This window comes from Calypte anna, chromosome 5A (assembly GCF_003957555.1).
Source record: "Calypte anna isolate BGI_N300 chromosome 5A, bCalAnn1_v1.p, whole genome shotgun sequence".
NCBI classification, from domain to species: domain Eukaryota; kingdom Metazoa; phylum Chordata; class Aves; order Apodiformes; family Trochilidae; genus Calypte; species Calypte anna.
This window is the reverse complement of record NC_044251.1, coordinates 32,644,551-32,788,729: the sequence shown is the minus strand read 5'-3', so window position 1 is coordinate 32,788,729 and position 144,179 is coordinate 32,644,551. Positions and strand designations below refer to the sequence as shown.

The following is a 144,179-nucleotide window of genomic DNA, read 5'->3' as shown; positions in this document are numbered from 1 at the left end:
GAGGAGGAAAGCCAGCCAGCTAAAGGCAGTGAAGTGGCCAAGAGGAGGCAGAGAGGCTGAAGAATGTGGAAGTTTCAGAGCACGATATCATTTATGCTTTATGCAGAGATAACAGATCTGAGTATAATTAACTTAGAAGTCAATACTGCCCTTTATGTGATAGGAACAGAGATCTGCAGGGAAACAGGCTTCATTATTTTTCCTGCTTACAGGATGACCTGCTATCAGGGAAAGACACTCTTTGGCTGGCTCTTGTAAGGTACTGGAGGTGACAACAACTGCCCAGTTTTTGCAAAAAGGGAAAAGGTTATTTTAAATGGGCTGGAGCAGATGTTATTTTCTTTTGTTCCTCCAGAGGAAAAAAAAAGACAAGAGCACACAAATGGAGAGTGAGAGGAAAGAGCCACAGAGACAGAAAACACAGCGGCTGTTGTGGTGCTGACTCTTCCTCTCCATCTCATTGTGAAAGAAAGGGCACAACACATGCTCCTATAATTTCCTCTGAGATGATTTGTACCAGCACTCAGCTATTCAGGGCACTGCTCAGCCTTTCTTTGCACCCTCACAGCACTCTAACAAATATGCAATCTTGGCTGCCTAATCCAGGCTTTGAAATCGGGGCACAGGCAGATAGAGAAGAAGAAACAGAAAGAAGAAAGAAAATAACTAGAAGCCCAGCCAAATAAAAATGAAGATTTCAGCCTGATCCTTTCCTTCAATTTTTCCTAGATCAAGTAGAAGACACACATCTTGGTAACTTGGTGATTTCTGGGATTTGAGAAGAGCCTGGGCAGGACAGCACAGATGGTAGCAGTTTCCCCAGGGACTGTTTTCCTCATGTGGTGCCTACTGCAGACCTCAGATGGCCAGAAACCATACTCACCCATATTTTATCCTTTATTAATGACCCCTAGTTTGCCACAAGAATTCAAGAGAAACCTGAGCCTGTGACAGTAATTCTTTCGCTCCGATCAATTCCATGTATTTTTAATACTTTCATTACTTTTATTTAAAAAAAAACCCCTCTCATGCTAGTGATTTGAGTTCCACCTTTTGAAACCACAAATACCTTAAAGGTGTTGATTTCCACAATTTCACCCTGCTTTATTAAACTAAAATCAGACCTGCTTAATTTTGTGCAATGGATTGTCACAACTTCTGCAGTTCAAGAGCTCCTGCACATCCTCAGCTCCTCTCCCCGCTGCAGGGATGCCAAGGAGGGTGGGCACAGCACTGCTGGGAAGCTGATTCAGCCATCACACTCTAATCCACTGCAGCATGCAAGCTCCCAGAGAGTGGTCACCTTTGTAGGACAAGCTCTCCTTGTGCTGGGCTGGGCTGCAGCACAGCATCCATGGCCAGTGCTGGGAGACGAGCAAACATCACACGTATCCTGCTTCCATGATTTGGCAGGGGCTTGGGCAGGGAGCCTGGGGAGTTATTGACCTGGCTGGCACCGTGGCCATCCCTAGCCCCTGTTCTCCCCCACGAGCAGTGGGATGAGCACTGAGTCCAGTGCATGGGCAAAGGTCCACTCTAGAAATGCCAGGGAAGGATCTGAAGGACAAAAACTGGGGCTGGTCTCTCCCAGCCCATGGAGAGGGTCTGAGCCACAGGGCTGCTCACAAGGCTGTTATGGCTGTGCCAGAGCAGAAGCTTGGCCCAGCACATAAGGAGACAGGAGAGACACTGCAGAGTGAGGGGGTCCCCTCACCTTGATTTCCAGTTGCTCACAGCTGCCAAGGCATTGGAGATGGGTTGGCCCCTGTCATCTGCCATCCCTGTGGAGAGATGCATGAGCACAGACATCATGCTTTTGGATTTAGGGATGAAGTGCCTACACACACACTTCATGTATCCACTGAATTTTCAATTCAAAAGCCAAACTGCTTCTTTGGGGTAGGTTTCATCTACAGAAGGATTTTCAAGATCATGGGTTTCCACTTACTCATGTACAGATCTGCCCCTTGCTGGCCATGTGCTGTCCCTGTGCAATGGGGGTAGCAGCATCCAAGAAAGCTCCCACCACCCGTGCCTCGTGTGTATGTTTGTGGCATTTTGTTCATTCTGCCATGGTGTGACAAGCTGAGGGTCCCAGCTGCTAAGCTTTCTCTCCCTGCACTTAAATGGGAAGAGTTCCCCTCAGCCATGGCAGCAGAATTTTACTGTGAAAGTAAAATTATGAGGAAAAATAAGTTGTTAAAATATTGACCTTGAAGTAGAGAGTGAAGTAAAGCAAGTCTCGTGAGAAAGCCTCCTCTCCTGCATTTTATTAAACAAAAGTAATCTGGAGACGCTGGAGAGCCAACTATTTGCCCAGGCCCCAGTGAAGAGATTTGATTTTTATTGTTCTCTTGTTGCTGCTCCCTTTAATGAAGAAAGAAGGATAAAAACACCTCACAGGTTGCCAGGAGGGTCCTGTTCAGACCTGGGCCCAGGGTGAAGGCAAAGGAGCTGCCAACTGAGGGTGCTGCTAGGTCTGGTGGGGGAGAAGGAGCAGGAGCAAAGAAAGCTGGACAAGTTTTCTGCATCATCCAGGGACCCACCTACACCAAGTCACCTGCAGAACTGACATCTTAGACTCAAGGACAGCTTATACATCCCAACTTCATGCCAACAAAACTGAAACAGAGCTAATCAGATATTTGCCCCCCCCTCTCTTTAAACTGTGAGAAGCTGAATTGGTTTGGCCTTTGCTTTTCCTTTGGGACCATCACTTTTTCTGAATAACACAGGAGAAACTTCAGGACATGAAGGACTGTCAAAGCTGAAGAACACAGGTAGCCAAAAAGCACACTGGCCCAAGAATGAAACCAGTAGTCCTTGACAAAACCAAATCATTACTGAAACAGAACCTAATCTTAATAGCTTTTCTTAAACACATTTTTTAAAAAGTATAGAGCCCAAGAATTAAATGTTACCTGGAGGCTGAAGTGTACTGGTCTCTCTAGATTTTTCCCCAAGCCCACAGAGATGAATGACATGTGTGATACTGGGAGTTTAACTACAGTCACAGGAGGACAACAGTCTATTTTAGTCCTCAGGGTCATTTCTTGTCCTTCTGTGGAAATACCCATTTTACATCTCTTTGCTTCTGACCCTTCAGGCAGCCCTTAGTCCCATACCCAGCACTTGCAGGATCTCTTTGAGGAGTGTGATGACAGAAGAAAAGGATTGAAAAGAAGAAAAGGTCCCTTAAGGGGTCGTCTAATCCATCTGGTTATCTAGTCCATCCAGGAGGATCAGTTCTACCTTACAGACGCGAAAACCTCAGGACCCTTCCAGACTGCAAGACATGTAGTTGCTAAGCCAGGGTGAGAGGATCATAAAGCTTTCTTGAAGGATGAATCCAGAGAAAATCTGTACCTCAAAGAAAGCTGCTAGAGCCAAATGTAGAAATAAAAAGGAGCAAAAAGCCACAGAGAGGCATCCTGAAATTTCTCTGTTGTTGCAACCCTCACTGGAGATGCAGCACCCATGCAAATTAAGGCAGCTTTCTAGAGCTGCTGCATCCATGCTGCCTGCAGAATGAACCCTCAGGATCTCAGCTGTAAGCTTCTCACCTTGCACCAGTGTTCCTACCAGCACACCAACAAATGGGGACAGACAGCCCCTTAGTGGCTCCTCAAGATCCAATAGATGAGCACAAAAAGTGGGCAACTTGTGTGACAGCCTGCAAGCCTGCTCAGGAGTGCATGCCAGCCCAAAGAGTCTAAAAATCAGGTAAGTCTTTGAGAACTTCAGGTATATTAGGACACTGACATAAAAGAGGACTCATCTGCATCTTAACTTTGGAAGGTTACTTTGGAGAAATGTGCTTTTGGAGAAATACTGTGCTGTATTCGGGGCATTTGGGAAGCTGAAGTGAGGTTTGATCCAATGCTTTGTTAAATAAGGGGCCATGAGCATGTTTTCAGACTACTCAAGCATCAACACTACCTGAGACCTGAAGTGGGAGGTTGGTCTTTCTTTCTCAAACATCACCCAGCACTCCCAGCCCTTAACTGTGGTTGTCTGGGTGGAGAGCATGGCAGCTACGTACTTTATCAGCTTAAAATAACAGATTTCTAGACAAAGCCCAGGCATGACTTTTGCCACTGCTTTTCAAAACCAACAGCTGCTTCTAGGTCAGTAAACCTTTTCTCTACCTAAATTACTTATTCCTTATGTCCTAACCAAATCTTTTAGCCCGCATATGCAAGATTTGCAAGAATGCTTTTTAATTTAGGTGACAAAACAAACATCCCTGGGAGAGCTGAGGAGCCTGTGCTCCTACAAACATTGGCACATGGGTTTCCTTGGACCTTGGCTGCCTGAGACTTTGCAAACAATGTCTGGAGAAACTGAGACACATGCTGCAAAGGAGCAGCTTTCCTCCTGGACGTGGAGCATTTCCAAGAAAAGGACATTCTGTTCTCTGCCACCTCTAAAAAAAAATCTGATTCTGTCATCTCCATGTTTGTTTTGCTACATCTGATATTTTTAAATTGTTTATCAACTACAGTGGCGATTTAATTGAGTGTTTGCAATAACACAAGATCTGTGCCATTGGCTGGAGCAAGGAGCCAGAAGGCACTCAGGAAAACTTCCCCCGTCGTGCTGCTGCTGCCAGGCCTCCATGCTTTGCAGAAAATCCCTTGCCAATCATCCACTATTAAACCTGCTTCATGTCATTCCCCCCATCACCAACAACTGAGGTAAAATTTCTGTGAGAAGTTGTCTCAGAGTCTGAACTCATGCACGAAGGATCCCCCCTTTAATTTTACCACAGCTGCCAAAAATTGCTTCTCAAATTCAGTAGGAACCACAATATAGAAGAGTTTTTGTGAAAATCTCCTCTCCTTGCTGTATTTAGCAAAATCACAGGACTTGGGCTGCAGTACTATGGCACTGGAAAGTATTATAAGGAAAGCTCATTAAATTTCATTGCAGAAGTGACTCAACATGAAATGTATACAGTAAAACAACTTCGAAGAAAAATCTTAATATAGCCCATTTCAAGAAAATGAAAACACAGGGATTTCCATCTGGAAACTAAAGAGAAGACTGCTTATGTAGTTACAAGGTTAAAAACAAATACCAAAAAATACAGAAAGCAGCTTTATAATGCTAAAATAAAGCAATTGTAAACTAAGTGCCTGCTTACACAAAATACAGTAAACCAAAACAATGTTAAAATTACTATATTAATATATAAATCTACAAAAGGGAAACTATAAATTAAGTCAACCCTTTGCTTAATACAATTCTTATAAAAATTTCACTTCTCCAGAAGGATTCATTATTCTCAGCATATTTTTTCCTGTGTACCAGGCCACAGAGTAAGAATGAATAAATTATTATTTACAGAGTTTAAGTAATGCTCTGTATCTCACATTCACAGATAATCGTGTGGGGCTCAAGGCATCCAGAAACACAAACAAGTTACCAGGACTGCATTTCACTCTCGCTGTCTCTCTTCCCTTCACCATCCATGGCCCAAAGTCACTTCTGAAAGGGAAACGATGACCTTTACGCATCCCTACCCCATCCTTTCCCCAACACCAAAAGCAATGAAAACTGTGTTACCTTCCTCTCCCCTGCTGTCCTTACACAGGGAGAAAACAGGGGCTGTCATACCCCAGGGGGGGAATGGGGTTTTTTCTCTCAGCCCCCCTCCCAAGTTGTCCTCAGTGCTCACCCAGAGCAAAGGTTCAGAGCTGAGCTGGAGAGCCAGATGTGGGCGGGTCCCTCTGAGAGGTTTGAGGCCACCTATGAGAGCACCAGGGGAGACCCTGAAGAGAGAAACAAGGACTGCAAGCACCATGCTTTTATTCAAATGGAGAAGAGCCATGGTGGGCAACATCTTGCCCCTGCTGAAGGCTGGGCACTGGTCTGAGCTGCCAGCATGAGAAGTCCTCAGCCACCACTGCAAAGTTGTGCCTGGCCAGGAGGAGGGGGAGCCCAACCTGAGCCCAAAGATGAATCCAAACCACACAGGAGAAGAATCCAGTCTCAAGGAGGTTTGAATCTCAAACAGAGGTGGAGAGGAAAGGAAACAAAATGGGGACAGATGCGACAGGGAATGCATGTGCTGGGAGCCAAAGGAAGTAAAACAGGAGATCAGCAAGAGAAACATTTGAAAGGGGAGAGGATGGAGGAGGCAAAAATTGAGGAAAGGATGAAATGAAAGTAAGCACTTACTGCATTGGAGGAGGAGGCACTGGCCCATGTAAAACTCCATTAGACAAAGCCCTCCTTTTGAATCCAAATTTCCCATACAGAAATGTGGACAAGAAAAATTTTCCTCCTGGTCTGGATGAAATTAATTGGGACATGCCCTGTTACAACAGTTAATGAAGCAAAGTAAGCACTAGCACAAAAACAAATGGGCCTGTGCTGGCCATGAATGTGTTTAAGGTGGCAGTGAGAAGCATGGCTCTGGGGTGGCAAAGGGCAGGAACTTAATTCAGGATGAAATGGAGCATGATGCATTCATTAGAGGGATTGGAAAGTGTGATCACCTGTGAAGACAGGAAACTTGTTTCAGCAGTCCCAGAAACCCCTATTTCTATTCCCAAAGCCCACTGCACTTTCTGAGCCTTGACTTGCCAAACTCTCAGGCCTTCATGGACCCAGCAGCACCATGCTTCAAGAGTAATGGGCAAAGGCACAAAACCGATTTAGAAGTTACAAATCTAGCACCATACTTGTTTATACTCTTACACAAATAAAACCAACTTAGGAATAGAGCGCCAACCAAGGGCTCCAAGAGCACATACAGATCCATCCCAAAATAATGCTTTCTATATATTTCAGGAATGCGCCTTAACTATACTTAGGATAAGGAATTTGTCTTCATGTGATGAGTCTGACCTCATCATCTACAAAGGGAGAGGTTATGAGCAAGCAGACACTTTTCTCATCTGCAAGGTCCAAATCACCAGTATATTTCATATATTTAAACTACTGATCTGGAACCCATCACTGTAGTGTCTGGATGCCTCGTAGACTGCCTAAAAATAAACAAATATCAGTTACCCAAGTGAGTGACTCATGATCAGACATGAGCCCCTTCCAGTGTGAGCGAGTTGGCTGGTTAATTAACTCAAAGTCAACCCTCAAACTACCATCAAACTGCTTTAATTCCTATGTGTAAAAGGGCTAAAGTGCACAAAGCTAATAATCTCCCCTCCTACATCATATGCTAGAAAAAATTCCCTCTTCTCGGGCCCGAATTCATCCCTATTCACAAGAAACACTCAGAGAGCTCTTGCAGGTGCACATTCGGAATATGGGTTGTGGGGCAACTTTTCATCATAGCACCAGTGAAAACCCTTCACCAAACCTTGAACTCAGCACAACATTCAATTCACTGTTCAGATGCTTGCCAAAATGCCCTCTGTTGATTATTTCTGATAACTTAATCTCACCCTCCATCCCATCCCTCCTCCTAATAAATACACAGGCTATTGGGACGTGACTTCTGAATCTTCAGACCTCACACAAAATACCTTTTAAAATAACATAGATATTTTTAAATTAAAATATTTTTAAATGAGTGGAGCCCTTTGGCATCTGATAGGTGGTTTGTTTCTTTGACTTCAGTTTTAAATTTGTAACAACTTCTGGCTAAATTTAAGTATTTTGCACACACATTAAAATATATACAAACATACACATACAGATATGGGACCACATGGAACTGTTCTTGCCAAGCCAGACTCAGCCCAGGGGAGCTTTGCTGGCAAGTACCGAAACCTTTGCCATCCTTGCCTTGGTAGCAGCCCTCTCAATGCCAGCAACACTAGTTTAGCTATCCTTCAAAAATGCAGGAAAAAAAAAAGTGCTTAATTTCCTTAAAAAGCCACCACCCTAAATCGTTCCAAGAAAAATAAGGTTCACCTTTTTTTAAAAATCAAAAAGAACAGATCTTGTGGCACCTCTTTGTGGAGTGTTACAGCTGGCCACCTTAAAAGGACACTGGAAGTTGAAGCCTATGCCACACTCCACATGCTGGTTCCATTCCATTCCCAGCAGCTCCTCTGAGCTGGGGAGGAAAGGCAGGGGGATCCCAACAGAACCCAACTCCTCATCTATAATCAGCAGCTATAACTGCACTTTCCTTCAGCTGGCTCTAGCATTTGCCAGATTGAACCACCCCGTTCTCATGCAGGGAAATCTATTCAGAACTAGATACAGAACTGCTGCTCCAAAGTCAATGAGAATTGACTTTTTCAGCCTGTCTGCAGGTGCCAGCCATGGTCACTTTTTGACATCTCTACATTGCACTGGCTTTGTGTCTACAATGACTGAAGTTACTCCCCAGTGACTGACTTGAAGAGACTTATTACTACTGACAGCTGCAGGAACTCTCTTTTTGCTCAGGAGATAAAAATGTGTGGTTTGGAGTCAGAGAACCACACAGTCAGTGAGAAACACATTGAAGTTGATGAGAAAACTCCTCTCAGCTTCAGTGGGACCAGGAATTCACCCTTCTCCTGGTGGTGTTGTCCCCGTTGGCTTTAAGACTTCTTCACAGCTCATTCCCTGAGGGTCTGCTTCACAGCCTGCAGAACACACACAGCAACATCAGGTGTAAAGTTAGAGCTCAGACCACAAAGTGGTTTCATATATGCATCAATCCCAACATTTTTCCACACAGAAAGTTATGTTGGACCATGCCATCTAAGGAATGAGAAAAACATCTTGTCTCATCAACACTTCTGTCTGCTCCCTGGAGCTGGACAGAGATGACTTTTTAGGGCAAAATGCACATGTACAATACTTCTCTTGGCATTGCTACTTGAGTTTTCTAATGACATCCCAAAATGTGTGAAAACAAAGATAATTCAGGTTTTCACCTTATTTTATTGACTGTTTCAAAGCGATGTTCACCAGTGCCTACATAATTATCTGAGTGAGATAATACAACAAACACCTTTCAAGCCACAGCACTGCAGCAGAGGATGAGCTGTGCATATTACTTGGAACGTGAAAAATACTGTTAAATTAAGTAGGGCTTTCTTCTCTGTTTCCTTCAAAAGTTTTTATTTTGTAGGAGTTATGAAACTACATAAAAACAAATGGAAAAATGTGCTGTAGAGGCAAACACAATGCTCACTACAAAAGCCTAAAGAAAAAAAATTGCCAGCATTGTTTTGTGTGGGATTTGTTTCAGGGAAAATAATCAGCATGAATAGTTCAAATAGGCAGTTCTGTGACAAAAGTCTGAACAAAGACAAAAAATCTTCAAGTTGTGGGGTTTTTTCCCCTTTCTTTTAAGATGCTAGTGAATTTCATGGGACATTTTTAGCTTGATGTTGGGTAGGCATTAGAAACACAGACAATTTCATGTGCTACAACTCACTTTCCATCCCTTGTCTCTCTTCTGAATGTTTTTCTGGATAAATAATGGCAGTTTCCTTTTGAACTCCTTTCTTACTCTACAAAAGAGCCAGCAAGAACTAAAAAAGGGAAAACAAAACAGCTGATTTTACATGAAGGTAGCAGCAAAACTGATTACACAAAGCATATCCTCAAATTTACCTGGGGAGAACACTAGAAAAATAGAGACATTTTAATTATTTGAGGCAAAGATGGTGTGCTGCTGAAGTTGTTAACATCCTTGCAGCATTAGTGAAGGCTGACGGTTTTTTCTGGGAGTCAGAGTGTTCTGTATCTCTCTATTATGGGGTTTTCTTATTTAATGAAGATACATACACCTCCCTCTGCCATCGAGCTGGGGTTTTTTCAACTTCTCTTAAGGAAAGCAGGCGATGACAAAAAATATTAGAAAACCTCTGTCATGAACACAAAGGATGACTTTAAAAGGTATTCAAACTACAAGTAATACATCATCCGTGCCAATGTACCGTGTGCTGTGACATTAAACTGCAACAAAGTGAACTCTGCCATGAATGTTGCTACAGAAAAATAGTTCCTATTGTAACTCCCACCTTGAGACTTGCATCTGGGTTTATTTCTTGAACAGAATTTTTTTCCTTGTTTTAAAGTTCCTGTACAAAAAACCACCTTTAGTTTCTGGGTCTTTTCATTCTGGATTTCAGCATCTAAAAAGGAATTCATCCCTTTTGCCTGGATTAGGCCCTGTGGCAAAGTAAGAGCCCAGGCCCAGGGGACTGCCCATACCAGCATCCTTGGGGTGAGCCCTTGCCTTTGGTTCCCTAAGACCAGGGGGGAAGAGCTCCCCACTTCTCTCTCCCCTTCTCTCCACTGCCAGGAGCTCAGAGGTGCTGCTCCCACATGAGTACCTCCCCCATCCTTGTCTGCCAAACAACTCCTCCAGGATTCCAAGGATGTTGACTTGGCTCCTCTCTTCTTTGTCTGTATCTTGTGGTAGGGAGAGAAATGAGCTATCTTCAGCCCACAGAGGCTACCCTCCACCCACATAGCACACACATGTTCTGAACCATTCTAGGTCATGGTTATCAGGCTTTGCTCCAAGCAGAAGCACTTCCCAGGTGCTACACATTGAGGGCTGAACCAGGTCAGAATCAGTATCTGAAGTGCATAGAGATCTCAGAGTTCAGAGTTTGGCACAGATTTTTTTTTTCATATTACCAGTAACAGGTGGGTTTGGAACATCCTGTGATCATCTGGTCATGAAGAAGAGATTATCCTATGCTACTGCTGATAGCACTGTTGGAATCATTGATGGCAGGCAGATGAATTTCAAAAATCCCTTCCTATCCCCTGTCTCTGTGATTCAGTAACCAGATGATCCTGCAGCTCTAATGCCAACCTGGTGAGCTTCAGAGCAATGTCCTCATGGTGCCAGAAGTACACATACATTGCTCTGCCTCAGTCTTGTGTCACAGCCCTGAAATACCTGCTGAGCACCACCAGCACCAGTGAAACTGTCAGAGAGGATGCTGATTTGCAGCATCTAAGCTCAGGCTTTGAGCACAATCCTGAGGTATCAGCACCTTGCCATCAACCATGTCTCAAGTTCCATGTGCACTCCCCTTCCGAAATGCAAGAGGGAAATCACAGTTTGTCATCACCTCTATCTCTGACAGACTCTCATCATCCAAACTGGACTTTGTTAGGGTCCTTCCCCAGGTCTATCCACATATATCCACATATACATATATATACACCACAAATATCCACCACAAATATCCACATATATCCACCAACTTTCTGCTCAACAGTTGCCCACCAAGCACACTGGCAGGGAAGATCCTGATGCAGGCACAATTCTCTCTAAAACTTGCTGCACTGGGTTTTGGAACAGGCATCCAAGCAGACCCTGATGAATGTCAGGGATGATCTGATCTGTAACTCTTGACTGTTTGTGTTGCAGGCCATCAGTGCTGGTCAGAACTTTCAGGGTACACAGGAGCTATCTTGAAAGATTTATCATAGAATCATAGAAATTATTCTTGTAAAAGAAACGCATATAAATTTGCAAGTAGTGGATTAATGTTTTTTAAAATAATCTATTTTTCCTTCCCATCTTCCCCAGCTACAGGTCCCTTCTCCCAGCAAACACCCTTACAGAAATGCAGCTTTGTGCAATGCCCTGTGGCTGGTATATCTCAGACTGGCTCTTGAGAAAGAGCAAATAGTGCCAGCAAAGTCCTTTTCAAGTGATCCGACTGCCTCAGCACTGGGAGATTTGCCAGCACAGCTGATTTTTGGCAAGAGAAAGGGTAAAAAGCCCCTGCTCCAACCAGCACAATGAAGCTGGCAAAACAGAAGCACGGGCTGTTGCATCTCTAATAGCATCTGCCTCCTTTATCCCCCTTCTTCAGCCCCACTTTCTCCCCCCACCACTTACACACACAGTTTCAGGTCTTCCCAGGAAGGGAAAGGTTGTACTGATATCTCCTTGTGTGGATAAAGCCAAAATGTCTCATGCAAACAAGTCCAAAGGACCTGTGGGAGATGCAGACCGTATGCATCCACTCAGTCACTCAGCACCTCATTGAGCCTGTAACCTCACAGCAGCTCCATAGATCTCCTTGCTAACTACAAAGCTTCTGTTTCAAAGGCAAACGATTTGAACCATCCCTGTGCAAAAGAGACCCAGGGTGCTGGGTATGAGAGCTGTGGTGCTGCTGCTGGGTTTGTGGGGCACCGCTGGAGGAAGCCACCAGCCAGAAGTGTGGCTGCAGCCCCTTCGCTTCAAGGAGCAGTGAATGTCATGGCTGAGCAGGGACCACCTCATCAATAGTGCTATTAAGCAAAGCTCATTTGCCCTCCCACCTTCCGAGGATGAAAAAGGCAGCTCAGTACCCAACCCTGCTCTAACACAACTGCATTGCCACAATTTAACAGGAGATCCGAAAGGAGAAGCTGGGGGGAAGGAAGGGGCTCTCTTAGCAGCAGCTGTAGCCCAGCCGTGCAGCAGAGGCCCGGGTGGGCTTCCCTTCATTGCAGCCTTGATCGTGATGCTTTAGCACAGCAGAGCACAGGGAGACTTGGCACAGCCCCAACACAGCTTGTGCCTCTGCAGGCTGGCACCTTGGCTTTCATCTCAGCAAACTGTGTGGTGCAGCCTGACAGTGCTGGGAGGAGGCTGTGCCATCGCTGCACATGCATGCCAGCTAACTGAGCAACAGATAGGAAGCACAAACTATATGCAGCAGCAACTCTGCTGATAGGCAGGTAAATCCTGATGACAGACTCTAATCCTTCTTGTTAACGTACCTTAATTTCTTCCTATGGATTAGCAAGTTGATGCTATTTGGGCAGAATACCACAATCAACATATGAGTTGGCAGGCACAGGAAATTGAAAAGGCTTTGAATAATGTTGATACAATTTCTAGCTTGAAAACTTATAGCTTACGACCAACATAACACGTAACAACACTGTGTATTGATTTCATTAAATAATAGCATTGGGTGGGGGGGCAATTGCTCTGAATATCAGCTTTTAGGAAAATCACTTTCTAGTCCACAGTATCGGATAAAACCACAGTGCTGGCAACCGAGACCAAGGGGAGAAAGAGCTGAATCAGAGGCCCCCGGGATGCAGTGCCAGTCTCTGCTGCAAGGGTGTGGGAATCCTGCAGCACATTTTACTAATTCTCCTCCATCCCTGCAGAAGCAGCATGTGACTGCAATCCCCCGGCCCCGGGCTGCAGCCACAGCCCCGCTCTGTCCTGCGTCCCCGGGAACCGCCGCTAAAATCCTGCGCTGTAAGCACCGCCTCGGTGCCCCCAAGCAGGACCTGTGCTCCCCCCCATCACTGTCCCGCAGAATAAAACGCTGCTGGGGTATGCGGGGATACGGGGACGTATCCAAGGGGGTTCTCTCAAGCACCTCCTGCATCTCACCGAACCTCCAGCTGATGCATCTCCGCAGGGTGAGACCAGAGCCCAGCAAGATGCAAGGGAAAAAACTCGTATTTGTCAAACCAGCTCCCGCCCAAAGCGGCGTAGACGCCACTAGGATGCAGGGAGGCAGCCATTTAACCTCGCCATTAAGTTCCCATCAGGGTATGGCCCTGCCCCTGCCAGGGTGGAGCCCGGGTAATTGGGCTGGTGACCTCCACGGTCCTGGCTCTCCTCATTGTAAAAGCGCAGACACTGGCAGCCAGAGGAGGACTATTAGTAGTTATAGTAGTGGCACTGTTATTATTAGCCAGTCTTTTATTTATTTTTTTAGGAAGTTCTACTGCTGGACTGCAGACCTGCCTGAAATGCTTTTTTAAGGGGGGGGGGGGGGGGGGAGCTGGGGAGTGCAGACTCCCCGGCACCAAACTCATCATTAATCTATTTTGAAAACAAGATCGTGTTTTCTAAATACCACTGCATGACTCTCTGCTATTCTGCCAACACATTTTTATGGTGGTTTGGGATTTTTAGGGGGTTTCTTGGTGGTGGGGGAGGAGCTTAACGACTGATACGCATACCAGGCTGCTTCACAGGGAGCCAGAAGAGTCTGTGCCCTTACCCCGAGGTACACTGCATAATCAAGCCCTTCTGCACCGGGTGGGGATCAGGTCCTTGGGAAGCCCCCTCAGTGGGTGCTGGCTATAATCCATTCTAGCTGAAGGACTACCCCATTTCAATACACAGCGATACCTAGAGGACACAGCATCACTAACCTCCAGATCCTGCAGGAGAATGGTCAGCCCCTTCCTTCTATCCCCCCTCCCTCAGAGGGGGTAGTGTGACTGTAGCCTAGCGAAAGGCCAGGTCAGATTCTCTGCTGATGCTCTGCAAAGCTGAGCTCCAGTTGCCCTCTCCCTGCTGGCACAGCTGCCTCCTGGGCAGCCCAGTGCCCCTGACCGCCTTGAAAGGCAGAGCCAGGGGTAGGTTCCTGCAGGCCCCAGGCGTGCTTAACCTGTGCAAAGGTCCCCTCTCTGCTACTTCTCTGATAAAAGATGAGGCTCAGCTACAGCCTCCAAATCAGAGCTGGGCTGAGTTGTTTACATTGCTCAGGAGCAGACTGATGCTCCAAATCCAAAGGGATTTGCCCTGCGCCATAGTAAAGCCCAGCTCAGGCTGGAAAGCTGGTTCAGTGTCTAACTGCTGTTGTTGGAGATGAGCACTGTCTCCATAGGAAGAGATGACCTGGCTGCTGGCAGCTTTTGTAGGCAGGAGCAGCAGGGACAGGCAAGGACCAGAAGCCTTGCTGTGAAGACAGTGAGGAAAGCAAAACACAGACATTTTAGCTCACAGCTTTGGCCCCTATTTGGGGAATTCCCAGCATGCAAGATGCTGTTTGCTTTTCCATGTGGTCCCTCAGGAGCTTTTGGGCAATTACAAATGTGTGTGGTAGAGCACAAAACATGGCTTCTCCCTGGGATAAGGATGCAGCCTGGTCCTGCACCAAGAGGAGCTTCTGCACCTCCCCTACCTCCAGCCAGCACCAACGGGGGTAAAAGGTGCCCAAGTGAGAGTTGGCTATGGTGAGAGCACAGACCTACACCTCAGGAAGCACAGTCTCTATTTCCAGCATCACCTTTTCCTCCAGATGATCTTGATTCTTGGTTCCATGACTCTGTTGCCCACTCTATAAAATGGGGTAGCAGCCACCCTTCCGGAAAGTTCCATGACAGGGGCAGGGGGGGAAGCATCAGGAGTGCTGTCACTAGGCACTGCCCTGGGGAGAGGGAAGGGGGCAGGTAGATGTGCAACTGTGTAGCAGGGATCTTAGCACCTGTTTTTATCTCAGTTCAAAAAAACAGGAACCCTGGGCAAAGTCTCACAGCTGGGGAAACTTAGGCAGGGACAAGCTTCAGTAGGGAATCAATTAACTGATACTGAAAAGCCTTTTCAGCAGGGGGTCTTTCTGCTCCTGAGACCAAGACAATCCTGGCAGTGAGAGGTGCGACTTCTAAATATTGCAGAAAGTCCCAACTGCTGTAGGGAAAGGAATCTTCCCCCTAGGACAGGGCCAGGCCAGCTCAGGAGAATGTGACTGTGATGCAAAATAAATCTCATGGACAGGTTACTGGGTGCTTTGCTCATTTAAAACACTGTTGTGCTTATTCATCTTTGTGCAATGTCCCCTATGATTGCACACGGCTGCATACAATACTGGGGAAGTTAGGAGAAATTCAATTATATTGATTTACAGGAGAAAGAGACAATAACAAATGTAATGGGTAGTTGCTATTCCATATTTTATCGTGACCCATTAAGACTTCGGTTTCTAATATCCTCTACCTTCAGCATGAGAATGAAATTAAAACAATAATTTTCAGCATGAAGTGCTTCTCCAAAAAAAGCCTGGAGCTGCCAGCTAAGTGTCGACACACATAAATCAAGACCTCCTCAAATATGGGGGCATTCAGATACTTGTTGGAAATCAACTGAAGAAGGTTCCTCTCAGAAAAGGTGCTTCTTGATATAAAATATCCCAAACAGGCACCCACTCATTGTGCAAATCTAGGCTGTGCAAATTGTAGGCTACATAAACACACATTAAGAAATGGAATCTGAGGAGTCTTCTGCTTAATGTCTGTGCTTTGAAGATCCACCCTCTATTTACTAGGTAGGTGACCACAGTCTGCAGCATGGAAATAGAAAACTCAACATATTAAGCAGAGAATCCTACTGCTCTGTAGCATGTTCCGATGAACAAGCCTGACTGATTTTTAGGGGACACTTGAAAAAAGATATTTTTAGAGGGGTAACAAAATTAATCATCCAGACGAGTTTACTAGCGAAGAAATCCTGGCATCTCACACTGCTGGATGTCACTAGAGACAGCTTGACGTGCTGCTTCCCTGTCACAGTGTGTACAACTCCACCTGAACAAGGAATAAAGCCCTGAGCCTCCCCAAACCTGGCTTTCCTCCTCTGGCTCACCTTTCATTAGGGGTCAGGTACCATGATAGCCCTGATGGGAAACAAAGTGCAACCAGTTGTTCAGATCTTTCCCTTTGAGCAAGCAAGATCTGAAACCACTTCCTTTATAGGTATGCTCCTAGCAGAGGCACTTCCCTCCCCAGTACCAAGCATCTGCTGGGGGCAGCCCAACCAGGCAGCTGCTCTTTCTAACACAGCCTGAGACCGCCTGCTCTTTGTTATGGGCAATGGTAAAAAGCTGCTGAGGCACATTCCAGCCTTCTAATATTGCTCTGAATAGAAAAACAGTAGGCTGCAACTCTGGCTTCTTGGGGTTGAGCATTTTTATGTTAATTGTAGTTCAGTAGTTGATCGAATGACCATTTGTTTGCAGTGTCTTAAGTTATGACTGCGTGCGGTTTATAGCAGTTTAACAGAGTATTTATAGCCAAGGTTAATAATTCCCCTGCAGTTTTTCTTAGCTCCTTGCTATCATTTGACACCTTGAATGGCTTCTCCCCACTCACTGCCTGGACTGAGCAGCAATGTCCTGACAAAACAGCCACAGTGCCTCCTTCCGTGTGTTCCTGCCTCACCTGAGTGATGGGAGGAACTTGTACCTAGTTAAAGCATGGCTCCCCCTTCCCAGAAATCTGTTGTACATCTGATTCCCAACCCTATCAGTGCTGGAGGTTTGCCAAAAGCCCCCCTTCAGAGGGGGACTTCAGAGCAGCCTGTGTCTCCTCTGCACAGAGGGTGGTGGGTCCTGGCATGGCTCCACAGGGGGGTGAGGAAGGCTGCCAACCTGCCCAGGCTTCCTCTGGTGGGCAGACCAGGGAGCTGCTTCAGCTTGCAGCTCTCTGGCCCTTCTCCAGGCTATGCTTTCTTGCTTTTTAAAAGCAAGCCACCCACAGCCCTCTCCCTGGCGAGGTGTGATGTGCAGCAGCATCTGCTAAGCCCTTGCTGAATGTGGTCTCCCAGCCCTTGCTTGCTGCACAAAGCCTGGAGGCACATCATGATCCAAAGCACCTGTGGTTAGAAAGCAGCTTCTTGAGCCCAGGACATGGACTTTGCCCCTGTGGGATGCCTCCAAAGGGCTTTCAGTTTCTCCCAGCAAAATCCTTTCCCTGGGGTGGGAAGGGTCCAGAGGGCAGCTCCCTTTATCAGGCACTTCCCTCTGCCCCAAAGTAAGGGTTTTGCACCCATTTGGGTGGGTGGACAGATGGATGGATGGATGGATGGATGGATGGATGGATGGATGGATGGATGCAGTGACTCCACCTCCTCAAGGATTCAGCCTGAGCCTGGACCTCATCCCATGGGTCCCTCTAACATTTTCAGACCATCTTTAGAGAAACAGAGCCTGAGGTTTGGGTGGAGGCTGGGCAGGTGGAAGGGGATTGTGGGGCATCCCCAGGGCGCAGGGCCAGAGGAGAAGTGGCAGCTGCACGCCTTTCCTGGGGAGCAAAGAGTGCCAGAGACAAGTTTCAGTGCCAGTTTCAAAGGCACATGCTTCTCACAATTAACTCTCTGACCTCCCAGCACACCCTGGGCCAGCCTGTTGCCACTCTCCTTGGTGTTTCAGGGCCTCAGGACATCCCCCTCAAGCTCTAAAGCAGGGCTACAATGCACTGGTTGTGTCTCCAAGCAGAAGGAGGGAGCAAGGAGACCAATGGGACAGGGCAATTTGTGGGATTTAGGGTGGCTGAGGCTGGTAGCAACCTCTGGAGACCATCTGTCCACCCCTTGCCCAATGCAGGGTCAGCCAGAGCACATTGCTTGGTCAGGCTTTCCATATCTTCATGGGTGGAAATGCTGTATCCTCCCTGGTCATCTGTTCCCATGTATGACTACTGGTAACAACCAGGCACACATTTAATCTCAGTCCATATCTGAAAATACCATCAAAGCTTGGGAAAAGCTGATAACTTTCATCCTTACTCAAGGTCTTCTTTTCTATGGAAAACTGGTATCATTTGCCCCCTGTCCAGCTCTGTCCTTGATGCCCATGAGAGTCTTCACCAGCCCAGATGTTTGATCACATCAGCACAGGAGAGTCAGGCTCCCAGCCAGACCTTCTCTTCCCCTCTCTGGGTTCACTGTCCATGGGTTTCATAATTCACAGATTCAAATATTCTACCTTTTGCCATTTAACCTTTGTCAGCAAAGTTAATTTGCAGAGGCAGATTGTGGGCTCTGTGGGACAGAAACCACATTTTTCTAGTGTGTTGTACATAGTAACAGTTTCTATGTAATAGTCCATAGAAAAAGGAGTCTTTACAGGAAAGGCTAAATATAACAGCTCTAATGAAGTTACTTCTGGTCCTAAACATAACACATCACCTTCCGAGGCTGCACACGCTTTGTTTCCCTTCATCAAAAATAGGGGAGTAGGGTGGCTGTTTCTCTGTCCTCAGGAAGATCTACCTGCCTCTTCTTTGGCCTGGAAGCCACTTCAGTGCATCCTTCACTTTCTAAATATTACACAGTGACCCATAGGGAATGTCACAGCCCTCATTTGTTACCTCCTCCCACCCAGGCCGCTCTGGCCTCCTTGACCTGCCATTACAAGAGTCCTCTACCCTTGCCTTTCTTGGCATCTCTGTCCCTCACCAATTTCCAGCACTACCCAGATCTCAGAAGAAAAACGGTCTGCTGCCTTTTGCTACGCTCATTTTTTTTCATTTCCAGTTACTATCTCTAAAAATGAGGAGATAAAGCTTGTATGAAAGAAAACAAGATTGTCCTCCAGCCTCAGGCTGAACAAATCTGAGCAGTGCCTGGTTAGGTGGGGCAGAACTGAAACTTCCCTCTAAAAGCTCGCAGCACAGAGGCTTCAAAAGCCAGGAAACTTCAACAGCCTCAGCTAATCATGCCTAAGAATTAGGCTGCTCAGGTTGACTCCTCCATGTGAGTAACACAGCTGCTGGCACAGAGCACAGCAACACAGCCATCCCAGTTAAAATCCCACATAATCACTTCCAGGGTTGCAGGTAGTCATGGCAGATAAAGGGTTCCTACCCAGCCTGAAGAGCAAAGCTCCTTGGATCATTGCACCCTAATGAGTGAAGTTACTAAATTCATTTATTGGGACCATCTGCTCTGAGAGCTGCAGTGGGAGGGCAGGGAAGCTGCCTGCTATAGCACCTTGTCTCTTGCTGCTTATCTGGAAGCTTGGTCACAGTTGTCTGGTGGTCCAGATCTAAGAAGTGAGAAAACACCCAAATGAACCATAGTCACTGCTTTAGTATTTCCCTAATGGGCTGCCTCACTTAAAATCACAACTTCTGGTACACATGCAATGAAAAAGAGCACTGCAGAGTCTACAGATACCCTACAGATGCACATAAATGAATAGTGGCTTCTCTAAAACTGTGTATGGATATGAGGGAGGGACAAATGCATTTCAGGCTCACAGATAATAAGAATCTGATTTTCCTTTCCTACCTACTATCTGCATTCTCTCCCACTGCAGGCAATATCTGGAGAACCCAAATAAGCAAAGAGCAGCTGATGTGTCACTGCAGGTGCACTTGCTATTTGCACAGAATTGTGTCTACTGAGTAAAACTGACACTGTGTTCCTATAAAACCAATCGGACACCCATCCCACACTCCTTCACTGGAGTGAGTCCTCCTGCTATAGATGTGCCTATAGAACTCTGCCTACTCTATAGGTAGAATAGGTCCACTCATTTTCTATACCCAAAGGCTGTGCTGCATGAATCAGCAGAGTAGTTCTTTTTAAATACCTATTTGCATTCCCTGTGAAGCCCAGATCCAGCCAATAGCATTCCATGCTGCATGCATTGCAAAGGGCTGCAGAGATCATAGTTTGGCAGGAGCCTTACCTGCAGACTGCCAAGCTGTCCAGGAGGTAGTGAGAAGAGACCTTGCTGCCTCTGGCTCCCCGTTGGCATCCTTGGACCTTGAGGACCACTGTGCACCCCTCTCTTCTGGTGAAGTTCAATCCAGGTCATGAAGTCACTCTCCTTGCAACAGTGGTCGATGCACCTGTCTGCATCTCAAGTCACAGATGAAAGTCTCCTGACTGAGGTTGTTTTGTAGAGGTCCCCTGGGGTTTCCTTTGCAAGGGAGGAGCCTGATGCCACCAGCCATCTGGCTCCTGCTTGCCCCTGCCAGTTTCCCTGCTACTAGCAGTGTAGGGTCATCTGCCCCAGGGGACTGCAACTTGGGGTGTTTAATATTCCAAGCAATGTGTCAGTTTCCTGAGCTAGACCTGGAGCTCTGCACTTGCTCAGTATCTGAGATATTCTTTTGTACACCACACTGTTACCAGGAGCCAGCCACCTGCCTGCCCTGAGGTCTCCAGGTTGGGGCTGCAGTTTGACCCTGAAAAAAAGCCTAAAATCCATTTGGGGTTCTCTTTTTCTGTTGTGCTTCTCTGAAATGCTGCATTTGCTCAAGCAGCTGAGTCACTGCCAAGGGAAGGCAGCTGAGCAGCCCTGTCCACCCTGGCATCTGTGGTGGATGGAGAGCTCAGCTAGAGAACATGGCCATGCATCCAGGGGAAGAGCTGCACCAGAGGGACTGCAAGAGAGAGGATCTTCCTCCTGCTTTGCTCTCAGTTCTGTCTTTTCTCCTTTTATCACTTTCACTCCTGCTTTACCTCTGCTCCCCTTGGTCACAGACCCTCCCTTGGTTCCCACCAAAGCCAGGGGAGTCCAGACTCTGACTTTTGCAGCCCTCAGCACTGAACTCAGCAGTGTTTTTCCTCATGGAAAGAACATCAGCTTCCTCGCTAAGATTGGTCCCTAATCTCTGCACCTCTGTTTCCCTCCACAGCTTCTTCCCCACCATTGCAAATAGGCATGAGGTTAAGCTTGGAAACTTCAAACAGATGCCCAGGGTGGCAGAGCACAGCCTTCTGTCAAGTTGCTGGAGCAGAGCATGGTGGGTGCCTGAGTTTTGATGCTAAATCTATCCAAGAGTCCCTTGTGGGTGCAGATGGGCATGGTGTGTCCCTCTGCCCAGCTGTGCCTGAGCCCACAGCTCCCAAACTGTGGATGTCTCACAATCGGGCATCTCCACTCACATAGTCACCACGTGCTCTGCCTCCAACACTTGCTTGAAATCCCAGTGACTCAGTCAGATGTCCCTATAGCCTTCCTTCCCAGTGTTTTACCATGCAAAAGTGAACAGATACTCTTCAGATTCAGTGTAACACAAGAATTACATTCAATAAACCCTTGCCAGGAGCCTCTCACATTATCCACGCTGCTAACACAGCACAAGACTCATCATTAATCCAACACACAGCCACCAACAAATTCAGATTCATTGCTAACAAATGTGAGGCCACTGATGCATCTGTGACCTTGTCTCTGTCACAAGGAATTACTGTTTTCCCCTTACCTGCCACCTTCTCTTCTATTTCCCAGGATGTGAAAAAATCAATCATGGAAGGGAGGGGGGGGGGGGGGAAGTGCTCCTCCATGCTCCCAGAGAGAGGACAAGAGGAGCTGCAGGACATTTCTAGCCCAAGTAAAAAGCATTGGAACAACAGTCTGGCACCAAGTCATCCTACAGAAAAATTAGCAATGTTCTCCACTGCAACACAAACCGGAGCTGGCTGGATATTTGTCAGGGTTTTGGCATGCGTGGGTTGAGGTTGGTTGGGTTTTTTTGCTTTTATATAAATTAATTTACAAATGGAATGCAGAGGTGCCTCTTTTACAGTGGCTCAGCTTAGGAAATGTTGATGTGCAGCTTTTGTGTGAGTTTAGGTGATAATGCTCCTTTCTTTTACTATAGCAGCCTATTTCTAGACCATGGACACATCAATTTGCTTTCTCTTTGCTAGTTTGAGGAATATATATCACATATACATATATATGTATACATGTGAATATATATCACATATATATATGCACGTGTGTGTGTGTTTGGTTTCCACGTCCTCCTGTTTTTTCCTTTCCAGCCACCCTTATTTACAGACTAAAAAATATTACAGCATTTCTTTCCCATGGATTAGGCAGGCTGCAACTATCTGTTCAAATGCCCAGAATAATCAATTTTTTCACTGTACATACTGGGGGAGGGGAAAAAAAAGCATCATAACCCATGACGGGCGATCAGGCAGGGGAAGAGCACGTACACCACATGCAGCAGCTCTGGAATTGCACTCTGCCTGTTTCTGAAAGCTCAGTGTCTCATTTTGGGATTTTGTACACCAGAGGATCCAGTTGAAGGCTTGAATCATTGTAGTCCCATCAGAGAAGCTCACTGAAATTTCCTGGTACCTGGTAAAATCATGCACCAGCGTTGCCAGGTGTGTTGTTTTCAGTGAGCCAGGTAAGAAGGGGGTTGCTGAAAAGGGGGAATTTCAAAGCAAGAGTGTGTCCATAGTTCTGGTAGTACAGAATCAGATCTGAGGTTCTTGAGTCAAGACCAGTCTTCTGAAGCACTTCAACATCTCAGGTTGCCACAGGCTCATTGCCTTTTCCAGTGTTGCCTCAGTTATCCATGTACTGTGGCTTTGGATTAGGCAGAGGAAAGCCATGCTAGAGCCACAAGAAGGATTTGCATCACTGAAGTATTAGGGCTACAAAGCTCGACACTCTAGGCAAGATCAAGGCAGTGGGACCTACTTAAATCACTGCTTTTCCTCAAGAAAAAAAGTCCTATCTTGCCTTTATCATAGGGACATTACCCACTGACAACATGGAGCTTTGAGAGCACAGGGCATAAAGTGAGCAAAACTGACAAAGGTATTAAAGGAGAAACGAGGTATGAAATTGAATAATGGATTATAACACTTGTCTCTTGCCTGCAAGAATCTGGAAAATAAGAGACAGAGAGGTGCCTAGCACCAGAAATACCATCAAAAAAGGCTCATGCAAGATTTTCTTTTTATGAAGACATGCTCAAAAGGAGGACAAGCAAAGCATGTCTCTAAAACAAATATAATTTTTCACAGTCAAAAAGATTAGTCTTGCTCAATAGTCTATAGCTAAGTGGGAAGAGATGGTTATTAGGCAACACTAGAAAATAAATGGAACAACACTGCAGTCTTACCAAAGAAAAATTGGAGGCATATCACTTTCATCTAAAGACAGAAGCTTCTGAGGTCTGAGATGGGAGGCTTACATCAAACCCACAGCCTAGTGAAATTCCTAGTTTCAGGATAGATTGTTAGTGCTGTCAGATACACAAAGCTGGAAAAGTGCCTGTAAAAGAGACTGCTAAAGACCCCAGTAAGGATTCACCATTGCTGCAAATCACAACTGCAAATCCTGGCCATAAAACCATGGTGGACCAAGCTAGCAAATCCCAGCCCCAGGGATGGAAAGCCAGAACTGCAAGAATTGAGAAAAGATTTGCAAAGCCTGGTGTATTTGTAAAAAGGGGATTCCTTCCAGTATGGAAGTACCTGTGGACTTCTGCAAGCCTGCTGCTTTAACAAGAGAACGTGGTGAGGACCCACAGAAACACAGCTTGGAAGAAACCCTGAAGGTCCCTCCCTGCAGGGAGCAGGTGGGCTCAGTACAAAGATGAGGAAGGAACTGCTCACAAGGATTTTTCAAGGAGCCAAAAGTACCCAGCAAGTGAAACATCAGCATGAACATGAAGGTCTCTTATAAATGGAACACTTCTCTGAGCAGGTAGATAGAGTTTCAGTAAAAGGCTTGGAAAACAAATGTAATCATGCTCATTGCTGAACTTGGCTATCATAATAGGAAGATAATTTCTGTCATAGATAGAAGCAGGTTAGATCAGAGGAAAATGAAATATTGAAGAGTTTTCTTTCAAGTACCAAGTTCCTATTCCAGGGCTGAAAACATCTAAAACTTCAGCATTTGGGTTCATCTCCCCCACGTTTCAGGATGTCTCATATGGAAAACTGCACTTCCTGTCCAGGGTCCCTGGTGGGTTAAAGAAAGAGAATGGGCATCTCTGGGATGCTGTTCATCTCATCTAGTTCAGAAGGAGATGAGTCATATCCTAGAAGTGGGTATTTTCTCCATCAGATAAAAAGGGAAGCTTTACAATACAGGTTATCCACACATGAGCTGGTTGGTCACCATCATCTGAATCCCTGGTGGGATCATCTTACCTTACTGAATGAAAATTGGTATCATAGGACAGAAGATTGCAAAGCAAAATAAAGACAAGCAGAACTGAAGAAGGAAAAAAAATCCCAAATGAAAGCCAAGTTCCCAGTAGCAGGTGAAAGCAATGAAGGAAAAGATACCTCTAAAGTAAAATGAAAATGAGACAGAATAAAAAAAACAAAATCCGAAGCTAATGTTTCTGAACACACTGAAGAAAGCCAGATTCATAGGCCAAGGCTGGCACAAGCCTGCTTATGCTGGGAAAATATATATTGATTTTGGATCATTGTTCTTAGCATCCAAAAATAGCATTATTAAAGATTACAAACCAGCAACCATGTGGTCTCCGTGTTTAAAAGTCTATCTGCCAGTCAGAGCATAACAACTATGGAAACAGCAGATAAACCACAGCTTGAATGTTTCAGGGGGAAATATTATTGGGAAGCAACTCCTCTGAGCTCAAAGCAATTGGGCTCAGTCTGGGATCTCCAGCTTATCTCCCTCATGGGAAGCGATGCCTACAGTCCCAGCCCAGCATACAAATGTCTAAGGAGTTGTTATTCTGGGAGCTGAGGGGCAATTCCATCCTCCTCATGCTTCTGAAGGGATCAATAGAGGGGGCCAGACCTATAAGAGAAACAGGAAACCCTTCACCACGTTCATCCAGAAAAAGAGGAGATGGTAGCTCTGGATCTCCAAGCTGCAGAGCAGTTTGGGGAACAGGAAGAGTTTGCAGACAGAAACAAGCAGATGATGCCTTTTTTCATCTGGCAGGAATATATATATATTTTAAAAATTTATAGAATCATAGAGTCACAGAATTATATAATGGGTTGGGTTGGAAGGGGCCTTTAAAGGTCACCTACTCTAAGCCCCCTGCAGTGAGCTGGCACATCTTCAACAAGATCAGGTTGCTCAGAGCCCCATCCAACCCAAACCCTGATGTTTCCAGGGATGGGGCATCTACCACCTCTCCGGGCAACCTGTGCTAGGGTTTCACCACTGCAACCTTTGGAGTTTGCTGCAAGCTTGACATTCAAGTTCAGGAACTGGGAATTTTTAGCCCCTGGCATAGGGATGAGAGAGGATGGAGGAGGGAGAGGGGGATGGCGAAGCATTTGATGCTGTTCTGAGCTCAGTAAAAACTAGAGAAAGAAAAAATAATCCTGCCAAGGTAGAAAAGCTGATTTACAGCTGAGCTCATTTTTAGAGTGGCAGCCACCAACATCTGCTAATGGCAGTAAAAGTCCTCCCACTTTGGCTACATATCAGCTCCTCTATAAACTCATCTGAAGGCTGACAGGCATCCTGACTTGCCTGTTTCAGTAGCTTTTACTGCTTCAGCACTTGCAAAAGGAACAAATTTGTGGCTAAGAGCCACACATCCCCTGCAGCCTCACCTCTTACTGGTGTTTAGGCCTCCATGCATCCCCAATGGACCCACTGGTGCTGCCCCAGGCCCCCAGCCCAGCTCCACCTTCACAGCAGGTCCACCAAGCCCCCAGCTTCCCCACCGCATCAACACAGGTTAGAGACAGGTTGGCTGCCATAGGGTCAGGAGGAAGGCTCCAGGTAACCAAGCTCAGGGCAGGCATCACCCAGAGCTCACAGTGTGGGGTGAGCACTTCAGCAGGGCAGGGAAATAGCTACAACTTCTGCTAAAACTCCCCTGCAAAGCACTTAAGATGCTAACAAGTTTCAATTTTCCATGAATTTGCAAAAGCAGTATCCTGCTTTTGCAGGCCACTATTGCTGCAGATGATTGCTCATGCTTCCTTGTAGTCTAACTTTTATTATATTTTCCAAACAGACATTAGTATTAATTTAGTTTTTTTTTTTCCCCCGAAACAGGCTATAATTAAATGTCCTTTTCTCGTGACATTTGCTGGGATATAGTGAGGCCAGGGCATTTTTAAAGGCTCATTCAATATAACTAACATTTCAATTAGTGTAAGAGCACAAAGTAAACATTAAAAAATAGCTCAGCCAATTCATATACATGGGACAGTCTGATTTTTAATTGACTGCAGTTTCTTTTTTCTTAAAGGAGAGGAAGTCTGAGTGGGTGGTGGAAGTCCTAGCAAAGTATGCATCTTAAGTCATGCTGAATTTCTTTTCATTTTCTCCTCAGAGCTGCAATGCGTTTTCCTTTCCACAGCTCAAGCTTCATGTTGACACTTCATCTCTGTGCTGCTGCCCTTACTGAGGAGATCTTTGTATAGGAAATTTCCTACAGACTAACACTGTTTCACTGAACAAAACTTCTTCTCTTTTGGCCCACCACATCAACACACCCAAACACAGCCTGGCAGAGACATCTGTGAAAATTCCAGCAGCTTACCCTGATTCTTTAAAAGCAATCACAGAGAAATAGAGTATTCTTCTCATCCCTGTTTTACAGGAACAACTCTGAAGAAAAAGAGCCTCCTTTGGGGCTTCCTAGATCCCAGCTATCTACTGAGAATGGGGTCGAGAAAGCACAAGTCCCATCTTTCTGTATGTTACTGCAAATTCTCACACAGCAGATCCCTGACCTTGCCCAGGGTGCTGGGTGCAGGGAGGCAGCACTATGCCACAACAGCAGTCATTGAGCTTTTAATAAGCTGTCTCAAATTACCATAGGGGACATTAACGAAAGAGACATTTAATTACAGTTCTCTGTTAGAGGAGGGAAAAAAATCCCGCAACAATTATTTTAATATATAATCTGCTACAAACATAGAAAAGAAAGAGCATCTTCCCCCTGCTGTTAAATTCTCCTCTCTCTTGCTGGCAACTGAAGCTGAGGGGCAGTGGGAGAGGGACATCAGCCCGTGGGCTGACAGTAGCACTGGGAGAAGCAAAACAAAAGGGTCAGCTTTTCAATCTAAAAGCATTTTCAATACAGCACTGGGTGAGGTGGTCATGCTTTGGGAAGCCCCCTGTATCCCTGCAAGCACCTGCTGGATGCACAACCCTTGGGGCAGTGTGTCTGTAAAGAGGGCTTCTGCATTTCTGGGCTTGTTTCATATGCCACAAAGAGAAACAACATGATGAAGGTGAAGAGACAGGCCTGGGGGGGGAAAAAAAAAAAAAGGTAACTCAAGGACTGGGGCTCACATGGTAAGAGGGGCACATCCCCAAGGGGACGGCTCAGACCTCTGCACAGGAGGCTCCTGACAGGGCTGCTGCAGCAGTGGCAAGGGAGGCTGCATGCTGAGACCTTGCCAGGGAGGGACCCAGCCAGGCTGCAGTACCTCAGGCAGGACTTGGGGCCCTAACTACAAGCAAGACCTGGGGAGACAGGAGGATGATGCTCAAGAAGAAATCTGGCATCTCTACTGCTGTTTCTCTTCCCAGTATTACTGTTGCAACACCAAAATGAAGCATGATTACAAAAACCAAGAGTATTTCTAAAAATAAATGAAATACCAGTAAATGCCTAGATATGAAATGCAGCATTTTATCTAATGCTACCAACTGAACCAAACACTGCGCTGCTTGCTCTGCTGTCCCTGGAATAAGCACGATGCATCTCCAATTGATTTACCCTTATTACTCATTTTGTACCAGGGTTTGCAAATTCCTCTCTCTGCTCAGAACATAATTTTTCTCCAATGCTGATGGATGGCAGCAGGCTGACCCTGATAAATCCCACTTGGTCAGAATCGAGTATCTACATAATCATTCCTCCTAACCGACTGGCTGAAACACTGCTGGCACTGCATTAGCAGGAAGCAGGATCAGGAGTTGCATTTATCCTTCCTTTAGTCTCTTCTATAGATCCCAGAGCTTTCCCATTATTTAGGAAGCTGGAGGTGCTTTCCTCAGCTTAGGTGCAAAGCAATCCCTCCAGGAGGAGATGAGATTTAAATGCCATCACTGCTGGGTAGAAAGTTACCTTTAGGAAGGCTCAACCCAGAGCCACTGGCTGTTCCCATTGGGAACTGAGCATCCCACTGCCCTTTTCCCACTTCAGCCCATGGCATGTGGCTTGAGGTAGAATCCAACAGGCACCATTGTCAGGATAAGATTGATGAGCAATTTAGCCACCTGTTTATTTATGTGCAGTCATTTACTGCGGTCACCACACACCAACAAGCATCCCTGACATGACACTGGGCTGCCTTGGCCTGGCATTTCCTGCCCAACAAGTATACCAGGGGCTCTGTTTAATTAACCTTGGCCAAACACACCACTCACTAACAGGACCACTGGCCAGGGGTCCATGCTCCCTTTTCCTGGGCATGGAGAACCTTGCCTCCCCACATATTTTTTTTATTGACCTAGCAACAGCTTTGTCTCAAGATCTCGGTGCCCTACAGACCTCCTTAGGAAACCATTTCTCTTTTTCCTCAGACACTTCTTTGAACACCTGGGGCCTCTTGCCTGGACTTTGCCAATTAGAGCTGCAGAGGCTGCAGAATTGCTTTCTTTCTGTATTTCATCTTTTCAGTTAGATTAGTTCAGGGACCAGAAAATGAATGAGCTTAGTTCAAGCCCCACAAGCCTGCTTTTCCTCAGGCAGCCAACACACTGCACTGCTTGCTAGACAAACATTAAATCACTTTCTACACTCAGCATCTTCTGCCACGGATGCTCTGGTTCTTCTGGAACCTTGCCACGTTCCTCCAGCAGGTAAAACCACCCCACACATACATAGATTCACAGAATCACAGGATCCTAGGGGTTGGAAGGGACCTCAAAAGATCATCTAGTCCAACCCCCCCTGCCAGAGCAGGGCCACCTAGAGTACATCACATAGGAACGTGTCCAGACGGGTTTTGAATGTCTCCAGTGAAGGAGACTCCACAACCTCCCTGTGCAGCCTGTTCCAGGGCTCTGTCACCCTTACAGTAAAAAAATTTTTTCGAATATTCAACTTGAACCTCCTGTGCTCCAATTTACACCCATTACCCCTTGTCCTATCACTGGTCACTACTGAGAAGAGCCTAACTCCATCTCCCTGACACTCACCCCTTACATATTTGAAAACATTGATGAGGTCACCCCTCAGTCTCCTTTTCTCCAGACTAAAGAGACCCAGCTCCCTCAGCCTTTCCTCATAAGGGAGATGTTCCACTCCCTTAATCATCTTAGTAGCTCTGCGCTGGACTCTTTCAAGCACTTCCCTGTCCTTCTTGAACTGAGGGGCCCAGAACTGGACACAATACTCCAGGTGCAGCCTCACCAATGCAGAATAGAGGGGGAGGAGAACATTTATTCCCCATGCAAGTTGTGGCTGATACACAAGGACAGGCATGAAGAGAGGAAATGCCTTTTGTAAATGAGAATCTTTGTGAATAGGATCAGATTAAACAGGCTCCCTAACTTCTATGCAACTGTAAAACAGGAACTGATCTGATAAAGTGCCTATCAGACAAGTAAAGCCAGGAAAAGCAGGACAAGGGAGATTCACTTCCACGTGCTACCAGTGCCAAACACGAGAGTTTTGAGAGGAGGGGGACAGGAATGATTTCAGTTCTGTAAAGTTTGTTTCTTCATGAGGACAATATAAAACTCACACTACTCAGCTCATCCAAAATAGGACTACAAGGTAGGTGACTCTCATCTGCAAGTACCAGGTAGATAAGAAGTGTCTGATAACCATCTTTAACCTAGCAGAAGGAGACACAATGAGTTACACCAAACTGGGAGGCAGGGGGGGAAAATGCTGAGCAAATTAAGCCTGCAAAGGTAACTTACTATTGAGGCAACTTGCTTAGGGACCTTGTGAATTCATTGTTGCTTGAAGTCAAACCTGGGCATCTCTCCAAGAGCTATGTTACAGCTCAAGAATAAATTACAGGTGTGACAGAGCTGATGTTCTGGAAGCACAGAGATATGATAAAGGCCACGGAAACAGCCACATCAAGCAGAAGTCATTATGAATAAATTGGTATTCCTTACCTGATGGGAACTACTGAAGTGTGTGGGAGAGGAAAGGGGAGAAATGGATAATTAGGGCAAGCTCCTGCAATTGCCTCCATAGATTGCTTGTCCTCTTGGGGCATCACCATCCAAAGAAAACAGCACCACTTGGTTCAGGAGGCTGGATGAGGCCCTTGAGCTAAATAACTGCACTGCTGGACTCAGAGGAATGGTCTCACTCCAGTACAAAATACTGAGCACATGCTTCACATGCCATCTGCTCCCACCACTGTTCTGCTATCTTGGATGAACGTGGAGTAGCTTTGTGGAGCCTCTGCAATGCTCCCGCCTCCAGCAGAGCTGGTGGGGTGGGGGGTTGAGCTGACACCCAATGCATGGAAAAAGCCATGGTAAATCAGAAAGCAGCTGCAGGTTTAAAACACATCCTTGGATACATATGAGTGTGGAACAGAGACACCAGAAGACCTAAAGAAGTCCCTTAGAAGCTACAGAGGTATTGTATGGCCAGCCTGAGAGTCTGTACAGGGTCTTGGTGCAGAAATCATCAGGCAGGTTCTGAGATGTTTTAGGGCTATTAAAGACTGAGTGGTGGGATAAGCTACATAAAACATAGCTGTGGTCCTTTCTGGGCTTCATAACCAACACAAATCATCCCACAAATTCATCCCACTTGATCATTTATCACTAGACACGTGGGTCCTTCATTCCTTCCAGCACAGCTTTTGCCTCCCCCTCAAATTATATTCATCCAGACTTCTCTTCAGAGAAAACCCCCAAATAAATAATTTGTGATTCATAATTTATTCAAGCAATTCCCAACCTTTTGGACTAGGTATTGCTTGGGGTGTCATCCGACAAGATTAATCACTTTGCAGAGCCACTGGGAACACCTTCCCCTCCCTCTCCTCCTCAGACCTTTACCAGGTCTGGCAAAGTCCAGGGTGGAGGCACTCCTCTGTTGAGAAAGACTTTGTGGAGAAAGACAACCAAGCTCAAAGTTTCACAGCAACAAAGAACACAGCATACCTGTCACTCAGCTCTGCTAATGTTTAATTCCCTTTGCTGTCTTGTTTCCAGAGCTTTGTCAAGATGCAATTTCTAGCCCCATCACACAACTTGGGCTGAAGCATTCACCTGTCCACCCTCTCCTGAAGAAACAAATCCTGTTTGCTCAGGGCTTCAAGCTGCTCCCTTGCCCATGATGTAGCCTCCACCCAGTGCCTCCTTTCCATCCACTGAGACCTTGTACCACTTCCCTCCTGCCCTACACCATTCCTGCCATTGCTTTCCTGCAGCCTCAGCTTCACCATGGGACAAGGGGGGGATTTTTTAGCAGTAGATATTTCAGTATCTTGGGATGGCTGGGGTTTTTTCCTTACAAAACAGGTAGGAGAGAGCCAAGGAGAAATGCAAGGACACATCCATGCCCCTTCCTCCTGTAGGGTCTGTGGTTCCTTCCCAAGCTTCTGCTGTAGGCAACATTTAGGACAGCAGCAGGCATGCACTGCCCAGTTTCCAGTCACACACACACATGGCTTCCAAGGGCTTCTGCAAGTGTTAAACATTTCTGGACATGCAGTTTTCACATCCTAATTTACTCAAATGACACGTTACTGTGTCTTCACAGCTGAGACAGACAGCTGAACAGAAATCACAAACTGAATCTCATAGGAATAATTAGTATATGAAAAATAAGCCAAGCTGAGCGAGAGCCACCAAGGGAAGTGGCCCTTGGGGTGTACCTACAAAACAACTCATTTACCATCAAAATAGTCACATGCGGAATAAATTGGACAGTGTTGTCTGATGCTCCAGCTGTTCTAGGAAGAGAAATGGCTATAAATCCATTATGAAAAATGAATTTTGTGATGCCCTGTCAGATCCAGCATGGAAAGCACATTAAACTGCTCACTCATTGCTCAGGAATGGTCTTGGAGATGGGACCATGGCAGAGGTCCCAAGCCCCATCTCCCCAACAGACTGTGGTGGTGATTCCACTACTCCCAGTTATATTCAAGGTGCCATTTGTTGATTTCTAGATGCCCACACCAGTCTGTAGCTGGAACAGTGTTTAATATCAGGACATAACTCTTGTGCTTTCTATCTTTTCTCTGTGTTTTGATTATCCTTGGTTAAGAGTTTCCAGGAAAAACTACTATAAATACCATTATTGCCAAGAAGTAAGCCAATATCAAGGGCAAAACCCTTCTCTGGCCTTTCAGGAAGCAAACCCAGTCTGACACAGCTCTCAGCTTCTTGCTGAAGCTTCTTGCAATGATGTGAGGCCCCATCCCACCAGTCTGCTTCTCAAACACACAATCTCTGCCTCTCCAGTGTTCCTCCAACAGGGCCACGCTCACAGCCACACACAGCTCAAGTCAGTCCCTTCCCACCAGCATCAACTTTTCATAGGGTTTGTTTTATACAAGTCAAACATAACCCTTTGCTGCTACACAACATCTACCACAAATCTCTTGTATAACTCCTTATTTGAGTGCACTGCTTAAAATTAGAACTGCAGGGGCCTTTGGTAGCCATGTATCACTAGGATTAAGGATTGACTTCTTTCTCAGGAACATAATTACTCCTCTCCACCTGTGCAACATTAACCAAGGGTTTTACCTCCCAAACACCCACAGTGTGGCAACCCAAGCCCTAACTAGGCATTATTCTAGGACTTACTTCATAGCAAGGACACATCCTAACATTTCCCATCTGCAGATATCATCACTTTCACACTGACATTACTCCTCTCTACCTTGACCACACAGGCAACCTGAGCATTGACTTAATTTCAGCAGAAATTAGCAGAAATTATAGTTTGCTTCTCCTCCATGAGCACTTCAATGACTTTCAGCAGTGCTATGAGACACCCCCCCTACAAATGACCATCAGTTGTGTGAAGCCTTTAGTAGGTTCTGAAATTTTAAACAAAGATGCATTCTCCTGAGCATTTACAGGGTATTAAATAAACATTAGACTTTTTAGTAGAATGTAAAAACATTGAAAACCATCTCAATTACTCAGCTATCTTTTATAATGCACTGTGACCTCTCCATCCCAGCAGACTGTAGAAACAAGACTGAGCTACTAAACAAAAAAAATGCACCTTTGCAAGAAAAACAGAGATGGTTCCACCACCTCTTGGCAACCTTCAAATGCAAGAACAGCAACAAAAATTGTATAAGCCCTCTTAGCATCATTTTACAGATTAATTTTTCTTTTCACAGCAGAACAAGCACAATATATTGCAGGACAGAAAACTGGACAGACAGCATCTAGGTTTGAATGCACTGCCCTCTTGCTAACACATACAATTAGTGAAATCCATGAGATAAACCAGTTTGGTCAAGGAAATGACCATCTCCAGTGGGAAAAGTAAAAAGCAGTTTCCAGAATGTAATAATATCACAGAAGAGTTGTGGTTGGAAAGGACCTCCTGAGATCACTGAGTCCCACCGCCCACTCAAAAAACCTACCAAAAAACCAACTCTGAATAAACACAAACATCACACACTGTCCACCAAATAACACCCACAAAAGAAAAAAAAACCAACAACAACAAAAAAACAAACAAACAAACAAAAAAACCAGCAGCCTACAATCTCAGCCACTAGGGCATGCCCTGAAGTGCCACATCTACACATTTCTGAAATACCTCCAGGGATGGTGACTCAACCACTTCCCTGGGCAGCCTGTTCCAGTGCTTGACTATTCTCTTGATAAAGAAATTCTTCCTAATATCTAATCTAAACTTCCCCTGCTGCAACTTCACACCATTTCCTCTGGTCCTGTCATTATTCCTTCGGAGAAAAGGCCAACACCCACCTGCCTACAACCTCCTCTAGGTAGCTGTCAGAGAGTGCAGTGATTTCTCCCCTCAGCCTCCTTTTCTCCATACTAAACATGCCCAGTTCCCTCAGCCACTCCTCAATAACTTGTTCTCTAGGCTCTCCACCAGCTTGGTAGCTCTCCTCTGGACCTGCTCCAGCACCTCCATGTCCTTCTTGTAGTGGTGGGCCCAGAACTAAACACAGTATTCAAGGTGCAGCCTCACCAGTGCAGAGCACAGAGCACAATCACTTCCCTAAATATATACAATTTCCTCTTCCAAGACCTCAAAACAGGTTCACCAACCAACAAGGAAGAAATTTGGAGGTGCTAGGTGCTCTCTCAAGTCATTGCTGAAACCTTGGTGCTTCTCATGGTGTGCTGACACTTCGTTTGCAAGGCACATCTTTCCTTCTCAGCCTTCTGCTTAGCCCCAGACACTAATGAGAAGCTGACAGGTAATCATTTAAAACTGCATTTGTTCTAATGCTGTAAAGTTATTTACTCTCCACCTGGTCCAACTCTTAATGCACACTATGGAAAAGCACCTGACAAGGCTTGGATGAGGCTCCCTGCTATTTATTTAATCCCTATAGCAGGGGCATGCTCTTGCTGAGGAAATGCAGTTTAAAGCATTAATATAAAAATATCTTGGGAAATCCAGTAGAGGTTAGGGAGCCATGAGTGATTTTGATATATACATGTGTGTGTGTGTATATTTATGAGAATTAAGTTTTCTCCTCTTATTGTAAGGTATTTTCACTGCACCTTGAGAAACAAACTGGTAGAATAAGACCGAGCATTTTTCACATTAGGGAGGCCCTATTCAGGGTAGATTTGAGGGCAGTGAAGATGCAAGTCAGTTCGTAATTATGCATTGTGGATCTTTTTTCTTGACACTGGATTCTGAACTGCAAGTCTGGAGACGCCAGTACCCACTGCTAACAATGCACAAAACTAAGGCCAGGAGAAAGAGGAGTTATCCATCCATGCCTAGAGCTAAAGGCATTGTTCCTAACAAATTGCTTGACTAGTTTATCTTCCTTGTGTGCACAGCACAATTCTCCTAAATTATTTTTCTGCTGCTAAATCCCACTGTGGTTCTGGGCCACTCATTGAAAGTCAAAGCAAGAGGCTGCTTGTGATGGAGCACAGACATGGGCTATTGTTTGCTTCTCAAGTACAGCGTGGTGCTGAACCCATGGCCTCCCATGATTAATTGCACAGACTGGAATCTTTATACAAATACTTTTTTTAAGGGAGAATTTGATGAAGCTTTAAAGTTATCTTCTCAGAATATTTGTACCAGTGAGACTTGATTGTTCAAGGAAAAGAGAAACAGGCATGAGGGAAAAGGGAATTAGCTTAAATAGAACATCCAATTAACTGGTTTGGGTTTGTTTTTTAATAGTTGTTTTGAATTATTTTTTTTAAGGGAGAACATTAACAGCAGAAAATACTGACCAGAGGTGCAAAGCTACTTTTGGCATCAATAAAAATGTCCCTAAAGCTGCATTGGGAAGGCCAGTAATGATGGGAAATACATAAGAATAAGATTTTTTGCTTTAGTGACTGATGAGTCTCTTTAAGAGAGCAGTCTCTTCCAGAGTGCTGGGACATGGGGCCTAAAAGAATGGAAATTGGGTCCAGTGAGGTTCCCCCCCCCAAAAAAAAGTACTTTTTTCCCCGAGTACTGAAAAGGTACCAAGCTACAGAGGAGCTAGTTCTGTTATCAGAATCTTATATATCAACAAGCAGCTAAATCTAGGGCCTTCAGGAGGACATAATTGTTTAGAAATTCCTGAAGATTCCAAGTTCATTCCAGATTTTCAACAGTATCTAATGACAGGAAGCATATTTAATCCTTCCTCATGCAGAAAGAGCACAAGGCACTCTTCCTTCAGGAAAGCAGGACAAGCAATTCAGTTGTTGATGATGGAGATGGACAAGGCTACAGGAGATACCAACACTGCAATCTAGGAAAACTCAATATCCCATAGCTACTGAGAGGAAAAGAAACAGAACCCTCCAAGCCAGTCTTTCTTATAAGGTATCCACTTCATCTTACATAAGGAAATTAAAAAAACACAGGAGCCAACAGAAAATCCCCAAGCCAGCCCAGCAGGAATATCTGGAAACACCAATTTGGAGCATGGTGGTGCTCCCATGAATGTCCTTTCCAAGCCTCCCTGTGCCAGCGGAGAGGTCCTGGGTCTGGCACTGGGAGCAGCAGCAGTCACTGCATCCCAGTGGCAAGAGGCCCGGGTGCTGCAGGATGCAGTCCAAGGCAGGCAAGGTGACTGCAGGGAGCCAAGGATTCTTCAAATCAGATTCAATACCCAGAACACCACAAACACAATCCAGATCAGAGTGCTACAACACAACTTGCAATTAGCTAGGGACATCTCTCTGAAGTTTTCATCTATACCAAAGGCATTTACCCCACCCCACAAGCAGCATGCAGAGCCCAGCTATGGATCTGACAGCTCCTAGGAGCCCTCCCATCCCCAGCTGTCTGTCGGGAGCTTCATCCTGCTGCAAGCCTGGACTTGAAATCCACAGCCAGCACACTCTTACTCACTCACAGCATCTCTCCTTATCTTTCATACTGGAGAGCTGCTTGGCCACCTCTGAAATGCACCAGCCAGCTGCCTGGAACAGGGGAAAGCTCCAGATACAATCCAAGGTAGGAATGCAGAATGCTTCCACCAGAAGTCATGGCCCTGCCAACAGTACAAATCCCTGTGACTCAACAGCACTGCTCTCCTGGAGACCCAGCTGGCAGAAAGGCTGCACTCAAGTGGCAGAGCTTGCCCAGCACCCTTCTGTACTGAGAAACACAGAACAGGAACATATCTTCTGTTGCTCAGAGTCCAGCTCAGTAACTATGGCACCTCCTTCACATCCTTGCAGAGCCTGGCATTAATGGAGAGATTTGCCCCTAAACCTGGAAGAATCACCTCTCTGAAGTTATAGACTAAAATCCAGCCTTGTTTCTCTCCCATCAATACTGCCTGCAGCCAGTGACCCCCAGAGTGCCTTCCACAGAGAACATGCACAGCCCCCAGATCTGCCTTACACCCACCCAAGCAACCCCAGCTGAGTGCTCGAGCTGACCTGGCTTCTAGAGGATGAGCCAAGATTGCACACAATACCCCAGAGGACCTGTGTAAGGAATTTTATGATGATTGGTATGTGTCCTCATCCAGCTGGAAGCACAATACCCAGTGCTGCACTGAGGATTCCGTGTCCTTGCCCACTCCTGGAGATAAACCCGGGCAGCCACAGCACCCGTGTGGTTATTGCACAGCTTCCACATCTGAGGCAGAGCCTTCAGCGTTATTATCTACAGTGAGAGAAATAAGCACTTTCAGGATGTGATACATTAGATCCGTTTTCAACATCTAATTTAGGATTAAATTAATTACAACAGAGCGTATTTCTCTCTAAGGGATTCTGGACAGCAAGCTCAGGCAGCGATAACTGCATCCACTGATGAATCCTGCTCCCTGTGACTGCATAGGCAGGCACAAGTCTTTCTCTGGCAAACCCTTTAGGCCCATTCTTCTGTTTTATTAATTCACTTAATTCTCCTTTCCATCAGGACTTACTCTAAACCTTGAACACACAAGGCAGTATCAAGAAATCTGCAGCTGTCTAGACCTCCTAGTCACCTTTTCCTTTTTGAAATCAGTTCAGTTTTGTCAGTGACATATATAGGATCATCTTCCATTTTAAAAGCTTATTCAGATCTTGCTAAGCCATACAGTTTCATGTGTCAGACAAATTATATCTGCTCCTTCAAAGCAGGCAGATAGGGGAAAGTTCCTCCCAGTTCACAAACACTTCGTATTTCCATCATCCCACATACCACCTCCTGGTTCCAAACTACCTTCATGAAAACTAAGTGTCCATCCAGAATGAGAACAAATATCTCCACCTCTCCTTTCACCACCATCCAACTGGAGACAAACTGAAGTCATGTCAGTTCTCCTCTCACTCCCATTTCCTGGTCTCCCCAGTGTAAATTCCTTGCTTGATCAAGGTGTTTTCCCCCCCTCTTAGAAGTCCTTGGCCTTTGGGGGCTAGGCCTGCAGCCTTCTTCCATGCAAAATTTGCCTCTTTCATCAGGAGAAACTCTCATCTGATTTCTCCACTTTTAATAAAATCCTGTGTGCTGCTCAGGATTTCCCTTCTTGATGACTTCACAAACTAGTTCCTTCAGTATTTTACAGCAATTCTCCCCCCTAGCCCTTTCTGCAGCAAAAGCAGTCAGCAGGCCCTCTTGCTAAGTTTTAAGGTGTTTCTTTTGATGCTAGGGTGTGTTTTTGTTTATTTTTACATACACCCATGCTCATGTTGTATATCATTTACTATATGCAGGACCATAATGAGAACATTTGTTGTCATTAGTTCAAAGACAATTTGGGTGGAATAAACCAGAGGGGAATGAGATCATAAGTTTGATACCCAGTTCTCCCAAACATCAGGCTGTATCTTTCAGACTGAAGTTGGTTTATGAAATAAAATTCACACTTACAGGGTTTTATTTCATAAAGCTAATACTTGGGGATTAGATTAAGATCTCAGCACACAAACTGCACCACCATGGAACTCCTTCCCTATCAGACTGAACTCCAGCTCATATTGCATCCTGCAAGACAGCTCCTGTCCTAAGGGAGAAAGTCCTCAGTGCTGCCGTGTTTTTATTCCACAGCTTGTAGAGATGGGAAAAACCTGGAGAACACCTGCATGTACTTCGGAAGCTAAGGTTTCCCCATATACCCATATTCCCCTCCTTACTTAAGGTCCAAAGCTAATTAAGGTCAGACCTTAGAGTCTAAAGCTCAGTAGTTGCCAGAATGCTGATAACCTTAAGACTTCAGTGCTTGAAGTTATCAGATACCAGTTTGTTCACGTAGCAAACAGGCTATCAGGAATACTAAATACAGCATTGTAATTACTTTTAGATTCAACTCAATACTGTATTCCCATTTACAAATACATAAAATTACAAAAAAGAAATGTAGCACCCATGTTTTTAAAATTAGTAGCATTACCTTTGCTTCCCGGACTCCTCAGGAGATTCTTCAGGTATATTTTTGGGCAGAAGTTCCCATTTCCTTACCTGCTTAGGCTCCCAGTTGAAAGGAGAGGAAGAATCTTTATTTGTTTGTCTTTATTTTGGTTTGGGCTTCTGGGGGTCACACAGGCAGGAAGGGCTGCTTTGCATTGGAAGTTTATAGCAAAAAATCTTTGAGTTAAACAACTCTGATAAAGTGGATCAGTACCTTACAGTGCTGGTACTGTATTCACCACCACCAGGAAAATTACAGAAACACTTTCCAGCAAGGAAATGAAGCCCTCAACTCTTAAAAAACGATGTCTGTGCTTCCAAAGCCCCAAGTTCATCTCCCTTCCCATCGCCCTTGTTTTACAATGCAGAAAGGCACAACTAATTCCACACACTACAGCGTTGGAAACCACCACAGGATCTTGCTGTATTAGTTCTGCTGCATTTAACACGTGAGCAGAGCAGGAAACGGCTTGTCATTTGTCCTGTGAGAACACCCAGATCCACAATGTGCTGCTGCTACCCTATCTGTAGAATGCAACACCACAACTCAAAGCAGTTTCCCACTAAATGCCCTGTAGTATCTTGTCTATGCTTCTGCATTTACTGCTAAGTTGCACCCAGCACACGAAGACAGAAAATTATTTTCCTGAAAATCCTAAGATTCAACCCCAGTGCAAAATTTCTTGCTGTTTCAAGCATATGTGATTGCAATAGCTACACATTTCTAGGCTTGAAGAGAAGATGATTTGTTTTTTCCCATGTATTTTTAAGCCTTTTTTTCACTAAAGGACAACGATGATGAACTTGTTAAGTTGTAGAGCCAAGTGCTAGTCCATTGCAGGCAGCAGTTTATTCTCCAGGTCCTCATTACAATAGTGAGGACACTGTCAGGTATTCTCCAGGCATATCCCACAATCCAGACTCCAGCTCGACCCCTCAGGACCATCCACCAGCCCAGTCCTGTGGAGCACGGGGCTGCAGGGCCAGGCACACACCACACCATCAGTGAAAGGAGCATCAGTCTCTGCAGAGCTTCTGGCTTGAACAGCACCAGGCAGCTCCAGCTGGTAGCACCACACTGAAGGCTGCTCCAGCCTCCCAAAACTGGGACAGTGTCCACTGACTCCATCAGGAGTTAACTTTGCACCAGGGACACCTACGCACAGGTGATACGATACAAGAAGCCACGAGCGCCCCAGTTGGTTCTCCTGACCCAAATCTGAAAGGTAGGGGATTGATTACATATCAGAAGCACATGCTACATCAATAACATTTTACTACATAGTTTATTACATCAATGGCTTGAAAAAATTTTATTTGATGTCAGCAAACATTGGAAATCATAGAAAAACGAATTATGTAGAATTTCACAAAGGAATTTACCCCACTATAATTCCTCATACAGTAAAATAATTCAAAACCAAATGTTACTTTTCAGTGGCTAAGCAATTTTGTAATGCTATGAACATTCATCACAGTAAGTGTGCTGAATAATAGAAAACAGGCAAAAAAGACATTTAAAATATTACTTACAACAGCATTATTACAACATACTTTCTTTAAAATCCCAACAAGTATTTTATCACTTCAAAAGCTATACAGCATTTCCATTATATTTGCAAACTTAACCTTATACATCTTTTAAAATCTTGAAAAAACTTCTTTTAAGCAATCTATAAGCAGTTAACAAAATTGATAAAATCTACATAATGGAATACTATACACTCCAGTATAAATTTTATTTTAGGAGAATATGAATGTAAACACTCATTATTATACAACATGCATAGACTATACTGACCTTCCATCTTCTGAACTGTAACTTTCACTGCAATTGTGCTTTACTATCAACAGGAAAAGCTGCATTAATCCAGGGAGTGACAGAGAAGTATTTGCTTTAGGGGCATTGCACAAGATCACTAGATTTTGCCTTGCTGAAGACAAGCTGGAGCTAATTTTTTTTTCTTTTTTTTTTTTTTAAAGAATAAGTATCAGGCCACTCATTGCTGAATGGGTTATGCATAATTTAATAGAGATTTGAAAAAGACGCATTATCAGAAAAATCTCCTACGATATTTTTGCGCTTCATTGACTTGGAGATTTATGTTCACAAGTCCAGTGATCGAGTTAGTGTAATGCACTGTTTGGCTCATATTTGGTGTGCAAGAATACCAACAGCATATTAGCGATTTAGAGAATAAAAACTGAAATTTAAAGTGACAATGAGCATATTTTAATACATAATGTTTCAGATGTATTTGTACAGGAAAGAAAAATGTTCGTCAGGACATTGCTTTAAGAGCAAGAGTTGCACTCTTACATTAACTTTTAAAAAAGTGTTCTAGTGGATATTTATGGGGTCTTCCTGGTTGCAAACTTGTAAAAATAGATTAAGAATTCATTATCCCCATTGGTATTAAATATATCAAGACACAACCATTGTGGTTGTACTACCAGTTATGGCTACTATGGTCTTAAGCATCTGATTGTACGTTGTTGCGATATTGTTAAGCACAACTGAGGCATGTATTTTTTTCCCTTGGTTATAAGATTATGTTACAAAAATTGATCACTGTTTCAAACCAGTTAAACACGAATATTCAAGTAACAAGGTTGTTTTAATGGATAAGTGAAAAAGAAGTTACCTAGCACTTTACACAACTACATAAAATTAAATAGAACAAATGAAATTGTTTATGCGTATGCAATACACTTTTATATCTTTAAGATTTCTAAAACTAAAACTTAAACTATCATTTTCTTTAACGATACCATATTTCGCACAATAACTTATACTTAGGAGAAATATTTTTCCCGTTTTCCACAAAATATATATAATTATGACATTCACATTGATAGTTTAAGAAACAAAATTTAAGTGAATATTCTATCCAATGCAGTTATCTTTGTGGACCCTTCTAATCAGAATGCAACCAGTTGATGTATCTAATGCTTGACCCATTTAATAAAGAAAGAGGGTCTTCACCTGGACAAGACCAAACCATTCAAACTTTCAAAAGCTAAAATGATGTTATCACCTTTTAAAAGATTGTTAAAGAGAACGTAAAAAACTAAACGTTGAAAATACAGTGCTATTATATTGTATGTATCAACTACAATAAGATAGCAGTCAACTGAAAAATAATTAAACAACTTTTTTCTTCCTAGTATCATGACTTATACATGTTTCCCCCTATCCCTTGGGGATGAAGCCAAAACACAACTTTTCTGATCATAAGATGGACAGAGTTGAGGGCAAAAAACAATGAAAAGTCTTCACAGGTAACTCACCAGCAGAAGCCTCTCCTGGTGAGTTTTACCAGCTGGGATGCAAGCTCACACAACCCTCTCATGCTGGCAAGGTCCATGCATTGGTACCAGCAGGAAGTGTAATACTAGAGTATTTCTACTGAGCAGCATTGCTTTACACCAGAACTGTCAGCTGAATTCACAGTGCTATTTGCCCATCTTTAATCCCAATTCACACTGGCTAACAACTAGTGTCCTCCACCACAAGAGACTCCCAACAGGACTGAAGGGCCACCATCAGAGCTGCCAGTCCACATCAACAGCAGAGATGCTGCCAGAAGCTTTGGATTACAGGTTTCCGAGAGAGAGGAGAGGGAATAGCTTCCTGCCATTCTCCCATCACCTCAAAGGATCTCTCTAGAGCTGCCAGAATGGAACTGCTCAGAAACAGCTACAAAGTGGCTGAACCAGGCCCCTTTTTGTTCTCGACACTCCAGCTTGCCCTAAGAAATGGCTATCTGTTCCTTTGTCTGTGGGCTGTTGCTCAGTTTCTGATGTTGCATTACTTTCCTTACACAACGCCCAAGGAGGAGACCACCTCAGTGGTACATGAGGCTGCCTTTCCTTGGGTTGTGTCCATGCTGAAGGAGATGCTGGCTCTGTTGCCCTGCTGCAGTTAGGTACAGAGAATAGAGCTATCACAGCACACAACACAGCACAGCCTAACAGCTCAAACATCAGCACCAAGTTCAGGGTCAGACTCTGAGCTGCAGCACTTCAGCTGCAGGCCAGAACATGGACTAGCTCATTCTAGGTTCTGTTAAGAGAAGCTGGTGCTGTGCATTGCTGTGTGCTGTCTTGGCCTGAATGTTCTGTAAAGAAAAAGAGGCAAAGAAGGTTCTTTCTTCCACCTGCAAAGACACCTGGTGGTTTGTTTCAACATCATTAAATTAACCATTTTTAAATGCTTTGTGACTAGTGTTACTTTGCAGCTTTCCACTGGACAAGAATACTGCTGCTTCCAGCTTCTCTAACACTGCCTGCTTGGCAGTCAGCAACTCCCCTGCCCTGTACAAGGTGCAAAGTCCTCATACAGAACTTTCAAGAACAGCTTCAGTTCAAACCAGCTAGACAGGCCACTGCACAGGCCACTAGAGCAGAGGACTGGGGATTTGAAAGCTGCATGCACCAAGTATCTGGAAAAGCACCTCTTAGATTTTAAATTGCATATTTTGGTTCAGAACATGGAAGCGATGTGTGCTTCAGAAGGGTTAAAATGGCCAATGAGATTAACCCGACACTTCTCCATTAAACTTCCAAGAGACCAAAAACTATTTAAAGGTTGAATTTTGTGCTCCAACCCTCATCCAGACTTTCAGTGGGAGAAGTAGTTTGATGTCTTTGGCAAACAGCGCTCCGAAGAGGAATGAGACACAGGGACAGAAAGTGACCTATGGTAGCCAAATGTAAAAAGGCACATATTCCAAAAGGAGAGGCACCAGAGAAAGTTGTTTTGACTTAATCCCACAGAGGATCAGGAAAAAGAAAGTTGTGTAGCGCTCATTTAACAAGTTACAATGCAAATGTTGAATGCCAGGGGTTAAATAGCATATCAAACAGTTTCAGGTTACTTATTCCCTTTTGCACTAAATAAAAGCCATTAAAATATACACGAATAAAATGCTCAATTAGGGAGCTTTCTATGAAGCAAGAACACACAAATACAGTGGAAAGAATTGCACAAACCAGAAGTGTAATGAGTTATGTTTACAACCTTGAACCGACCAAACCTTAGAAATAACATTACCTATCACTTTGCACTATTCAAGATTGCTTGTTAACATGCCCTGTCATTTCAGAACAAACCTGACACCACTGGCATGTGCACAGGCCTCTCCTTTATAGAAAGCTCACTAATAATAGTGTCATCGTAGGAATACACAGGAAGCAGAGACCACAAGGCCATGCAGCAATACATACTTATACCCTATGGACCAAGTATTTTAAGAACTCCTAATGTGTAGAGTTACTGTGGGGCTGCTAAGGAGCTCCTTGTTTTGCAGGCTGGTCAAAATTTACAGACGGGTGTTACTGGTTCTAGAAATCCTGTGCTTAAGCAGGACGTTGATGAAATGGAGAGCTGAGCTACCTGGATGCTTTTGAGAGAAAGTGGAGGCAGTATGGAGGAATGAGGGGAGATTAAGGCAGATGTAGTAGCACAGGACTGGAAGCGTTTGCCTTTTTTTGGTAATAGCTGCTTGTCCACAGATATGATGCAGATGGCTGTCTGAGGTTTGCTAATACCTGATATCCTGGATAACACAGTAGTCAACACAAATTGTTCTAGGCTACAGCACCTTCTCACGAAGCAGATGCATATCTGACATCAAGAACAGAAGTAGCCTGGAGGGAAAGAGGAGATGAGAGAAAAAGGAGAAAACTGTTTAGTTTAAAAATGAATACACATAGGCTTTCTTACATCTCCAAATTTCAACCCAGATCCATAGTACTGAAAGCAACAAGATGGATAACTCTGGCACATGGAAGCAGCTTCACCTACTCTGAGCCACACCAGGATTTGTTGAGATGTAAACATACAAGAATTAAGACCAGAGCTGAGGCTGCTTTATAACCAGCAGCATCATCTCCCCTCAACCAAAAAAAAATACACCACAAAACAGAGGAACTGTGGCCACTTGCTATGAAAACACACTGAAGGGGAAATCCCAGAGGACTCAGAGAGCTGACACAGCTTTTGAAAGGCTGGCAGCCAGGCAGACAAGGCAGGTCAATAGAGAAACCAACTGAAGGACTTCAGTGTCAGGCAAGCAAAGTCTTCTTCTGGCTACTGCTAAGTCCACCTGACTTGACCACTTACCTGTGCAAGTGCTCAGCAGACACCAGCTGCACAGTACTGCACAGCTCAAGAGGAACAAGTAGCTCACTTCCAAGCCCATATAGATCACTTATGTGATAAGTCCAATGATATTTGACTTTGCCCCAGAACTGCCATGACAGACATCCAGAGAGCACCGTGCTTATCTTACCTCTGAAACCAGAAGAACCACATTTATAGCCAGCCTGAGAGGCAATGTCTGATGTGCTCAGAGAGCATGATGGCCATTAGATATCCAACATCCTTGTGTCTCTTCCTTGTGCATTTTTATAAAAAGCTCCAAGTTTGGTAGTTAAAACCCCCCCATGCTGCCAGCACCTTCCACCTCCCAGCCCTGACACATCAGATCCTTCTGTCCAGAATGGGTTTCACCAAGCACCACAAGTCCCTAGCTACCAGAGCATAAGGCATACAAGCTCACTGCCACCCTACCTGGCTCCTGCCTGTGTCAGCCTGGTGCAGGAAGGATCTGTCCTCGTCCCTTACTGTACTGCAGGGCACAGTCAACCATCTGACTCCTTCAATAGCTGCCTGTTCTCCAGGCTTTGCAACTGTTCCTAACAGCCTACTGTTTTGGTCCCCTTTCCACCACTATGAGGATGTGTGAAGCAATGCAGTTCTGCTCTTGCCTGTCAGTATGGTAATGTACAAGTGAGCCAGTTGTAATCACGGCAACAAAAATATACATACACTGAGAACTCCTTAGTCCATGAGAGACCAAATTTACCTTATGTTGTTTACTGTGCTTGCACTTAGAAGATATGGCTTTTGTGCCAAGTTGTCTTATAAAATTAGGCCAAAGGGAGCTCTAGATCAGACATTTTTACCATGCAAACCTCTAGTGGGGCTTTCTTTTGCAAGACTTTGTTAATACTGCATTTTTGTAAATAACTTTCATATTTAAACACTATACAGTCTCTTAGTTAACTTTAAAACACACACTGTCTGCAGAGAAGCATTCATTCCATGAAGCTCCAACAAGGACAACATGTTCCTAGAATTTCTTTCTTCACAGAAACTGCTGTAAACTTTGCCTCTAGGTAAATCCAGAGCAGTTTCACACAGTTGCCTTAATAGCTTTCTTCCCTTCCCCCAAGTGAAACCACACCATGGTCAAAAATGAAAGAGCCATCTTTGCCTCAGAAGACTGCAGAGTCACACAAAGCCAAACCTACAACAGCCTGGAGACCTGAGGGCAGGGAAAATGTCCAAGTGACATAAAGATGTATGGGGTCTTGGCAGCAGAAGGCATTAAAATGTCCATGTGCTGATGAGATATAGATGCTGTCAGAGGACTGCAAATTAACTGTTCTTTCCAGTTTCATGTATATCTGGAATTCCCAATTCCCAGAATCAGTACTGGAATCTCTATATCCAAAGGAAGTGAAATATGCTTAGACTGAAGATTGTCAAAAATAGCTTTTGCTCAGTGTGTGTGTGTATACACACACACACACGCATCTATCTGAACTGAGCTCAGAAAGGGAATTTTATGTAAGTTTTAAACTGGATTTACCTCATCTTCCTCTTCAGACATTTTAGTGGAATTATCAGGGGATTTTACAGGCTTCTGGCTATTGGTTCCATTTGTCTCCTCTTTGCCATGCTCTGCCTCCCACTCCTGTAGAACTTCATCTATGTTGAAACGACGTCGATAATTTACAAAAAAGTTTTTCACTTGCACCACGGATTTGTTTCCAATCACATCAGAGATTGCCTGAAAGTCTCGGCCATATTTCCTGATCGCTAAAAGCAACAAGAAATAAAACAAAAGCAATGTGTTATTTCCACAGACCACAAATCAGGCTCTAGTCACGGCACAAGGATACAAAGCTGAACTTCTGTGAAGATTTCAAGACTCAGATTAATCCAGGGTAAAAAAAAGACATTTAAGTCTAGCCCTGAAGAAAAGTAAGTGGATGTGTAGTAAAGATGGGCACAGCCAAATCTAGAGGACCCATGTAAATCTGCCTGTACTACTTCAGAAGTTTCACAGGCAAAGAGCATAGCAGTGACTCCATGACTCCAGTAGACTTTCACTTTTCTCCAAGGCTTGGACAAGCAAAGATTACTTGCAAATATTCATCAGGCAAAGTTTATACTGCACAAGGAGGGGAAGGGAGAATATAATTTATTTGTTCAGTTCTATTCTTTGGGCATCAGTACACAGCAATGTCAAGTCCTTCATTAGCCACTGAAGGGAAACAGCTCTGAAATGCAGCAGAGTTTTGACTATCACTACCTGAAGTACAAGCAGGCTTGGAGTGCCATACCTTGCACAGCAAGAAGCTGCTCATCTGTGGTCCAACGTGCATTAAATTTCTGAACAACCTGGATGTAAAAAAAAAAAAAAAAAGAAAAAGTTAACTTCACTTATATAAGCAACAACTTTCACTTGTATCTGAGCTCAGAGAAAACCAATAAGGAATTAACTTCTAGTCAAACTGTATCATTCCTTTTACTACCATGAAGGACTGACTGGCATCCATTCAGCTAACTGTGACATACACCGTGTCTTTAAGTCAGGGTAATACAAAAAGATATGGAATGGTCTGAGCAGATAACCAAGAGCCACACTATTCCAAAGCACCTACTTGTTTTTATCACAGACACCCTCTGTAACCTTGGTCAAATAATTTCCAGCATAAGTGCCAGAGTTGGAAGGAAAACAGCAAATGCACCAAACGTCAAGAGAAAGATGTGCCATTAACATCCTCTCCTACATGTATCAGTATTTAGAGCAAAGTAACTACCTCTCTCACAAAGGCACACAGATAAAACACTGACAAAATATGGTATGCCTGGGACCTGTACTTCTGTTAGAAACAGCTTTCACATGCTAAACATTGCTTTTACTTCTCATCACCCATTTCCATCACACAACAACAGCAAATATGGTAAAAGTCTTGATTCACACTGAAAACTAATAGGATATTGCTCCAAGTTTACTAGCAATACAAATAGCCCTGGCATGTAAACACAGATTAGCATTTACCTCTGCAATAAACAAGGGTCAGAAAATTATCCTACCTCTGGAAGTCTGTATGGTTCTATACCACCTTCAAGTTTTTCTTTGAGCGCACTGTTTGTCTGTTTGATATTCTGAATCTGAAAAGAAAATTTCACCTCTGTAAGGATTTTAAAAAAAAAAAGTAACCTTTGGACAAGCCTTCCAGCAGCCCCAGATACTCCACAAGCTCAGCATTCCAGTTTTTCCTCACAGCTTCGCTTTTCTAAACAGTAAGTTCGTTATATTGGAATAAAGGAATGCACAAGCAGCTGGCACACCAGGAGATCTCATTTAATTTCTTCTATCCTCTCTGCCAGTTATTTGGAGCAAGCACTGCCCCAACTTCCAGGTCTGTATAAAGCCCAGTACAAGAAGAAAGGCCCTGATCACAGCAAGCAATGCATCAAAGACTGCTGGAGAGCTCCACTTCTCCTAGAGTGCCAAGAAAAAGGCTTCAGGCCATAATACCAATTCTAGTAAGTTTAATAAAGAGCCAGATCTCTGCTTTAAAAACAGTAAAAATGTTCAGATCTAGGAAACAGTCATGTAGTAAACCTGTCCTTACTAACAGATACTCTAAAAACATTTGTTTACAAGGCAGGTCCATAAGGGAAGCAAATGGTACATAGAGAAAGTTTGTATGATGCGTGTCTAAGAAAGAATAAAACAAACATAATCTGCCTGTTCCAAGAGTACTGTAGGAAAAGCCAAAGGAAATTGACTGCTGCAGATGGAAATCAGATATTTTGAAACCAATACCTTCTGATGGAAGTTTGTAGTTAAAACATAAGGAACTCTCAACTGCAAGAAACTAAGCACTAAGAAATGTGCCCTCAAGTCAGTGCTATGGACATTTCCTTGCACCATGTTACCTATAAAGTAGACTTGACCAAAATGAAACACAGAAACATGAAACACAGAACTGCAGTAATTCATAGCCCAAGCCTAACAGATTGTCAATTAAGCCACATAACAATGTGCATCATCACTGTCACACTACATATTCCTGTGAACTCTGCAGGCTGTGACAAGCACTACCACCAAAATAACAGTTGAACTATCCCACACATACCTGTCTTTTGATTGAGACTAATTCCATGTCCAGTTGTCTGAGTACAGTGGTAGCAGCTGTCGCGTTGGCAGAAACAGCTTCCACATCTTCTTGGGAAAGGAACATTCCTTTGGGAGGTTTCCTCTTGGCTCTGTTCTTGGCCTGCATACTGTGCTTCTCCTTCTTCACCTGAGGAACAGCTTCAGCAGGTGGCACCTGGCAAACAGCAGTTTTACAAAACTAAATGATCTTTACAAGGTCCCTTCCAACTCAAACCATTCTGTGATTCTGTGACTTAGAGCTACCATCAAAGGTTGGAGCATTAAAAAGGTAGAGCAAAAGATGTCTTCCTCTTTGCAAGCTGAGTGGCATGTCATAGAAACACTGTTCCCAGAGATACTGGTTGTCTACTCTGCCCATTCTCATTCTGGGAGACAGATACCAGTTAAATATTCTAGTTCTTTACAAGCACTCTGAAACCTCTCATCCTGCTTTCATCACCAGGTCTGAACACACCAATTTAACTGAATGGCAGAGAAGAAAAAGTGGAGTTTGTAGTCAGGGGGAGAGCACAACTAGAAGAGTTTACAGAGGCTTGGTTACACACAAATAAATTAGCAAGGCAACTACAAAGTAATTCTTAGACCATAGAAGTTTCTTAGAAGCCAAGTTTTCTTGCATAGCACTGATATATCAGCTGTTCCATTAACCTGCAGTGTTAGCCACAAATAAAATGTAAGCCTCGTTTTGAAAAGGGAGTATTTCACATACCACTCATTATTTTCATGCCTTCTGTCTAAATCAAGGAATTAGATGAAAACCTGTAACAGGTAGATTAGCTATGACACTATACTACATATTCTTCACAAGCACATCTGATTCTCTAATACCAAAGCCATTTTTTCCAGAGTAATTCTCAACAAGCAACTCATAGGAGTTATTACCTAGTGGCTGGAGCCTGATCAAGAATACAAAAGGGTGGTGAGAAGAGAAAAAGCGGAGAGGAGAAGCTGCACATCTACTTGATCACTGACAGCTTTAAACACATTGGCTTTGCTTAGCACTATGGTTCCCTCCTAATTTATAGCTACACGTAGTTTCTACACAGTTTGTGGCATTTGCTCATTAGTGAGAGCATTGAAACACTCACATTCAAACCCTACATGAAGAGGAACAAAAAAACCCCACATTAAGCATAAGGCTCTGCTCACCAGAGACTGAAGGACCCCAGCACAGCTGCCAGCAAATAAAACCTTTTGCCCTCTTCATGGGCTCAATGGCCAGAGCCACATAGAGGCAGTAATGTGGACAACTGCCTGTTCTCAACCTCTCTCTTCCCTTCTTTAGTGCAAAGGACTCCATGAGAGATGATGCCTAATGCAAGCCCAGGAGCAAGAAATAACTACTGCTGTGGAAGGATAGATATCTCACTTCTTTTTGCAAGAGTGGTGACCAGGAAAAACAAGACTGGCTTAGCTATGAGCAAGTGAGGTAAAGTTTACACTCTGCTTCAGATGTGACCACTTTGATAGCTGAATTGCTTTGTTTTTGTTGTTTTGGTGTTTGGCTTTTTTATCATTCGAGATGGACATTCATTTCAGATTTGTTCATATTTCATCTACATCCAGAATTTCATGCATTACATGCAGCAATGCCTCACAACAGATTCAGGCTGCAGGTTGACCAACACACAGCACCTGCAGTGCATATATTCCAGAAGACTCAACTTTAAGGAAAAATTAAAGCAGTTTCAAAATATTTTTTTACACAGTTCAAAGAATGTGAAGTTCTTTTGCACTGTGGTCAAGAAGAGCTCCAGCAGAATGGTTTTTGACAGCTTCAAATGTCTCCAGGTCCTGTTGATATTGTGCAGGCTCTGAATATTTGAATGTCTACCCTATCTTGAAAACTCTTGCATTCCTGGACACACACATCTCTCTGTAGAATTAAATCTAATTCATGAAAACCAGGGACTTAGCAGTGCTTCTCTGTTATTAAGATATTGGCACTGCTATGCAGTGCACTTCAGTCTTGAAAACCCCTTAAGACAAGCAAGATTCCCTTGCTCAGACTTCACTTTCACCTTTGAAAAAAAAATAAGACCAAGCTATTTGCAGCCATGTAAAAGCAGGGGATGAAATGAGAGACATTTCCAGGAAGAGGGTAGACTGAGAAAGCAGCTCTAGTTCATGACCTCAGTATTGCAGAGTCACTTTTCTGAGGAAACCTCAACACAGCTGCACTAACATTGAAAGTACTAAAAAAAAAAAAAAAAAAAAAAAAAAAAAAAAGGGGGGGGGGGGGTGGGGGAGGTTCCCCCTCCAATGATTCCCAAAAGAAGAATCAGATGAGAGATTTCAGATATTCTGAAAAATCCCACTATTACTTGGCACATCATACAGTAACTCACATTTCTCAGATCCGGAAAAAACCACCTCTGTGGTGCTGGGACGGGGAGGTTCTTTACTCTATGGCAAGAGTCCTAGGCCACTGGTACATCACCAGCCCTGCATGTCTGACCACATCATTAAAAGAAATTTAGCAATCAAGAAAGAACTTATCACCCTCCTGGACACCTGATCTCTTCTCAAGGCATTTTCAATTAGCCCCAGGCTCAGGTACTGCAAAATCAAACCAAAAACTCTAAAGAGGCTATGTAGGTTGTCAGCTTCTAATCTCTTCCAGATTGGTTAGTGTGCTGTGGTCTGTATTAGTGTGTCAGGGAGGACAGGCAGATTCTTCCATACAAGACTTCCTACAAAAACGTCTTGATGGTAGCTATCCATCTGCTCTTGTTTGGTCTTACAAGAGAGGCAGCCAAGCTGGCAAAGAACTAACTTTCCCTCTTCTGCTGCAAGTTCAGAGCATGCCAGCATTGGTAGGGAAGAAAGCAATAACTGCAGGAACTGAAGAGAGCTGTCTTACAGGTGCAAGCTTTTAAAAAACTTATGCAGAAATCTCAACTTGAAGATTTATTAAAATAATAGGAAATGAGATGATAGTATTAATTATTTACAAGATGCACTGGAGAGCTGCCTTACACAGCTGCAACTTAGCCAAGTGAGAATCCTTCCACTTTGGGGGTTGCTTTTGAGAGCTCAGCTTTCTGTAAGGGTGAACATGAGTGGCTTCATATCCAGTCTGTTCCTAGGAAGTCAGTTCCTTAGATGGAAGCAACAGCTAGACTTTTCTGGAAAGCCCAGAGAACACTCTGGAGTGGGTGAAGAACGGACTAGAATACTGTGATTTTTCAGTTATTTCCATTAAATTTAATTTATTAGAGGAATTAACCTCACTGTCAGTAACTGACAAAACAGCTGCTTTAAAATTTTGGTTTTGCCTGTGTGCAATCATATTTTTAAATATTTCTAGTGGTTTTTTCCTACATACACCCTTTTAAAAGATATTTATTTAAATGAAAGAGAATGACTGTGGGAGGGAAATCAGGCTACGAGAAATAAGGAAAGGGAGCTACAGCAAGAAGAGAATACCTTAGGGTAAACATCTTCCTGTAGCACTCACTCACTCATACAACCCATGCTGCTGCTGAACAGCAAAGCTTTTTTACTTAGTAACAGATAATCAGCAGGTTATACACAGGAAAATAAAGTTTACACTCTGCTGTTAGTGTAGGAAACCTAGTCTGCAGTGCCTACCTGTTGCATTTGTGTGGCTGTTTACATTCAGAACTCTATGCCCACTTAAAATTAAGTATTTGAAGTGAAGTGCAAGTTGTATGTTTTAAGTAGACAAAATATTCTGCACATACCAGGCTGAGGGCCCTCTGTCAGACAAAATGAATGTGCCACAAAAAAGCTTTATCCATTACTGTTCACCACTCTAGCTGGAATCCTGGTGCCACCAAAACCCTCAGAACTATTGCTGAAGATTTCAGTACATCAGGAAATTTACCTTAGAGTTTAGGGTGAAGATAAACACTCTCTTGCTAGTCTGCCTAGAACAGATTAAAGGACTTATTTTGCCTCCAACAAGCCATCTTGGTGGGGATGAAGGTGCTTCTACTCCACCTCCATGCAGTTAAGATTGTTTTAAACCATCACTGAAGATGGTTCAAGCCAACAGCCAAAGAGAGAATCAAAGAGACTAGAAACATAATGCATTATCATAGGGTAAAGTCCTAAATTTTCCTCACTTTACCTGTAACAACTTATTTGTCTATACTTGTCTTGATTTAAGAATACTTTTGAAGACAATTCTGGTTTTGTATGATGATTATACAATGAACAAATAAAGAAAATTAGGTATTGACAGCTTCTACATGAAGAAACGAGTAAATGAACACTTTCATTTGTACAGAAGAAAAGAATTATACCTCCTTTTTGCTCTCCTTATTTTGTTCAACTTCAATATCAATAGGGTTATTTCCATTTGCTTCCTCCATTTCATCCTCACTGGAAGACAAAAGCAAACAGTACAGTATTAGTTAGTGAGGTTCTCTTTTTCTATAAGTAGAATTTCTACAAGAAAGGCATGGATGCAATAGCAAACCCAATAGCTTCCCTTAGTTGTATTCTCAAGGTATTTTTTAGGGAGCCTGGGGAGTGGGATTTTTTTTTTGCTTTGGATTTTGATTTTATTGAAGTTTGAGGGTTTTTTTGGGGAGGAGGTGGTGGTACATGGTGTTCTAAGTCAATAAGTTGTTAATTTTAAGGATACTAGGACCATGCCTTGTAAGGGAGGATTTCTCAGTAGTGTAATTATTTTGCTTTAGTCTGCAAGGTACATGATATTGATTATCTTTTAAAGAGCATGGGACACTGAGCATTTTAACTTTAGGCAAACCAAAACAAAGACTTGGAATTACAGCAAGTAGCTAGAACACAGATTTCATACAACTCCTTAGCATTTAGCAAAGAGACATGCACAAGATGAACTTCCTCAAGAATAAGCATAAAAAGTGTTTGGGCTTTTTTTTTTTTTTAATGACAGCCATACATTTCAATCTCTCCTGGAAAAAAAAAAAAGAGGTTATCATTTACAGAATAATAATAGGCATGAAATTGGGGTCATACTGGAAGTGACCTTGGCACACCTGGTCAGTTTGGCTCCATTGGAATTCTAATCAAACATTAAATCAAATACATTTTTGCCACTTAGAATTTTTTTACTGTACACAACTAAAGTTAATTGCACCATTTGGGATGATGCCCAGAAATGGAAGAAATAAGCTGACCTATTCAAAGCTTTTTCTTTTTTTCTAACATAAAAAACCCCCACCACAACAAACCAAACCTATTTGGTCATATCAAACTCTATAGCCTGGGATGAGGAACTTTGACTGGTGCAGCCATGGCACAGCACCAGTGCAGAGAAATCCCAGCAGAAGCTGTGCTAGGCTGCTGGGGGGCAGGAACCAGCCTGGGGGTGTTCAGAGGAGCAGGGGAAAGCAGGCATGGTGGTGCTGGTGAGCATGGCTGTGGTACCAGCACTTGCCCATGGCTGTCTGATTGATGCAGCCATGTCATGTGCAGACAGACTAAGGAGGAACATACTGCTGGGTGACCTGAGTTTGCATCCATCTTCACAACAGCAATCACTTGTACAAGCTGCTCCTGCTATCCCAAGCTGCCTGGCTCACCAGCTGATTCACAAGATATTTAGTTTGTGTAATCAGGATTTCAGGGAATAAATTCACTAGTAGACCAGAGATATACACACAAAGAGCCCAGCGTGCAGCTGAGAACAGCAAGCGAAAAACTAGTGCCAAAAGCACTGGGAACTATTTTAGTAACAATCTGAGGGGTTGGGGAATTTCCCTACCTAGCCACAGAAGAGATACAGCAGCATGCAAGTGAGATACCTCAGCCTGCTTCTTCTCTTAACCCTATCTCCAGAAAAGCTTCCTTGTTTTCTCACCTAGGTTCAGATTTCAGACTTACTTCAAAGGCCAAAACTTTGCTGTGCTCATACTTTGCTCTCCTATTCCAGCAAGTCCCCCAGATGTGAGCTAGATCAAATGTCACCCACTCATTTCTGCAGTTTTAGACACTGATCACTATTAACTGAAGACCATTTCTGAAGTTTTGCCAACACCCAATGGCACAGTACAACCTCAAGATCTGGACACCCCAAACTCAGCCAGCTTTGCTTCCGTGCCTTGCATGGCTGCACTGACAAATCATTTGGGGCTGTAGGGGTTTGACTGTTTTACATAATGGAGGGGAAGAAAGGAAATCAAACATCAAGCTGATGGTCTGGTACTTAGCTTGCTACAGAAATAAACCAAATTACACATTTCCAATCCAGCTGCTTTTCTCAAAGGTTACAAAATTACAGCACATGGCAGCCTGTACAGCTCTTTCCCATTCACCAGATGGTCTGAGGTACTGCTTTTCCCAGCAAAAAGATATAGGTATCAGAGAGGTGTATTTGCAGTAATTTAATTTACGAGCACAGAACAAAAATAGAGGTAGCATTAGAAGATCCTAAACTACATAGAAGACAAAAACAATCCATCTAAGATTTTTTTTTACCACTTCCTAAATAAGTAGGAAAATTTAAAAAAAAAAAAAAAAGCGCAGGGTGGGGAGAAGAAAAATCAAGACAGCCTTTGCAGAAAAGGGAAAAGAATGGAATGGGGAAAAAAGACAGGTCAGAAAAAGCCAACCAAATAATGGACAAGTTGGCTAGTAGTATTCTCCCTGGCCCTGCCTGTTAAGCAAGTACTATTGACCTAATGGAGAGATGGGAGAGGTTGAGTGAGTCATTCATGTAGTAGAGCTCAACCTTGGAAACACATTTCTTCCTCTTTCCCAAATAGGGCTCAGTCACACACACTGGAGCCAGCATACAGCTCCCTGGGAAGTGCTAGAGCAGCAAGTCTTTGAGGGAAAAACTTTTGCAGAATTTTTCTCCATTACACTAGGAGTCTTACAAAGCCAGGTACACCTCAACTTTGGTCAGCAAAGACTTGAACTGTGATTTAGAGCAGGGTGAGAAGGCAACCTGTGTCAAGCAGATGGAGGTACTGCTATTCAGAGGGGTTTTTCCCCCACTCACTTCTGAGGCCACTACATTTCCAAGGCTCTGTCAGCTCCAGAACTAGGCAGTTGCAGCTCAGATACTTCTTGTACTACACACAAGGCCACCAGCTGACCAACCTTCAAGGGCTTGCACAGAGATTGAGGAGGGTGAACTTCCAGACAAAGCCACAACAAGAAAGGAGTCAAGCTCATCTGCTGAAGCTCAGTGGCTAGTGGCCTCTCCAACACCACCACCCTCAACCCAACCCTAATGCACTGAGCACTCCTTGGGACACCCCTGACAGAGAACTCACCCTAAGTTCCCTTGTGCTAGCCAGTCACTTAAAAACACAGCCTTAACTTCATCTTTCTCAGGGAACAGGGCTTGTTCTTACAGCCTTATACTAGTTAAGTTTTCTAAGTAAAAACAGGGCAAAGGTCTGCACCTGCAAATGCACAGGCTGTGGGGTGCTGCACTGGAGCCTGCTCCCCCATCAGCTGCACAACCTCACTGACACGGAGGAAATAAAGGCAGATTTCTAGCTGTTTCACTACTTCCTTTTACTGTCCTGCTTATCAGCTTTTCTGGCTCTGCTGACAACTGCACCCATCAGCTTGTAAACAGTTTTAATTTCATTTTCTCCACCCTCAAGCAGTACCTGAGAAAAAGCTTCTGGACTGATGGGATGGTGACCACAGCACTAGAGGGCAATCAGGAATTGCACAGGTTGAAAAAGGGAGTGCAACTAATTGTCAACAGATTCCTTTTGGTTTTAAGCAAAGCAAAGCATGCACAGTAGGGAAGGGGGTGGGGAAAGAAGGTGTGATACCAAGAAACATATTGGAGAAAATCCTGCATCTAGTTTCTTACAATCTAGCAGGAACCTCTGCGATAGTCTAAAGAAATCAGTGTGCATCAATACACAGCCTTTCTGCTTGTAAACCTACCTTTCCTCACGTTCCCTTTTTTGTTTACGAGCATGACGGTCCATCACGCTAGTTTTAGTCCTTGTCTTCTTCCAGGAGTAGTAAAATTTCACCAGGCTGGCTATTGATTTGTCAGGAAGCTGTAAATTAAACATGTATCCTTTTATATGTTTATACATAAAGTACTCCAGGAGTTCACATACAATTAGTCTGGTTTTGTCCAGGACCATCTGATGTCTCTACAACAGATTCTCTCAAAGGCTGGCAGTTCTGCAGCCTTTCCAAAAATTACCTATGGGGGAGTGTCTCAGGTTAGTGCTTGCTGTATTTAGGAAAACAAAATCTCTAACACACATGCCAACAAGCCTCCACTACTGAACCACATAGCTGGTTCCTTTCAGAATAAAGGAATATAGCAAAAGCAAAACCAAAATGGGGCCTTGAAAACAAGATAATAGTTTTAAAAGCCAGCACAGGTGTGTGTAAGCAGCCACAGGAACTGCTGAATTTCAGGCTACATCCCAAACATATCTTAGATGTTTGGTTAAAAAGGCTTATTCACACCATTCACATGATGAAGTCTATTGAAAGGTCTCAACAGAAGATGTTTTCAAACAGTGAAATGTTACTGTATGGTGAACTGATAATGTAGGAAAATATGAGTCTCAGAATTATTGGGTTTTGTTCTCTTATCCTAATGTCATTGCCCTATAGCTATGAATGCAATGTCTGTGTCCAAAAAGCATAAAACTATATGAAGACTAATTGTCTACTACTGCGTTACTCTGCATGGATGTTCTTACATGACTTCTACAATGTAGAAGTTCAGCATTTCTTGCTGAATAAAATACAGCTGATTCAGCTTGGAGGGCAAGACAGGTAGGGAGGAAAACAAAACCGTGAGCAAGAGCCAGATCTCTCTTATTCAGATACCACAACTTAAGTCTTCCACTGTGATAAGCCCGGTTCTCAGACTGCAGGCTGACTTTAGGTCCTGATAATGGATTGTACCAAAACTATCACCCTGGCCTGCAGCTGCACACAGGTTTAACTCCTCTGTGCTGGCAAAGCACGGGTGCTACAGCCACAGAGCAGGCTGGCATGTTGGAATGAAGAGTCCCATAGAACAAACTCAGGGACAATGCTGTTTGTGACAAACATCCACTACAATTTGGCTACAAATCACATCCTAAAGTGCCAGAATATCAGAACCAGCTCTGGTAAATAATGTAACTCACTTCTCATCCTCTGATTTGATGGTTTTTACCTTAAGTTTCAAACTGCAGTGGTGTTAATGGGGCAGCATATATAAAGTAATAACTAGCGTGCTCTGGAGCCACTGATTCCTGTCCCCTGCTAAACACAAAACTTCATGCCATTTGATTTTGTTAATGCAGGATGGCCTTTCTGGGAGCAACACTAAAAAAATATCATTACCTAGGGAACAGTGCATGAGCTTGGCATCCCTGTACTGGAATGCACTTCACTCAGGGACAAAGTCATGCTTCTGCACATAAAATGAATGAAGAGTTTCATACTTTGGCATTTAATCAAGCAGCAGGACAGGCTTTATACTCTCTATTTTCCCCCAGGACATTCCCCTCTCCCCATGTGTGAGAACAGGAGGATAATGAAGAAAACAGCTTCACCCTTCAGGAGTCCACAACTCTCCTGACTGTCTACGTCAGCTGTCCATAGCATGTGCAAGACCCATCATCTGACCCAAGGGAGTGGAAGACCCTAGGACTCCACATGAGGAAACAAATGTCATTAAAGGAACATTCAAGTACAACATGAGGAGAATGAGCGTCTTCCTGCCACCCTTGTGAAAAGGACCTGGCAGTTTTTCTTCATACTTGGAAGGCAAGTCACCTTTCACTTTTCAGCAGGATCAGCAACACAGACACGTGTTGCTTTAAGGAGGCTAAACAGACTGCAATAGCCTAGGCTCACTATCAACAAAACTGGGTCCTGCTGGAACACTTGAGAGGTACTTTACTAAAGGAGAGCGAAGAACAAAGTCTGGTTCCCACCCAGATGATGAGCCACTTGAAGAAACTCTCAAGATACAATTAGTTAAAAAATTTACATCCCATCCTCTCCCTCTTTTGAAAGAATATTGTACACTCCCCAGTAGTTCCCTTTCAAGTAGACACTTACCCTTGAAGTTTTCAATCACAGTTTAAAAAAATATCACTATCAGCTGAAAGCAAAGGACTTAGTGCTTGCAGTGATGTACAAACCTCCACCACAGCACTCACTGACAGTCCCAAATCACATTAAGCACAGACTTCACAGTCAAATAAAATTAATTCCTAAAAAGCAGGCTGTAAGAAAGGAAATCAACTTTGAACAGAGATGATAGTTATTCTGTGGGCGGGTAAGCATGTGTGTACAGACCAGGCCTGAACTCCAGCTGAGACATAAATACTACCACAGCACGCAAGGTATGAAAAACTAATTTTCAACAACAAATAAAAAAAAAATGCATAAAGCTTATCCTGAACCAGTAAAGCACTTCAGGGAAACACTTCTACAGAGGCTCTGGAAACAATGCTGGTTTTGTCTGTTCATGGTAATATTTTTCCTCTAACATTATCTGTGGCCTGTTCTCTCTCTCCCAAGAGCATTAGACAGGAGTCCAGCACAATCAGCACTAAGGATGACAGTCCAGCCGCCTGTTCTGTTTTTCCATTCCTGTGACACCACTTACCATCTGCTGGATTCTGTGAAAGGTTTTCCCATGGAAACTGAAGGCCTGTTCAAACAAGACCTTGTCTTCAACTGTCCACTCATCTGGGAATGGAGTAAAGTTTGGCAGGTCTGCCAAAGACTTCTCAATGTTGTGCTTGTGCCAAAACAGCATCCCAAGGGCCTAGAAATAACAAGGACACCAAAGGGACAATTGTAATCACAATAAACATTATTATATGCATGCAAAGGGAGAGATACAGCATTTTTCCTCAGCCAACACATTAGACAATTTCAATTCCCAGCTACACTATATACTTGTGTATGTGTGCAAGAAACCTGGAACCTGATCCCCATCCTGCTAGGCTGTGAATACAAATCACAAAGCAAGTAATGCAACAGGAGTGTAGAAGGGGGAGAAGAAAACTGAAGAAATTACTCCAATGTTACTGATCATGGTAAAAAGGAAAGCTACGTAAAGATCTGGGAAGACTAAAGACCTAAAAACCAAGCTGGATTAAAGGAAGCTTCTTGCAAGTGCTAAACTCTGTTCCTTTCCTGTGCTATGACTGAGGTTTTTAATGGTTGTTTCAGGGGATTTTTCAAGGGGGACAGGCTAAAAGGGGAGAGGATGAGGGAAGAACTGGAAGAATGAAAGATAGACAGCATGCAAAACCTTGAATTGCTGCTAAGGTACCCCTGGCCTGAAGGAGGAACGAGTCTCACTCATTTCAGGGGCTGCTCATTTTTTCCCTTGAGATGCCTCATTTCACTGTTGCAGTCTCTGTTTCTCAGCTCCAAAACTAAAGTGTATGTGCTGTGCTTCAACACCTTCACCACCATCCTCCCAGCATCTCCCAGACACTTGCTCACAGCCACCCTTCTCCCAAGGGCACACAGCCCCTGTGTGTTATGACACAGCTACATCTGGCACACCAGTCACCACTGCAAGTCATCTGGGGAAGGCCTGACCTGCAACCCAGCCTTCAACAACGTCTGTAAAGTGAAAACAATCCCTGACATGCTGAGTAAAACTTCGAGTAACCTGCTCATCATATGCAAACTCAGCTCAGGTTTCACAGCCACATTTGCCTTCATCTAGCAGCTACATCCTAACCATTCAGATCTACAAAATCCCTTCAAATTTGGCGTTTCCCACATACACTTTGCTATGGGATCTTTATGGGTTCCTTTATGGGATCTTGCTCCCCTAAGATTCTGCAGAGAGCATACATATAAGTATCAGTGTTATCCATGTTCTTGTCCTGATGCTTCTAGTTTCTCAGTGCTGCCCAGGCACCCTCTCCTCCCTTTTGCCACCATGCAGAACAAGATGTGGCAGCACAGTCACTCAAGATTTCACAGAAGCCACGCAGCCCCTTTTCTCCACCCACTCTGGCATGCATGGGGCCTAAGGAACTATCCTGCACTCACAATGTACTGAGTTTTCTCTCCCTTGCCATCCCGTTCTGCTTCAATTACAAGTTCTATAAAATGTATCTGAGAAAGCAAGGGAAAGCCAAGGAGGGAGACAGTTTGGGAGGGCAGGGTAAGGTTAAATAGCATTAAGGTGCTATCAAGGGCTGAGGAGACAACCACTTATACCAAGCAAATGGTAAAAAGACTTTCCTTATAGGGTTATTTAACAGAACAGTATTCCTCCTCCATCCCATGCTGCCCTAGGAGAGCTCTGCATTCATACACAGGTGAGTGCACAACTTTTACAGCCTCCTTTGTCTCAGAGCATCTGACATGGGCTGGCAGGAGGACACAGCTCATGGCCAGATGTGCTGTAGTGCTCCCAAAAGCCTGCAACTGCTACAGCTCAGCACAACCAGATACCAGTTTGCCAACACCAGATGAAATGGGCTTGCCCTGCCAGAGCTCACTTGCCTGCTGGTGCCTGCTCTTTGCCTGCCCTGGAGCTGGCAGGGCTGCAGGGACTCCCACCAGCACAGCCCTGATCCTTCAACCATCATCTGACAGCAACAGAGCCAACAATGGGGCACTCGGCCACAGGCAAGGGGAGAAGAAGGGCAGAGATCTGGGAGCTGGATGGGAAAGCTGATGGGCAGAGGAGTGCCAGTGCTCACCCCAGCTGCCCTGCCAGCTCACCACAGGCATGTCTTAGTCTGAAAAGGTGGGTCTTGGGCAGAGGGCATAGAGAGAAGAATGGGAATCTGTTCAACAACTATCAGCCAAGCCACTTGAACAGAGGTCCAAAGAGACAGTCTGTCCGCGGGATGCACTCCTGGGAAAGGGCTGTCTTGGCCAGCAAAGCCCAAAGTCAGTGTCCAAATGGTAAAGCAAGCTCCTCTGACTGGCTTCCAAGGAGTCTACATCAGCTTGTCCACAGTTACCCAGCCAATAGCAACTCAGATGATACCTGCTGAAGAGTGTCCCTTGGTGACAAAACAAATCTGGATTTGAAAGCCTTGACACTTGTCCCTATAATACAAAATGACTATGTGCCTTCCAGAGCAATACAAGATAGATCCTCTCCAGTTATTTTCTGCAAGTGCCTAGCACAGCTGTCTAGAAATCCCAAAGAACCTGGGAAACATATTTAACACCAGAGCATTTTGTGAGAGCACTAGGGAAGGAATAACAATTTTTTGAAAGGGACATTTTTACAAACTGCTCAGCCATGTTACATTGTAGTGTGGCAAGTCCCATAACTTCTGTACACAGATGAGGGGAAAAAAATGTCCGGAAAGATTTCAAGAAGTAAGTGGGAGGTCTGTATTTCCAGTGTTAAGATAAATGCATAAATCTGTTAGTGAAATTTCAGTTTTTCAAAACACAAGACTCAGTGTTTTAATTTGAAATTGCAAGCTTCATTTTGATTGGTCTTCTGATCAGTCTATACTCTCCAAACAACACTTCTCCACTAAAAAAATGAAACCCATTTTTATTACCCCAAGACCATCTCTTTCAGCAAATACTACCAACAATATCCAACACTACGACATACCCATCTCAACTAAAGTAAGCTACTATCCTCACTTTCATTGAGGATCAGAGACTTTTGGTGCCTTCACACTCCTTTTATTGCTGTTTCTGCTCTTAGAAACTATAATTATCAAGTCTAATCATAGGTGATTTTGCTGGAAATTCTGCTGGCTATCTCAACTTCAATATTCTTGTTCCACAAGAAGTCACTTTGAGCATGACTATAAACCATTGAAAGTCTGACTCAAAGGTGACAGCAGAGTCATTTAAATTGAAACCCCCTCCATCCAAATCATTGGTTTCTATGCTGATGGCTTTTGCCTGAACAATTTCATAAACTATCAAGTTCATAGAATCTCTTTGTAGAGAGAGTATGTTATTTGCCAAGGCAATAAGTCATGAGATTCCCCACCTTCTCTTTCCGGGCAAGTATGAGTGTATAAGGAAACTCAACAGAATTCAGAGAAGCTTCCAAGGCACCAGTCTACTCATCTCCCCAGATGAGTGCTCAAATAGATGTTAGTTAAGGCTAGGAAGATTACTACACGAACTAAAACTACGTGGATCTGCTTCTTAGACCAAGGTTTTCCACCCTAGCCTACACACACTGGCTAAACAACTTGGGGACAGACAGTGAAGTCATCCACTAGTACTGCACAGACATCTGAGGTGCTCACCTACAAAATGCAAAATTATTTGCAGCAGTTTTAAGATAAATAACCATGGATATGCCCCAGAAAAGCATATGATGGTTCAATAGCTCATTAATAACTGCCTGGACATCCATGAAGTAGAGAGCCAGCAGTCAACTGGAACCTGCTATGCAATCAGGCAGCTGTCCAAAAACCAGCCAATCTTTTAAATGTTGTTAAGGTATTCTATAAATGTTCAAGAGGTAGTAAGCACAGAAAGCATAATACTCATGGCCAAACTCCATCAGAAATCACAATGCTTGTGTTTAACCTCTTCCGACTCTTGATATAGAACTAGAGGTGAACTCCATAACCCCAGAACACAAGTTACTGTCAGGAACAGTCAGTTTTGGGAGAAGTTTTTGGGGAGAAGAGAAAACAGAGTACAGAAGGGAATAAGCAGTTCTAGACAGTCACTTTAAAGCATGTTTCACTACCTGCTGAAAAGATTTTAAAACAAAAGTAAGCATTCAGAGGGTGGTTACCTGCTCCATATTGTATCCATGCTTCTCTTTAGCAATGGCAATATATTCGTCCACTGAAAAACAAAGAGAATATTTAAGAACATTTCATATAATGATCAACTCCCCTTTCCAGCTTAAAACCCAGTCCTTCAGCTCAGACTTCAGTCTTGGTCACTGCATTCTCCACAGAGAACTCTCTTGGATAGATGTTATTTCCAATGATTTGGGAAGGGAAGAAAACAAAAGGAAAACAACAGTCAGCAAAATGCTAAATATTTTCCTTAGTAAGCCAAAACCATGCATGATATCCAATCCAGTTCTAGTGCTTTTGAAACATGGTAGATAATATTTCAGAATTTGTTCATCAAAAGTTGATATGACTGTCTCAGCTGTTAGTTGTTTTGGTTTATAAAACCCCCAAAGCAGTTGTGTTCTCTTAAGACTAAAACTACCCAGACACAACCCGTAAGTTCCAATACTGTCAGACTCCTAATACTGCACAACCACTGTAAATAGCTTAGCAAATTTTTCAGCCATTATGCCCCAGCAATTTTCATCTTGGACCAATCCCCACCTCTGGGTACTCTTAGGAACCCACAGGCATTTAACCTTTACAATATGAAGATGCCCTGAGGAGTAATATTTTGTATAGATGGGACTAAAAACCAAATTTCTCTTGCAGTATGAGTAACTGTGCTTACATTATATCAAACAGCACCCATTTGAGAGGACTGGATCAAAGTCATTACCAAGAGTAATGTTCTGAAATCTGTACCCCTGTGCTTGGTCATTTTGAAGTCCACTGTTATGATCAACAAATTACATCCCAAGTTACTTAGCAACAAACTAAAAAATCACTCCCCCTTCCTTCTCTACAGATACTCAGGGAGGGGATGCAAGGAAAAACCTGTGCAGAGCACCCAACTGCTTCGTGGAGAGCAAGTGCAGCAGCTCTGGAAGGAAATGGTTCTGTAGGCACTGCAGCTGCAGAAGCCACATTTCCCATAGTTTGGGCCTCGTGATTAACTTCAGCTTTCAAATGTACTTCTCCCATGGTTTCTGCCTTTATGGACTCTTGTGTGAAGTCTCTGGTGTCCAATAGCACAGCATTTCCTAAAGTCTTTCCTTTGAGCTGGGACACTCCTCAACTCTTCCCTTCAACTGAACCAACTAAGCAATGAATTCAAAAAGTATAGGGAGAACAGAAAGGACAGATAAGAAAATGCACAGCAGAAGAGACTCCTGTGTTCAGCTTTTCATCAATATAAAGAAATTAAATCTAGGTAGTTAAAGTACAGATCCCATCTCACTAGAAATTATGGCATGGTTATCAGTGCCAGCTCTTCATTTGAAATGGTGATCACTAGCTGATTTTCACTAAAAGGTGTTACATAAAGGACTTTAAGTGCCATGAAACGTCCATGAGAATATTAATGAAGCCACATGCTGTGGCAGAAGAGCATGCAGTAAACACAAGGACAGCTCCATGTTACAAAGGACACTCCATGACATTATTGCTCTTCCAAGCTCCCACCTTCAGAACACAACAGGGACTCCCCAAAGGGCTGATGAACCTGTTTGTTGGACCATGTTCTGTATACATTCAAAAGTTTTATCAGCCTATCGAAGAAAGGTGTAGACAATGTGATTCATTTGCATACCTATAAAGTCATCTATGTCTCCAAGTCAAAAATTTTTTTCTCGGGACCATGCTAAACTGGGACAAACCAATCTCTCATTGAAAACAATCTTTTCTTGCACAAGGCAAACATAATAAAATACTTGGACAGTGGAGGTGAAGGGGACAGTGACAGAGACTTCACAGGTTGAAATCACTGCACTGCCTAATAGAACATCCTGAGGGTTACCAGAGGTAGGAACCTTGGATATCAGCTTTGCCATAGAGAAAAAACCAAAACAAAACAGCTTGCAAAATGACATCCCAAGGGCAGAACATGATCCAGGAGGACCACACAGATAAAATGGGGACAGGGAAGGGAACTGGCTCCTCTCTCCACACCATCCCTTCCTTCCACACACCAAACAGAGCAGAGAACAGCAGTAGGATGTGGACAGAAGAACAACTTCGGATGCTTCCAGACTTTATACCACCACTAAAAGCAAAGGCTGCCAGGAAACACTAAGTGCAGCATTTCCCTGCACTACACCTAAATGCTCTCAGTGTCCTTAGGACAAGTACTGCATGTGCAGCGTTATATATTTTGTCTAAGGGGGAGGCGAAAGAAGTAGAAGGAGTTGAATTCCCAAAGTCCAAGGCTGAGTTAAGGTCTTGAATGCTAAGTACTGCTGCATTAACCAGCTCACTTTCACTGTGGAAAGATCTTCAGTTCCTGATTTGGCTTCAGCATCTTGTCCTTTAATATATACAAAGAAGAGATGAGATTGTTCTCCTGTTTAGCATATTACCTTATGCCAGATGAAAATGAAAAGATGAAATGAAAGAATACTTCCTTCCCCTTTTTCCCCAACCTCCTAAAAAAATCATCACAGCATCGTCTCTCCTAAGCAAGAACATTATGAAGGTTCCCCCCCCATATCAATAGGATTTCTCTTTAATCAAGTCAATACACCAGAACCAAAGAGTAAATTATGAGTGATTGGACACCATGAGAGAAGGCAGAATGTATTTCTTGTCATGGCTGGGTTCTTAGTCCTACACTTCAGTGTTACAGAGGAGGAAGAGAAAAGATAAATAAGGAGGAGGCAATAAGGCACTAAATCAACCATGAGCACACAGCAGTGCTCCTTATATACAATAAAAGACTGGATTAAGTAAGGACAAGGGAGTACACCATAGTATGCTACTCTTGGCTTGTTCCCTTCCTGCTTACTGACAGTCCAGCCCATTCTGCTTGTCATTCTTGGCTAACTGTGGGCTCACTTGCTCTGATGCTTGCACCATCTGAGAGGTATGAAAGTCCCTTGAGCAATCCTTCCGATTGCTCTTTCTTTACCATTCCCTGTCACACAAAGTGAGAAAAAGCATGGCACCAGCTGAGTCACAGGATCCCTTTAAGTCTCCCATACCAGTAGAGCCTGGAATTGCCACAAACTTAATGCTTCACATGCCACACGAGATAAATAAGTGCCCTCTTCCATCTCTGCTGTCCCCATGCACCTCTAGAAAGCCCAGGGCAGCGGACACGTGAAATTCTGCTCCACTGCATTTCAGTGGCATTCAGCCCTGCTCAGTGTGTAACCCAGCAATATGTTTAGACATCAGAGTTCAGAGCCAGAGAAGCCTGGGGCAGAACTCTGCTTACACCAGAAGAGACAGTTTGCCAGCACAGCTCTTAGCTGCCTTCCAGAAGAGAATAAGCAAGAGCAGCAAAACAATCCCATGCAATTTCTTCCACCATAAACTACAACCCTACACACTCTTTCTGCCAGCATAACTTTTCCCTCAACAGGGCAGACAAGAGCCCTTCCCTCCCATTCAAGTCATTTCTCTATGCCAGCAGGATATTTCAGTACAGATCAGGCAAAAAGACAACAATACTTGAATAGAGACAGTAGTGTGACACAGGAGATGCATTGCTCCTGTGAAGGCTCTCGTTGCTACTAGAAACCAGATGGGGGGAGGGATGGAGAAAAGAATAATAAACTGGTATTTCTTTACCTATTTGGCTACAATTCTCTTGTATGTATTTTAACTGTGGGGGGGTAATAAGGGGACTCTCCTGTCTGCCTCACACCCAAAACAGAGTGAGCACTGGCCACAGAGCCTCTTTCCACAGCCAGAGTAGCACAAAAGGTGGGGATGTAAAGAGAACAGTTCCATACAGTATCATCACCAAAAAGAAGCACAGGGTGCTCCAATGCTAGAAAACACCCCTCATGGAGATCTACAATGAGATGATGAAAGGACCCTGGGTGTAGCACTAACACTGCCAAAGAGACAATGGAAAAGGAAGGGAGTGTAAAAGGAAGCTAAGAAAGAGGTTTCCCCCTCCCGCCCCCACTATCTAGAGAGTTTCTGACAAAAACGGTGCCATTAACCCCCTGAATTTTGTGGTCTTGTTTCCAGCTGTCTTTCTCTTACACCCTTTTCTTCTGATAACCATCTTCCTGCAAGAATTCTTCACTAGAGGCAAAAGAAAGGAGACCCTCTTGGCTGACAGACGCAGGGAGAGACAAGAGCAAACAACTGCATTGCTGATTTCAGTCCCGCATACTAGAACAGTGCATTGAGAGACAATAAAACAGAAGCATTCATTTCAGGGGGATGGGAGAACTCTGAAAAAGGAAATGACTGAAAGCAATGACTCCCCTCATCGCCATTTGATCAACAATAGGCTCCCTCCAAGTAGGTCTTTCAAGATCATTCCTCCCCCCCCCCACCTAAACTGCCTCTTAATGACCCCACAAGCACTGCATCATGTTTAGTGGACTCAGTGACCCCTAGGAGGGTTTGCAGCAGAAACGAGTGTGCTAAAGCCTAGAGAAAGCAACAAGAATGCAGAGGTAGAGCTCTTGCTGCAACCTCAGTTCACCCCTATTACTGGGGTACTGCAGGAGCTCTGAACACTTTGCATATTACGTGATGCAATACCCTGACAGAACAGGGTGAAATGAGGACAAAACCAGCAGCCTTCACAGCCTCACTTATGTGCTTCACAGAGCTTGATCAATGCTAGAAACCTGTGAGGAATTCTGGATGTGGCTGTACATCTTCCCCTCACTTCCATCTCCCTTGAGAACAGGGGACAAAAAAAAAACCAAAACAAAACAAAAGAGTAGTCAAGACCCAGAACAAATCACTGCTACATAAGGAAAATAAGGACCATGGATTAGGCACACACATGTGAAATTCCTCCGAGTTTCAAAACACAGTTATGATGGTACAAACAACTAAGCACAGTTTTTGCCTTGGCTGTAAAAATGAGCAACTGCATTGCCGTCCCGCCGCCCTGGCAGCATCGGTGGAACCATTCTGCCACCTCGTGGTCCCAACACGGGACGGGAAGCTGCAAAAAGCACAAGAGTTTGGACAAGTGCCTCACTAAAGCCAGCTGCAACGGGAGGCGGTGGGGAGCAGGCAGAGATCAAAGCGAGGTAGCTTGGCCACATTTTCTGGGCAATATCACTTAAAAGAACCCTCGCCTATTTAAAAGGTTCTTCTGCCTTGGAAAAGCTGTTTTCTTCACTTGTCAAGATGTGACGTGTCACAGACAGGAGAGGAGTGGAAAGCCAGAGCACAGCCTCTTTTAACAGTTACTAAGAGCACATAGTACTAATTACACAGGCACAAGGTTACTTAAAAACCACTTCATGCAACTGGAGGGCAAGAAGAGTTAGGGCTCAACCCCACTGCATCTCCATCAGTCTGGATGCAAACTGCGAGGCAGAAAAAAACCAACTTTACCTGGAGCTGCCTTGAACCGGAGCAAGAAAAAATACTCTGCAGCAGGGAAGGGTACCTTGAATTGCAGGACACAGGACACCACAGTCTCATCCTCCCACCCTCCCTGTAGTTCGGATTTTACTTGTTTAGCATCTCTGGTCCACGTACCAAGGACTGTAGGGTACCATTGCATTAGAAGTCCTCTTTGGCAGCAGGGCCAGATTAAGCACCCCTGGCCTCCAGCCACCTCTTCCCACCTGGGAGCACACACATTTGCCTGGAATGCAGGGGAAGCAGACTGGGAAACTTCCATCTGAAAAACAACCAAGCCTCTGCTGCTGCATTAGCTGCCTCACCCAAGCAGCAGCAAAGCCATACAAGTGCTGAGAGGTGGTGGCTGAAAGTATGGAGATGTGCTCTCACCTCCCAGGCTTCTACCACCAGCCCTCCTGATGCAGGCTGCCTCTTGGCATTACCTCTGGAGGTGCTCAAGGTGCTGAACAGCTGACAGCTACCAAAGCAGCAGGATATTCATAAAACAATTTCACACTTTTGATATGGTTTTGTGCCACATAGAAAGCATTTTGCTGGGAGGTTACACAAGCTTGAGAAGGAGCAAGGTCTCCTATTTCCATTAAAGGATGAGACTGGCTCAGCCAAAAGCACAACTCATTCCTTGCCCCAGCACAGTTCAGAGGCAGGAACAGGCATAGCTATGTGAACTAGCACTAGTGAGAAAAGAGTTGCTCCTGGAACGTGGAAACTGCAGCCTCAGAGAGCAGACAACTAGGAATAAAATGGAGTGCCCAACTGCTGGGAGATTTATCCCTTTTAAAAGCCCTGATACTTACAAAAGTAAGTCCTTCCCCACAGAAAGGCAACCAGCCCCAGCCAAGCACTGCATTTTAACATGCTAGGAAAGTGTAGTCCTATTTTCCCCCATTATTATTAATAATAAAAATAATAATACTGGCCTTTGCATGTTCTGTATCTAAGGGCAAGTCCAAAGCTGAAACTCCAATGATGGTCAAAGACCTGCCTTTATACTTCTCTGTAACAGCAGACACAGATGTACTGACAAATCTAGCATAGGTTTTTTTTAGCTTGCCAAAGCTATTTTTAACTCTTTACCAGGAAAGGCCTTTTGCATGTATACATGCTTCACTTTTAAAGCTTTTACCAACATTCATCAAGTTGCACCCTCAGCTGACACTACCACAGCCAGAAAAGGCTCAAGGCAGTGAATAAGGGGGGGACGTGGGGATGTGTATTAATGAGGATTACCCTAAGAAAAGCCAGCCAGTTCATGCTGGCTTGCCTCTCATGTTCTCTTCTGCTCCTTCCTGCCCACTGAAGGACATCCATAGAGGACTCTCTGGGAAGAATGACTTTCACATACGTCCACCACACTTCATCTTCAGCCAGAAATGTGCTCCACTATAGCAATGAACGCCACTTTACATGAGAAGTGGCACAGCTTTCAGTATCTGGAGAGCCCTGGGTACCATGAGCTCAAGCATTTCCATATGTACCATAAAAGAGAAGGGTATGGGAAGATTTGACAGGTCAGTAGCAAAGAGGGAACACTACCGCTGGAATCTAGCACAGAATAGGCAGGGCCACATCAGATCACCTGGAGACCTAATCTGTGACCACACAGGATCTGAACATGGCCAGATCACTCAGCAGCTGAAACCTGATCTTAAGTCAGACACATGCACTGGACTGTATTACATGTAATTAGGCAGAGCACTTGATATTGACTTTGAAGCCAATGTACAAACATAAAACCAGCACAAAGTAGCTTCTGACAGTGAGGGAATACTCATTCCCACACATGACCTTTCAAGACACAGACAGGAAGCTACAGACAGGATAAATGCACAGAGCACGCGCCCAAACAACAAAGTGAGTTTATAGCAGAACAACTCTTTGTATTATTCAGTACAAAGCTCTCAATTCAGTCTGAGGAGTCCTAAAGCCAGATTTATTCTGCTGTCAAGCCATGGCTTGAGTTAACTCTACTGACAGGTTATAGCCTCAGATTATACACTTCAACTACAGGCAGCAATATGCCCAAGAAATGCAAGTAGCAACATTATCAATACAGTTGTGGCAAGGGCATTATTGAAAAAAATTACTTGATCAGATGCTTCACTGCAGGAGATGGTAATTTGGTTTAGAAAAAACTGTCCTCATATAGATTTTCTTATGGAATTTTTGGCTTTTTGCACTCTGAGAACACGTGATCCAGTGCACCCTTTCCAAAAGCCAGATTCACTATTTCAAAAAAATGCAGTTTGAGACACACTGATGACAGAGTCAGTATGACAGACCACAGATCCAGACTACTAGCACTCCAATACAAGGCTTTGGTACTCTACCTAGGAGCATTATCAGCTTTTCATCCACATCATGCTATATATGCCGAAATCCTTGGCATTGACACAAGTCAGTGCAGACCACCATACAGCTTGGTCAAGCAACCTGCTGCCAACCAGCTTCAGAGGCTATCAAGGAATATCCAGACTCAAAGCACTCTAAAGAGGGTTAAACCCTCCACAAGGTTCTTTTTTCAACCTCCACAAGATTTTTGAAAGCTCCTGTCTAAAACCAGAACTGTTATATTCCCTGTTGTAGTAGGAACACAAACTAATAGAAGCTCTGTATCAGACATAGGCTTCCTGAGCAGCATGGGTAACACCAGTACTTCATGACACAGGGTTTTTGTGCAGCACCAGGGCACACACACAGGAGGGGTGTAGGAGCAGAATAGCCATCAGGTTAAATTACAGCACATTATTATATTTATCAATAACAAAGCCTGTGGCAAAAGAGTAGAAGCCATGCTGGCCCCTTTTATAATGGATACAAAAGCAAAAAAAAGTGATCAATTTTTACCCTAGCTACCTCCTGGAAGGATGTCACTTGGATGGAAAGGAAGTATTGGGCAAGCCAGCAGGCAGCAAAAAGAAGGAGACAAGTTGGAGTCACACAGAGGAGCTGCCCTCAACCCATGTGCCAAGAGCTAAGAGCTGTTCACAGAGAAGACTGAGGCTCCAGCTCTAATCTCCCACATTCAGCTCCTCAGCAGTTGCAACAGAACCCCATGATCCTGAATGCTGAGTGTTCGGGTCAAAAAAGCACCACCTACTATTTCAGGTTTTTGCAGCTAACCCCCTCACTTCCAAGCCCAGTCACACAGGCAGCCTCTGCACTCATGGACAAGCTGCATGAAACTTGCTTACAGCAAGATTAGATGAAGAATGATAGGGATTAAGTGAAGTCAGCATGATGTTGTTGGAGAGGAACTAATTCTTCAGTTCTGTTGTCTGAAGTATTACTGAGATGCTTTTGTTCCTTCTACATCTACAGCTAAAAACTATTTTCAGATATTTGGGGAAGGTCCCTCCTGAGAAGGCTTTCCCCCAACTTCACTCATTGTACTACTGGACCTGGGTGCTAAGAATGAGAAAAATAAGGTGTCAAACTTGCTTTGAAAAACTGTTTTCCTCACTTTCATCAGCTGGATATGATCAAGGTAGAAGGAAGAAGAACAGAGACAAAACAAGCACTTCCATTGCACAGAGTGCTGCATAACCTAAAGGAAACAGCTTATCTGGAAAGCAGTCATGGTTCTGCCCACCAGCTGCCTGCTCCATCCCTTTCCTACAAGTTCCTATTCCTGCTTCCTGCAAGAACAGTTTGGATGCTTCATTAAGCAGCTGCTTAATCACTTAAGGAAGGCCAGGAACAACTAAGGTAACAAAAACAAGTACCTAATGCAGCTTAAGGCACAGAGGTTCATAAAATTCCTGATACTTTACCCCACATAACACAGGAACTTGGAAAATAAGCAGAGGTTTAGGTAAGATCCTTTTCTCCACTAGAGATCAAGAAGCTGCCTGTGAACAAACTCATACAGATTGCCCTGCTGCAGGCAGGACAGACTTTAGGAGACACTAACTCAATACATCCACTCCTGCACTTATTTCCTACAGGTCTCAAATCAAAGAGACACAAAGAAAAGTTTTTGACCCCTCAAAGAAGTCCATGCAGAAAGACAGCAAGCTTACACAGCCAGATTTTGGACAACATAATCTTTATAGTAGCCACTAAATCAAAGTATTAGTTTTATGTTGACAGATATTAAAAGTATTCAAAAATACATAAAATTAAGTCAATTTAGAAAAAGTCATGTTGCAGATCCACACAGCCGAAGCTGAAACATGGATTACATACAGGCCCCTCAGCCTGATCCTAAGAGAATGAGTGAAAAAGCCTACAGCAAACCAAGGTCACTAACTAGATCCTGGAGTACCAGTGGTAGGTAGTCAAAGGTTTCAGACAGGATTTAGGAGGCCAGTCCTTACTGGAACTTGTAATTATGAATTACAACTTATGCTTCCAGTGCTAGAAAATTCACTACTACCGTGTTATAATACAAATCTGCATGAGAAGCACATGATCAGGAAAGTAATTTAATATGGAGTGCAAAAATAAGAGTACAGGGAAAATAACTAATGGGAGTGGTTCCTAATTAGAACAAATAATACCACAGCAAACAGAATGTGGTGAGAGAAGCTCTGGCACATGTCCTTGAGAAAGCCCAGCTGCTCTGTCTCCTGGACTAGCACCTCTGTAAAGGTCACACTCAGCAGCATATGAACTCATCACAGTAAGCTGTTACCACTATGACCTCTTCAAGCATTCCTCTGTAAAGGACAAGATCTCCTCCCAGCCTCCCCATCACATCTCTATAAACATGCAGATGTTGGTTTGTCTGCTGACTAACCTTATTCTAAGAAAAAAAAAAATCCTCCAGTTCCCTAACCTTTCTTATTTCTCACCCACAGCTACAGTATCACAGGAAAAAAGTCCTAGTCCTCTGAAATGTTCCAAGTCTGCTGTTCCCACTAAGACCAGCAAGACTGAAGCCTATCCCAGGGTTGGGTCCAAGCAGCTCAGGGTAGCTGCAGCCTGCTAGTTCTCGTCATACTGGTCCTACAACTCACACAGCCCCTATCAGGCTGGCTAAGACTGCTCCCAAACACATTTCAGACCAAGGCTCACTGCCAGGATAACTCTTAACATGGCTGTCACCACTCCATTATATCCACATCACCTTGCCTCTAAACTTCTCTTAGGAACAAAGCTTCTTCCCAGAGCCAGCTCTACTTCAGTCCCCACAGCACCAACAGTAGTGGCAGTCTGGCATTTTCAAACTGGGTCATCTCCACACATTCAGAGAGCGACAGTTTCACACTGCAGTAAAAAGGAGAAACAAACAGGTGGCAGGAGAGAACAAGGAACATGAAGAAACTGGTGACTGTGTCCTCATCACCGCCTCCCCCCCACCCTTCCTCCCAGCACAGCAGCAAAAATTCCTCCAGGATAACACAGCTACCTCAGATAAGACATCCCTCTCCTGGGTACTCTCCAACACATTCTCTCCCTAAGGTTTTGTTTGTCATGTTTGGTTGGGGTTTTTTTTTGTTGTTGTTGTTGTTTGTTTTTTGGTTGTTTTTTTAGTTTGGTTTGGGTTTGTGAGTTTTGTTGGGTTTTTTTGTTTTGGGGTGGTTTTTTTTCTTACACGCTGTACCCTGGGTGAAATCCATACTCTTGTCCTTTCACAATAAATTGCTTTCATGACTCCAACACAAACCACTGCTATGAAAGGGTTAAAAACCTCATCTTAATTTAAGTACTCATTCAGGATCCAGAAATATCAACCAGCAGTAGTAATGATGAAAGAGCTGCTCTGAGATTTCCACATAGCATTGCAACACCAACTAGCAAAGCAGATGACAAAGGGGAAATGGCAGCTAAATCTGAGGTAACTCAGACTTTCTGGGATACACCCATAGCCTTTGAAGCCTAGTATCTTCTTTTTGCTGTTCACAATATTGCTAATACGAGCATCAAAACTTGCCTTAGCTAAAATGAAAAACTGCATCCCTTCACTGTCATCTTTTGAGCATTTTCTGAAGTGCAGCAACTGCAGCTGCTGGGAGAATTGGCCATGACTGTATTATTGCTACAGCTAAACTCAAGCAGAATCTTAAATTAAACACCAGTCCTCTCATTCTGAATTAATGGAATCATATCTTTCAGCTACTATATTTGCATCCAAGCTTCACAGCTGTCAGGTTCACTGCATAATATGAAATTTGGATTAGGGATAAACATAAACCCAATTTTGCTTTTCCATTAATCCTTTTTGCTGTCACTGGGACAGCCAACAAGCTGATATTTCTAGGGAAAAAAGCACATACAATCAGCAAGCTCATGAGTTTGAGTTTTTTGTTATCTAGTGACAAAAGGCAAGCACACAGCTTGTGGTGAGAATTATAACTCCTGAAGTCTGCCCTCTAGAGATGTGGAAGTCTTGACTCTACCTGGCAGCTGTTCTTTAAGGCTAACATTTTTCCTACTACCAAAAAAAAAGTACCTCAATAAAAAAACTTCAGGCAAAAACAAACAGAACAGCCCACCACCACCCCAACAAGAAAAGCACAATACATACACCTCTTCTTTAAAAAACATCCCACAATAATTAACCAGTCACACACACACAAAAGTATAAGCTCAGCTAAGAGTTCAAACAGTATTTTCCACTCCATTGGCAAAGCCCAGGCAGCTCTCACTCTCCCATTCCTGACCAGTGTGGCTGCACTCTCACAGTCTGGGCAGCACAGCCTCTTCTGGGGTTGTGTTATAAACAAGGTCAGAAATGACAAAAAAAAATCCAGCTGTTTCAAGGATCCTGTTTACAGCATGATGGAGAGGAGGGACTTGAAAATCAGCTTTACTGATGCTGAATACACACCAGACTACATCCTCTCCCTCACTGCCTCTGACCTGGGCAGGAATGCCTGGCCACCAGGGTGGGGTGGCTCTTGGGTACCTCTGAAGCATTAATCCCTTCCACTCTAAATGCATCCTGTGAAATGGGGATTTCATCTTCTAAAAGGGAGATCTTAAGATCAGCACTTTTCCCAATTTACTCTCTCCCACTTGTGGTTTTCCACTCACATTTATGTGAGTGTTGCTAGGGCATGCACCATGCACCCCAAGGAAAGTAAGAACTGATGACAGTTGATGGAATCATATGTCCACAGAATTCACAAGCCAAAATAACTGAGCTGAAGGGGAAGGATATGTCCAACCAGAAGTCCTTTTCAAAACTGCTGTGGCTCAGCTACACACTGAAAATGGAGACTTGCCACACAAAAGCATGATCAGACACACTCAGCAACCTGTGAAGACAAACATTTCCCTGTCATCTACTCTGGCAGTCATTTAAATTCAGACAAAGGTGATCTCCAAGCTTGCTTAACATCCCCTTTTAAAAGAGAAACTAAAGAATACTCAATAGTCTAATCTATGCAAAGATTACCCCTTGGAACTACAACTGGAGACATGCTCTGGCCGCTTAAACCTGCTATCTGCCCTCAGAAATTTTGACATTCATCTCACCTTCACAACAGAGGGCAGCTACCAAAACACACTCCCACTCCAAGCAGGCTATTGACACACTAATGACCAGGACACACTTGCAGACTTGGTTGGGACATAGGTTTTTGAGATCCTGAATGCCAACTCATAGCTTCTTAGGGTGGAGCACCACTGCTCCAGGTTCTCAAACTGTTACCAAGACAGTGTCACAGTTCACTAAATCTTGCCCATCCAGATACCACAAGGTTAATATCCTTAGTAACCATAGCAACCAGCACAGTCTTCCTCCATTAGAGCCTCCTCAGCTGGCACACTGCTGCCTCCCCAGCATCAGGTTTTGCAGTACATTTAGGGTCCTTTCCCCCCACCAGCCACAGGGTTTGGTTAAGCACATCAAGAGGATGTTGGAGGACTTGCTGCTTCACCTAATTCTGGCATTCCTCTGCTCCCATGTGCCCTGGGAACTTCTGCCTCTGTTTCACAGGGGGAAGGACGTTGTCTAAATTCATTCCAAATGCACCAAGACAGGAATAATGCAAAGCAGGGAGCAGCTGCAGCCTCGAAGAGATGCCATGGGGTAAGGGAGGGAGGGACTGGTGAGCATCCAAAGCTGGCACACCAATCCAACCATCAGATCAAACAGAAGCAGCACTGCAAGATCAGGGGACTCAGCTGCTGCCTGTGACCTACTGTCCCATGGGTATTAGGGAAGCATCTGCCTATTCAGAGACACCCCATAAATCCACTGGAAGCACCACCAAGACATCAGCAAGAAACCAAAACTTCCATCTCGCAGCACACGCATTCTGTCAGGAAGAGAGCAGAAAAACTACTTTCAAAACAGAGCTTATCACTAGCAAAACAATACATCTTCCTCCTCTGGTAGTTCACCTCTGAACTGCAGATGCATAAAAGCAATCATCACATCCTACCCTCCCCGCTTGGTTTTCATCCCTTGCTCCTGGGCAGCTGCAGCATGCCAGCACTTGCTCATTTCTAAACCAACCCAATGTCACTTTTATGGTTCCACCCATTGGCGTACTTGGCACAAAGAGAGTCACTGCTGTTTTATTAATAGCTTCATGCTGGCCCAGCTCTAGCCTATGCAGGCTTTCCACAGCATCATTATCATGCATTTTTCACTATTTCCCCCCTTCTTCCCCACACGCCACTCAAGAAGAGCAGATGCTTGTCTTCCATATAGCTGTCCCTATTCCTCAATGTCACCTTGCTCAAGGCCTTGCTCCTCCTCTTCTCTCCCCATCTCCTTCCCCACCTTCCATAACAGCATCCCAGAGCAGCCAGAACAGCTGCCCTCTGGGGCACCAAGCCCTCAAAGACTCTCTGGAGTCTCATTTTGAGAGCAAGCTCTTTGTCAGAGGTCTGACACCAGACACAGCATATGGGGTATTTGAAGCAGAGCTGGACAGGGAGCACAGTTATTTTAAGTTCAAAAGTTCAGTTACTACACAATGACAATTCTTTCTTTTTCAGAAAAGACAGGACAGACTTCTAGGTTTGGCCTAGCTTTGTAAAGTGCTCACTAATGGTGGCAATTGCTACTCAAGTGACCTCTCAAAGGCAAAGTCTGGAAGTAGATATGGAACATTCTGGCAGCATTCCAATTTGGTATTAATATGGGCAAGGCACTGAGTGGTTTGTACCCAGGATTAATGGTTAACAAGGCACAGGATAAAAAAAGTGATCAGTGTGCCAACACATACCTTTTTTTGTTTTTTCTGCTCTACCATACCCATCATTTCATGTCAGCCAGGCAAAAGGTTCCTCCAATGTGATTAAATGATTGCTTCAGCATATGAGGTGCATGGGGCCCAAACAAGCTTTAACTACTAGTATGAGCCTGAAGCATCAGGTATGCAGATACCCACCAGGTCTTGGCTGACACACTGGTCTTTCCAGGATTCATTTCAGCAGCTTACAGAGGACATTCCCACCACTTCTGCTGGTTTGGCCAGCCCTCTGCCAAACCCATCAGCATGCTTTGCCCTGAGCGTTGTCACAGATCTGCTCACAGTGTTTTGTGGCACAGATTCACCTTTAACAGAGGTGGCTTTCATGAGGTTCACTGATTGAACAGAACCATCCTGTTCCTGAGACCTACAGCTCACTCCGAGTGGAAAGCTAACATGCTGCACTAACTTCCTGAGCCACAGGAAGAGGAAGAATCTTTGACTCTGAAGAGTTCACCACAGGAACAGGCACAGGATGGATTAAAGGCTTTGGAGCACAAATAAAAGTAACCAGACACAAGTACCAACATGTTACCAATTGGATTTGTTCACCCACACTTCAACCTAAACAGCAATACTGAGAATGGATGTGCTAGCTAGGATTCATAGTACTTACAGTCCAAGAGGCTACACCAGCCTCATGGAGACAACAGCTTCTTCCACTTGCCATTTCACACTGCCACTGATTCCCTCATCCTCCCCAGGGATAACACACACACACATATCAAAAAAATCCACAGTTTAAAAAGTCAACAAGAAATAGAATCCATCACTTCTCTGGATAATTTCCAATAGTCAATCACAAAAACCAGACACACACTTAGGCATTTCATTTTGGTCCATGTGGGCTTATTTTGCAGCCATTTATATTATGCATGTCTCTTAGTATGTCAAAATTTCCTTTTGAGAAAATAATTTACAATAGTCCCTGTTCTATCTCTCTTCATAAGCTAAACAGACAGAGTTTGCTTCATCTTCAGTTTCCAAAACATTTCAGTAGCTCCCATCTCTAATCCTTTCCTCAGTTTTTCAACACTAAAGCCACTATTCTGAATTTCATTTTCCTAAATGCTGCTGGGTGCAGAGGCAGCAAACTGTTCCAGTGACTACTTCACTCTCTTTACACCCACATCATTCATTGGGTCAAAAAGGACATCAGGAAGCTTCTTCAAATTACCTGCCCCTTGTGTCCTTACAATTGCTCTCCAAGCTACTTCTTTCCAAGCAACAGTCTTGATGCAGAAGATAAGGCCAGAGCTTTCAGTACTGATACTCACAACTCTGCAGTTAGGTCACTGCATTGGCATCAGTTCAAGTTAGGAAAAGACCCAAAGCACTCAACAAGACTAATCAGTAGCATTCATTTTATTTACCACCCTGTCAGTCTATGGCTCATCCTCAATTTCTCTTCACAGCAATTCTGTATCCCTGTACCACTGAGAGAAATGTTGATGATCATCAGTCCTCTTACATATCCCCATGGACCCCATTTAATTATGATTCACTATCAATGTCAAGACTTGTCAGTGAACTTGAGTAGCTGAAGAGGCCTCCTGTCCCTGATGTTCTTTCTTCATAAACCATAAAACAGATGAGAGAACTTTGCTTGTAATACATTTACTAAGTGCTCAACAACCACTGAAGAGTACTGGTGTCTTGGAGAAGGCTCACATGTTTTGAAAGGAAGGAGAACTGAATCATACTCTCAGGCAGTAGCAAATCAGTGCCTAAGAGCTGACTGAATACATTAGAGCTACTCACCTAGTCTCAAAAAGACAAGCAGTTACCTAAAGCAGGATTTGTCTTTCACAGTTAATTTTTAAGTAATCCCAGGTAGACATGAATAACTGATACCCTTCAGTAGTATCAGCTCAAACTGACACAAGACACAAAACTAGCCCAGTCTTACCCCTTCCTCTCCCCACCTGCTGAAGCTTTCCTGCCACCTCAAGGTCCCTTCACCCACCTCACAATGCTCCTTTTTTTTTCCTATTGGTAGATGCTGAGTTTCACAGCTCCATCCATCTATATCAATTTGGTGCCTGGGAGATATTTTGTGTGTCATGTATATATAGCATAAGAGCATCACATACCTCTTCCCCGAACACCATATAAAATAACTGATTTTTTCCTGTATCTTTTTTTCTGAAAATATAAACACTGACGAGCCTACATATTTACCAAAATTTTTAGTCTTGGGTGAAAATTTCTTGCCCTTTTCTTACATTCCTATTGTTTTCTTCAACTTTCTTATTGTACCAGCAACAGTCAACTGCCACCTAGTTTTTGTCAGTGTCACAGTATATTTTTAATTATTTCAGGTTCGTGCCATCTGAGCAGATATTATATTTTTTTAAAGCTCCATAATATCCTTGAATATTCCTGTGGCAACCACCACAGAATATTCAGTCACAGATTATTTTTCTCAGTTCCATATAACTTCACTGTGTTTCCTCCTCTATTGTCTCTTCTACCAGGCAGGTGTTAAATATTCCAAAGCTGAGATGAGATTCAAAAGACTCAAACTTGAGAGGTAGCTACACACAACCCAGTTGTTCCTTTTGGTAAGAGAAATAGTTTCTTGCTCTTATACCTCTTTAGAGGTTTCTAGCTGTAGATAACTGTCAAATACATCCCTCCTCATCAGGCTTATTTAGTTCAGCATCCAATAGTCAGGAGGGAGCAGACAAGACACCACTTGAAAAGAGAAGGTAGACATGATCCTTGCAAAGCCCTTTTTATCTGCAGATCACAAACCCATCATCCTTCTGTAATTCAAGGGGCAATTTGCTCATCGGAACAAATGCCTGAGGGCAGAGCCCAGCCCTTTCACAACAGAGCCAGTTCCTGCACAATCTCTGCTGCCTTAATTTGCAAATGCCATTACAATCCCTACAAGTGTGTTGTGATGCATTTAGGCCTTAGTCTAGGGGAAATCCAGTTATCGACTTAATAGTGGCACCACCAACTACTGCAGAGGAACAGGAATGCAAGATTCTTATTCTTGGTCCCAGAATCAGAAAGGAAGAAAAAAAAAAAAACAAACAAAAAAGCTATGAGTACTAAGTAAAAAATAGCTCCTTTCAGCTCCCTCCTCCAAATGCACTTAGGTTTAGTTACTACATTGAAACAGTAGCCCTTTAATCAAGAAATCCTACTTATTCATGAGAACTGTAGCTAGACAAACCTTTCAAACACTACTTCTGCCATCTTGGCAGCAGCACTGAGACTTGTTCCCAGACACACGCAGATTACAGTAATTGCCCTCACGTGGAATTCCAAGGCACTGCAATTGTTCTGGCATTTAAACCTCCATGGGCTCCAGATGTGGATTTTGTGTCTTTGTGGAAAGAAGTACTACTAATTACTATATATTCCCCACTCAAATACTACTCATTTTGCTCTCCCCAGTCATCCCCCATTTCTGTCATCTTCTACAGCACTAGCAGCAAAAAACAGAACATGTAGGTCCATGGATAAGTATCTTCAAGAATTCATTCCAAGGAAGAAAGTGTATCACATTTCTCCTGCTTTCCCTGCCTCCATGGATTTGATGCTCTGAGCAGCTGCACAGTGGGGAATGAAGGTCTTCTGGGGAGTGCTTTATGGGATTTTCTTTTTTTCAGATTAATTTCAAATCATAATGGAAAGGTCACATGCATAACCTCTCTACTGAAAGGGGCAACTCTGCATCTTGAAGTGATGCATGGAAGGGAAGAGGGAATAAAAGTATTTTGAGACTTACATTTTGCTTCAGACAGATTCTGGTTAGGTGACCAGACCAGCATGCCAAGATTCTCTCTCTCTTGACTTCGTCTTGCGAGTTTGGCTTAAGAGAAAACAGATATAAACCAAGTTAGAGAAAGTCATTTCAGATACAAAATGGATATGAAAGTCACTTATCAGACATTTGCAGCTTTTAATCAAGATACAAAACCATCCACAGAGTTAAAACCCCATCTTCCTATTCAGTCCTGAGGCTTTTCCTTGTTTCTTCAATGCATCACCCCCTATATAACATGACAGATACTGCACACTCACTCTTTCATGCAGTACACTAAACAGCACACGTTAGATCTAAATTAAAAGTTAATTAATGTTTCTCTTCCAGCATACTTGATTATTTTTCTTCCAGCCATCATTAAATGGAAAAGGGAGGAGCCAGGCTCAGGCAGCAGGCTCCAAGCCCTTAACATCATGAGACCATACTATGCAGTTAGATTAACCCTTCAGGGTAGACACATGCATGAACCTCCTGGATCTCACTTCTGAGCACCTCCTCTTCCCCTACCCCAGCAGCCCTTCTATGTCACCAGTGTCACTGTGGTGGGCATTACTGTCTGTATGGGAAATGATTTCCCCAGGTCAGAATGAAATCCTCTGCTCATCTGCCCCTGTAGAAGTCTCGTGCATTCATACCCACACCACATACACACACCCAGGGCTGGAACACAAGTCTGTTTTAACCAGCTTAACACCTGGCTGGTGTAAAGGCATGGAGAGTTTCAAGTGAAGAACCACAACTACACGCAGGTTGAAAAAGCAACCTCAAGCTAAGGTATATTTGAATAGCAAGTTCATGAGAATCTGCTGTTGTTCAGTCACAAGCAGTCAAAAAAAGGAGGACGATGAGAAAGGAACTTGCACCGTTGAGTCAGCGGACACACAGCCAGCTCAAGTACCTGCCCTGGCCAAGAGAAACTTGAAAGTCTTGTTATGGAAGAGTGCCTGCACTTCTACTTCCACTACAAAACGTCACAGAATGCTGAGGTTTTATGCAATATTTCAACACAGTCCTATTTTTCCCCGAACTGTGCAATTAAACACACAACCATCACTTTATGGTGCCTTAAACAAATAGGTCAGAAAAGATCTAGGAACATAAAAGGTGCAATGCCACGACACTGCGTTGTGGCACAGGGTATGAAATCAGAACATTATCTGCTCTCATGTCTCCACTGCAGCAGCAAGAGGCCTGCCAGCACCCAGCTCCTGCTCATCCCAACTTTTAGTAATTACAATGCTGTGAATGCTCATGGTTTGACTACTGGTTTTAAACTGAAATCTGCTAATCTAAGAATAGTCAGCATTTAGATGACAAAAAAATATTTTAACCTTAAATTTAGAGCACAAATAGAATGCATTAAAAATAACCTGTTACCAGCAACACAATTACATTGAACTAGTAATTTTTTTCCATGACAAACACCATGACTATCTTTTACTACTTGGGTTTTTATAAAAGGTTTTTTTTTTTTAAATTAGGTTAGCAAGCACACATGCCAGACATTTTGTGCACTGTGCATGTTCATCACTTTCTACAGAGAGCAGAAAAACAGGAGTGAGACAAGCTTTGCTGGCAAGAGATGGGGGTGTGGAGACCAGGTATATACACATGAGGGGTGTCTGAACTTAAAATTACAACACTGAGTTTAAAATTATAATTTCACCAAAAAAAAAAAAGTCTTGAAATATTGGTAATTAAATTTTACTTTCTTGCTGATTTCAAGTCTAGGTTGGGAATGCAAAGAAAGAGACAGCCTTAAGCCTTCCCTTTATCAGTTTTTGCATCTTGCTCTCCCTATCCAGGACTTCCTATCCTACTGAAGTCAAACACAGGGTTCAAAACACAAAAAGAAAAGAGAAAAAAGTCTCTGTCATCACTTTGCATTACAACAAAAATTATGTTCTCATCTCATAATACTACAGGACAGAAATCATCACTCAGGTCTCCAGGAAGTGAAACACATTCCACCCAAATCCCAATGCACCCCCAGTAACCCAGTGCAGGTCAGGAGCCCAATATTCCAATTCTGGCAGTGAGGCTTAACACTAGGTAGAAACGAGGGACATTTTTCTATGTGCAGTGTTGACCCTGTCATAAATACATGCAGCCCAAGTACTTTTGCTATATGACACAGCAAGGAAGAGCTTAAGAGCTTGCTCAGAATTTGGAAGGCTGTTGAAATTATTATTTCAGAGCATCAGCCATGAGAGAAGAGGGAGCGTAGAGAAGAGCAGTTATTACATCCCTGTCCTGTATCTTTCCAAGCACAGCTACAAAGCTCACCAGCACAGAAGGATTCCTTCCCCTATTTCCTGCTTCTGGGCAAAGGACATCAGGGTGAATTCAAACTCCAGACTTTGGTGACAAAGCTAACAAGCTAATTTAATATAATCCATTATATGTTTTATATAAAAATAGCCACATAAAGAAGGCAAAGGTTACTCTTTTTTAGGGGAACAGATCAGTTTAGGTTCAATGGAGTTCTTGTTTAAGCAACTGCAGTTAAACCAATACAATCTGTGTCTGAAGAAACTATACTGTCTCAGATCATCTGACTTTCCAGTTAATCCTGCACTTTCATCTAGGCTGCCCACCAGGTATTTGTAAAGTCTCTGCCACAGCCATTAGCTCCCTATCACAGCTGTTGTAGGAGGAAACATTCTGTAATCACTTTCCCACTGATTGCTTTCCTGTAGGTTCTAAATCTGGGAGGAATCATTGATTCTTCCTCTCTTCCAAAGAGGAAGACCTACTACAAGCAGCACCCCCTAAATTTTGTTCCACTACCAGAACTTACAGAAGATGCAAGCTCTCATTGTCTTTCCTCATGCAGAGATGTATAGCCCCAACCAGACACAGAACCATGTTTTTTCCATAGCAGTTGCCATCCACATCTCTTTCCCTATCTTCTTGTATCTTTTAAGTTGGTCCCATTTACAGATATGGTTTACTGCACAAGCCCAAACAGTTGAACTGTACAGGTGATGGGATGAGGCAGGACCTGTTTATCAGCATTATTCTAAAAAGAAGTTGGGGGCTGGTAGTGTTTTGGGGATTATTTTTTGGTTGGTTGGTTTTGGTTTTTAGTTTTGGGGTTGTATTTTTGTCTGTTTTCTTTTTTACCTGGAGCTCTGAGAACACATCTCAACACCAGCATATAGCTGGCCACACAATGTGTAGGAATATATGAAAGTGCACGTCAGAGAGGCACCGCCAGGGCTGGAGCTCCTATCACTTCTGCCCATGGGCTGCAAGAGCAGCACACTGCAAGTCATGAAACCCCAACCCACAGTAGCTATGGCTATTCCCCAACTTTAGGAAAGCTCTTGCAACACAGAGAAAAAGACAGATTTCAACCAGTCAGTTGTCAGTTCAGTAGCAGTCAATTCAGACTCCAAGTCTGAAATTAACTCAGCATTAGGTTGATTTTTTTTAAAAAATCTTGACTGAGTTTTTAAAGCCTGCCTTTTTCCTGCTGTGAAGGTTACTACACCAGACAGCCTCACTCCCAAGCATCTATCTGTCCAATTTTCACTTGCCTACAGAAGGATGTCAGTCCTGCTCTCCCATTACCACCCACAAAGTTTAAAGCCTCAGGAGTAAAGCCACTTTAGCCCCTATACTTCAGCAATCCCAACTCACATAGAAGGGAAAAAAATAAATAAAATATAAAATAAAATATAAAATAAAATATAAAATAAAATATAAAATAAAATATAAAATAAAATATAAAATAAAATATAAAATAAAATATAAAATAAAATATAAAATAAAATATAAAATAAAATATAAAATAAAAGCAAAGACAAAAGCAACCAGAACTCTTAAAACCCACTCCCATCCTCCCAGAGCCACACTCCTCTGCTGCATTTACTCCCAAGTCAGAGATCAGAGGATCAAACCTGCCAAGATCCTCTGTAGAAATAGATGAGAAAGGTGGAATTTAGAAAGTCCTTACAACGAACTTCTTGAAGGGCCCCAAGCACTAAATACCCGAGTGAGTCCTCTGATGTGTCAATTAACCTTAAACCCTGGGTCTGGACCCCCTACCTGCACCAACAGATACACAAGTATCTCCCTGCATCTGAGGGGTCCTTCTGCAGACACTGGAACTTCACATTTTCTCTCAGGCAAACCTAAAGCTGTAGCGGTGATGGGATCAGAAGTGTATGAATACACTCAGTGTTGAACATACTGCAGCGTTTGTCACCACGAATACATTTGTGTTGACATTAAGCCACAGATCTTTGTTCAGGCTCTCTCCAGAACACTGTGAGAGAGACAAGCCGTGTGTATGTGCCCTGAAGGCTCCTCAGCCACCATGCTCAGCAGAGTTCCTGCAAATGGACCACAAAGTGGGTCTGAAAGTAACAAGTGTGCTTCTCTCCCCACCTCTGCTGGGGTGCTGTGAATTCAGGACAGCTGCCAGGGAAAGGAAAATGGGCACGATGCCAAACAGAAGCTGTCACTGGCCACTGCTCTGCTCACAAAGTCCCCTCGACATGTCAGAGTGCACCTTCCCATCCTTCTGACCTCTCCCCATTTTCAAGTTAGCCATGGAGCACTTGGCATCGGCACAGTGGGGAAGCTGTGCCTGGCAGGAATACCATTCCCTCCATCCCACCTGAATCTGTTTTGAGGAGATGAACTAAGCCTCTGAAAAGCTGTGTCAAAAGGCTAAAGGGTGAACCTTGCACTTCCCAGCTTCAATTGCTCCAGCATCTCACCACTTCTGAAGGGAGAGGAGGTCCTCTTCAGCCAGCATTTTTCTGCTCTCCTGACTTGTGTTCCCTGCCTCTCCCCCATCCTGTGTTGACTCTGGCATTTATTCCTCCAAGCCAAGCACATTTGCTAAAACTAACCTCGCAAAACAGAAAGCAAACAGCATCTTCCCCACTTATTAAATCAAATCAGCTGGCTGCAAGAGGAGACAAACAGCTCAGTGGGTGCACAGGAAGTGACAGGCCCATGTTGGACCAAGATGGCTCAGCAGTACCTATGCAAAAGGGTGGGAAGGAAGCTATTTCCCCTTTTACCTGCACCAACACCTCCTTGGCAAACCAAAGTAGGGACAAACCTGAGCTTCTTTGTTTGGTTTTGGTTTGTTTGGTTTAAAAAAAAAAAAAAAAAAAAAAAGCGATCCAACAAAAAAGCAGTTAGCTTTACCAATTCCTAGAGGAAGCAGGGACAGGCAGGTCACCTGGCCCCAGTTTAGGCTGTCTAAAGGGCCACTGGTGGAATGGCAGTGTACACAAAGAAAGGGAAGAGAGCCCACCAGTGAGCAGGAGTCCAGCACTGCGCAGCTCCAGCCAGATGAATCCCATTTTGTTTTTCTTCAAGTTAGAGAAGAAACACACTAGAATACACTCAGTGGGAGCTGAGGCCTCTCAAAGAGACACCAATCACACTGTTGCCTTTTATTTTACTTCTGTGCAAGGCAGCAGTGCCAGCTCCCATTTGAGTTCCTGCTCCTGAGGGAGCTGCTCTGTCTCACAGCTCTCCCAAAGGATGGTCCATGTTTCAGCCATGGCTGTGATCCATTCAAGAGAGCTCTGCACTTTGCTTTTGGCACCTATACTGACCCCTTGGGGAGATGATCTTTTGCAGATGCCAAGAGACACTTTTCTCCCAGCTCCATCCTGCCCAAGTGAGGGTGAAGCTCTGCCAAAAAGACTCAAGCATTCTTACTTCTTCATAATCATTCTTACTTCTCCATAACCTACTCAGTAGTCTCTGATGTGAGTTTTTGCTGTTTGCACAAGGCATTTCAGAGCTACTGAAGCCCTCCGAGTGTCAAATAAGGCAAACCATGCTTTAACAGATGACTATGGGAGAGCACTGCAACACACACCAAGAGTGGGAATCTGCTGATAGCCTGTTCCTCCATTATTTAAAAATGGAAAAGGTAACTCAGAAAAGCATGTCCACTGTTGGATGCATGATACAGATACACACTTTCATACCTCCTCTGGAAGGCAAACATAGGCAAATGAAAGTTAAAAGAACACTTCACACCATGTGAAGGTAAGTGAGAAGGTAGTGAGAATTTTTCACGAACTGATCTTTTCCAAGGCAACAGGTAGGAAAAAAATTCTATATCGGTAACTTCATGGAATACATTGTTTAGAAGTTTACACAACAACAACCAAAATCCAGAAGTATAGGATGGCAAAGATTCCCACCTACAAAGGCTACTGCAGTAGTAACAGCACTTTCTGATGCCCTTGTAATGGGTATTAACTCCTTTTTAAATTACATATTGCAGGTTTAAAAAGAAGGACTAAGAAACACTTCTTCCTTCTATTATGCAACCCTCAGAATTATATATACAACATGCATTGTATAATACCCAAAGGTGAATAGATGTTTTTATTTTTGGGGAAGAGCTGGAGCTGACATACAATAACTTAGCTGTTGAACTCTTGAGCAGTTTTGCAGCAAGTCTGAAGTGAGATTAAACAAGCACTTCCATTCCCAACCCTTCATTTCCTTTATCAATGCAGACCTTAGATTTATTGCACAGAGTAAAATCCCCCGTTTACAGTACCCATGATGACTGTTAAACAAAATAAGACAAGGGAGGCACTGGTCCCCATAGTTTGAAAAAACTTGCTCCCACTGGTTCATTGATTCTACTTGGGCTCAGTGCTACTGTAAATGCACAGTTAAGATACAAAATACCTACATGGCACAAGAAAGAAATTCTAACAAAACTGAGAGTAAGAAGAAAAGCTTTTTCCACATCCCTTCCCCGTGGCAGCACTGCTGTCTCAAGCAGCAATTCAAAGACATTTGAAGAACTCTGCTGCCTGTCTCCACTTCCTCCTGCATGTGACTTCTGCTGGAGTCAGCAGATAATGCTTGTGGATTCCCTTTCATTCCTGTTTTCTGAGGACTGCCTAGATACAGTAGCTGGTACCTCACAGAAATACCATCTTTGTTCACACTACAGCTGCATCAAACCCAGCAGAACATCTTACACTGGAATCCTGCAAGTTGAGGAAGGTTTCTTAATTAAAAACTTATAAATTAAGCAGTGGTTAGCTCTTCCTATACACGACTACACCCAGCTGGTGCTACAATCTATATGCAAATAAAGTTCTGAGGGCATTTTTGTACCTTTCTAAAGAAAGACAGGCAACGCTTTGGGTTTCTATTCAGAGCAGCAGCACTGGAAATGCAGGCTGAGGGGCCTTACTGCCTTGGACTAACTGTAGGTGCTGTGCTACAAAAAAAAAAAAAAAAAAAAAAAAAAGCATGGTATCACACATTACAACAGTGTGAAAAATATTGCTTAAAAATTACCCAGTTAAAGATTAATCATCCAGCAATGATTACAAAGGTCACTTTGCAGTGATATTATCATTAGAAGAACTGGAAAAGAAAATGAGAAAAGGCACAGATAGCAAGTTTCCTGTTCTTTAAAGTTATCAAGCTCAACCCATACTAAGTTTGAACTTCACATCTTTGTATTTTTCTATTTTATTTTAAGCTTATTAAGAATGTATCTGATCCGAGATGCCTTTCCAGTTTAAGAATCAGCAGTAAAGCAAAAGCTGTGGCCTACATTTTGCCAACAGTCCAGGCCAGACCAAACAATAAAGGCAGAACAGATGTTGAGGCCTCGCCTTGATTTATTTTTTTTTTCCTGAATAATAAGAGTCTGCTCATTCTTTCCTGCAAGCAGGTGGCACCAATGTGCAGCCATAGATGAGGTCTGAATAACTATACAAGCAAACAGCCTTTCCATATACACTTTAAGTGTGTAAAATTATTTTTTTCTACATGCATACAATTCCAATCTGAGCACTGCAGTGAGTTCTGCATACAAAAGCCCTGCAACTCATACAGGAGCAGGAAACATATTAATGTAACATCAGAAGCATGAATGTTCCAGGCACACACACTCAGTATTAAGAAGCACACCACTGCTAATCACAACAGGCTTTTGTCTAGACATGGCCAGTGTTTTGTACTGACATTTGCAAGGGTCAGAGTTTGTTTGAAAAGAGGACTAAATATAAAATTAAGAGAAGATGTCTATTTCATACATATTTTACCATAGAACTCCTGCAAGCATTCATAAGAATGCAAAAATATGCATCATCCACTTTATCTTTTAAAGGAGGCAGGCTAGTAGTTATACTACAGCAATGGTGACTGCAAGACCAAAAAGCAAGCAAAAAGGACAAAGCAAAGCCTGCACTGAATGGCCCAGGTTGCACCTGCAAGGCTCACTTGGCCTCCCAAGAGCATTTCTCCATCCTCAAGGTGACAGAGGGCATCCCTGGGCTCCCCAGGCTTTGATTCAGAGACACAGCAGCTCCAAAGCTCCTCCTGTACTTACTGCCCTTCCAGTCAGTAGCAACAAAAGCAAGCACCACCAGGGCCCCACACACCCTATGGCTCCCACCCCACAACCCATGACTGCCATGCTGAGCCCCACATCCTGTCACCAGCCCTGGGAACCCCTGCACACTCACAACCCTTTAAAAAAATTTAATAAAAATAAAATAATCAATGCAGAATGTTCACAGAGCCATGCAGTGAACCATTTTAAAGTTTGTTAAAAATAGGCAAATGCATGCACACAATTAGTTCCGAGTGCCAAGCTGAAAGCTGAGGCAAGCTATGAGCCAACTACTGCTGGTTTCTGTTCAATCTAGGAGAACATTGTCCCAACAAGAAATTTCCTTCCTTCCCTCTATGCTACTTCCCTTCCACTTTCATTTATGTGACCAAGAAGTAACACCTACTTGTATGCAAGTATGATCCACATATGGAATTCAATAATAAAAAGAAGAACAATAACACAGCATAGTTCCTTCAAATGCCAGGTCTCATGCTGCCAAAAAATATCTAGGCACTGGTAAACCTATTTGAAGCCATACAGCCTACTGATGAGGAAGCAAAGCTAAGGCAAACGTATCTTCCTTTCTTTCCATCATACATCTTGATTCTGCTGCCTCCCCTGTTTCCTGACAATCAGCAACTCCTACATGCACAGCTCCACATTCATATGGTCTCCCATTTATTTACTAAGCCAGCCCTCAGCTCTTCCCACCCATTGAATAAGGTCCTCTGTTGTGTTCCCCAGCTCCCAGCAAGAGCAGCTGTTTGGGCCCAGTACTGCCCATTATTCACAGTCAGTACACTTAGGAATAACGAAACCAGGTTCATCAGAGACTTCCTGATCCTGGCACTGTATCTCCATCATTTGATTTAATGGGAGGAGGGGGAATAAGAAGTCCATCAAATAGTCTAATCCTTTTTGAACCCATTTGTAATTTTGGCATCTGCAACATCCTGTGGCATAGTGCTACAATTTAATTATATGTTTGTTGTCTGAAGCAGAACAAAGAAAGCCTGTGCACACACTCTCTTTTCAGCTTGAAGCTGCCACCCAGTCACTTCATTTGGTGGTCCCATTTCCTGCCTTATGAGAAGCAGAGAATTAACTGCACCCTGTTCACCTCCTCCATGTCCCTTGCTGGTTCACAGACTCTACCACACTCCTCTCAGTCATCCATTTTCTAAACTAGGCAGTCTGAGCTTTTGTGCCTCCTCTCATACCGAGATGGGAAACAAAAACAATTCCTGTTCTTTATGTGTCTTACAGCTCCAAGAAGCACGTATGCATGGGAAATGGATGGCAGGCACCAGAACTGTACGCCATGTTCAAGAAGCAGGTACACCACAGGATTTATAAAACATGCCATAATGAGGTTCTGGTTTGTCCTCAGATGCTTTGAAAACAGCTTTTAACAATATACTTGCATTTTCATTATTACCATTGAGTTGATGAAAAAACCACTGTGACTCCCAAGATCTTTATCTGGCAAGGCAACAGCTAATTTAAAGACCAGTACTGTACACATATAGTTAAGGATTGTTACATCCTATCCTACAACTCTCCTTCCTAACTACTTAGCACATAACAAGTGTCACCTGTCATTTTTATTGCCACACTGTCACAAGACTGAACAAGTTGCCCCTTCCCCCATTCACATACTGTCTTTACACATTGATGAAAGGACAATCCAGATGTTAGTCATAAAAAAATAAAAAGAAAAAAACAAAGATATGTAATTTGAAATGGGGAATACACAAATGTTGTTTTCTCTGGAGACTGAGAAGTGCATGGTGGCTCCTCTCTGACCCCCCCATCTCTGGGACACCTCTGGAATCCTAAGGCTTCTTCCTCCAGAAGAAACGTGCAAGAAGCCAGCAGCATTTCTCAGACCTTGCAGCTCCCACCATTCACTTAACCATCAAGACAGCAATATTGTTTAGATCATTAACCCAAGTATTTCCCTGGCTCCAGACATCCTTTCCATTCCCCAAGCACCCTTCGGAGAGTAAGGGGAAGGAATAGCAAACAAAAAAGTCACTCTCAAGTGTCCACACTCTTCCTTTCCCATCCAACCAAAGTTCATATAACAGAATCCTTCTGAGATAGTTTAACACAGAGGTAAGCTACCATTGGAAGTACTGAGTGCCTAGAAAGCACCAGCAATATAAAATGGAGATTCATGTAGATTTTTGGTTAGCATAAAGTAACTGTTTTTTTTTTTCCCACCACACGTCAAAAAACCCTTGCCAAGAAACAGTCAGGAACAGCTCTGACTAACTAGAACCTGGTCTCCAAAGAGTTTATGCACTTTTCCTCCTCCTAATCCTACATCTTGGCAGTTCAGAAAAAAAAACCTCACAACCAGCTATGTTCAATGGCTTATGCACCCAGGCTGCTGGGTGAATCCATTACCAGTTGGCAAGACAGTGCTGTGAAGGGCATGCAGATAGGGAACACTGGTGTCTCCACCCAGACAAGAGTCTACTCAAAAATTCTAATGAGAGAAATCCTAAGTTACTGTACACTTGCAGTATCAAATCATTTTATACATTAGAATGAATCAATCAGCAACAGCTAAGCACAATCAGCTCTCAAAGACAACAAAGATTTCTCACATTATTATTCTTTAAAACCTGGGTCAAAACCCAACACTTTTCAAGCCCATGATGTACAGTGACAGATGCACATCTTCCAAATCCAGTTGGGTGCTGTGGAGAGGTCAAACATTCAGGAGGGCACCATGACTGCACCTCCCTTCTAGAGGTCGTGCCCTCCAAGAGCAGCAGAATTGGGCCCTACAAGGATATCCAGGGCAGACCTCACCTTTGCTGAAGTCACCTAAACTGCTTCTATCTGAGGCTGGGTTTCTAGGGGTTACAGAGTGGTCCAGCTGGTAGAGCAGCAGAGACCGCAGACTGAAAAGGGGGCAAAGCTTCCTCTCCCAGTACAGCTCCAGAAGCAGACACCTGTCCTCAGACCAACGTGAGCACACAAGCAGCTTATATATCAAATCCCACCCAGCACTGAGTCATGCACCAATGTGGTGTGCAGCTGCACTCAACAGGCTGCGAGCATGCCCAGTTTAACCCACACAAATCCGACTTTTAAATGTCTGTGGTGGTTGCATATCCTCCTCTCACCCCCATCCATGACAGCCTTCCAGGTCCTTATCCTTACAGCACCCCTACCAGCAGATGAGAGCTTTTATCAACACACACACACAAAGCATCCAGTGCCAGGCTCGCGGGAGTTGAGCCAGGTTTCCTGAGCCCGGTATTCAAGCCCCAATGTGGGTCATCCTTCCTCATCATCCCACTCTCAGAAAAGCTGAAATCAAATAGAAGACCATAAATAACACATTTGTAATATTTCAAATCAGATCTTCAAAATTCAGTCTGCTTTCAGCTCTCCTGAGAGCTGACTGTTGTATTTATTAGCTCACAAGCTCCCCAAGGCACAGACAGTCCCTCTCCTTCTGTCCTCATGGGGCCTGGTGCAACAGGGTGCTGTAAGGATAATATTCATACCCAAAAAGATGAAGTCAGGTTTAACATGCCCTTAAATTACCAGCAGCTCCTGGATCACATTTTTCCAACAGATTTCACAAGTCTGTTTGTTTTCCCCCATTTTTGCCAAACTGGAGGCAGAGCAAGGACTATATTTAAAATGCAGCTAACAATCATGGCAAATCTTAAAATTTTGTTTTTAACATTCAAATTTTAGTAAAAGACTACCCAAAACAAGTTCTGATTCCTCTTCTTCTCCCGCCTTCAAAAGAGTCTCAGAACTAATTTGTCTTGCATGTACATCAGTAATTTCAGACTGAGAAAGCAGTATGATAACTATGAGAGAGGCTGAACAATTCATCATTGCTCCACACCAAGCACTGCCTTGCACTCATTCTGCGCTGCTCTGCCCGTACTCCACTTTACATGGATTGTAACTGATCCTAAAAGGTGCAAAGTAGCAGCAAACCAAACCCAGGAGAGAGGCTCTCAAGCAAAAAGCAGTAGCAAGCACACTCCCAGCCCGGAGGAACAAAACCAGGGGGATAACCCTGCAAAAATGTTGGATTTTCTTGAGCTGCCTCCACGTTGGGATTAGGAACGCTCCCTCTGCAGAGCCAGAATTTGCATACCACAGCACATTTACAAAGAAATCAATCGGGACACAAGCACGAAGGTGAACACGGAGAAGGGGCCCGTAGTGCTTGGGGCACCCTGCAAAAAACAAGCGGCTTTCTGCTCTGCTTAGATGCTTCAGGGAAAAGCAAATCGATTACGACCTATCCACGTCTAAAGCACAATCCCTTTCCCCACATCGCTTAACAAAGAGAACTGAAGTTTGCAGGCACAAGGCCTCACAAGCTCTCTGAAACGCAACCACCACGTGGCGAGCGTCAGGAGCAGAGCTCACACAAAGAGCCGAGAGAGCAGGAGACGGAGGGGAGAGAGTGGGAAAGGCTCAGGAGCCCGGAGATGGGGAGAAGGGGGAGGGACCGGGGCTGATTCTCCAGCCCTTGCCACCAAGAAAGGCGCACAAAGGGGACGCTAAGCAGATAAGGAGAAAGAAGCTGAACGCCAGCCTGGCAGCGTAGATAAACGGAGGAGCCAAGACCCTGCTGGAAGGAGCAGAGTGTGGCTCGGTGGAAAGGCAAGGGAGGAACCGGGCTCGGCGCTGCCCTGGGAGGGGAAGGAGCAGCCGCTTCCCGGAGAGGCAGGGGAGAGGCTGGCACTGCACTCACCTGTCCAGCAGCACCGCCTCCTCTCACACACATACACGGCTACAAAATTAACTTAATTTCACTGTGTTCAGGACCATTAGTCTTTCCAATCTGAGAACCGAAATCCTATTTAGCACTTAAATGTTTCTTCATGCAGGCTGAAAAATCCTTCTGTTTTCTCCAATTTAAAGAAAAAGAAAAAAAAAATATATAGAACCATTTTAGATACAATTCATACTCAGGGCAACAACACATCCCCTCTCCTTGCCTTCCAAAAATCATCATCACAGTGAAAGCAGCCAGAGTGTCCCTGCCTGTGTAAAGAGCCTAGAGGTCTCATTTTCCCATCCCACAAATTATATAATGGAAAAAGAAAAAAAAAAAAAGAAAAAAAAAAATCAGAGGCCAGCCCCTGGCAGCTGCTTGATGGGAATACAGTTGTGCATCCTTGTGCATCAGTTGTGCTGCCCTACACCACACTGGACAAATTCAAACCGTGGCTGCCAAGCTCATTTTCTTTACTCAACGATCACTGGGTCACTCCTTAAAAGCAACCAGTGGCTCCCCACAGAGATGTTAAGCAATCATCCCTATCCTCCTACTTCCAGTGCTACCAGCCTCACCACTCTGGAACAGTCTCCACACTTCCACCTTCTCAGCATCAGTGACCCAATCCAGCCTCTTGTTCTGCCACCAGGTTGCTTCAAATTCAAAACTCAGCTCCCCAGCTTGTAGAACAATATTTAATTATATTAATTATTATTATTTATTATATACACCTATACAAAATTTAAAAAATAAAAACCAAATAAGCAAACAAAAAACATATGACAGCAAGAAGGCAGCAAGGGAAAACACATAGGGACATAGAGGACAGTGAGCCTCAGGGGAGGGACAGTATTTAGAAGAGCCGAGTTATCAGAGACAGAGAAACAAACCATGTTTTAAGGCTGTTGGGCCTTCAAAGGAAAAAGTCTGTGCAAAGCATCTTGGAGAATACAGCAGCATTACAGGTGCGTATGTGGGCTGGAGAAGAAAAAAGCTGAGACACACTGGCACCAGAGAGGAAAGCAGACTGTCAAAGAAAACTACAAGGCAAAGCAGGCCAGGGAATCCACACCATTTACCCATAGTGAGGGGCTCTGCCAAGCATTGTGAGACACTTCTGTCTTCCTCAGCAGAAAAGCTCCATGTCCTCTTCATTTCTATCCTGGTCTGCACTTCCTCCCTAACTTTCCCAGCACTACTTCCTGCATTCACTGAAAGATGGCCATTTTCCCCATGTCTGGATTTTCACAGACTATTTCACTAAAAGTTTTGATACCTTAAAGGGTAGACTAACAGACAGGTACCATGAAACAGAGACTACCAACCACCATTCTTAGTGCAGCTGAGCTCTGATCTGTGCCTGGGAGCTGTAGGTACTACTGCAACACTGACATTACCCTGCACATTTGAAAGCCTTGAGTCTTCTGCTCTTTGCCACCACTCAAACACAAATTGTTACAAGTCCAGGTGTATCTATATTGAAGGGAAAGAGTGAGTATAAAAATAATTCAGAGTAAATTTACTCCAGACTTCTCTCTTCTACTCCACCTCCTCTCCCAGAAAATCCCTCAGCCTCACCTCCCCCTTCTTGCATGCACACAGCCCTTCGGCAAAAGCTTTGCACACATTAAAGCACTACTTGTTAGCAGAGCCAGGGACACTGCTGCGAGCCTCTGCTCCCTGTAAGGCATGCTCTGATTGGCTCAACTTTCTAATGATAAAACTATTTGTAGTCTGATATTCATGATGCTGGCAGCGATTCTTGCATTTATTGGGCAGGGCAACAAGAACATCTTATTCTACTTGTTCCTAAAATCCCACCCAAGCAATGCCCAAAGAAGATGTCTGCTGTCTGTACTGGGCCCAAATCCAAGCAGGACTCCAAGCCTGCTCTTATCAATGCTTCCCATGTCTCCAGTTGAAGAGCCCTGAGTGAGCACATCCAGCTGCAGCACTGACACCCTCACCCTCCCAGCACCTCTGCAGACATCTCTCCACCATCCTGCAGGAGCTTTCTGCAGGAGCAGTCATGACGTGCCACTGTAAAGTGGGACTTCCTGAAGCTCCAAGACAAACCTCATCTTTAAAAACTGTCATTCAGCAAGAATACAGCTCAGGCTTTCTCAGCAGCTGGAAGCTAGATCCTGCACCCAGGTGTTTTTTCTTGTATAACCAGCACAACCTACAAACACCAGCTCTTCTTCTCCAGCAGGGCCTGAACACACCAGCAGTGCTTACAAATTCCTAGGCACAAGACAGGGAGATAAACATTCTTGGTGAGCCCCAAGAAATCTGGGGTGTTTGTTTCCTCAAGGTCATGATTTATCACAGCTTCTAGCACTGCATCCAGGCTGGTAAACCACATGCTACATCAACTCACATGGCCTCCAGCAACACAGTCCTGACAACATCAGTGTTAGACCTGTACCCACCTTCTGCACAGTACTTCAGAGTGCAAAGCTGCTTATACAGAGAAAGAAAGAAGGAAGCTGCTTACAAAACTCCTTAAAAGACCACTTTCTCACAGCAGTGTTCCAGATCCATTGCCAGCTATTCCAGGCTTGCAGGACAAGATGATCCCATTGTAACTGGTGCTGTCCTGAAGCAGAGGCATCAACTTACATGCAGGAGAGTTTAAACATCTGTTGCTGCTGAGTTCAGTCTAAACTTGCAGAGTCCCCTTCAAAAGCCTTCATTTTCCCCCTCCCACAGAACAGCTCAGTCACAAGTATGAACAGGTTCCTCAAAACACTTTATCACTCCAAGACCAGTTCAATGAAGAGCCCCAGAGCCCTGGCATGTCCCCCCTACAACCTTAGCACTTCCTTATGCAACCTCCCAGTCTGTATGTAGAAGAGTCACATGAGACTAGCTCAGGTGCTGGGAGAGCAGGTTTTAAGTTATTCCTGCACAAGAAAAAGGAGTGATAATTAAGCAATGCCTAACAAGATGCTTGGGCTCTATTTAAAAATCCTTGCACTCTTGACTATAGCAAGGTACCAAGAATACAGTACTCTCTCTACACAGCTTGTTTAAATATCTTGCTATCTCCAGTAGAAAACTCTGCAGCAATTTCTAGGAAAGATGACACCAGAGCACCAGTTTCCACATCTCTGGCTAGATGCCCTTGCATAGTTCTCCTTGTGCAAAGTCGGTAAGGCTGGAAAACTTGTTTCCATCTGACAGGGATTGGTGATGTAACCTCCCTCCCCCACATCCTAAAGGAGAGCAAAGCCCTTCTGAAGATCCCTCCCAGTGGTCTACAGGAACAGAGTAACTACACCTTTTTCTTCCAAGCCGCCCTTTGCTTGGGTGACACTACTGGAAAACTGAAACTTTCACAACGAGCTTCTAGATTGCTTCTCAGTTCTAAAACTAAAATGACATGCCAGCAGGCTCAGCTAGTGCCCTGCAGTAACTGTTCAGGCATGGGCAGCCTGCCTTTGCTCCACTGCACCATCTGCAAGAAAGGATTTCCCCTGTAGGAGTAGAGGCAAAAGAGGCCACACCAGCTTACAGGACATAGAAATGAAATGGCAGCATTTGTTTCTTACAGCCACCCCCAACAGAAGAATAGTGCAGAGTGGATCCTCTTTACAAACTGTATGTTCATGTGCATGACCAGTTGTTGGTCCCTCATCAAGTCTAGGATCGGTTGTGTCCAATTTTACCCTGTGACGCTGGCACCTTCCTGAAGGTTTCAATTCAAGCATCCTGGCCAAGGACATTCTACCAAAAGTGCTAGGCAAATGGATTTTTCCTCTTTTAGAAGTCCTTTCTCTGGTATTGCTACAGAAATATCAATTTTTGGCCACTAGAAACCTTACCACAAGGGGAAAAAAAAATAATCTTTGTTTTTAATAGAAGCAGCAATTACCATCCCTGGGCTTGCCATTTAGCCAATCTCTCCCCTGGCTCCCTTGGCTCTTCTGTAGAAAAGTCACTTGAAACCATCACTCAACCCTACCACTTCTGCCATTTATCCGGGTGATTTCAAGGCCATCCACAGTAGTATAATTCTCAACACTGCCACTAAAAATAAAACTTCAGAATTAGAAAGAGCATCTAAATCCTGGTAGGACAATGCAGCCATGCAGATGACAGAGAAGGTCCATGTGTTCTCATGGGTTAGGCTCTGTCTTATCTTGTTACATCTTAGCATAATATCAGTCTTGTTCACCCCATGCATGACCCAGAGTTGTAATGTTTCCTGAAGTTTTGAAACACAGGAGTGAAGACTAATTCTCTTTTCTTACTACCTGCTCAGAAGTTTCCAAAGAAGTCAGTGTAGGAACTGGAACATGTCATGCCTGAGTTAGCCCATAAATTTCCATCAGGTATTCTTTCAAACAAAGCTCTTTAATACAAGGTATATTTATCACCATTCAGAACTGAGAATAGAAAGTCACAGCACACTACAGTGATAAGTGTATTTGTTGCCAGTATTTCTAAAATTAAACAAAGGAGGGAGGAAAAGTGTCAGAACTAGAAAGTATCAATACTGTTAACTCAAACAGAAGGTTATATATCTCAGGGGCTCTGAAATGGTATGTAAATAAAAACCTAGTGTCATAACTCAAAAACCCAGTCTGCATAGAAGCATCCTTCATTGTGATATGGAAACAGCAAGGACAAGTAAATCTGACCCCACATTATCACTAATTAAATTCATATATAATGATTATTTTTTAAAATGAAGCAAATATACTTGAATTCATTAGTGACAGAAAACATTCTGAATAACTTCAGTGCAGCAGTTGTCTCCATGATGGCTTTTTGCTTTTAATCCTAAATATACTTCAAGAATACCCTTCTGATTTTTCCATGCTGGACTTGGGGAGGGAAAAGTAGATTCTCAGGATTCTCAGAGCTAATGACTTACTTTTTTTCCCCTATCAAGTCATCACATCTAGTACATCACATCCATGACCTTTCCTTAGAGATTTAAGTGTTGTTTCATGTACTGAATCTTGCCCTAGAGAGCTATTTGGCCTTCACGAAACACAACGCTATCATCCATGAACCAGTCCCAGGTATCATTTACTTCTGGTTATGAGGATCTGTGTTAGTCTGACCTTCTGACTTTGAGCCCAGAGTTCACAAGACATCCATAAAGCCATTTTCTTATTTTATTAAAACAACCAAAAAAACCCCAAAGGATTTATTTTCTTCTTCTAGACCTAAAAGATTTTATCCTTGGAAGGGGACTCCCTGCATTTCATTACTGATTCATGAAAACCTTACCCTGCTTTTGCTTTGCAGCCAGAAGTACCATGTTTTCTCCTCTCAAGCACTGTTACAATAAAAGCTTAGATCGTCTGCTAGAATGCTTATGTACTGCAGTTCTGAAGAAAAAGCTGCATGAAAATGGATTTCTGACTACCACAAAAAGTGACTGTGGAACAGGGATGCCATGTGGGAAAACAGGCTTTGCTCCCTGGAGCACAGGCAAGCCATTTTACCTCAGTGCCTCGATTTCCTCCTGCCTTCAACTTGTGGCAACACTCAGCACTTTGCAGACATACATGCAAAGGGCTATAAAGTCTAAAGGCCATTGTCATGACAGCATTCTGTGCTCCGTGGCAGAAGGAATTGCTGCACACACATGAGCCAGGCAAAGACAGACCTTGAGGGAACTTTTACCACACTACACTTCAGAGAGAGAAGACAAAAGAAAAGTCAGTGCAAGTTACCTCCTGGAGGTAACAGTGGCCATAGGAGGCTTCCATCCTGCACATTCAAGGAATGAATATCCCAGTGTTAACAGCTGATATCATCATGCCTGCTGAAGAACAACTTCCACAGATTGAATTACAAAAATGCCCCTTGTGAGAAGAAAAAAAAAAAAAAAAGGAATTCTGCAGTGAACCTACTGCCATTGTCACTCACACCCTCAATTACTTCCTAACTTTTCCAGTATAGACAACAACAGCACTCGCATATCCAGTTCCAGTGCTAATTGGAACAGACACCAGTGTCAGACCAGTTACCTGGGCAAGTCTCTTGGTAGCTGTGTCCCTTTTGCTTGAGACCTCTTCCAAGGACCTAGATATACAATATCTCCCTAAAATGGTTCCTGTTCTAAAGGGGTAAAGCAAGAGCAGTAACCATTCATTCCAGAAGGACAAAAAGAAGGTGTCCTTGGGCTCTAAGCCTCAGAGTGATGTGTAGTAGGACATGAGATGCCTGCCAAGTAAAGTCTGCAACTTCCCAAGTATCTTTTAAGGTTTCACAGAACTCCTCTCTAAATAGGAGACCCCACTGGGAAGAAGAAAAAAGTAAGGGGAAAGCAAACTATTCAAAACTGACTGGAGTTCCTCTGTGAGGGTTATACCCTTAACTACAGCAGATTAAACTCACATCCTAGCTCAGCTCACACAGGAAAAGCTTTTTAGTACAAAGTAAGTCAGAACCCTGTCTCTACAGATCTGTAGCTGGAGTTGTGCTGCATAGCTTAAGCTTTACTTAAAACAAACTACTAAAAGGACATAGCAGGAGGATGATACTCATACACCTGAGCTATCAAAAGGTGTTCCCAAAGAACTCCTATGCCCAGAACTCTCACTGCAGAGTACACTGGCCCAAGCACAATCCAAACCCCAGTACAGATATAGAAGATGAGAGCAAGTAAAACTGAGTGGCTGTTATCAGTGAGAAAGTAGTTGCACCACACACCGTGTTCACTTTTGCAGTGTAAGGAAGCTGCTCTGTGGTTACACTGCTATGACTGAATCAATTCAGCAGCAAAACTTCACCAGAAAAGATGAAATCCTGTGTCCATGTGGTGTGGTCCTCAGAGGCTGATGAACTAAGCCTTCTCTTCCTGCAGTCAGGTTAAGAGAGCAACCTTCAGGCTGAGTCCAAGGGTGCTCTGACATTCTGCAGTGTCTTTAGATACAGTACATTTGTAGGAAATATTGCCAAAACACAACAGAAGGGCAAGGCAGGACTAACCCCACACTCCCTCAAATCCCATATGTTTCTCCAGAATGAAACCAGATAAGTTATTATTATGTGCTGAAAGTCTAGCCCTAGCTCAGAACAACTGATGCCTATAAAATGGAATTTTAATTCTGACTGGTAACAGGTTGGATGGAAAAAAAAAAAAAAAGTCTGAACCACCCAGTTATTTACAGCACTGCAGGCTTCCTGTTTTGATGCCAGTCAGCAAGATCTTCTGGAAAACCCAGGAATAAAAAGCAGTAGTTAAGGAAAGTAAGTTAGTTACAGAGAGGCTAATGATCTCTGTTAAGACTTCAGAACAGAGGGAACTGCATCTATGCTTTGCCCTTTTCTAACAGTATTTCAAAGACTAATGTACAGAAAAAGGAAGGAATAAATTACTGAACCAGGAAAAAAGCAAGTTATTAGCCATAAGACATGAGACTATGCCTTTGCAGTTTTAGATACAAGTCTTTTCCCCTACTTCCCCAGTCCATCCTTCCTCAGGTGCCCCATGAGTTTATCATACCCGGGCCCTGCAATGGCAGGTACTGAGTACAGAGCCTCCAGGAGGCAGGTGAGCAGAAGCTGTTCTGAGAAGTTCAGGACAGCAAGGCAAGCCTTACCTCCACACCAGGTGAACTGACTGAAACAGATCACTCAGACAGCTATTGAAACAAAAAGCTAAACAGATGAGGATGCTTAGGTTCTAGAAGTCTTTTTCTATTGTAAAAGCTAAGCTTTAATCAAGTCTCTTGCCAGTTTACAATTTTGGAGAATCAAAGGTAAAAGGATAAGACAATACTGTGGATTAAAACTGGCTGAATAAAAATAAATGGAAAAAAACCAGAATTCTTTCACATCATAATTTAGAAAGGAGAAGAGAAATGGCAATACAAGGCCCAACCTACAGTCCTGTAACCCAAAGGGGCTTGTTCCACTGACCTAGATGAGGTCTGGTTCATGGCATTTACACACTGAAGTTTGTAGATTCACTCCATAGCAGTTAAGCACATAACCATCCCCAAAGCATTCCCAGTATGTATCCTGCTATATTGGCAGAGCTGAGCTTTGTACAACTATTGCAAGTGGCCTCTCTGCAAGTTCTGCTGCTACAAGGATGGGTTTGCTGGCAACACAGCACCTACATTAGAAATTTCTGCCTGCCAGCAGCTGACCCACACCTTGGTCTCAAATGCAAATGAGCATCATATCCCCACCACTGCAAGTCTGCACATGGCCAATAAATCCAAGTTGATTTTTGAAGTTGTGATTGATAAAGCCATGAGGAAAAAGCTTTACAAGCTAGTACCAAAGCCACCCTACAAGCCTTTGATCAGAGCCAGTCACAGTGTACTTTAGAATGATGGGCCTCACAGACTGCTCTCAAAATACCAGCACACTACTGCTCTGATCCCTGGCAAGCAGCTCTACAGCAGAATATGGTGCTGTGCACATCTTTCTTCCAAGCCCCTCGACCAATTATTGAGAAAGATCATTCACTTAAATGCATAAAACCTGAGCTGAGAAGGCACAAGGAGCAGGCAGTGAGGCTTTCAGCAGCTGCTCCTGAACATGGGGCTCCCAGGGCACATACTGCACCAAGCAGGGATCGCTTCAGTCTTCCTGCTAGATTGTCCACTAGACTGTTCACACTCTGACAATTCAAAAGTAAGTTTGCAAGAATATGTAGTAGGTTTTTTGCCCCTAGATAGATGGATAATTTGTATTAGCATCACAGACATACCCTGCAAAACATCTTACAATAACCAAGGTACAGCTACAGACCAATTTGTCCAAGACAAAATCCTCTGCATAGTTGGTAATACACCTTAAAAAAATAAATTTTCAAGACACTGGGTGCACACTAGCAAGCAGATTGCCAAGCCCATGCTTGTTTCATTCTTTTCTCTGCAAGCCATTCCCACAATGTGCTGACCTGGACAACAGCAGTTTGGCTGCTAGATTCAAGAAAAGCTCTTCTAGCTACTCTGACCTCTTCTCCTCCTCCTCCTCCCTGGTCACCTGTGTACTCATCTGTCATAATACACTCATCAAACTACAGCCAGACACTCAATTGTAGCCTTGGACCAGCTTCTGCTTGTCCATGTCATGATAGCATCTCCTGATGGTAAAGTAGGTCACCAGGAGGCCTTGAACTTTGAGAGGGGCCTCCTTAAATTATGCCTTTACAGCAGAGTAACAAGAGTCTGTTCTTCTCAGGGTGCCCAAAGGCTCCGTTATAACTGAGCTTAGGAAGATAATTTTATCATCCAATAGATTGAGGTTTCACAGACAACAACATTTAGGACCTGCTTTTAATCTATCCCTTCCATGAGCTGACTGAACTCAAGTTCAGTTAAGATTTACTAACAACTAGCATTTGCATGTTGTACAGACCTTGCACACAGAGGGCTGGAACAAACCTGGGCACCAAAGATTTCTGATGGATGTTGCAGGATCTCAGCACCCTCTGGCTACCTTGCACATGGTTAAGTGACAAATGCTGTGGTGTCTCCATAGACCAGCTATCCTCTCATTGCTTAGCAGGGGATAGTGCTGGAGTTGCCATTTAATAAAGATTTGGGATTAATTTCCTGTTTTACAGCATTATGGGGAAAATAAACTTAGCTCAGAGGCATGAGGCAATGGTGTGACTGATGCCGAGGGTGTTTATTTAGGTAGGCAGCTAGAGAAGAGTCCAGGAGAACTGAACGTGCTTCTATTAGCATCACTTGGCATTCTCCAGCTTTCTCAGTAGTTGAGGCTTTTTAGTGTGGGAAATTCTGGGCTTCAGGCATCTGCTTCAACCCAGCATGCCAGAATCGCCTCAAGGTTACCATATCTTTTCTTATATCTGTGTTCCCCCTCACAGATTTTCAGGGGACAAACAAGTCTCCAGATTCTCCAGAACCCTCTGATAAAACAGTCAGAGAAAAATGCATGGAAGAGAAACTGCCAAGGAACACCCTCACAACCCTTTGTTTAAAGGGGAGAGGGTTTCTCCCAAGCCAGTGAAATCCCTCTGCTCCAAGACTGTGGCTATTCCACCATGCCAGGCTTCACCCACAGAAGTGACATTCCAGAAATAAGGACAATGCCAAAGTAATCACAGCAGAGGACTTCCCTGATCCATTGATCCCTGGGAGCAGTTTTTCTTCAATGAGCAAGCAAAAAAGGCAGCATTATGAACTATAAGTTAAGGCAACCCAGAAAAATATGCCCTGATATGAACAGCACTGACATTCCAGGAAACCTTCCAGTCCCTCATCACTCCCTTCTAGGCAGAGGGAAGGAATTAAACTGAGTCACATCAGTGCTACTCGTAAGGCACAGCACAAATCTGGCACAACAGAGTCTAACCCCAATACATTCTTTATTCCCAGCAGTCTGAAAGGGAAGCATGTAAATTTAGCTTCTGCCTTCCCTGTTAGAGACATCTCTCCCTCCCTACCAGTACACAAATGCAGACTCCTCCCTGAGATGGACAGGCAAGCCAAGTGCTGGCTGCACCTGCTTTACTTAGCAGTAAAGCTAGAGCAAGCACATTGTCTCCATGAAGAATTCACAGTAGAATAGTTAATGCACCTTAGTTACCCTGCAGCCAGAAACACTTTGGGAAGGCAGATTACAAAGGGAAATTTCTTCCTGTTTTACCTTCAGAACAGGAATTAGTCTGCTATGGCCAGACCAGACTTCAGATGCATCAATCTTGTTAATAAGGCAGCATTTGTCTTCACAAGACAGACCACAAACACTGACACCTCCTCTCCCCATCTTACTTGTCACCAAATCAGAAAGGGGAGTTCCAGCCATGCCTCTCAAAGCACTAGCTCTGCTCAGGCTGCTCATTTCTTCTCTAATGTCTCTAAGATACATGTATGTTTGCCCACTCCACTCATCCCCATACTGAAAAACACAGGTAGCTTTAACATAAGATAGAGAAAGCTAAAAGGTTCAGCTTTCTACCCAAGGTCACACTGGAAGTCAAGCAATGAGTATCCTGTGGTGAAACACCTGTCACAGTCTCAGCCAAGTGGAAATGATTCTCACATGTCACGATTTTAGGTGACTTTGCTTAATGAAACCAATCTCATCTTCAAGTATTCTCACCACCACCTCTTACCTTCAGATGTCAGTATTCTTGGGTGCAGGACAAAGTAACTTAAACCAAGCTTACCTTCCTTAATAGAAGCAGCCTTGGCTGTTTTTCCATTTGGAAAAAAAAAAAAAAATCAACTGGAGAATGCTTTTTCAGAACAAGTTTTTAAGCCACTGGACCCAAAGGGGGAGGAAGGAGAAGAAATATCACCCCATTGCCTGCATACCAAGCTGGTTCATCTCCCAGCTTGTTTCTCATTGCTTCAAGTCCAGCCTCCATTGAGCAAAGATAGCTAACCCAGCTGGAGGCTCACAGAAGAAGAAACACAAGAACTTCATGAAGTCTTAGCTATGGAGAACACATGTAAAGCAGAGATGCTAGTTACTCATCTTAATACCTGGATTAACTGTGCACTGGAAGGCCTGACATAAATGGGAACAGCGGCTACTTTCCCTGCAGCACACAAAAGTCCCAAGCTCCTCCATGTGGAGGGAAGTGCACACCAACAGCTGCAACTGCTGCAGATGACAGCTTTCATTTACCCCAACCTGGGTGCAAGCCATATTCTTACAGTCCAAATCACTGAAGAAGGGGAATAGCTTATTTTCTTTGCCTGCTGCTGCTCACCTTCTCTTTTTACTACACATCTAAACCCTGGAAGGAATCCATCAGATAGCTTTTACAAGTCACCTCCAGTGATCAGATATACCCCAGAGAGGCCTTCAGAGGCTACTGTCAAATCCCAGTAGTTTATGTGCTCTTCCCCCATCACTGCCAATTAGTCAAACACTGACACAGAAGGGCCATTTTTGGTGTGCCAGCAACTTCCCCTGTCCAATTCATTCTAGGGTATGTCCATGATCATCACTTCATTCCCTTATCACTTCACTCACACTCTGGCTGTGCTTGGCCACAGCCAAAGATTATGGCTATTTGGAGGCAGTGTTCCCACCTCATCCTTCAATCTTAGACCAACTCCTACTCAACTGTAGTTGCATGGAGATAGTTCACTACAACGTGAGGCAACTAGCTTTGACAAGAAGATCTTTGTCACCCTACAGCTGTGTGACATGGACACATCTGTGAAACAACAGGGTGTAACTGTACTGTGATCTCAGGGATCTCACACCTGACTAACAGCAGCACCGAGAACCTGCTCTTACTGAAGAGGGTCCTGGGTATACCTGACCAAACTCACTAACAGAGTAACCACCTACTACAGCAAGGACACCCCAACAGCAGAGGGGCCCAATAATACTTGCTTTTCAGTGAGGAGATGTTGAGGTACAAGATGAGGAGGAGATGAGATACAAGAATTGGCGTGACCTGGGAGATCCGAGTTAGTCAAGGCCTGTTGCAGCCCCACTGAGATCTAGGAATCCAGACGGTAACACTATTCCCAAGTCTGAAAGATACAGAGTCCTTCATGAAGCTCAGGGATGAAACAAGGCCTCTGGAAAGAAGGGAGGTTTGAGAAAGCCATAAGGGCCCCTTAGCCCCAACAAATATTTAGCCAAGAAATTAAATGGAGTAAAACACGGAGTAGAGGAACAAGAGCTGCACTGTAAAAACCGAAGCCTGAAGAGGTGCAAGAAGACTTGAGAAGATCCACTCAGAGGTGAATTCAGACTCTAGCCCATGCGAAGCACATCTTGTGATTCTACTCAGCTGAATATTGTGCCAAGAGCCAACCTGCATGGTGACTTAGTGTTTGGCTCTTCCTGCATCTGGCTCAAGCACACTCCCCAGAGCCAGCAGTTTATTTGGCTCACGTACACTTCCAGCAGCCTACTACAGTCCAGCAGAAGGTAATCACACGAGGTCCCCACGCCCTGACAAGAGTACAAAGGGACACTGCCTGGCTTCAAAGGACAGGCAGGACTGCCAACAGGAGAGTAAAATATATTGACAGGATGACTGAAAATGCTTACCTGCAATCCCTCCTGCACCTTTATCACAGGTTATGGCAAGCAAATCTTTAGTGCCATGGTGAACAAGCTTCACCTAGCCCAGCACAGTGCAGCCAGGCAAACATTATGCTGTGGGGACATCACACTTTGCTGACAGTCACAGGAAATCACAAGGAGCAATGGCAGGTGCCAAACACAACTTGCATACCCACTAAATAAGTCCAACTCAAGCAAATCTCTTTTGGGTAAGGTAGAACAAAAGTCACAGCAAAGAAGAGTCTCAGTTGAATGGCCTGAGCAGCTGCAGGGCTGTCAGAGGGCACTGAACAATGAAAGCCACAGCTCTCCTTCCTTCCCTGGGAGGAAAGAAGGGAAGTCCAGGCCTACTCGGCTCTCCCATCACCAAACAAGCTGCATGTTTGCCCAGGTTGCTAGAGCAGTACCCAGCCATGTACATAAGCCTCTGACACAGACAAGAACAGCTGCTGTAAGAAGCTCAATGTGGATATGTCAGGCCTTAGATACAGCAGCCTTTGGCTAGTGAGATACTGTCACGGAATCTATGTCAAGACCATATTCTCCAAAGTGTGGGAAGGGTAGATTTGCACTCACCTGAACGGGCACCTATATGTTTGATCTATCAGATGATAAAACAAGAGAAATTATAGGGAAATATCTTTAGAAGAAAACACTAACAGCATGAGATTTCTTTTTTTAATCAAAGATTTTCCCTGGTACAGCTTTTTCTTTCTTGGATGCGTCTCTCCCTATTCCTCCCTTGCATCTAAGACAGCTTCCAGTTCTGCTGACCTTACAAGTCCTTCTCACATCTTCACGAAGTTCTCTCTACTTACAGTCGTCCTCCAAGACTACAGTCTTGCCAAAACACAGAAGATAAAACACATTCTTGTCAAGCTGGCTTGTCCTTTTAACATATGGCACCCAGAGTTTTGTTTCATCTTAAACTCAAAGCAACAAAGTTTAGCAGCCAGCTCTCATTATGGTATTACAGAAGTTGAAATTTTAGGCTCATTAAAAAGTGTATTTAAAATTCTGCATAGATTCAAGACCACTGGAAGCTATTAAAAAAATAATCAAAGACAACAGAAAGACATGAGTTTCATGCAACATGGAATCAATTCTACCATTTGTTTTAAGCTTTCTAGTAACATAGCATGGCCTCTGACTTAATGTTTCATTTAAAATCAGTTTAAAAATATTATTTCTCTATGATTGTTCTGCTCTCATGAACATTTTCATGGGAAAAAGAGAAGTCAGGCTACATATGTTCTATAGTCAGGGCCCAGTGATTCCCTAAAACAAAGGGTAAAAAACCCAAGGGCATCAAAAGATATTTCTTATTACTTTTACACTATTGATGAGAAGACACTCTCCACTGCATAATCCCCATGTGCCAGGTACTGTACAACTCACTGAGACATTCTCTTCCAAACTTGCTTTAAACAAGCTTTTGTATTTTGACAGTGCCCTCTACTAAGCCTGCACAGAGAGAAAATGACACAACAGAATGGTTCTGTTGAAATTCATCACAGCTGTCATTACTAAAACTTCCAGGTACTTTCCAAAAGCATCTCCTTCATCCATTCCCATCAGATGCACAGAGATGGATGAGAAACACCACAGCTAAGGAAACTGCACAGGTAAGCCTTACCTAGGCCTTTACTATAGCTTCACTTAGTTGGAAAAGAGAATTTTAGTTAGCATGATTATGCCCCGAAAGATATGGAAAGATGAATTTCTTTTGAAGGCAGCATCCCATATCAAATCCATTTTCACCTAGAGAACAGCTACTTAGAACATTTTGTTCAAACTGAAAAATTTCCAGCCCTTTGATTACAAAGGCAACCTGCCAAGTGAGAGTATAAAATTAGCACATTAGTGCAGTAGTGTCTTCCTCAGTCTGAAGACAGCTTCAGTGCCTCAACTGCCTGCCACAGTTTTACAGGGGTAAAACTGAGCTAAGACCTAGCTAGATTCATTCTTTCCTGCTCCAGAAGCCCCAAAAAATCACTTGAACTGCAGTGAAATGTAAAGATAAAGCCAAATTAAGTCTTACTGATGAAAGAGCCAGAACCAGATAGTGTGAAGGCAAGCCTAGCACAGGAGAACCCTGCTGCAACAGCCAACAAACACCGCAGTAACCACGCAGCACCCAACCATTTTATCCCTCCCTGCTGCAGGGCGTTTTGCTGCACAGGTGTTTCCCACTGTGGCTTGCAAGCACCAAGTCAATTTTTCAAACCCTGGCTGCAAGTATTGCTCTTTTTAGAAATAAAAGTTATTTTTAAAATGCACCACCATCATCACAAAAAAAATTAAAATAATAATAATAAAAAAGGTTAAATACAACCCTTTTCCTTTTATTCTCACGTTTGATAAACATTTCGACAGGTATCTATCCAACTTAAGCAAGTTCTGGGTGTGCACCTGCTCCAAGCTTTGTCCCAGCTCTGGCAGAATGAATTAAAACTGCTGCCTTTCTTTACGCAGGCACTATATAGTCACTGGAGAGGTTTCTCATACTCATCCCTTTCAGAGACCCCATCACATCTCTTTCCACCCTCCCTCTCAGCAGACATTGAGATGATTTTGCAAGCAATGTTTGCCACTGTACCCAGCAGTTTTCTTCTCTTGAACTGAAACAGAACAAGACACAGCTGCTCAGGAGGTATTGCTCTGGGCAATGCAGTGGCTGCTGCAGCCCAAGAGATAACCAGACAGGGCAGCATTCCACAGAACTGAGCTGGAGATGGTTGGTTTCAAGAGGACACCAGTGTCTGCTCCCAGAGCCTCTTCACAAGGTTTGAAGTAAGGGGACCCAAAAATAGTCCCCTTCCCAGCAAGTTTCAGAACCAGAAGGACAACTTCCAAGCTTAATTCCTCCAACACCTCATTTATGTGTTTTTATTACCTCTAAAAATATTCTTATTAGCATTTAAGAAGTTCTGTCTTTATCTCTTCCCATCATCCAAAATAACTTCAGCAAGATCAGTCCAATAAAAGACATCAGTATGCCTAATGTAACTACTCTCACACATGCTTTGGACAGTTTAAACTTTTATAAAGGTACTCTCCTGTACATCCATCCTTTTGCAGCAGCCAGCCTTGGATTGTCAAGCAAAACAAGTGCTGCCTATCCATGCTCCTGGACCAGCACACAGATGTTCCTCAGTCACTAGCTGCACCACAGCAAAAAGCAATTCCCATCTCTGCTTTTTCTCCAACAGAAGTAATTTTTCACCCAAATCCTCATATACATGCCTAGACCTCGGCTCATATTCAGACTGTTAGCAGGGTGACTGTATTTATGCCTGCCCTGTTTGCACCACAAGGACAATATGTGACCTGTGCATGGAGAACAGCTTGGCATTTCACCTGAAAACGTCAAAGAAAAGAAACAAAAGAAATTGAGTCCATGCACTCACACTCCCAAGAAAATCTGGGAGTGGGGCAGAATGATCTTAAGAACCAAATCAAGAGGACTTCAAACCCACCCAAAATACCAAATGAGCTGGAGCACATTGCAGCAGTTTCCCAGAGAGCAGACCCACTTCTCAGAGCCAATATGCACAGGAGGAAACAATTTGCCAAGCAACTCAGATCTTGGGCTGAAAGCCAGAGGATAGCTCTGAAAAATCTTCCCTCTGCCACCAAGTTCCCACCAGTAAGCCTCTCCCCCAAGTTATTCAATACTTGTATAAAGCTTAACAGCAGAAGAGAGGTGATGAGAACTTCAGATGAGATCCAGCTGTAGTTTCCCAGCCCCCCCCCTCCCCAGCACCACCCAACTCAGCACACGGAACAATGAGCCCCAGGCTAAGTCTACAGCAGAAAGAGAAGAGGAAAAGCTCTTCAGAGCACTAGCCCATCCTCCCTGCTTCGCAACTCACTGCTTGCAGATTTGAGTCAGCCAACAAGGTTTGCTTTATTCACCAGCCAGGAGAGACCTCCCCTCCCTCCTCTCCAAATTCACAGGATGGGCTTCAGAGCTACTCACAGCAGCTCAGCCTCAGCACCCAGCAGGCAGGGGCAGCTGAAGGCTCCAGCCAAGGCCCCAGCCCATCCCCAGACTGCCCTGGCTGCAAGAGTGATCACCTTTCACACCTTCCTCACCTTCCCCACACACCTGTCTGCCCACAGCAGTAACAGCTCAGCAGAAGAGTGACACTATCAGACAAAGAGACGAATGCTCTACCAGGATAAAGAGGGGGATAAACATTTGCTCCAACCACAGCAAGCAGTGTCTTCCTTCCTGTCTATCCCTCCACAGGATAAGCTGAGGCAGAACTTCTTCAGCAATTCAAAAAAAGCCTTGAAAAAAAGAGCCTAAAAAAAGCAAAATCATCACTGCTATTTAAATGCTTGAAAAGCATGCAGACAGCATCGAAGTAGTAAAACAGATTTAGGAGCAGAGTTGTGCTACATTTACCCCCTTGCAGAGCAAAATTATAACATAGTAAAAATCACGACCACTTTCTTCCAGCCACAGAACAACTACAATGTAGCTCAGACACAAGAGAAGGTGCCTCTCTCCTCTGGAGGGGCAAAACGATGGGGAAAAGGGCTCAGGAGGTCAGAGAAAAGAGAGCCGAAATCCAGGCAGGGCTGGGTTAGAGGATGGACAGATAGAGAGAACCACTAATAGCAACTTAGGAAAGAAGGAGAAAAAAAGAAAAAAAAGAAAAAAAAGAAAATTAAAAGAAAAAAAAGGAAAACAAAAAAGGAAAAAAAAAGGGGCGGGTTGAAGCATATTAAAAGAAGGCAATTTTTTTTTTTTTTCAAGAGGTTTTACCAAGTTTACTACAAAAACATTTGGGGAAAACCAAGCAAGTAGCTTTTTCCCCTGGAAGTAGGTACATTCTGGAAGGACAAGCAAGGACAACTGCAGTTTGTTAGGATGGTCAGACAGGAAAGAGATAGCAGTGAGCCAAGATGCAGAGACAACTACTTCAAAGCTGTTGCTGTGGGAGGTTAAATTAGGTAAGAGTGTACTTCGCTAAGAAAGAAAAAGAGCAGGTGGTAATTGGGAGCATCTCTATAAGTGGCCTTATTCCAACAGGAATGACAGTTACTGCACAGCAAATGTTTATAAAATAAAAAAAGATCCATTTAAACCAGTGGCCAGAGCACAACCAATTACTGCTGTGATACAAGAAGCCAACAGCTGCAGAGACAAAAGCATGCTGGAGCTCAGCCCTCAAGAAGCACACGAAGCCCATCTCTCAGAGGTTGGGTCTCCAGTTCCCTTCAGGCCCCTATAATTTGCCATACATCCTTTATCAGACATCATCAACAAAATTAACGTGAGGGAACAGGCTGCCCTTATTTCTTGAAAAAGAAGTGCCAAAACACAAGCTTGGGACAAAACAATCAACATAAGATTGTCCAAGTTAAAAGCTCATCCAGCATGTACCACCATCTACACTAACAGTGTGCAAAAGCATTGTGCATGTTTTGAAGGTGCTTCACTTGCCTTAGTCATAATTTTCAGTTTTTTACAGCCAGAGTTCAGAAGTGATCTTGTGATATTTTAAGCCAGTGACCTTTGTTTAAAGTGTATGTCGCTTTTAGCAGTATCTATTTTAAAGCAGGGTACAACTTTTAGGCTTTACAAGCAGTGCAAAGGCTCTGCATTCAATGGCACATCACTTTACTTCTCAGCACTTTGTTTTTAGGAAAAGTTTGCATCAAAACCTACCTGCTGAAACTCCTGCTCATCCACTCAGCCATCAGGTACTCATTATTAAGGCATAAAAGAGGGGTTTACCCCAAAGCTGACTGTTGTCAGTGAACACTTTTGGGGCTGGCTTCTTTCTGCTATCCCAAAGTCAAAGACCCAGAATTTGGGAGGAGCTGAGTTGTCTTGAGGTAGGATATGAGAAGAGGGTTTTTTTTTTGTTAAGACTACTTAATCCAGATATTGAGCTGGGTCTGCTTGAGCTGGGTCTGCCTAGCAACAAGTTGGAGTTTTAAACTTGTACCATCCTACTTGTGTTCCCATGGCTACTGTCATGAACAGCACGGTGGCAGCTGCACAAACCAGCACAAGGGTCCCAGGAGGGACATCTTTAAGATTCCCAGACATAAAACAATAGTGAGGCAGTACAAATGCTACACCTGCTACACCTGCCTTTATGGCTTGTCTACTATCTCTTGAAAGTACCCAGAAAGGCCACCTTGTAAGGGGTGGAGGGATGTCAGCCAGGGGAATAGATGCACACACTGGTATCTATGGATCATTTGCACTGTTCAGCACAAAAAAAAGCTTGGATTACAGATGAGGCACTTCTAGCTTCTCACACAGCTGTCAGCAACCTAAATGGAGAGCTATACAGAACTCCAGCCAATGATGCAGGGGACAGCTGGCTCTCAACATAGGGAGGAGGCAAAAAACTCAAGAATCAAACCTACATTATCGATGAGAATAGAGGGACAAGTTTAGATCTTCAAAGAGGGCAAGACAAGTCGAAGGGAAGAGAAAAAACTATTTTAGTGCAAGCTGCAAGCAAAATGTTACTTCAAAAGTAATGCTATTATGTAAACCAGACTTTCCCAGTCCTGCTGCTCCAGTTCCTCAAGAGGGAAGGCCATTTCCTACTTACAGGAGCAGTTTTTCTTAGCCCTTATGCATCCCTGAGCAGCCTGTGGAACCAGACTCTTTTCTGTGTCCTCTCCAGTGTCTTTCACCAGGGAACAGTTAAGAGTGGAAGGGCAGGCACCGTGCCCCTGTGTGCAAGCCCTGTTTATATGTATTCCTTAAGGATTCCTGGACCCAGAAGCCACAACTGTGACTGCACACTTCATGCTTTCATACTGCAATTATAAAGTCTAGAAGGATACCAATTCAAGGTCACGTACACTAACCATTATTTTCAATACTCTATTTTCAAATCAAAGCCTCTACACGAACTAAAACCCAACCTGATAAGGTATCTAGTCAGGATGGGCTATCACAGAAACCTACAGACAAGAAATTAAAAGCTGCAATGGACAGCCATGTGGTTAGACTTCTCTAATTCGACAGCTACACTATGAAAACAAGCCTTAGGCTCTCTCAGATTGTTACTTGTGAAATCCATTCAGGGGAAGAGCACAGAGATAAGAGTGGTGGCAAGGAAGATGAAATAACTTTAAGGGAAAAAAACCTCCTAACCTTATCCTCCTGTCCCTAATGGGGGAGGGGACTATTTTTCTAGATATATACCTAGCTATACACACATACAAAGTACATACAAGACCCTGCTGATGTCCCCTAGAGGTACCTCCATGATAGAAGCATAGGGCTGAAGGGGGAAGCATAGACTAGAATTTCCTCCCGCCAGGGGATTTCTGCAGTTTTATCACACTACTGCAGCCTCCTCCCCCCAGAGAGGCAGCATTTACCAATACTTCCTTTATGAAGTTCAAAGCGCAAACTGCTGCATAAAGCTGAATTTTTGAAGATACTTGGAAAGGTAGGTTAAACACACTTATTTAGTCTCAAAATCTTACACGAGAAGAGAAGCAAATATAAGAGTTTGACTTGCAACAGTTAAAAGCAGTCACATCACAATCTGTTGCATTTCAACACAAACAGCAAGAGGAGCATAAAAGCAGCCCAGCTCTAGAAATTGCTGGAGAAACTTTCACTGCCTCCACTAAGGCTGAGCACATCCTCTTGCACTTTCAAAAAGCACAAAGCTGTCAAAACTTTCAGATGGAACTATAAATTAAAACCTGCAATGTTTCAAGCAAGAGATACATAATCTAACATTCCTTACAGAAGAATTTTTAAAGCCAAGTTTAGTTTACAAATCAACTTTGCATTTTCAAGAACTGAATTTCAAACTGTTCTTTCCACTTTCAACACCTGAGAATGTGGGATTGCTCATCTTGTTATAACATCAAGTTAAAGATTCAAAAGGCAAGGTCACCCAGTACAGAAACAGGTTCACACTTCCAAAGAAGTTCTAGAAGCTCTTTGTAATTGCCCCAAAGTTTTAATTTTTATTTGGTCTCTAGACTCAATCAGCCACCAGTTATCAAGTCTCCATCTTACCTTGCACTTGGGACTGCCAAGGCAAGCCTTAGCTACAACCATAAATTGTTATACCTGAGAGAAGTGGGGACTCACATCAACCACAAGCTTCTGAGGAGCCAGTTACTTCAGAGTGATCTGCCTAGTGCATATTAAAGTGTACATTAAAGTTACAACACAGTCAAAAATACAACATATACAGATGTCCAAAAAAGCATTGTCATTCGTACTGCTCTGAAGGTGTGTGACAGGACTAGAGCCCCACTATAAGCCGCATTATACAGTGCACCTTGATCACAAAGGCAAAGATTTCCGAGCTAATTATAATGACTAATCACAGGGAGCTCTAAGCCTTCCCTTGGCCAAGTCACAGACCTAACTAGGGCTGAAAACAAGAGTTTTAAGAGCAACTCATTAAGCAGCAGGAACTAGCTATGAAGAACAAAGCATTCACTCTACCTAGTATTAATTCCAGTCCAGCCATTAATACATTTGTCAGTACATGAGACAGCTATTCCCTCCACATACAAACACTGCATGTGCCAGGAAGGGAAGGAAGCCACAGGCTTTGGCTGCTTCAAGACCTGTTTGTTTACTACAGCATTCAGGTTTGAGAAGGATGTTCTCAGAACTATTTGAATAACGAGAAAGCTCCAAAGCCATGCCTTGGAATAAGGTGGAGCAGAAGCTCTACTCACCACCAGCAACCTCTGCATCTCTTCACAGCATAACTGAACAAACCAGGCAAAAGCTAACTACTGAGCCACACAGGCTTAAAAATAGTCTCCCTTGGATGAGCAGCTCAGAGGTAAGAAAGGTATAGCACCAAATCAACAGCTGTGCTCCCACTGAGGTGCCAGAGATACGGGTAATGAAGTCTCCAAATTTAGCACTCCTCTTCCCCTTTTTCTCCAAGGTGGATTTAAAAAACAGAGGAGAAGCTCAAATGTCAGCACCTACAAGTCATCTTCATTCTCCTAACGTAGGTGTAGTGAGACTGCACCCTCTCCTGCCACAGTGAGTGGACCAGCAATATGTACTGGTGATGGAACAAGACGAGACTGAGCCTCACCCACACAGCAGCAGAGTTGCCAGCACAGTGAGGAGGCAGCAGGAGTCATCTCCCCCTTCCCCAGGGCTGCTGGGGACCAGCCTGAACTTGAGAACCCCCTTTACTTGTATCTAAATGCCTGTGGAGTTGAGACAGTCAAAAATACAAGGTTTCAGCAACAGTTTTTGGTGGAGTGTACATTGAGGAACTTCTAATCTGCTCTGGAGTATAGCACATACAGAGGCTGTGACTTACAGAAGGAAGGCAAGACAAATAGAGTCAATGGAGTCAAGGAGTAAGGAGCTGAGAAGACTCATTTTACTCAGGGTAAAAGCTCTTCTGCCACTGGGAAGTTTAACAGAAAACCCACAGTATCAATTTCCCAACACCTAAGTAGGAAAACACACTCTTGTGAAGGACACTGCATGTCACCTCAGAGTATAGTGAAAGGACCAAGGAGCACCAGGTTTGTATCAAGATCCTAGGCAGCCTCTGTCGGCACAAACACTTTGAGCATTAGTACATTATGGTTTGGTATTTCTGATTAGATCAAACATCCTCATTACTATCCCTTCTTTTTCAAAGAGACTGTTGCACTAAGGGAGTTCCTGCCTGTTGTGTTTAAGGCAAAGTCATTTGAGGAGATGAGACAGCTTTCAGGGATACCAGTCTTTCCAGTTTCAGAAGGTTGGTTTTGACTTTTCCACTTGCTTAGATGGAGATCCCAAAGTCTCATCTGAAGAGTACACTCTTTTCCTCACTCCCTGATGAGTCCTTTCATCTAAATACCATTACCATTTTCTCTTGCAATGAACTGTAAGACTATTTGAAGATTATTAGGACTGTTAGGAGCAGGACTATTTGCAAACAAAGAAACAGAACAAGCTGACTGCACGTTGGACTTGCCAAGTGCAATCCATAAGGGGTTTTTTAACAATCTCTTGTTAAAGGGTTACAGTCCCTGAGAACCCCATGAGGGAGCTGAAGATACCCAGAGAAGTCCCATTAGTATACTTTCACCTTTGATGCTAAATAGATAGAGGGTGGGTGCACTTTAACAACCAGAGATGGATGGATGGACAGACAGATGGACCAGCTTTCTCTCCTAGGACTTCCCTATCAGGCACTGCAGATCAGAGACAGCAGAGCCTATATATGTTTGGAGGGTTTTGCCCTTATATACAACTACTCTGAGGAGAGTTTCTGACTACACTGAAAAGAGCTGTTGGTTCCCCACAAACACTTCATTTTTATAACATTGAAACATCAATCAACAACAGCCTTGGCCAAAAGGGACAGGGAAAATCTGCAGAAGCATGCAGAGCACAGCTAACAGGGGGTACAAGAGAATGAGGTCCTCAAGGATCAGTGACATTCTGGCAGTGAGCACCTTCCTGGAGGCTTTTTTTGCATCTAGAGGTGGAAAACACTACAGAGTATTTCCTTCCACTGCTTTTACTTTCACTGTTACAGTACAACAAACAAAAAACTGGGAAGAGAGCAGCATCACAAACTACTGATATATATCTTCCAACTTAGATGTAGTCTTTGGATCTCTACAACGCACTACTGAGTCAAACTAACCCTTGGTCACCTGTTTTCACTGGAAAAAGCTGCCTTCCAGAGATGACCAGAATAACTGATGTTTCAAGGTGCAAGATGTGGCTTGTATTCTTATTGCTGTCAGTGAATTATGGAATTTAAAGCTGTAGTTCTACAAAGAAGGAAAGCTTATCTGCCTTCAATACATGTTAAACTTTGGGAGAGATTGTTTGCTTCCCAACAAGCAAAAGCAACTCAAAATTATGGAAGCTTTAATCTTTACTTAAATTCCCCATCTCTGTTAAAGTGTTCACTAACATTTTCTTCCTCTTTTCAACATTCCAGCAGTATAAATTAATAAGCAACAAGTAAAATGGTCAGTGCTTTCCCATATGAAAGATTTTTATTTAGCTTTAGGATATGCAATGTTTCCTTCCACTGAGTTCTTCCATTAACAGGACACGTGGGTTTCATTTGTATGAATTAAAAGAACCATAATAGTTCTCCTTCTTCAAAACCTTCAGTGTCTCAGACTGAGAACTTGTGAGAAATGCTGATCAATACTAGACTTTGTTTAATTCACAGAATTTTGGCTGGCAAATATCTGACTCTGAGCTCTAGTAAGAGAAGAAATAGTAAGGACAATAGCATTTGTTCTCATTACATACATGGAATCAAAGCCTAACAGTGACACAGCTAAAGTGCAAGTTATACTGGTTCTACTGAGCTCTGTCACAGGATTTTCAGCCAAAAAAGTTGTGTGTTCTTCTCTCTAGTAGAATTGACTTGTTTAATAAACATGTTGCCTCTGCAAAAGCCTTGTCTTTACTGTACAATGATTCCTATTACACAAGTAACAAGAGATACAAGTATTATACCAGTAATAATAAAGGTGTGAGCTTTTGAGAGAATAAAAAGTGTAATCAATTGAGTGAGAACTTACTTTGAATAAAGGAAATTGGGATAGGTAGGAGAGACATCAATATTAATTTTGGTAAAGAACCTACAGGCTCTGCCAGCACATGGAATAGGCCTCACCACCATAAAGAGATTTACTAAAGGAGCTGTGAATAAGGACCACCTCCTGTAGAGGATTCCAGACATAACTATTTTTACAGTCAAAGAATCACATCAGGCCCTTCCTTGACCACTGCAGCAGCACGTTTTAGCCACAAGGAGTATTAAAAATTTGCACCAACATATCTTAATCTAGAATGGGAATTTGTTATTTTCTGTTTCTAAGGATTAAGCAAAACCAAAGCAGCACATATTCTGCTCAAACAACAGAGAGACAAGCACTCTCTATTCTTCACCATGCTAGCTGAAAGGTGCTAAGGTCAAGGCAATCATTGAGGAGACACTCTCTTCAGTTTCAGGCCACACCATTTGGTACTTTTTTTTTGCTCTTCTCAGGCTAATTCACAAAAATCCAGACCAGCATCCCACCACTGCCCTGCTCTACCTCTTTTCTTCTGTAGCCTCACAGATAAGGATTTCAGAAAAGCTTTCCTAATTTTATTGCTCTTTGCTACAGTTCACATGTGGCTGAGAAGTGAAACAAGATTAAATGCTTTCTCTGCCCCTATGCATGGGGACAGAGGAACATCTAGCTTAAGAATGCTGATGTAAGAATCAGTAGTTACAGATATATCTCAGCCAAACCCAAGGTATAACTGAACATTAAGTTTTTAAAAAAATATACACACAGGGCCTAGTCTATGCCATTTTCCCCTCAGACACAGCTAGAGCAAGCAGTGTGAGCCCTTCACATTTTACCAGACAGCTAATCTGAAGGTGAAAACCTCCGCAACATGACACCAAAGAACCTGCAAGCTTTAGGATCCTTCAGTCAAATAGTCCCTAAATTTCTACTGAGAAACAGACACAGCATCTCTGTGCTCTGGTAACACTATTCCATCGATTTAACTTTGACCAGTAAGGCAGACAATTTAGCAGTTCCATTCAAAAGGTACTAGTGCAGTGTGTTAGGCTTATTTAGGGTTTTCTTTCATTAAGAGCAAAACAAAAGATAAATAACAAACACAAACTGGCTATTTGGCCATTAAAATTCAGGGAACAACTTTGCATTGCAAAATTAGTCATGTGTAATTCCACAGTCGAGGAAACCAACTCTTCAATAAACAGGCAGAGAAAAGTTCACCCCAAACTTGTTAACTAAAAAGTATACGTTTAAGAGGAAATTAATAAAGTAATAAAAGGATATAGAACAGACACTAGTCAGGCAGGCTTCAGTGCCCATTCAGGTCATCAGAAGACTCCAGGTGAATTTAGGAAGAGCTTGCTGTATTACACTGTGTACTCAAACGTTTAAGAGTGCCTGCTGATGCTGGGTTGGGGGTATACTCAGAAAAAAAATGTTTCTCCACATCACACACTTCCTCCTCCCTTCCACTCCACACAGCACAGAAAGCAGTAACCTTTGTATAGGTCATTGTATGCCTATAAGTTAAAACCAGAACAATGTACAACTGAGTGTATAATAGTGAGGAAGGGGCACATAGTATTTTTTTTCTCCTCCATCTATTATGTTAGAGAAATGAATTGCACAAAAGAGCATAATTCACAGGGGTGATCAAAAAGCCCAACTATTGTTGATACTTGGCTAATAGCCACTGTGATGCATGTTGTGTATTACAGAAACGCTGCATATGACCTACAGATTGAAAAACAGTGTCAACTGCTCCTTAACTAACAGCTCACTCTCCCTGCCCCCCACTTTTTCTCCTCCTCCTTCCCTCCCCCCTCCTTCTTTCCTTCTCCTGGTCAACCAAGAAATGGAGTTCCCATGTGCCAAGACCTTGTATCTTATTTAGTAAAGAAAATGAAGGGTTGAAAGGAGTAGGGGAAAACGATTCTGTAACTAAATACAAGTAATATTGAACTTTAAAAAAAAAAAAATCTTTCCTCCCCCCTAATACCTTAACAGTTTAGAAACAAACATATATATTTAATATTTAAAAATGCATCCAACATATTAGTGCAGTGTAAGGACAATACATGAGAAATCTTTTTCCTAAATCCACACAATAGTAACTCTCAACATTATCCAATAAGGAAGACACCGTGTCTTTCTACACCATTCTTTTTGTTATAAGGCAAGAGGTGTGGATGATTCAATTAAGTTTGGGCTGGGCAAAGGGACAACTCCAAACACTAGGATCTCCAGACAGGAGAAGGGATTTTGCCGGCTTCACCCTCCACTTACAAAAGACACAATACCAAAAAAAAAAATTTGCTGACATTTCCAACTAAGGAGGTCAACAGCCTATCTTTCTGTACACGGAGATACATCAGTACTAACGTGCTTCCAGCACCTGCCTTTCAGCACAGCCCCAGTTCCTTTGTTTGCTCAAAATTTGCTTCCATACCACTTTAAATTAGCTTACCAAGAACCGCAGCTGAATAGCTGGAACGTGAAACAATTTTTTTTTTTCGGGGGGGGGGTGGGGTGGGGGTGGAGAGGCAAACGGCTTCTGAGGAGGAGAGAAAATTAAATTACAGACCCAAGTCGCTTTTAAATATCTCTAGGAAAAATTATATTTACAAGTTGATGCCTTCTAGTTCCAACCCTAGCACGGGACCCATAGACACACAAGTCCATAAGGGAGTGTTTAAAAAAATAAAAAAATAAAAAAAGAAAGAAAAAAAAAAAAAAAAAAAAAAAAAAAAAAAAAAAAAAAAAATAAAAGAGGGGAAAAAAAGAGAGAAAGAAAAGAAAAAAAAAAACCCACCCAACTGCCATCTCCTGCCTTCTCCAGCCCTGCCAGCTTCCCTGTTCCTCCCTGTCTGTAAAGCGCCCTCTGGAAAGCATCGGGACTTCTTTTATCAGCCGTGTGTGTTGGAGTGGGGGGGAAGGGGGGGTCCTTGTTCTTGCTCTGGATCTTTGCGACTTCGAATTATGGGAGGAACATTTTTGGCCCCCCCCGATGAGCGGAGCCCACAGTGGGGGGGGGGGCGAGGGGGGAATCCCCCGGTGGGCTCCGCTCATCCAGGAGGTCCAAAGCAATAGATGAGGGAGAAGAATCACCCCCTTTTAAAAAAAAAATCAAGACTTACCGGGGTCGAAATCAGGGACCACCGCCTGGTATTGCGGGCCGACCCTCATACCGCCGCCAGCTGAGGGAGGCAGAGGGAGAAGCGTTACCCTTGGTGGGCCCGCCCGGCCCCTAACCCCCATCCCAAACCCCCCTCATCCCCTGGTTACCACACGCCGCCACCCCCCCCCCTCCTTCCCTCCCTCCCGCTTCTCACCATGCTCCTCATCGCTGGAGGACCCCGAGCTACCCTCCTCCCAGGAGTTGCCGCTGCTGTTGCCGTTGGGGGCAGCGGATAAACTTTTGCTACCGCCGTTGTTGTTATTATTCCCGCCGGCGGCGTTGTGGTTCCTGCCCCGCCGTTTCCCCGAGACCTCCGGGCCCTTCTCGATCATGGCTGGCATTTAGGGGAGGGAAAGGGGGGGTGGAGGGGGGGTGTGGAGAAGAAGGGAAGGGAGGGGGGCGAAGGGGTGGGGGGGGGGAGGGGTGGGGGGGTCAGAGTTTAAAAACTGTGGGGGGGAGCTGGGGGAGGCGCCGAGGGCGGGCAGGAGTCGGGGCGGGCCGGTGCGAGGCGGCGGTGCTGGCTCTGCTACATCCCCCACCACGATCGCCCCGAAGTTTGAGGCTCATCCCAGCCCTGCGCTGGGACTCCGTTCAACCTGCGCTGCTGCCTGCCACCGGCCCCGCCTCCCCCCGCTCCCGCCCCTTCCCATTGGTTAAACCTACATTTTGGGAGGTCAGCCCGCCTGCCCATTGGGCGGCGTTTCCTGTCCATCGTGGCGGCCCGGCGCTTCCGTTTGCTGGGTTAGGTGGAGGCGTATCGCCGGGCCCTACGTGTGAGGGCTCCGCGATCTCTCCGCCCAACGATACCTCTCCTCCGAGGGCTGCGCCGGAGCGGAGCGGACGAGAGGGAGGGTTCGCACACTCCCGCTGGAGCGTCGTTACCCGGCCTGGCCCGCGGAGCGGGTAGCAACGGGGTCTGCCGACCCATTGTGAAGTCAGCCCCGGGAGGAGGGTGGAAAGGGACTACTTTCCTTCCCACACACACACCGCCCCCCCACTCCGCCCCCCTCCCCCCCTGCGGCGGAAGGTTACGGCGTGGTTTGAATGGGATTCCATACAAAGCCCCCGGTGCCCTGGGGATGTGGTGGCTGTGATGGGGTTTGGGGTTCTGTGTCCGACCCGATTGGGATGGACCCCACTGGGGGGGGGGGTGAGGGGGAGCTACGCCGCGGAGTGGGGGAGGGAGTCCTCCGAGGTGCTGGGGGACTCAGCGCCTGGGAGTGCCCTGAGGAGAGGCAAAGTGGGGGGAGGAAGGGGGGGGCAGCGCGGCTGAGAGCGGTGCTGAGGTCCGAGATAGCGTCGGGGGCGGGTTCGCCCTTCCCAGGAGTGGAACCCCGAGGGGATGAAAGCGGCCAGTCGGGACACCGGCACCGCACAGACGGGGCCCAAAGCAGGATCCGGCCCTGTTAGCAGGGTGCTGCCGGCTCGCCCCCGAGGCAGAGCGGCCCGCCGGGATCTCAGTCACACGGAGCCGCTGAAGCCCGTGCCCCGGGCGGAGGTGGTGGTCGCCCCGAGGTCCTCTCAAGTAACTCCTGAGCCCCCATCCCCCCTCCCCTCGAGGGACTCTTCTGACAAATCAAGATCGCCTCTTTGGGCACAGGGTGAACAACTGACCCCACGACACACAGTTCCACGGCTGCTGCCATGCCGGAGAGCTCCGAGGAGGCACCTGGATCCCCAGGCGACCTCGGCACCGTGGTTGGGGTGCCCGGGCGGCGGAGGGGCCCCCTTCAGCCTAGCGAGGCCTGGCAGGGAGCAGAACCCCTCCCCACATGGCTGCCGTCGGGAGACGAAGCTTTGGGAGCCGGGGACTGCACCTGGCTGCGCGCCGCTGCCTTCCCCGAGCCCAAGCCGGGAGCCTGGTACAGCCCCCCCGCCAGTACCGACGGCTGCGCTCCCAAAAACCGGGAAGGAGCCGGCCCGAGGGGCGAGGAAGGAAACAAAAGGGGGAAGTGAGAGCACTGTTCCTTTCCCCGTCGCACGAGGCTCTGCCGGGGAGCCCGGCACGCTGGCAGGGGAGGGATTGTTGGGGGGGGGTCCAGACCCGTCCTAGCAAAAATGGGCAACAAAAGTATACAAACTGCTCGGTTTTATTTCCGACTCGAACTGTACAGCAGGGAGAGCGAAAACAATACATAACCATGGAAAGCAGCTTGTGGGGCGTGTCTTCTATTTTCATGAAAATTAACTTCTGCAGCAAGTTTTGGTGGTTTTTTTTTTGTTTTGTTTTGTTTTTTTGGTTTTTTTTTTATTGGTCCATGCAATTAAAAGTGCAATTTGACTAGCAGCAGTTATCGCATATCAGACAAACTGTCCCCAGCCACTCCCCTCCTCCCTCTGCCATTTTAATCCAAGAGAATTTGCACAGGGGGAGGGGGAAAAAGCTGCTGAGAGAGAGCTAATGTCTCTAGTACCGGGCTTGCTGTTCCTTTTCTATATCGTGTTTAAGATTATCAATTATTTCACTTCTAAGGTAGCAGTTTGAAAAGGTGCCTCGTTAGTTTTCATGCACTACTTACTCCATCAAAATTAGAGAAAGAAATACCTTTTTGAAATGTATTCTGGACTAGTGACCTCTTTTCAATATTTGCTGTGCCCTCTATTCTGAGTATCTTTGGTGTGTATACTGACAGATACCTGATCAGTTTCCTTGTGTACACTTCAATGTACCTGTGAATAGTTATTCATGGCACAAAATATAAGTTTATTTACACTGGGATAAAATAACTTTTTTGAGCTTACAAATCTACTTTATTATGGCAACTCTTGATCCCACAATCCTTAAAAATACCAGTTCTAAATCAAAGGAATAATTAGTGATACTCTTACGCCCCAGCACTGACAGCCACAAATATTTCCCAGTGCAAAGTGTGTTGGTTCTTTTGCACAAAATACATTTTCATGACAGACAGGAATGCAAACATGGCAGGGTGCTCATTAGCCTTCTCTGTTCTCCAATATTTCTACTCCAGAAACATGAGAGCAGGAAGGGTAGACCTGATTTTGTGTTTAAAAATGAGCCTGAATTAAATTTGAAAGGGTTTTACTCTGCTTTGCAAATCTAGCCCTGAAAAAAAAAAAAAAAAAAAAAGAGAAAAGAAAAAAAAAAGTAGAGAGAAAAAAAAAAATAGTAAAAGAAAAGGTCACCCAAGAATTAAACCAAAGCACACCTCACTATCCAACTTGAACTTGAACCCGAGACCACAGATCTGCTTACCCTGAGACACGTGTACAGCTTTGCAAATTGGGGCCTTGTTTCAGTCATCCTTCACTTACTCTCCCTCCCTCTGCGCAGCCGTTACCTGCCTAGGCCCCAGGATTAAAATTTAAGTCAATCATCTAAAATATTTATAACACAATTTCACCCTTTCAAACTGTTGGAAAGACATTTACTGCCAGCACTTCACAACTGTTTGCCTTTCCTAAAGCTGTGGCCCCAGCCCTGCCCCTCCTATAAGCAGGGCTGAGCAGCACTGGGACACCCCAAAGGAGTGGAGCTGAGCAGCACCATCCTATTCCAGAGGAGCAGGGTCGAGTGGCAGTGTCCCATTCCAGAAAAGGGGCACTGAGCAGCACTGTCCTCTCCCATAGCACTATCCCAATCCAGAGAAACACAGCTGAGCAGCAACATCCACCCTGGAGTGGGGTTTAGCAGCACCATCCTATCCCAAAGGAGCAGTCTGGAGGACCAGTGCATCCCTTGCTGCCCCAGCTCTGCTTGGCAGCACCATGAGGGATACCACCTATTCCAAAGACAGTGCCTGGGACAATAGGGTAAGCTCCACCAGTCTTGCTCACCCACCAGGACACTCCTTATCTCTGGTGGAAGACGAGAAGATATCAATGAACAGGAGTGGATCCTTCTGCCTCAGGTCCCAAGGGGTGTGTGTGTGTGCACTGTGCACATGTGTGTCCCCAGAGCAGGAAGTCTCAGGGATGTCACCGTCACAGTCTGCACCTGTGACAGCTGTTGTTCCAAGCCATCAACACCCTCATCATCCACAGCAGGGCTGCTTTTTGTTTCTTTCAGACTTTTCTAACACCTCCAATGCCCATAGAATTTATTGTTCCTAACCACTGTGAAAATTTTTTCTTGTTTGTTTTTGCTTCCTGAACAGTGGCATTTGGTTTCTTTCTGCTTAGGCTAAAAGTCTCAAGTTTGGAGTTCTGTCCCAACACAGCACTACAGATTTTGGTGTTGTTCTTAAAGCAAACTTTGTAAAATTCTTTTCTAGCCATAAAGAAAACTCTTCACAGAGTGTAGGCGAGTGTGTACACAGAGACTGTACACAAAATACAGAATTCTGTTTTATTTTTCAGCAACAACAGTGAAGGCACTTTTTACACCCTCTGACTTGTGCAGATGCCAAAAGAGCAACAAATTCTACTCCTCCAGCTCATACCACTTGCTCTGGACATATCTGATGTTAAAACTTCTTTATGTTTCAGTTCTGCAGGGTGGGATAGGTGAGGAGGAAGCCCCATGAACACTAAGAGACCCCCTGGTGAGCACAGGGTTTTGCATACCTGGATCAATATTTCATTCAGACACATGAGGCCATGATCCTACCTGTGGCAGCACACTCGTATGTCCTTGCCAAGGCTCATTGAGTTGTACGCAAGATCAGGAAGCATTTCATATATGATCTGTAGCAGACTGTCACATAAAGCAAGGATGACACTTTTTCCTAATCCCCAAGTTTGACTTGCAACTTTTGGACATTACTGTAATGTAATGGTTAACTTGTTCAGCTGTTTAGAAAGCAAAGGAAAAAGTGTGTGTGGGGAGGGGAAGTCTTTCCCTTATAAAGATGGTATCACTGCTGTGCTGTTTGCAGTAGCCTAACAGGTTGGATCAAGCAGGACTTTCTTTTTAAAGAATTTCCTGAGATTTCGTTATCTTTGTCAGGGGAAAAGCACTTCTCCTTGCCAACTTTTAAATAAAAACTTTTTATTGTTATTAACCCTGTCAGTCTCACAACTAAAATGCAGATGAAATAGACATGCAGCAGGGACAGGTAGAAATGACAGCTGAGCAGCCTTCATTCCCCAGACAGAAAGCAAAGCTTCTTCTGCCTGTTTTTTTGTTTCCTCTCTGCCCAGACCTCTGCTGCCTGCCAGATGAATGGCAATGCTCACCCTGTAACCCCAGGACTGCCATTTCTTGCAACAAAGGGTTATGAGAGCTAAAACCCTTCCTTTTTTTCCTGAGTTGTAAAAAGCAGCTTTTAACTCCTGTATATTGTATTTTCCTTGAAAACAGACACACTAAAAATGCTTAACCCAGTGAGAATGTGCCTGTGTGTTTACACAAGTATATATATATATGTATGTATGTATGTATATACACACACATATATTTGGTTACTAGTAGTAGAAAGGACAATTAATCACCCTCTAGACTGATTGTTTTAATACTGAAAGGCTATTAATTAAAGGAAAATATTACCCTTTGAACAAAATGTTTATACAGTCAACACTATGGGTTATTTTTTTCCCCCTGGTGCTAAGCTGCCTGCTAAAGCAGAGCGGAAATCGGTTTTATAATCTCTTACATTAGAACTTTGTGCTCCAAGTGGGACAATGATTCTGGCTGGAACTTGGAAGGAATGTATGAGAGTTGATGCCTGGCTCTTTTTGGTTTCAAGGGGGCTTAGGTATTCAAAATTCAAATCTCTGGAAGCATTTAGATGCTTAAAAAGCATAAGCACACATCACATGCACATTTAAAAGAAAAAAAAAATCTCCTTCTGAAGAAATTCCAAGGGGCATCTAATTTAATTTTCATATAACATAAAGACCTTCAAAATCTGTCCCTAAATCTCCTGCACTCCTTTGGAAATTTGTCCTAGGAGCTTTTCAGCCTGAAAGCTGCTTTTAGAGAAGGAATAATACAGCAAATTTGAATCCAAACTTTTATTTCCCACTGGAGAGAATGGTTCATATCCTGTAGTGAGTGGGAGGCCAGCAGAAAAGTTACAGGGGGAACGGTGGTGGTAGTGGGAGTGTGCAGAGAGGCAGCTGGGGTTGGGTCAGTGCAGAGAAGGCAGGAGAGGGGCTGGTGGCAGCTGCAGGGTGAGCATGGCAGGGACAGGGGACCCATAGCAAAAGAGGAAACCCCTCCTTGGGCTGGAGAGGGGCTCCTGGCTGGCCCAAAGGGAAGGCTCTGAGAGCTGCCCTTGGGAGGAAGAGGAAGGTGAGAATGAAATCCTCAGCTAATTCAATTTAAGGCTGTTGAGGACCCCTGATCCCTCTCAGCTCCCTCACTGGAATGGGGAGTCAGGCAGCACCCAGAGCAGTGGTAGCTCTTTGCCCCCACCTCTGCACCCCTGAGAAGCCATGAAGAAGAGCTCAGGAAAAGAAAGTATGAGGGGACAGCAGTGAGAGGTGGTGAGACAGGAGCTAGGTTCTGTCATTATTAAACCTTCCATAGATAATGCCTTCTCACAGAAACCAAGCCTTTATGAGGTGGGTTTCCCCTTCCTAAGGATGAGGAAGAAGCAGGTGGCAAAATCAGACTAGAAAACCTCAAATAGCTGACAGGTTTGCTTAATTCACTTCTATGTTTAACTAAAAGATCTCCATACCAGAAGAGAAACACAAGATGTGAAGAGATTCATCACTCCTTAACGAAACAAATGGGAAAAAATATTTCTTTTTCAGGAACCACTTAGAGACAACTGCAGCTAGCACAGTGCTTACCTGGGAAGACGTCTTTCTCTTTTTATAAACTTCTTTCATTTCACTTCTCTCCATCATCACCATCTCAGCAGCAGGGCAGTCGGTGTGCAATGCTAAGTCTGTGAGGGGAAAGGGAGTTGCAGGGGACAGCTGCAATCATTATCAGGGTGACTGGGAGCCCAAAACCTTACTTTATCTCACAGGAGACTGAGCAAGAAATGTACACAGCTCCTTTGGGGATCTCTTTGTCACAAGACCTAACAAATATTTGATGCTGTACATTAAGAGACCTGGGGGTTTAACAGTACATACCAGTTTTAAGAACTTTGTAAGGAATGCAAGTGCTTGCACTTCAGCATTCATATCTCTCTCTTTTTTTTTTGAGTGAGGGAAGCAGCTTTCCCTGGGAGCACCCACTGAAGCAGTGGTTTGAAGGATGTTGCAAGCAGCAAGGTTAATGCACTAAAAGAAACACTGTCCAGATCCCTCAGGACAATTCCTCCATGTGAGACCCTCCACAATGTCAGCTTTCCAGTGGCCCACATCACTGGTGGGAGCTGAAAAGGTAGCTCAGGGATGCCTGCACCCTCCCACAGAGGTGCACTGGTGTCCAGGGATCCGACAGAAACCCTGCAGCAAAGCCCCTCAGCCAGGTGGTCTCCTGCCTCCTTGTGGGTCCTCTTTGCTTGCCTTGCAGCTATTAAGCTAATCAGAGCAACAGGGAAGAGAGGTTCAACTAAGAGGCAGCTGCTTGCTCCTGAAATCCTACAAAAAAATTCCCAGTTTGACTTTGTGCAAACACAAGCCTTTTTACTCCACCATTCAGCCCAATCCCTTTCTTCTCTTTTCCCCTTCTGATGAATGTTGGGATCACTCCACTGAAATCCCCAGAAATTCCCCTTTTTGTAAAACCAGTGTTTCCTTGAACACCCCCCTAAGGCACAGCACAGCTCATCAGGACTCTAGTGCTAACCTTTGATTTTACACTCTCTGTTCCATTCATTCCAAATATAATCTTGAAATCTCAAATGCTAGTGATCTCAAGAAGTGGAAAGAGAAATCAAAGTTAGTTCCTCACAATTTGTCTAAAGAAAACCTGCAACACAAGAAAACCTGGAAAAGAAAAGGAAGAAAAATGATGAAACCTCAGTCTGGCTTCAGTTGGAGGATTAATCATCATCTAAAAGAAACAATTTTAGAAAATGCCATATCTTAGTACCTCTTAAAATCACAATTCTGAAGAGAGCTACATTCCTGTCTGTCCTGGGCTTTGCCCTCATTAAAGACCTAAAGCATCAAATACAGATGCATTTCCCTTACCCTCCCCACCAGCACTGAACACAGGGGATGGATGGTGTTTCTCAACAGACAGCTTGTTGGTGACACTCTCATAGCCACTGCACCACTGGAATTCAACTGAGGACACCAGAAACCTTAAATCAAATTCTCAGTTATCACACCAAATTTTTATACAGTGGTCCTCCTCTTCTTAGTTACATCATTATAAATCTAGAGTTTGCCCTCTAGAACCTGCTCAGAGGCCCTGGAAGGCTCTGGATTAATATCAAGCACAGGCATCTGCTTCCTGCTGTTTCTGTGCTTGTGGTATCAATAGTGATTTTGAAAATCATTATTTCCTTATAGGCTATAATGACTTAGAAGGAACAGTTACAGCCTGTTGTGCAAATGTGAACAACACTTGCTTTTTTTAAAACGTGGATTTTTTCATACAACAGGAACTAATGGCCCTTTAAGAGCAGTTATGGTCTATCTTGTCAGTTTGGTTTCTATTCATGCATGCTAAGTGAATTTTTATAGCTGAACTAGGAGTCCTTAAACATGGGCCTTATACTGGAAATGCAGATGTGACTTACTGTGAGGTGTGCCAGGGGAGCATCCCTGCCTCTGGGGAGCCAGAGCCAGTAAATCAGAATTCCCTTTCTCCCTGCACATAACGTGACTCTCAGGCACTTTCATCTGCGCTGAGAGGCAGGAAGGAGAGGCAGAATTAACCCCTCATTACAATAATATTTCTCACACTTTCTCCTGCTACTCTCTGCAGGCATTAGTAAAGGGGCCCTGGATGCCAGAAATGCTGAACATCTACATCTCCAGTTAAAAGAAATAAGAGAGTGTTTAACAGCTCTGAAAATCAGACTAACAGAGCTTTAAAAAAAGGCTTTTACAGCACAAAAAAAAAAAAAAAAAAAAAGGGACAGACTCACCTTAACTTTACTCTTTATTGTGAGAGCTTTGTTGTAAATATTTTCCAGACTATCTGATTTCTGTTACAGCCTCCCACTACAAACTGTGCTGCATACATGCTCACATCAATACATTTACCTACCTGCTTCACAGCTGGAAAGAAAATGAAGCCATCTCAATCATCTTCACATTCAGCAAGAGAGAAAACTGACCCTTTTCTCATTCAGCACCAATTAAAATGTGAAATGGGAATAAGCTGCACTAAATATTCCAATCACCTACATTGTCCAGAGTAGATACACTGTGGCAACTGTTACAGTGGCAACCTGAACCTTTTCTAAGACTGGGAAAACTAGAGAATAGAGGCTATAGAACCTTAGTACTTATTTATGTAAAATGTTGTACCTGTGCCTCCCTTTATCTCTTATTTCCTTACTCAAAACCTGTGTAATGCTTAACATCACAGCACCTGACCATCAGCAGGCACAACAGCTCCACTAAAATAAATGCATTCGTATAGATTTATGGCAGCTGGGTATCTGCCACAGCACATCTAGGGAATACTTACCTCTCCAAAAAAAGATAAACCTCTGACAATGTCTTCACAAGGAATTTCTCACAGATCCCCTGCTGTGGTGGAGTAGGAGCCACCTCAGTTTATCCTCCCGTCTCTATCGCTGCACCCAGTGCCCAAATGCCTTGTCCTCATCTTAGTGGCACTCATCTGAAAAGGCACGGAGCCAAACCTGGCACAAACCAATCAGATATGTACAAAGGAAAATCTTGACAGCATCTGTGAATAGAGCTTAAGAGAAAGGAACAAAATAATACCACATATGTTAACAGATTGAAATGGTAGCTATGGTGACCACAGACAGACAAAGAACAAACCATTCTGACTGAATTCAGACAATTCTTTCTGACAACAAACTGCAAGTATAAAGCTAACTTTTAAAAATCCCTAATGAAATCATTATAGCAAGTCCATTCAGCTTTCTTTGGCTTGTTTGCTTTTTAAATTTCAGTTTCAGTTATGACATTAAACCTATTAATCACTGATTAAGTGAAATACTTTCCACTGACTAAAAATGGGGATTTCCTCACTGTAAAAAAAAAATTTCATTGTTTGCATTTAAAAATAAAAAAAAATTGGGGGGGGGAGAGGAATAGTTATTGTAGAATGACAGGCATTCATAATTCAGAGCATTTTCTTGTGCATGAGAGTGTCTGGGTTTTGTAGAACAAAGGCTTGTTTATAGAAGTTGGATTACTTTCCCTAGCCTGAGATGCAGCGTAGCTATGAAAAATGACTGTCCTGTTTATTGTGTATTACAGTGTCAAACATCTCAGAGTGTCTTTCCTCTGGTGTGGCAGCCATTTCTTTCAACCCTATGGAGGAGCTGACACTCAGTGCCCTCCCACCCAGGGCTGCCGGGTTGTGCCTTGGGAAACTGAGCTGAGAATGATGCAGGAAAGCACAGAGCTGAACTACTGAGGAACAGTAAAGCTTCCTAATGAGAACCAGCACTGGAAATATGCTGGCAGGAATTGGAGAGGGCTGCTCAAAGTGATGCAGAGCTGCTTGCTTGCTTTCAAACTCCCACCCCAAGAGGCTTGAAGGAGCCAGAGGAGGCTCCACGCAGCAAATGTCGTGATGGAGACTGGCATAAACCTGCTGTGGAGCATCTCAGGCACACCCAAGAGAGACCCAGGTGCCTATGGAAGCTCAGATGTAAGCTGGAAGTGGCTTCAATACAACCAAAACAAGTAATGTTGCCCCTGCACCCCCCCCCCCCTCCACCCAGACCCACTCTCTGGGTATAGTTTCAGAGAACAACACAAAACCCTCCTTCCAACCTGTAGAAAAACTGCTGTCATTTCTCTGCCTGGGTGCTTAATATTTAACTCAGTACGTTCAGTACCTTCTGCAGGCTGTAAAATTCATAACAATATAGACTTGCAATGTAGCTGTGCTTTTGATGCTCCAGGAGCAATAACTTCAAATTTCTGTAGTGTACAGACACTTTCAGCTCTACTTTTGTATTTTCATCTGCTGAACTTCATCGTTCTTTAAAGAACAAAGGGAAAAAAAAAAAAAAGCAATCTAGCACAGAAGTGCCTGCCATTCATGTGCCACCCTCTTTATCTGTCTGCTGACTGAGGCTCTGGCTTAGCCTTCTCTAAACTGAACTGAAGTTTCTGGCTGTGCCATCGCTGCCTGTGTGACGAGGGTCACTTCACCAGACAGGTTTGTTCTTCCATTTCCCCCCATATGATAAAACCAGAGCTGCTTTGAGGCCTTTTCACTTCTCCCTACGGTGGCCCTTCCCTGGATTCCCCACCCACGTGCTTTGCTTTCGCTCTTGGCAGGCAGAGGGCAGGTCCTGTGGGACTCTTTCTTACTCCATGTAAATACCCCAAGAGTAGAGCAGAGCTCCCTCTCTGTTGTATAGGGATGGGCAGAGGATTCAGACATTCAGGCCCTCACAGCCTCACCTGCTTGAGCTGTTTGCTTTAACTCTGGTTAGGATGCAGCAGGAGCCCATGGAGGGGGGCATGGGAGGGGGGATGGAAAAAAAAACCCAAAAAAACCCACTCTTTCTTGGGTATTGCCTGGAAACAGTAAAGAAATGGTTACTTTGATTCTGTGTGCAATAAACCCTCACTAGATGGCTCCTTACAGCAAGCAAATATATTCCCCACAGAAAGAACACTGATGTAGCATAATCTGGAGGAGAGCAGAGATAGTGTGATGTGAGCTGGGCTTTATCGCTGGCTGAACGTTTTGCCTGGAAAAACAGTATATAACAAGGCTGTGGGTAGGTGAGCAAGTCAGCATTTGCATGAATTAGGAATGACACCACTCTGCAAGTTGTGAACTGTGAGTCAGATGGGCACGGGTGTCTCAGGAACATCAAAAAGGCCTCTCACCCTTTTTTGTAGGTTTTTAAGTTAATGCATGTCACATCCAGCATTCTAATTCAGAAAGCAGAACCAGGCTGTGGTTGGGGGTACCAGCAGTGGGAGATCCTGGGATGAAACAGCTGATTACAGCAGCCAAGGCAATATATGGCCTTAAGGCTGAAACCTCAAATGTCACACAGTCACTCCTAAAACAAAGAGGTGACAACTCACTTCTAAAATGCTCCCCCTTACCATCACAAGAACACGTTATTTATAATGTGTGTATTGGCAGGATGTTCTGGGCAGAAGAACAAAAAGAAATGAGCTGTCATCTGCAGTTAACCTCTCATTCATACATTGCTGTGTGCACTGGTGGTTCAAGGTTATGCAAGTTGATTGTGCCCTCGTTAACAGGCACTTTTAATTAATGTCTATCCTGCAATGAGATAAGCATGGATATTATGTGTTAAAAGTACTGCAGGCTGTGAAGGAGCTGTACAATTTACAAATGTATAGAGGGGCCCTGCATATACATAGGGGAACGATGGGGAGAGATTGTGTTGTGAAATGCTAGGTCACATTTCAATCCAGAAGCGATTTCAAGCTGGTGCTGGCTGCAGGGCTGTGTGACTTCTGCTGGCAGAGCTCTGCCATGAACCTGAAACAAACAGAAGCATCAGGAGATATCGCCAGAACCCAAATAAAGCTCCCCTGGTCAAGAGGCAGGGGAGCTAAGCCAGCTCCTGGTCTCCTTTTCAGCTACCCTAATGGCTTTATACAGACCCTTGCCTCTCACTTTCCCTTCTGCCCAAGTGCTGCTATGGTGCTAGGCATGAATTAAAACACACAGATCTACCAGCCCCAGCTCTCCTGGTGAGTGGCAGAAAGCAGGGTCTGAAGCAGAGACAAACTTGTACATTGTGAAAAAACCTCTTATTTTTTCCCCAAGAGCTATCGAAAATCAGCACGTACAAATGCCCTGAGTCAGGTCATAATGAGCCCACAACATTGATGCAAATATATGGGTTAGAGAATTATGGCAATTACATTAGATAATTTACTGTGGAAAAAATGGTTATAAATTACCAAAAGGAGAAAGTCACATGTCTCACAAATGAACACAAGTGATGCCAGACTAATACAAGAATTTACTAGTAAAGTAATATTTGATTTGATCTAATTAACTGAGCTGTTACCTCCCTATAACAATTTAGGGCTTAGAGCTTTTAGACTGTTAAGCATTTTCTTACATTGTTTAAAAAAGTAGCACTTGACAGACTTCTTACCAGCGTTCTCTTGAAATGTAGTTGTTCAGGCCTTGAAGGCCAGGTTAAGAGTGGAGATTGATTGCTTTAGATTATACACACAAATTTTATTATTATTGCTTCTACCACTAACAAGCTATTTTTTAAATGTCAAAGCTTACCAATTGCTAGTGAAAGGGTCAAACCAGTGAATCTAGAAATAATACTGAGATTTTCCCAAAGTGCACTTGCAGCAGGCAGCATTATGGTGCTTCCAACTTTCATAGCTACCAGGAGGAGCAGCATATAAGTCAACCAAAGAGGAAATACATCATCACCCAGTGAGTCTTCCCGATATGCAAAGCCATCCATGTGTCTACAGCATCCAGGGAGGAATTTTTATAATATTGATTATAGTCAGCAGTTTATTGCTACAGTTCTGGGTGTGGGCAAGTATCTCGGTGACTGGGCTTCTGATTGTCCCTGACACCACGGCGCATTTTATACCATGGCTCTAATGTACTCCCTTTCAAAAGAGGAAGGAGGTGAGACATCTTTTTGTGATAGCTACAGGAAAAACTAAGTCCTCAAGGTTGTACCTTGAGTACCAGCATTCCACTCCACGTGACACTCACCTCACCAAGGAAATTGCAGGGCTCTTATCTCAGCTTTCTGGAGTCCCAGCCCTTCTGCAATTGAATGAAAACAAACAGAAAGAAAAAAATAATCAGCTTTGTACTTTTTTTGTCTGTGTATATTATGCATCACACTTATTAAAGGAAAGAGGAAGATGCAGATTTGGATATCAGTTGTGGGTTCCTCCATTTTTCTTAAAGTCATGCAAGTGTTACAGCTGTATACACAGGGGACTTTCTTTTTTTTTCATGCAGCTTCACACCAAAATAAAGGCCTCAGTTGTTCTAGTTAGTGATTAGGCTCAATGTTAGGCTTCTGGGAATGGGAAGCATGGGGACTCAGAGGAACAGAAAACTTAATGAGTTCTTTATCTGAAGAAGGGAAAATTTTTCAAAATGTTTTTCAGAGCTCACAAAAGGGATTTGGAGGCTCTTCCCTCTTTGGGAAAATACAGCTCTTCCAGGTAAAAAAATGTATAATCTTTGTCTGCAAGCAGCAGCCCCTTACCAAAGGTTTCCTTGCTCTCCAATGCCCCAGCTGACCCGTGATGCACGTAGTCTCTCACTGGCTCAGATGAAGTTTTCTACATTTCTACTAGATCTTTTTACTAAGAATGGCTCATATTCAGGACTCCGGATGCATAGCGGGATAATTAAGAAACCAATCTTCATTTGCACAACAGGCTCCTCAAAGGGGATGAATATAGCCAGTGAAATTGCATGCACTCACCTTGGAGTAGATCTTGCCAATGCCCCATGAATTAGGCTTAGGAGGGCCCTATTTTGCATAGGCTCCTGTAGCCAGGACTAACCTAAGCACATTTGGAGCTCAGACTGAAAACTGCTGCACTGCAGACTGAGAGGCTCGGGACCCTGTCCAGCATGAGCAAGTGGAATATAACTGCTTTCTGGAAATATCTTTGGGTGTTGCTGAGTTGGTTTTGTTGTGGTTTTTTAAAATGTTAATATTTTATGTAATGGGATAAATAAAAACAACACCCAACCTCCCAATGACTTACAGAACTGGGCATCTAGCAGAGCATCACTGAGGTTAATCATCAGCTCCCCACCACACCCTGAGGCAGGGGCTTTTGGGGCTGCTGGGTCTGCAACATCTACCCAGGGAAAACACCACAGGGGTCATAAAGGTTGGAGCCAGCTTGCCTAGTTCTGGAGCTGTGAGCCAGCTCCAAATCAGCTCAGCTAACAGCATCCCCTGCATCCCAGGACCCTGCTGTTCCTGCTTCTGGGACACACTTCCAGCACTGAGGCATCTTATTTGATAGGGCCACCCATGAGCACCTGCTGAAGATGACCCAACTGCCAACTGTCTACACTAGGAGGTAAAGGCATGATGGTAAAAGGTACCAGCTATCTTATTTTATCCCAGTTCAGATGTTCCTAAATGAGTGAGCTGTGCCTGGTGCTTCTAAGTGCATTCAAGTCTGCACGTAAAAGAGGACAGGCAAAATAACAACACTGCACAATGCTGAGAGTAATAGAAGTGGTCACCCAGTTTATCTAGGCTGCTAAGAAAGCTCTTTTGAGTAAATGAAACACAAAGCACAAGAAAAATGCACACATCATATGTGATAGCATCTCCTGCGCTGCCTTATACCAAGATGAAAAAAATTTATCAATTCAAAGCCCACATCATCTCTAATCTGTAATGCATTTGGACAGAGAGAGGCCATCCTTAACCCAAACCACGTGTCATTGGCTTTAAACCCAGCGTCATCACAGCTCTGCCTGTCCTGAATTCAGTGCTTCTCTCCCAGATTCAGCATTTCTCTCCATGTTTGCAGCTGAATCATTCTGCCATCAGCAGCATCACCATGGGCAGCGTTCCCTCTCCAGGGCAGGCAAGCAGCAGGACCTTCAGCTCAGCTCCACTTGAGCCAGCAGAGGTGCAGGGTCTCTCCCATAACACCATGTCACACTTCTGCAGGGCCTTGTGCAAGTTGGTTTGGTTTTTTTTAATCCCAAATTAAAACTTAAGCTTCAAAGGCATAGACTGGGGGGGGGGAGGGTATGGGGCTGTCTGTCTCTTCATGCAGATACTGTATTTCCTGGAACAGATCCTTTAATTTTGTGGTGAGGTAGAGTTGAAGACATTTGTATTCAAATCCTTTTTTAGGCTCTAATGCTTTTTAGTATTGGATATAGGGATTTTAGACTGGAAATGGCACTCTTGACTTTACTATCACCCCAAACAGACAATTGAAATTTAAGCTGCTATTTCTTTTACATCCTTCTTATTCTGGTCCCAGCTTTCCCAGAATTTGTAATTATTCTGCTGCATCTCCTGTACTAATAAAATCTATTCTGCTCTGTGTTTTCCCCTCCATTTTCTTCAGAAGTCTTATGCCATCAAATAAAAATCAAGGGTTTAGTATGTAAAGTGGTTATCAGCAGTTCAGGTTTTACTTACAGCCCTTAGAAGAGGCTACAGGAATGTTAGATGGGTAGAAATGTAGCACAACAGTAAATACAACTGTGGTGCAATTTTCAGGCATCATTTTGTATGGGATGTCCCATAATAGCCCTGCCCTTTTAAAGTTTTTCATTCTTGCTAATGATAACAGCAATGTTTGTAATAATTTTTCTGGATGTTAAAAATAGACATGATCAGTCAATGTTCATGTCACTCATGCCAGCTCACCTCACTGTTTGCATCCTGTCTGAACACAACAGGACTTTGTCACCTCAATGAGCCCCAGTAGAACAATAGGGATCTCTCAGGGCCTTGCAATCTCCCATTTTTCTGTTGTGTGCCAACTTTAGGCATGAAATATTTCAAACTCACAGAGAGGTACCTCACTGGGCCCCTCTTGGGCAAGGCCAGAAGGGACCTGCAGGTTCCAGTCCAGGCACAAGAACATATCACTCTAAAAATGCACTGACTGAGACTTCCTTCAAAGGACTGAATGCATTTAAATTCTCAACTATGCCCAAAATACATATTGAATAATCACAAAGGATGTGTTTGAATCTCAGTTTGTTCCCCAATTTGTTCAGCTTTTTTTTTGCTTTTGGCTCTACGAGCAGGAGCTTTTGTAAGCTCTCAAGCAATAGATTCCTTCTCAAGCCTATCTTCTACACCGGTGTGCCTGTGGTGTCCATAGGGTGCCATGCATCCCCTCTATTCCCACCTTACACAGATGTTCACACCTGAGCTGGGAAGCACTGGCAGAGCCTCCCACTCACAAACACTTCCTTAACTCCCAGGCCTGGATCCCAGGGAGTGGTATTGTCCTTGCCCTTGAAGAAAAAAAAATGAGCTGGAAATTTGCTGTATATTCCCTTTGCAGAAAACAGGGACTTCAAAAAATTGGGTAGAGGGACAAAAATCACATTGTTTCCAAAAGGCAACAGACAACAGCCATATACATGGTCTCACATTCCCTCATCTAAGGACCAGTAACAAACACTCCCCAATAAATAAAACAGATAAGCCCCTTCAATGCTTTTAGATCTGGGGAATACTGCAAAAAAAATAGTAGGAGTAATTTTTCATATTCTCCAAGTGTGATGCACATTGCCTTGGTAGCAGATTTCTGCAAGCACTCCAGCTAACAAGCTTGCTGCAAAATGATCTTTGAGCAGTGAATTTTAAAATAAGCACTGGAAAATATTCCCCAGAAGACAACTTGGAATAACTAATCATAAAAAACCTTAACACTGGACACCTAATTTAGAAACTCTGATCATCCTTTCAGCAGCTAGAAATATAACATTTCATCTGTTTGACCAGTCAGAACAAATATGTGAAACTCACAGCAAACCTCGCAGAAAGTGATCACTCACCAATATCATACTGAAAGTCAAAGCTTGCTTGCAGAAAAGTCATAAGTGAATAAGATTGTGTGTGTGTGTGTGTGTGTGTGTGTGTGTGTGTGTGTGTTGGGGGATTCCCTTGAGTAAATTGTTTACTATGAATTACTTACTCAGCCCTAGATTTTAATTGATAATTTTTCCCTTGATGTGCTCCATATAAAGGAAATGTTAGCATTAACCAAAGCTAATCTACAATGTAGTTGGGAAGGGGATTATTTTGCCAGTGATGATGTCCTTTAAACATGGAATTGTGATCAAAGCAATATGGTTCTGATTTTTTCCTCTATATTTAGCTTTGTAGTATGATTCTTCTTAATAATAAGTTGCTTCTATAAGCATGCTGTGAATTTCCAATATAGCAAAGCTTTAATAATTTGTAGCCATAATTGTTCCTGCTTCAGTCTCCAAATCAATTTGGTGTGGAATTCCCATCTCCCAGCACAAAGCTTAACTCAATGGTATCTGTGTGAGACAGACTATGAAACTAGTCTGGTATAATGGCCTTCATTAAGAGATAGTCAAATTATTTTCAATCTATTTTTAATAGAAATCTATTTTTAATGGAAAAAGGGGATTTAGAATAAATATTTTTCCTTCAAAGTTATTGATTTCTGTGGGAGAGAGGGGATGGTTTTTGCTCATTTTTTCCCTTTGTTTTTATAAAACTTCTGAAAATTATTTTCTGGTTGAATTATTTCCTTAGTTGAAATAGCAAATATTTAAGCCAGGAGCAGAAACAGCACCTCTTTGTTCTGCTCAAAGTCAGACTGTGCTAGGAGCTTTCACTTTTTTTGCCTGCCCAGCTGTAACCTCTTCTGATGCTAAAAGCTGGGCTCCTGGGCTGACACAATGAGTATCACTCACCTCCAGACCTCAGTGGCCATTTGTCTGCCTGAGCATAGATTTGGTTGCCTCAAACCATTTTTTAGTGAAGCCTCCAAATAGCAAGCTATTTGATGCTAGAAAAGAGATCTGGTTTTAAGAGGCTGCACTGGCACAAGACCCATTAACCCTAACTTGATCCACATACATGCACAGACTAATAACAGGTTGGTGAAGAGTCTTACTCAAGCCCTGTATGTGAGAGTAAATTACTCCCTTGATGAATAAAAGCCATTACTTAGTATTTAGCATCATAGCAAGAAGCCTCTTCGGCCTGTTCCCTAACAGAGATGTTACAGTTAATTTAGTGTAAAATTATCACCTGCTGTACAATAAAATAACAAACTGCAGTCAAATAATCTCTTAATAAATGAAAATGCATAATAAACTGTGTCAGCACCACAGAGATTTGGCAAGGCTGAATACCCTAAAGGTACCAATCCAAACAAACTCACCAAACAATATATGTCCTGTGTCATTTCTGGTTCTTATCAGAGATGATTCATCTGGGAATCCTTGGCACTGAGTTTTACTTAAAAAGGCCAGGCAATTATGACATTGATGTAATTTCTGCCACATTAATTAAATATAATGCCTGTATACTCCTTTATAGAGGTCTATAAATTTGTTGTAAACATGCTGTAAATGGGCAAGCAACCTACAAAATGTTTCAATCAACTCCCTGCTCTGCAGGGATAGAGGTCAAATGACGATTGTGCCAAAAACACCACAAATACCCCGAAGTAAGCCTAACATTGCTTCTGCCACACGATAAAAAACATATAGAAATGGACAGAAACATGAGTCTCTGTCAGAGGAAAGGCAGAGAGCACAAACAGAGGGCACGTGAGTTGGCTGCAGGACCAGCAGCTGCTCTCTCTGCTGGCTCCAGCCTCTGTGCACACTGGGGACAAAGGCATCCCAAGTCACAGCAGTTCAGCACAGTTCCTCTGCTGACTTCTGACTGCAGGAGACCAGCAGATCTGTTGGGTGTTACTAAAAATCTGCACTAATTTGCTGGGGATTCAAATCCTCCCTCCTACGGTGTGGGGGGGGGAAAAAGAAGAAGGAAAGAGTGGAAAATAAAAGGAAACTAAAGCCAAGCAAACTAGAGCAGGATAACATTTTCTGTAGTCAGCCAGGCCCAGACTTTGAGTGGATTGTCTGAGGTCCTGGCAGAGCAGAACTAACAGACTTGATGCTACATTGTTTGAGAAAGTTAAGGAGAAGCTTTCTCATCCATGTGCTGCCCTGGGAAGAGGAAGGCAAGCTGCTTGGTAGGCAGGAGCAGCAGGGGTTCTGGTTGCCCACAAGTCCAGCCCATTCTTTTGGAAAGCACAAAAGGACATTCAGGATGTCCTTTCTGTGCCCTGACCCCACAGTGTCTGACTCAGCAAATGCCAGGAGCTTGGTGTCCCTCAGCCATGCAGGTGAGGGGCTGTTTGCTGATGTGCAGGGCAAGTTCTCCTCCTGGAAGAAGGGCACATCTCCAGAGCCCCTGACTCCTGGCCTCTGGTCTGAAGAGAAAGTCTACAAGGTCTGCAGCACAAGCGAGTCTTGCTTTCTCCACTGTACTTCTTGTTTTGCTTTTCATAGTTCACAAGGCAAGAGCAAGGGACAGCCACCAGCAGCTGAAAATGATGTAGGGTCAAGGCAGGACACAGCAGGATGCAGCTATCTAGCAGAAATTTTAGATATAAATCACCAGTAGCCTATTTTTTTCCCCAGAAACATGCAAATAGTGAAAAACTGAAGAATTTAGTTTGGGTGCAGTGTCTCCTATATCGGTGTTTCTGATATCCAGTGCAGCAAACCCCATCTTGTATAATAGAGTCCAATTAGAATGACAGCTTCACTGGGACAGAGAGCTGCCTGGTGCCCCACACCAGCCCATCCAAGGGCCGCATGCAGTGCAGGTCAGCACTGAATCCTATCCTTTGTGTCAGGTCTCCATCCTCCAGTCCCTTCATAATCCAGCCCTTGCTGGATTATGAACATTATGGGCAAACAACCCTGGTCCATCAATATTTCCAACCTCGGTCTGGTACCATGGGCAAACAATGACCCTCCCAGCCTCCCAGATCACACCTATCTTCCAAACCATTGCTGGTGTCTTTATAAAGGGAACTGTGCCCCAAAACTGCTTAGGTCTCCATTGCTCCACAGTGCCTTCTGCAAAAGGACAATTTCTCCAGAGTTTTCAGGATAGGGAAAGAGGCTGCGCTGATAGGAAATTTGACACAGCATCTGGAGACAAAACAGTACAATTCCAGCCCCTGCCCCCAGCAAGATAGCCAGCTTTCTGTGTACATCCAAGTTTTTGCATAGCAGATTGGATTGACAGGACAGCACTGGAGATCCATTAGAGGTTTTCATCCTGCTACAGGGCTGGGTGCAACCACTGCCTGGCTCTGAGGTCCAGGAGCTCATGGGGTAACCTCACCAACTTCTCTATAGCTCTTGTGGGCCATGTATCACACTAGGCAGCTCTAAAGATGGAACAAGTCCCTAACATTGCTGATACACCCATTGTAAAACTAAAGGGTCTCTCCAGCAGGTGGCTGTTTTCCAAAGGGGGGATCA

At 43.9% G+C, this 144,179-nt stretch overlaps 1 protein-coding gene across 1 annotated transcript; it reads right to left on the bottom strand.

Moving 5' to 3' along the window:
- Window positions 1–40,394: 40,394 nt before the first annotated feature.
- Window positions 40,395–123,829, bottom strand: RCOR1 (REST corepressor 1). Its single transcript, XM_030452264.1, has 12 exons — window positions 123,363–123,829; window positions 123,168–123,227; window positions 82,340–82,423; window positions 64,042–64,094; window positions 59,935–60,096; window positions 57,243–57,361; window positions 53,645–53,723; window positions 49,333–49,527; window positions 48,281–48,358; window positions 47,524–47,581; window positions 46,767–46,996; window positions 40,395–44,757 (listed from the first exon to the last, which is right to left on the bottom strand). The coding sequence occupies exons 1-12, from the start codon at window positions 123,547–123,549 to the stop codon at window positions 44,716–44,718; spliced, it is 1,347 nt and encodes a 448-aa protein (XP_030308124.1). The 5' UTR covers window positions 123,550–123,829; the 3' UTR covers window positions 40,395–44,715.
- Window positions 123,830–144,179: the final 20,350 nt, after the last annotated feature.

Bases quoted from the DNA above. Each gene is read 5' to 3' on its own strand.
- RCOR1 (XM_030452264.1), bottom strand. From the start codon at position 123,549: ATGCCAGCCATGATCGAGAAGGGCCCGGAGGTCTCGGGGAAACGGCGG. The intron at 60,097-64,041 runs GTAACCACCCTC...TGTTATTTCTAG, and splicing joins ATGGATACAATATGGAGCAG to GCCCTTGGGATGCTGTTTTG. The intron at 49,528-53,644 runs GTATAATTCTTT...GCTGTTTGCCAG, and splicing joins ATAAGGAGAGCAAAAAGGAG to GTGCCACCTGCTGAAGCTGT.